Source organism: Episyrphus balteatus, chromosome 1, assembly GCF_945859705.1.
Source record: "Episyrphus balteatus chromosome 1, idEpiBalt1.1, whole genome shotgun sequence".
Lineage (NCBI taxonomy): Eukaryota > Metazoa > Arthropoda > Insecta > Diptera > Syrphidae > Episyrphus > Episyrphus balteatus.
Window position 1 is genome coordinate 138,160,277 of NC_079134.1, and position 144,179 is coordinate 138,304,455.

At 31.4% G+C, this 144,179-nt stretch overlaps 6 protein-coding genes across 7 annotated transcripts; 4 read left to right on the top strand and 2 right to left on the bottom strand.

Moving 5' to 3' along the window:
* Nucleotides 1-9,162: 9,162 nt before the first annotated feature.
* On the top strand, nucleotides 9,163-11,152 carry LOC129911042 (uncharacterized). The gene is made up of 3 exons (XM_055988678.1): nucleotides 9,163-10,316; nucleotides 10,369-10,544; nucleotides 10,599-11,152. The coding sequence occupies exons 1-3, from the start codon at nucleotides 9,316-9,318 to the stop codon at nucleotides 11,150-11,152; spliced, it is 1,731 nt and encodes a 576-aa protein (XP_055844653.1). The 5' UTR covers nucleotides 9,163-9,315.
* A 9,846-nt stretch (nucleotides 11,153-20,998) lies between these two features.
* Nucleotides 20,999-107,150, top strand: LOC129906699 (uncharacterized). The gene is made up of 6 exons (XM_055982588.1): nucleotides 20,999-21,218; nucleotides 87,721-87,944; nucleotides 88,169-88,344; nucleotides 105,764-105,994; nucleotides 106,061-106,344; nucleotides 106,412-107,150. The coding sequence occupies exons 1-6, from the start codon at nucleotides 21,146-21,148 to the stop codon at nucleotides 106,657-106,659; spliced, it is 1,236 nt and encodes a 411-aa protein (XP_055838563.1). The 5' UTR covers nucleotides 20,999-21,145; the 3' UTR covers nucleotides 106,660-107,150.
* LOC129906723 (U-scoloptoxin(05)-Sm1a) lies at nucleotides 49,150-49,785 on the bottom strand. Its single transcript, XM_055982620.1, has one exon. The coding sequence runs from the start codon at nucleotides 49,606-49,608 to the stop codon at nucleotides 49,180-49,182; it is 429 nt and encodes a 142-aa protein (XP_055838595.1). The 5' UTR covers nucleotides 49,609-49,785; the 3' UTR covers nucleotides 49,150-49,179.
* Nucleotides 93,639-98,240, top strand: LOC129906710 (uncharacterized). Of its 2 annotated transcripts, XM_055982608.1 has the most exons (6): nucleotides 93,639-93,831; nucleotides 95,757-95,906; nucleotides 95,976-96,050; nucleotides 96,257-96,546; nucleotides 97,267-97,532; nucleotides 97,590-98,227. In XM_055982608.1, exons 1-6 carry the CDS (start codon nucleotides 93,639-93,641, stop codon nucleotides 97,642-97,644), a joined length of 1,029 nt encoding a protein of 342 aa, XP_055838583.1. In that variant the 3' UTR covers nucleotides 97,645-98,227. The 2 variants fall into 2 exon arrangements, with proteins under 2 accessions (XP_055838583.1, XP_055838574.1); XM_055982599.1 differs by having other exon boundaries at nucleotides 95,757-96,050; nucleotides 97,590-98,240.
* A 3,176-nt stretch (nucleotides 107,151-110,326) lies between the features above and the next one.
* On the top strand, nucleotides 110,327-121,352 carry LOC129905352 (alpha-1,3-mannosyl-glycoprotein 2-beta-N-acetylglucosaminyltransferase). The gene is made up of 7 exons (XM_055980822.1): nucleotides 110,327-111,400; nucleotides 117,119-117,399; nucleotides 117,460-117,609; nucleotides 120,290-120,394; nucleotides 120,458-120,548; nucleotides 120,613-120,783; nucleotides 120,870-121,352. The coding sequence occupies exons 1-7, from the start codon at nucleotides 110,900-110,902 to the stop codon at nucleotides 120,981-120,983; spliced, it is 1,413 nt and encodes a 470-aa protein (XP_055836797.1). The 5' UTR covers nucleotides 110,327-110,899; the 3' UTR covers nucleotides 120,984-121,352.
* Nucleotides 121,353-123,469: 2,117 nt separating this feature from the next.
* On the bottom strand, nucleotides 123,470-130,081 carry LOC129906996 (homeobox protein vex1). The gene is made up of 3 exons (XM_055983032.1): nucleotides 129,265-130,081; nucleotides 124,584-124,732; nucleotides 123,470-124,475 (listed from the first exon to the last, which is right to left on the bottom strand). The coding sequence occupies exons 1-3, from the start codon at nucleotides 129,524-129,526 to the stop codon at nucleotides 123,696-123,698; spliced, it is 1,191 nt and encodes a 396-aa protein (XP_055839007.1). The 5' UTR covers nucleotides 129,527-130,081; the 3' UTR covers nucleotides 123,470-123,695.
* Between the last annotated feature and the right edge of the window lie 14,098 nt (nucleotides 130,082-144,179).

A 144,179-nucleotide genomic window follows, 5' to 3' on the forward strand; every position in this document is an offset into this window, starting at 1 on the left:
ATGTCCAACAGATTTTTGTGTCATTTTATGCCACCAAACATTGTTAAAAATAAAAAAAAAACATGCATGGTGGTACTTGTAAAGTATAAGTAATTTTTTTAAGTGCTTTTTTTTACAAATTATTTTGTTCTTTACATCAGTATCGGTACCAGGAAGATAAAAAAAATAATTGTTAACAAGCCCCGTTTATACTTTACGTTCGGCCTATGGGGCGTAAGCGTACTATTTTTTTTCTGCTACATAAAATTAATGAGCATCAAATTGACCTTCATTAAAATTCTGTATAAAATGACGACTTTAACTATAGCTTTTAATAAAAAATAAAGATGTGTTACACAAATTAAGATTAAAATATTGAATAGGTAACTGTTGAAAAGTTTATATAACGAGAGTAAAAGTGATGGATAACTCTTTCAGAACTTAATTTGTATTTTTAAAAGTAGTAAAGTGCTGATTTTCTAAGAGATAAACAAGCTTAAATAAATACTCTTAAGGTAATAATTGGTAGAAAGGTTTATGAATGAAAATAGAAAAACCTGTCCTTTCGATCTTTTGATCGGAAATGGTGACCGTAAAACACTGCGTTACCCAAAGCAGGTTCGAAATAAACTTTTTTAAAGGGGTTATTATGCTATAGGTACATACAATGCTATGACGTATTTGCAAAAATTGAGAAAACTTAAGATTTGTAGTTACGGCACATGAAAGAGCGTCACAGGGTGACCATTTTGCTGCGAATTTTTTTATTATTTTTCTGATAACAGTTACCACCTACCCTATCTACAGTTTTCGTTTTGACGTTGACTTTTGGGACACCCTGTATACAGAACTCATTAGCTCAGATATGCTTCCTACATGTTGATAAATAATTCAAATATGTACGTTTAAACTGAAACTGTTATCCATCAAACCCTGCGTTACATAAAAAGCTAGGATTATTTTTTGTATAAACGAAATTCCTCTTTAACGTTGCTAGGAAGCTGTCAAACAGGTTTGTCAGATTTTTCTTCTATATATCTAACTTTTAAAAGTCGAAGTTCCTGAACACTTCTTGAAACGTTTCTTAACAACTTTAAAGAACCTATTTTATCGAAGTTATAAATTCTATACAATCTGGAAGATGTCAGTTTTTCAATTATTTACGAAGCTGTTGTGTTTGTTAGAACGATCTGCAAAGTTTTCTCATGGATGCCATAGTCAGGACCAAATTGAAATGGGGCCACAATGGAAGTATCAGCTTTCAAATACAAAAAGAACCATCATCGGTTCATCCAGTTCAAAGATCTGAGGGAAAAAAAAATCGAGACGTAGAGAACATCTTCCTTTTTGAATCTCATGTCGAATTCCTTTCAATTTTTTGAATCGCCTCAAAAAAATCGAATTTTTGGTGTTAAAAAGGAACATGAAAACAGACCGAATTCTTTTTGCGATTGTATGTGTGTCATTTGACAACAATTTTTACACGAACGTCAAGCTGAAACCAAAACAATTTCTGCAAAATAAAACCAGAGATTCCTTTGATCAATAATTTTGTTTATTTTCTTCGGTAATATAGATTTATTTTAATCAGAATCAAAGGGAAATTGCAGTTATTATTAAGATCTGAGTGAAGATGAAGTAGAAGGTTATTATTTTGGCCGTACGCTGTGGTTTTACAGAGAAAAAATTTTCTGACGACAATTACGAGAAGAAAAGTCACAGTAATTTGACTTTTTCACAAGAACTATGCCAGGAAAAAATATATTTTGATCGCACATTGTTTTTTTTTTTTATTTATTTCATATTTTTCCGCAATAAAAATACGATAATCAATTAAAATTTACTCTTTATTTGAAGTTGGTGTTCTCAAATAAACAAACAACACGAAGAAAACTTTCAGCTTGACGTTTGAGAAATGTCAAATGTTCCAAGTGTGTGTGCAAATCTGTGTAAATCTCTCAAAAAAGAGGGATTAAAAAAAATTCGAATTCTGCTTCGTTTGAGGCGAATTTTTTTTCTATGGAACATGATTTTCAGAAAAAATTCGCTTCGAGATCGCCGAAAATTCGATTTTTCAATTGAAAGGAATTCGACATCAGTTTGAACTTTTAAATGTTTATAATATGCCTTTGCAGGCTATTTTAATGTGTCATTATTAATTTTTCCACGATAAACCAATCTCTCCCCCTTAGGACAACATTTGGCTTTGCTCCCAATTCATAAACAAATTGGATTGTGACCAGAATAAAAGTTAAATTCATTTCGCATGGCGTCTTCACCTTGGTGCTCTCATTATTCGTAAACCATTATTTACTTTGGAACAAGCAATAAAATAACAGAAAACCGCGAAAAAGTATTGTTCCCAATTCTTCACATAACGCAAGCGTAAACATACCTACGATGAAAGGCATATTATAATGCATCGATGGCATTTGCATTGTAAACTATTTTTATTTTTGCAGTTTGCACTAATACTCGTATTATTCGCACCTAACCATGGTTCTTTGGGTTTCATGGTTTTTGATTTTAATGTTGGATGTTGGCTGCGGGTGCTATAGGCCGGCTAACCGGGCAACTAGCCAAGCTATAAACCAACCAACCAAACAAGCCAGCCAACAACAATAACAAATGAGTTGTTTGTTTCAAATGATTGATAATTTATTGCGATGTAATCCTTTTGGATAAACCCTTACGTGTAGCACGTAAGGTACCGTATTATTCTTTGAGCACTCACGTATTATAGTACGGTTTGTTAAACTGGACATTGCACTTGGCTCTTTTATAAGTTGGTTGGTGGTCGGTTGGATGGCTATAACAGACGATGCATAATATAGCAAAACAATGAAACAGTTAATGTGGTAGTATAGTGCTGGTGTAAAAGCTGAAAATAATATTCTTATCGGTTCTTGATGCAAAAACAAAATGAACGAAGACAGAAGAAAAACACATATAACTCAAGACCAGAAGTAGCATAACAATTAGAACTGAAGACGGAAACGACGCGGATCATTAATTTATCTGTTCTGTGCTTGGACACACACATCCCACCACTTTGCATCGCATTGTTAGCACTGGCGCTGGTGGATAGCTGATAGAACATGCATCTTTGAGATAACAAGATTGTTAGGACAGACTTGATCATTCGATCGATTGACAGCATTGGTGTTCGCATTGGAGAATGAACGGGGACAGGCTTTCCCTTTCGGATCGCTAAGCAAATGATTTTGACAAAGTCGATTTGTTTATAACCTTATTAACCTTGCGTCAATGACGCATTAGTTAAGAAATAAAAAAAAAATATTTTTTGTACCGCTATTCACGGTACCTGCCATAGAACGGATTTTTTGATTAGTGAATTTGTCGTAAGCAACATAACCGATTTCATTCAAAAAATGGTTATATAAAATTTTCAAAAAATAAGTTTTTGGATTTTTAAGCCCTTGTAGCCCCATGTGACATTTCTGTAACAAACCGAAAAAGATCGCCCAAAAGCTGTAAAAAACATATTTTTATTCTTTTAAAGCTTCTTACACAACCTTTAAGAATTGCTTTATTGAAATAATGCGCCATATTTCTAATAAATAGCACCAATAGTTTTTAATTGGCAGTTAATGTTAAAAGTTCGGCTTTTTTGGAAAACAAGCAAATTTATATAAAAACTACGAAATTCAGAAAAAATATTTTTCGTGCATAAACTAACGGGGTTTTATTTTTGGATTTTAGGAATGCGCTTAAAAATAAATATTAGATAGCTTTTTGTTTGAATTTTTGCATTTAAATACAAAAATAAATTATTTAAACTTTTTTTTTTACTGCGTAAATTTCGAAATAACTAAGCAAATAATGAATTTATTGAATTTTTAAAAAATACGTGTTTTATTATAGCTTAAGCCCTTTTGATTGACATTATTAATTTTAAAATTTACGATGTTGGGTTACAAGGGGTTAAAAAAATATTTCATAATTTTATTTTGAAAAATCAATTTTTTTTGTATAAATAATATTTTCTTAAAAATGGCATACCAACTTTTTTTTTTTTTGAAAAATGTTAGAAAAATTTTTAAATATAAGAAATTATTTTTTTTTTTAAATGGCTCTAACGTTTTCGATATATGTTTTAATTCTTTTTTTTTTATACAAAAAATCAAATGGCATACTTGGTGTTTAGTTAATTATAAAAACAGATTTTATTTTGTTATTGTTTAACTTATGAAATTCCTTAAAAAAAATCCATCAAAATTTAAATTTTCCTTAATTTTGTTCAATAAAATAAGATAAATAAGTTCTTTAAATTAAAAACAAAATAAACTCGGGAAAAAAATTTAAGTTTTATACTAACAAGAATTAAAAATGATTTAAGCTTGTTTTACGACTTTTTCTTGTTAGTCTAACGGTTTCCCTGGATTTTTTTATCAAGAGTATTTTAATAGTTTTTTAAGTGTAACATATGTTCCTTCTTAATCTGAAAGCTCCGTTTATTCTCCTAAAATTGCTTATATTTTTTAAACAGGAATATTTCAATTTTCAAACCAAAACAAAGAATAAGTAAAACTAAAAAAAAAAAACCAAAATTATTAATTAATTAATTTTTAGCGGTCTAAAATTTCTTTTCGATTTTTGAAAATAAGCAATTTTAAAAGAAATTACCTTAGGAACCCATGGATACAAAATTCGTTAAAAACTTATCGTATGAGAGAAATTCAGAAATAAAAAAGACGATTTAATGCGATTTTTCCGAAAAGAAATTAATATTTAAAAAAAATTTTTGTGAATATGTATTTATTATTATTTTTATACATACTTTAAAAACAAGAAAATATTTAGATACCATTTTTGCACTGCGATTCCACTTTCAAAATTTCAGTGTGCGCCTTTTGTTTGGATGCACGACATTTGACGATGAACCATTCGAACAATATAAATTAGCTTCTTCGCAAATTAGTTTTTGTTCGTATTGAACCGTAGATTGATACGAATCTGACAAGAACTGTCAACTCGAGCTACGTCACGTTTATTGGCGAGGAAATGATAGTCGCATGTCTGATTCATCAGGTCTCATTCATTTTATCGCACCATACACATCTTGAGTTGAAAGTCAACTTAACCTTATTAAAGTTTATTGTGCTGTCAATTCCGTATCGTAAAAGGGGGACTCTTTATTCGTTTTTTTCGATTTGTATAGAATGATGGCGATCGATAGGTTGTGTCGTTTTCATTCAAATCGAATACGCTAATAAGTAGAACACCAAAATTAATTGAATTGTAAGGTTCTAATTGAATTGAAATTGTGTCAGAGATCAAAGTGAGTGTGGGCAGTTGTTTGCTGTCGATCCGCTTTGATGTCATTTTAGGTATGTATTTCGCCTCCAGCTTTTTCACATCTTACTCATTCATAATAAATTTCTTGGGTTCTGATTTAGTGTTGAATGAAGTGATTTCAATTTATTGTAACTTTAATTGAATCTGAACAAGTTTATTGGAACTTCTAATAGAAATCCTTTTCAAAAAGTCATTCTAGACTTCTTCAGGTTTAACCAATTTCGTCAAAATTGTTATATCCTTTCAAATCTTCTTCCACTTCTAAAATCCATGCAAACATAATGATGTCAACAAATAGAATCTGATTTGCCGCTCAAAAATGCTCATGTTCACATTTATTTATTAGCCAAAAGCTATGCAAACTCTATAGGGAAACATCTTGGTAGCGCCGCTATCGGACCAAAAAGATCTGTTTATTTTTATTTGTTCCTATATTTCGACTTCCCAACCCAACTTATACCACATAATAGGTAATATTTTCACATATTTCGTGTCGATTCTGAGATTACGCACCACCGAACATGTACACATAATAATATATACTTTTCTATATGCCCAGCTACGTTCCTGGTTTTTTAAGGAGCCGGATGGGACACTATCCTGTCCAGTATCCCAGCGCATTTTAACGTTCCAAGGGGTCGCTAGTTAACGTGTGTTTTTTGCACATTTGCAACAAATCTTTTATAGTCATTTTGATGGTATCGCCCCTTGTCATACCACAAGGCTAACAGGAGATTATAAGAAGATATTATTGGCGGTGGGACATCTCCATATAGTTTGTGGTTTTGTGTGGTGTGTTGGCTAGCTTAGCTTGTTCCATACAGAAAGAGTTTCAGATTCAGATTTAGCTTAGCATCTGCTTCAGCTTCAGCTTCAGAACAGAACAGGAGGATATAATGTTGTTGTGCAAAAATGGTATTTAATTTAGCGTGGGATAAGAGCTAAAGCTATAAGTTGGAACGATAAGATTGTCACATTTTAATGCAACTCAATAATATACCATGTAGGTATGTAATGTAGGCAGGTACACGTTTTTCTTTTGTATGCGATGTGATGGTTTAATCTCTGTCAATGAAGCTTGTAATTGCTCAGCGAGATCTTATCGATTTTTAAAAGAATTCAGCATTTGCTAACTAGAAGGATTGATTTTTGAAAGTGTATGCATTAATAGACATTTTGATTTGACTGAAGTATTTACATGTTTTTTATGTCCGTTTCTTTTTCAAAGTCCCAATTAAAAGGTTATATAATTGTTTCTATTCCCATTAAAGTTATATTATCGATGCAGGAGACTAACAGGAAGGTAAAACGGCCTAAGTGTTTTCTAGTTGCACTTCATAGGATTGAGGAAGTTGGTCAAGTTTTCAATCCCAGATTCTGAGGGCTCATTTATATGGTTGAAAAATTTGCTATCTAATAAAGTTTATGGAATATGTACCTTGAACAGCAACTTCCTTCAATTTTAAAATCCCTAGAGCAGTTTAAAAAAAATGAGTTTTTTTTACAAATAATTCTACATTTAAAAAAAAACTATAAAACAACATTAAAAAACGTTCAGTATCCCGTTTTCGAAAAATCAATTTTTGAAAATATGTGTAATTTTTAAACATAATTTTTTGAATTCCAAAAATTTGAGTTTTGAAAAATTTTACTATTGATTACCCTGATCAACAATATTAAACTTTTTTTTTTGCTAAAAATATCAAATTAGTGTCCTGAGCTTGAATCTAAAGTCAGTAAAATTTCGTTATGACATTAGTTTTTCAAAGACCAACTAAAGGGCTTTCAGAATTTCATCCAAAATCGTAAGGGTTTTCGATTAAATGCAATTCTTGTGAAATTTCTAAAAAAAACCTACATATTTTAAACTTGTATTTTGCTTCCCCTGTACTGGATTTTGTTTTTTTTTTTACATTTTTTTCATATAAACATTGTTTTAATATATTCGTAAAATTAAGTGCTTAGAGGCCCCTAAAATATAATATAATTTAATTTTTTTGGAGCCAAGAATTAATAGGTATTGGTGGTGCCTCTGTTCTGAAGTAATATTCGGAATGCCACTAATAACGTAAAGTTTTTATTTTGGGCTCTGATGTATTTATGTTGGGGCCAATGAGTTGATATTTAATTTTCCATTTGATTGTTTTGAACCACTGAAGTAATAGCTTTTGAGGATCCTCAAATGTCATGCCATCAGAAAATTTGATGAATATTTTTGGGCTCCTTAGTAATAGATTTTGGGGCCCCCAAATTAATATTTGATTGCCTCTCAACTAACGGGGTTCCTGAAAAATTATTTTTTGGGACCCTTCATATAATATTTTTGGAGCCCCGAAGTCATATTTTTTGTGGCTCCTAAAGTAATATTCAGTAATCTATCAACAAATGTAATTTAATTTAAAAAACAATTTTTTTTTATTTAATTTTTTTTTGACACCCTGAAGTAAAGGCTTTTGGGGCCCCTGCCCTGAAGTTGTTTTTTGCTTTTTTGGGGCCCCTAATGTATTATTTGTGGTTGCAAAGATTTTTGAAGTAATATTTTTTGGGGCCTTATGATAAAATTATAATTTTTCTTTTAAACAAGCAATTTATTTTTTCGGGGCCCCTGGGGTAACCTTTTTATTAAATCAATATATATTGTGTGCATAAATGCATTATACATTACACTGAATGTCATAATTTGTCTTCCTTGTATCCGAAGTGATTCAAATACATTTTAATTTACTTCGTAACTCAATTCATGCTAACAGTTTCCTTCTCTGTATTGTCTCCAGTGGGGGCCCTGGGGTCGGTCGGGGGCCCCGGGGCGCCGCCCCGCTTGCCCCAAGGGAGTGTACGCCCCTGGTTCGAAGTTTAAATAAAACTCACTTTCCAGCTTTTATTGTAAATCAAAAGTAATATTTCAAAAACGAAAACTATTACAATTTTACTGACTTCAGATTTGAGTTTACCATCCCCAAAATCTTCGGAAAAGTATATTTTGTAGTTTTTGGTTAAAAAATCTTGTGGGCCAGTGATTTATTTACCAAATACAAATAAGAATACTAATTTTATAGCGTTTAAAAAGCTTCATATTTGTATGCAAATCATACTCTCATTCTTTTTAATAGTCCGATTTATGTAAAATATAGTGGGAGGGTACATTTTTGGGTTTAAGCTTGAATTTTGTTTGAAACTAGTTATGTTTTACGTTTTGGATTCTTGAAAAAGCCCCGACTTAAAGAAAAATAGAAAACAAAAATAATTTTTTCAAACAAAAAAACTTCTTTCGAAATAGTTTTTTTTTAAATTAGTAGGTACACAAATGCCAACAATGAGGTGTTTAAAAAAATTCAAAACTGACAATTAAAAAATTTTGGGAATATCTAAATGTGCACGAGGGATGTAGCATACTTTGTAAAAGTAGTCTGCCGTTTTCAAAATACTTAAAGATACAATTTTATTGAGTCTTGAGTGTGTTGAGTGTTTAACTGCCAAATTAAATTCCTGACTCATTGCAAAAATTGGAACCATCCTTATAAAATTGGCATGTATTATAATTTTATAATAGAAGTAGAACTAGCGATTCAGAACTTGAGATCAAAGTTAAAAGTCTATTAACATTTTGTTCTTTTCAAGCTTTGCACAAATATCATCGTATTTGAAAGCGTTGTAAAAACTCTCATTTTCTTTTAGAATGCCAATCAATACTTTACACGAAAAGAGGAAAAGTTTTTAAAATCTAGAGTGTCAAATAGGAAGTAGGTATGTAGAGAGTGAAAAAATAAAATCAAAGCTATTTATTCAACGCATTTGATTGTAACTTCTTCGTGACCTTATAAAAATAAATGTATGTATGTACTACCAAAGAAACATCATCACAAAAAAATAATTGTCGTGACTTTTTACTGCCCCAACAATGCGTTTGACTTTCCTTTCTTCACTCACGATTATGAAGCGAAAGTAAATTAGGTTTTGCCTTTATAAAACACTAAGTAACATAATGATACTTATCAGTCTTTAAGTAAATTCCAAAGAATGGACACATTATTTCGATCAATTATTTTGCTTGCATCTACAAAAGTAGTATTTGCAGATGTAAGTCATTTCTTTTTTCCGGAATCGGCTTTATTTCAACCACCTCAACAACAATCACATCCATTTCTCTACGCACCTCCTCCTCCGCCATTTCCAAATCCTGTTCAACAACCACCTCCAGTTAGTTCCACAACTGAGTTTTTCCTACCTGAAGTGATATCAAATCGAAGATTAAAGGATTCTTCTCAACATAATGGAAATTTCATACCTTTTAATCAATATCTTCCACCTCCCGTTGACGATGGACATAATACATTTCAAACAGCCCAAACTCCATCGTTAGCATATTTACCACCAAAAGCAGAAAAACCAATAGTTGTCCTAGATGATCCATCATCAGGAGATCAAGGATATGAATATCATGAACCATCAACTAGTACATCAAATCCAAATGATGAAGAACCATCTTTGCAATTTCCATCGGCTCTTCTACCACCAGCTGCTGAAAATCCAGTTTTTCTTGGAGATAATCCAACACCAACAACAACAACTAAAAAACCAAATCAAGGATATTATTATGATCCCCCTGGAACATCATTTCCAGAAAATCCAATATTTCAAGATTCGGGAAGTGGAAAAGTACCACAAGTACGTCTTCATGTTAAAGAAATGCGATGCCTTGAAAATAAAAATGGATTTTTTCGAGCAGTTTTACAAATTGAAAGCTTCCTTAGTACAACTCCTTTAATTGAAAATGATTCAAATGATCCAAAGTGTAGTGTAAAATTAAATCGAAATTTACTGATAGTCAATGTTGAAGCTGAAGACTTTCAAAAATGTGGTGTTCATTATTGTGGAAAGGAACTCTGTTTAAGGCTGAGATTTCCATCGATAAGAGGTATACGAACTAGCTTTGATTCTTTGTTGGCGTTACGTTGTACCACACAAAATCGAGTTGCGGCAAAAACACATGCCCTCAAAATGGGAATTTCAAATGATATGTAAGTTGGTGAAATTGATTAATGAACATTTCTAATTTATTCTTGTTATTAGTAGAAAGGCTAAAAATACTGACGTTTATGCACATGGTGGAGCTCAAAATGAATTTCGAACACACATTGAGTTACTTCGGAAAACTTCGAATGGCTTTAGCAAGAGACTAGAACCCAACGATGTTGTCCGCTTGGGAGAGGAATTACTTTTGAGGGCTCATGTGGGAGCGGGTGATGGTAAATAAACTCTTCAAAATTCCTTTTTAATGTTTTAATAACTTTTGCTTTAAGGTTGGAATTTTACAAAATTAACTGATGTCAATCTTCAACTCATCTCTGGAACAGGTGATCTAACTCGATCAGTAAATCTCATTACATCCCATGGATGTGTGAATCCTTCAATGCGAAGTATTTGTCCACAAATTCCAATTTTCGAACCACCTCTCGGACATCGATTTCAATTCAAAGCAGTTATGTTCCAGGAGATGCGTAGCGGTGAAGAAATGGTTTTGAGTATGAAAGTAACTGGATGTTTGGAACAAAATGATTGTCTTATAAATGTGCAAGATTGCAATGGAGGAGGTACAAATTTTAAACGCCAAAGAAGAAATACACAAAATAATTCAACAAATTTTTCGGAATTTTCGAAAATATCATTTCGAGTTGAAATGCCATTTGATGAGCAACAGGAAGAAGGAGAATTGGTGGAGAGTAATGAATTCAGGATAATAGTTCAAAGTTGGATAGTAGTAGCTGTTTTATTGGTCGTTGGATCTTTGTGTCTGTTGGGTGTAATTATTTATTGCTTTGCAAGAAAAAATACAGATTTTGTAACAAAATACTGATATTTAAATTTTTTTCTCAATAAAATCTTATACGTAAATATTTATTTTTACTATTTTACTCTGTTTTATTTTATTTTTATTTTATATTAATTAATTTATTTAAATATTTTTATTTATTTATTTTATTTATTATATAATTTTTATTTATTAAGAGTAATTTCAATAAAAATGAAAAAAATTCTTTGATGTTTTATGAAAATTATCCAAATTTATTAAAATCGAGTTCGAAACTCAGCTCTTTTGTTTTACTATTTCAAACTATACTTTTTGAATAAAATCCATGGCCACAACATTTGAATATGGTCACTTTAAAATCAAACATCACATCTCACATGTAAAAAAAGCTCTCTCTTTTTCTCTCACGATTTCAATGAAAATAATTGCACAAAATACAAACTTACTACCACAAACATAATTTGCACGCAAAAGCTCTTTCGAACTTACTAAAAAAAAAAAACAATAAAAGATAAGAAGACAACAAAAAAAAAAAAAACATAATCAACAAAAACGAATCAACACACAAAATGAAATGTAACAAACTTCGAATGGTGAATGACGTGCTCCATAACTACCACATTGAAATAAATAGTTGCGTTAAGAAACTTTTCAGTCAATTTCAATTTTTTTTTTGTTTTTGTTGTCTTTTTGTCCGACTCATTCGTTAGCTCTCTCTCTCGGTCGTAATTTCTCATCTCCATGCTCCATCATCGAGTTGGTCAGTCAGTTGGCTGTGATCCACAGTGGGACGATACTTCTGACAGAGTGGAAATAAATACAAAAAAAACTAATATTTAAATTTAGATAATTTTTAAGATGACATTCAATATTAACAGAAAAAAAACCACATGGTGATTTTGATGCAGATGAATAAATTGAGATATCAGATTTTCAATGGGTTAAAAATGATTTTCTTGTGAACTTGTTAAAATGTTTCTAAGACAAAACATTTTGGAGGTTTGCAAGAAAAACGCCACATGTCTAATTTTAGTCCAAAATAAACTAATGATGAGGTCTTATAGTATTTACTGAGCACTTTCTGAAAGCATACTTATCAAATTTAAGCCTAGATGAAGAAAATAAATAAATATACCAAATAATAAGAACAAAAAAAAATAAATTTAGTACTTAGTTGTATTGACACCAAAATTTTAATTTGCGTTTTTCTCGGAATGAGTTGGAATGGTGTTTTGCTGTCGGAATGAGTTGGAATGGTGTTTTGCTGTATATTTGGCTAGCCTTTTATCTATGATATTTTTGGTGATATTATTATAAAAAATTGAGGCCACTAGAATTTTCAAAAATAATACGTTTTACTTTTCTTTTTCCCGAGCATGTCCCGAAGATGTCCCGAAGATGTCTCGAAGATGTCCCGAAGATGTCCCGAGCATGTCAGGAAGATGTCCCGAAGATGTCCTGAGCATGTCCCGAAGATGTCCCGAGCATGTACCGAAGATGTCCTGAGCATGTCCCGAAGATGTCCCGAGCATATCCCGAAGATGTCCCGAAGCATGTCTCGAAGATGTCCCGAAGATGTCCCGAAGATGTCCCGAGCATGTCCCGAGCATGTCCCGACGATGTCCCGAGCATGTCCCGAAGATGTCCCGAGCATGTCCCGAAGATGTCCCGAAGATGTCCCGAGCATTTACCGAAGATGTCCCGAAGATGTCCCGAGCATGTCCCGAAGATGTCCCGAATATGTCCCGAAGATGTCCCGAAGATGTCCCGAAGATGTCCCGAGCATGTCCCGAAGATGTCCCGAAGATGTCCCGAAGATGTCCCGAAGATGTCCCGAAGATGTCCCGAAGATGTCCCGAAGATGTCCCGAGCATGTCCCGAAGATGTCCCGAAGATGTCCCGAAGATGTCCCGAAGATGTCCCGAGCATGTCCCGAAGATGTCCCGAAGATGTCCCGAGCATGTCCCGAAGATGTCCCGAAGATGTCCCGAGCATGTCCCGAAGATGTCCCGAGCATGTCCCGAAGATGTCCCGAGCATGTCCCGAAGATGTCCCGAAGATGTCCCGAAGATGTCCCGAGCATGTCCCGAAGATGTCCCGAAGATGTCCCGAAGATGTCCCGAGCATGTCCCGAAGATGTCCCGAAGATGTCCCGAAGATGTCCCGAGAATGTCCCGAAGATGTCCCGAAGATGTCCCGAAGATGTCCCGAGCATGTCCCGAAGATGTCCCGAGCATGTCCCGAAGATGTCCCGAAGATGTCCCGAAGATGTCCCGAAGATGTCCCGAAGATGTCCCGAAGATGTCCCGAAGATGTCCCGAAGATGTCCCGAGCATGTCCCGAAGATGTCCCGAAGATGTCCCGAGCATGTCCCGAAGATGTCCCGAGCATGTCCCGAAGATGTCCCGAAGCTGTCCCGAGCATGTCCCGAAGATGTCCCGAGCATGTCCCGAAGATGTCCCGAAGATGTCCCGAAGATGTCCCGAAGATGTCGGGAAGATGTCCCGAAGATGTCCCGAGCATGTCCCGAAGATGTCCCGAAGATGTCCCGAAGATGTCAGGAAATGTCCCGAAGATGTCCCGAAGATGTCCCGAAGATGTCCCGAAGATGTCCCGAAGTTGTCCCGAGCATGTCCCGAAGATGTCCCGAAGATGTCCCGAGCATGTCCCGAAGATGTCCCGAAGATGTCCCGAAGATGTCCCGAGCATGTCCCGAAGATGTCCCGAAGATGTCCCGAGCATGTCCCGAAGATGTCCCGAAGATGTCCCGAAGATGTCCCGAAGATGTCCCGAAGATGTCCCGAGCATGTCCCGAAGATGTCCCGAAGATGTCCCGAAGATGTCCCGAGCATGTCCCGAAGATGTCCCGAAGATGTCGGGAAGATGTCCCGAAGATGTCCCGAAGATGTCCCGAAGATGTCCCGAAGATGTCCCGAAGATGTCCCGAGCATGTCCCGAAGATGTCCCGAAGATGTCCCGAAGATGTCCCGAGCATGTCCCGAGCATGTCCCGAAGATGTCCCGAAGATGTCCCGAGCATGTCCCGAAGATGTCCCGAAGATGTCCCGAAGTTGTCCCGAGCATGTCCCGAAGATGTCCCGAAGATGTCCCGAGCATGTCCCGAAGATGTCCCGAAGATGTCCCGAAGATGTCCCGAAGATGTCCCGAGCATGTCCCGAAGATGTCCCGAGCATGTCCCGAAGATGTCCCGAAGATGTCCCGAAGATGTCCCGAAGATGTCCCGAAGATGTCCCGAAGATGTCCCGAGCATGTCCCGAAGATGTCCCGAAGATGTCCCGAGCATGTCCCGAAGATGTCCCGAAGATGTCCCGAAGATGTCACGAAGATGTCCCGAAGATGTCCCGAGCATGTCCCGAAGATGTCCCGAAGATGTCCCGAGCATGTCCCGAAGATGTCCCGAAGATGTCCCGAAGATGTCCCGAGCATGTCCCGAAGATGTCCCGAGCATGTCCCGAGCATGTCCCGAAGATGTCCCGAAGATGTCCCGAAGATGTCCCGAAGATGTCCCGAAGATGTCCCGAAGATGTCCCGAAGATGTCCCGAGCATGTCCCGAAGATGTCCCGAAGATGTCCCGAGCATGTCCCGAAGATGTCCCGAGCATGTCCCGAGCATGTCCCGAAGATGTCCCGAAGATGTCAGGAAATGTCCCGAAGATGTCCCGAAGATGTCCCGAAGATGTCCCGAGCATGTCCCGAAGATGTCCCGAAGATGTCCCGAGCATGTCCCGAAGATGTCCCGAAGATGTCCCGAAGATGTCCCGAGCATGTCCCGAAGATGTCCCGAAGATGTCCCGAGCATGTCCCGAAGATGTCCCGAAGATGTCCCGAAGATGTCCCGAGCATGTCCCGAAGATGTCCCGAAGATGTCCCGAAGATGTCCCGAAGATGTCCCGAGCATGTCCCGAAGATGTCCTGAAGATGTCCCGAAGATGTCACGAAGATGTCCCGAAGATGTCCCGAGCATGTCCCGAAGATGTCCCGAAGATGTCCCGAAGATGACCCGAGCATGTCCCGAATATGTCCCGAAGATGTCCCGAGCATGTCCCGAAGATGTCCCGAAGATGTCCCGAGCATGTCCCGAAGATGTCCCGAAGATGTCCCGAGCATGTCCCGAAGATGTCCCGAAGATGTCCCGAGCATGTCCCGAAGATGTCCCGAAGATGTCCCGAGCATTTACCGAAGATGTCCCGAAGATGTCCCGAGCATGTCCCGAAGATGTCCCGAAGATGTCCCGAAGATGTCCCGGGCATGTCCCGAAGATGTCCCGAAGATGTCCCGAAGATGTCCCGAAGATGTCCCGAGCATGTCCCGAAGATGTCCCGAAGATGTCCCTAAGATGTCCCGAGCATGTCCCGAAGATGTCCAGAGCATGTCCCTAAGATGTCCCGAGCATGTCCCGAAGATTTCCCGAGCATGTCCCGAAGATGTCCCGAGCATGTCCCGAAGATGTCCCGAGCATGTCCCGAAGATGTCCCGAGCATGTCCCGAAGATGTCCCGAAGATGTCCCGAGCATTTACCGAAGATGTCCCGAAGATGTCCCGAGCATGTCCCGAAGATGTCCCGAGCATGTCCCGAAGATGTCCCGAGCATGTCCTGAAGATGTCCCGAGCATGTCCCGAAGATGTCCCGAAGATGTCACGAAGATGTCCCGAAGATGTCCCGAAGATGTCCCGAAGATGTCCCGAAGATGTCCCGAGCATGTCCCGAAGATGTCCCGAAGATGTCCCGAGCATGTCCCGAAGATGTCCCGAAGATGTCCCGAAGATGTCCCGAAGATGTCCCGAATATGTCCCGAGCATGTCCCGAAGATGTCCCGAAGATGTCCCGAAGATGTCCCGAAGATGTCCCGAAGATGTCCCGAGCATGTCCCGAAGATGTCCCGAAGATGTCCCGAAGATGTCCCGAAGATGTCCCGAAGATGTCCCGAGCATGTCCCGAAGATGTCCCGAAGATGTCCCGAAGATGTCCCGAGCATGTCCCGAAGATGTCCCGAAGATGTCCCGAAGATGTCCCGAGCATGTCCCGAAGATTTCCCGAGCATGTCCCCAAGATGTCCCGAGCATGTCCCGAAGATGTCCCGAGCATGTCCCGAAGATGTCCCGAGCATGTCCCGAGCATGTCCCGAAGATGTCCCGAAGATGTCCCGAGCATGTCCCGAGCATGTCCCGAGCATGTCCCGAAGATGTCCCGAGCATGTCCCGAAGATGTCCCGAAGATGTCCCGAGCATGTCCCGAAGATGTCCCGAGCATGTCCCGAATATGTCCCGAAGATGTCCCGAGCATGTCCCGAAGATGTCACGAAGATGTCCCGAAGATGTCCCGAAGATGTCCCGAGCATGTCCCGAAGATGTCCCGAAGATGTCCCGATGATCTCCCGAATATGTCCCGAAGATGTCCCTAAGATGTCCCGAGCATGTCCCGAAGATGTCCCGAGCATGTCCCGAAGATGTCCCGAGCATGTCCCGAAGATTTCCCGAGCATGTCCCGAAGATGTCCCGAGCATGTCCCGAAGATGTCCCGAGCATGTCCCGAAGATGTCCCGAGCATGTCCCGAGCATGTCTCGAAGATGTCCCGAAGATGTCCCGAAGATGTCCCGAGCATGTCCCGAAGATGTCCCGAAGATGTCCCGAGCATGTCCCGAAGATGTCCCGAGCATGTCCCGAAGATGTCCCGAGCATGTCCCGAATATGTCCCGAAGATGTCCCGAGCATGTCCCGAAGATGTCCCGAAGATGTCCCGAAGATGTCCCGAGCATTTACCGAAGATGTCCCGAAGATGTCCCGAGCATGTCCCGAAGATGTCCCGAAGATGTCCCGAAGATGTCCCGAGCATGTCCCGAAGATGTCCCGAAGATGTCTCGATCATGTCCCGAAGATTTCCCGAAGATGTCCCGAAGATGTCCCGAAGATGTCCCGAGCATGTCCCGAAGATGTCCCGAAGATGTCCCGAGCATGTCCCGAAGATGTCCCGAAGATGTCCCGAGCATGTCCCGAAGATGTCGCAAGCATGTCCCGAAGATGTCCCGAGCATGTCCCGAGCATATCCCGAAGATGTTTTATGAAGCTCGTCTCCGATGTTATCTCGACGACTATCACGGACCAACTGAATAATATTGATGATGTGTCGCCCTTTTATAGCAAAATCAGCTCAACAAAGAAATATTTAACTATTAAATAAAATTTCTTTTTTTATATGAAGAATTTAATAGAATCAAACTTACAGGGTCACAAGGTGACAATGTGACAGGGCGATAAGGTGAAAAGTTGACAGGGCAACAAGGTGACATAGTGACAAGGTGACATAGCAACAAAGTGACATAGCGACAAGGTGACAGGGCGACAATGCGCCTGATTCTTTTGAAACGGTTTCCAATAACAAGGATGTTTGTTACCTAAGAACTTCCGACTGGGTGATCCGATTTTGATGCTTCTTCTGTATTTAAAAGCTGGTTCTTTCATTGTGTTCCCAATTTGATTTGGGTCCAGTTCTGACCATGACATCCATGAGTTTTATGATAAAAAGTTGTATTTGGTTTTGCCACCTTTAGGGCTCTCTATGAAAAAAAAAAATTGTTAAAAGGTATTTTTGGGCGGCAAAACATAAATCCAGCATAAATCAACTTTTCAACTTGTTTTTTTCTTTTTTCTCGTAGTTTTTATAGTTTATTAAAAAATAAAAATAATAAGTGAATTTAAATATAGCGGTATAATAATCGTCAGCTACTCAATTTTCCAAAGGACTCACCACTCAGTATGAAAAAAGGTACTTTTGAGCTTCAAAACTTAGGGTCAGTTAATTTCAAATCATGTAATAATAAAATTTTCTAAGTACATATTTTGGTGTGTATCTATATTAAACGTAAATAAGATCGTTTTGTGAAATCTTCTTCTCTGGGAGTTTTATGAGAAGTTCATAATAATCATAAACAAGGTAAGGTGCTATTTAAGTGTGCTTCAGTGCAATTTCTTTCTTATATGTTTTCTTTTGTTTTGTTTCAATGAATGTCATTTATTTTAAAACAAAAAAAATTAATATAAACTAAAATTAAAATTTATTAATACATTAATTACATAATTGAGTATTAATTTTGTTCGTAAACTTTGTTTTTTTTTTATGATTTTTCAAAAAGGAAAAAAGGGAAGATATCTACAATAATAATTTAAAATTTGTCTTTTTTTTTTTTTCTTTTAAAGACTTTTTAGTGATTTTAATTTAATTTAGGTAATTTTCTTTGGTTTGGTTTTTTTTTTTTTTTTTTTTAGAATTTAATTTTGTGAATTATATTATGTAACATTTCATTAAAATTGAATTTATAACTTCTTGTTTTTTTTTTGTGTTATAGATTATATAGTCAAATTTAACATTTCTTTTTCTTTAAATTTAATAATATGTACTTTTTTTTTTGTTTTATTTTAAATTTAATTTTTCAGTTTTCTTTTTGTTTTTTAAATTTTATTTTAAGCAAACATTTTGCTTGTGAGAAAGGAAAAATTTTGAGAAATTTTCTTAAAAAAATTTGTAAATTTAGTTTGGAAATTGAGACAATTTTTAAATTTTAAAGAAAAAACTATTTTTTTGTTGTGTATAAGAATCTAGTTATAGTTTTGTTATGAATGTTGGCTCTTGTTATTTTTTTTTGTAACGTGATTTAATGCTGAATTGATTTTTTTTTTATAAATTTACCTAGAGTATTTTTGTTGTTGTTGTTGTAGACAAATATTGGGAGAAAGAAATGTAATATTTTAAGGCAATTTTAAGGTCTTATCAGAACATAGTCAATTGTATTTTATTGTGAAGCAGCTCAGAGCATAGAAATAGGTAAGATAAAGGTTAGGCTTTATATTATTGCGCTCAGGTTTATTTTAAGTTGAAAAGAAGTTATCAGGGTTAGAGATTTAAGATACAACGTTTTAGAGAACAACGAAGTGGAAAATATTTTAGCAGCTCGCGTTTTCGAGATATTCGTGTTACAAAATCTCAGTAATCGATTTTTTGCTACTTTATACTTTTTAAGCATTTCCTTAGATTACAGCAGTTTTGTTTCAGGAACTAAACAATACTTTTCTAGAGTGTGCTGAGCTCGAATTCGAAATTAAAATTTTCTATCAGCTCACGTTTTTGACAATCGACTTTTTGCTACATTAAACAAAGAAATAATGAAGTTTTTCATAACTACTAGATACATAGATGAAACCAACAATTAAGTAAGTATAACAGTTTTCCGGTTTTATGAGAAATTATCTCAGTTATTTATATCAGCTGTTGAAATATTAACGACCTTTGTAAATATTTTAAGGTGAAGAGGCGAAGATGGCCAACAGAAACGAGATCAAAATTAATTTTAGCCTTTTTATCATAAAAAAAAGTTGATTATTTTTAAGAATTCAGTCCTCGGAATTTCCCACCACCATGATTTTGACCCATATAATGCGCATTATTGAAAGCTCCATAAGGCTAGTGTGTTATCGCTTGCCAGTTTGACATAAGCCCATGTGAGCTCATGCCTATATTATAGTTTTACCTTTAGTTCGTTTCTCAGACCCATTGTAGAGTATACTTGCAAAGTACTCACCTTATTGTTATTATCTCTTAAAATTTGTTCTCAGACTGTTAGAACGGCAAGATTTCTTAAACCTTCTTCCCTATTTCAATATTAAAATTGATTTTCCTAGTCTTAAGAGCAAAACGTTCTTATTTATATTTTTTTTTTGTAATTTTCTATCCCTCTCAAAAGTAAGAACACAAAATCACTGATTTTACTTTTCCTTGGAAACAACACCCAAAACAATTTTATGACCTCCTTAAATTCCCGGTTTTTATCCTAAATGTTATTTTATTACAAAATTTTACTTAAAAAAAAAATATTTTTTCGTGATTTTCATTTTTATGCCACTGATTTTTCCGGACTTTGATCCCGCACCACCGCTGCACCACGTCCGCACCATTTTTTAAATTTCACACAAAATGAAATGGTGCGGACGTGGTGCAGCGGTGGTACACCGAGATTTTCCGCCAAACGTTAATGGTGCAGCTTTGGTGCGGCTGTCAAGATCTTTTTTATTTTTTTCTTTAAAAATTTAATTTGTATTTTTACTCGGGATTAGCGCAGAGTTTACCAAAAAAAAATAACCTGTCGCTTGTAATGTTTGTGCAGACATCTAAAGTCCTTGGTTTCAGTGTAAATTGAAACATTTCTACCTGTTTTCATATAGGAATTTTTTTTTGTAGATTTTTTTGTTTTTATTTTCGATTTATAATAAAAAACACCTTTTCAAGTAATATGTTTCCACCACGTTTACATTTCTTCAACTCTCTAAATATTTACTTTAAAAAATTGCTGACTAATTTAATTCCAATTTTTAAAACACATTGCCCCACTGTTTACCTCTTCAATAAATCGTCGAGAGCTATGGGAGCTGGATTGGAGCTGGATATTAAGTGGTTGTTGGATCACCATCACCAGAAAAAAAAAGTATACTTACTTTACTTCACCTGGTTGCATCGACTCAGTGTGATTCGTTTAGTTTTCGTAGAGCTGTCTTAAAGACAACTCACTTTGCCTCTCCATCGCGGATCAGATTCTCGAAATATATTTATTGTTTTGTTGGTCTTGTCGTTTTTTGTACTATAGCCAAGTTACACCAGTAGATTCTTTTTTTACAACACAATTTTTGCAAGATTATCGGGATTTTTAGTTCGCTTCTCTCTCAACAAAAAAATACACAGATACACAACACATAACTACTTTTTCTCACATTTTTATTAGTTGAGATTTATACAAAAAAGTGCAGTTTTATTGCAAAATATAGAAATTTTTAAGTGATTCTAAATAAAAAAATAAATTTTCAATTGATTTTTATTTTTTGTTCTTTTTTTGGTACCTACAAAAAAAGCTGTAAGAAATATTGTGCAAATTTTTCGTGCCAATTTTTGTGTTCATTATTTTTTCGATTTTTTTTCTAATTTCTGTGAATAAAATTTGAAAGGCAAAACAAAAAAAAAAATCCATTGTTAAAATGCAGAAAATATCGAGTGTAACGCTTCTCCTAGTAATTGGAATAACATTAATCGGATTCGTTCAAGCCAAAGGTAAGAGCTTATAGCTTTATAGCTTATATCGTAGGTTAGGTATATCGATGGTATAATAATGGGCTTCCTATATGTAACAATATTATATGTATATGTAGGCCGCATTGTGATTTTTATACGAGTACATAAATGGAGAATCATAACAATTTCCCTCTTTGCAAAAAATGATGACATAAGCCTTGGTTGAGACTTAGTCGGAGTCGAGTTGTATTGTTTATTGTGAGAGAGATAAAAGCGAAACGGTTGTTGTAATAGAAATAGCAGTACTTAGTATTAACACCTTCGCTAAGTTGTTTTATTTTTATTTTTTCTATCTTCTCACTCAAGGCTGTATTTTTTTTCTAATTTTTTTTTTGCTAACTTGAATGTATTTTATTTCATTCTCTTTGTGTTTTGTTTTAGTTTTTTTTTTATTAGACGTCTCGATTTCTGATGTCTTGAGAGATAAAAGTCATTAAAAAGATTATCTTTTGTTCTTTTATTCAATAGATGTCACTAGTTTTGAATGAGATTAAACGTGTTTTTGACATAAAAGATCAGTTATGATGAGGCAGATCGAAGAGATTCCGGTAAATCTTGAATTTCTGTTGGCTTGTTCGAAAGGAAACAAACCCTTTTAGAGATGACATCACGACAAACTGAAGAAATGTCGGTGTTGTTGGTGACTCAGTTTTTGGTTTAAGCCTTCTTTAAAGCCATATGGCTCACTGTTGGTGTTTATGAATAAATTTACCATTTTTGTGTAGGCAAAATACGACGACGACGATGGCAAGATCTAGACGAAGGCTCTCTGTCTGCATTGACCTTCACATTATTTTCCTTATTTTATTTTTATTTGTTTCCATTTTGTGCATTTCATTTATTTACGATTTGTGTCTTGAGCCATAAAAACCTATTTTTAAAACTAACCGGTTGTTGAGTTTTTCAACTTGAAATGCACTTGACATTTTTGTTGTTGTTTGTTGGAAGGATCTTTTCCAACATGACAATGTTTCTGTCTTGTAACTTGGTGTCAGTTTTATTTTATCTAAAAAAAAGAAACATTTTGAGTTGTTTGAATTCTGATGACTTGTACTGGTTTTTCGAGTATTTTTTTTTAATATTTTTTTTTTTTGCAAAAAAATGATTGCCATTTTATTGACAGCTTATAAGGTCAAGCATTGTTCTGTTCGCAGTTATTTTTAAATCTTATATTAACCAATTGTTTGAGAATAAATTTTGTTAGAATCTTTTTTGATTAATTTGTAGTTTCTCCATCAATCAATCATTTGATAATAAAAACCTTCAAATATCACGCGATAGGTAAATTAATTACGGTCTAGTGAAGCTGATGTCATTAAACATTGTTTATTTTTACATACGGGATTGACCTCAGAACCTATGACATTTATCACTTAATTTAAAATTATAATCCCAAATAATAAAAAAAAAAAAATAGATCCGATCCTTTGAATTGGGTTTTAGAACTTACTCGAATAAATTTACAGTTTATTCGATCATTAAGCTCCTAATTTTAAGGTCTATCAATTCACTTTTAGAGGAAACTATAACTTAAAATAAAATTCACAACATTTTAAGAGTTCAATAAAACTTTACGGATTTAGTACCTACCATTTCTGCATTTTTGAAAAAAAAAATATTGAGTAAAATTTGTTTGTTTTTTTTTTTTTTAATTGGTTTCGTTTGTTCTAAGAACTAAGAATCTAAAGAGTCTACAAAATTATCTTGAGTGAAAGGTGATTTTTTTTTTTTTTTTAGAAATAAGTCGTTATATTTGAATGTGGTATAAGTCCATGTAAAAATAAAATGCACGACTGGGTCGCACGAACTTGCTCTTGGAGTTAAAGTTGCTTAAATTTTTAAGACTTTTTATATAGAAATTTGGAAAAAAAAATAAAATTGGTTTAAAAAAAAAAATAAAATAAAATCTGAAATTAAATTGCCCTCCAAAACAAGTATGCAGTTTTGATTAATATATTAACGTGCATTTTTAAAAAAACAATTTCTTATAAATAATTTTTTGGAAAAAAAGTTTTAAAATAAAATTGTAATGCCATTTTGTAGAAATCATTAATCAACATCTAAAAACAAAATTTCAAAAAAATTCAATGTCCCGTTTTCGAAAATTTGATTTTTCAAAAAAAAAATTTCAAAATTTTTTTAAAAATCCAAAAATTATTTTTTTGGAAATTGTATTTTTGGTTTATATTTAAATTATATAAATACTTCTTCACAAAAAGTTTCGTTGAAATCGAATAAGAAATTTCGGAGATATTCGAATCTGAAAAAAACGGTTCTATGGCAGGTACCGTTAATAATTACATATTTAAAAAAAAAAATTTTTCATTGAAATATAGACCTTAGCTTAAAACTAACATTTGAATTTTTTAAACAAAATCGTTGGAGCCGTTTTCAAGATATTTCAATTTTACTAAAATCGGTATATGACAAATACCGTTATTTTTGGTCCAAAAAAATTAATTCCAAAAACCCCTCTGGAGAGTCGCCAAATAACGCTACATACCAAGTTTGACATTAATCGGTCCATCCGTTTAGGCTGTAGCTCCTTATACAGACAGACAGACGGACTTCCGGGACCCACTTTTTTGGCATTGTCTACCATCGTAATGTCATGGAAAAATGTTATCTCAACTTTTTTTTTTGTACGAATGCATAACTTGATATATAGTACCTATATCGCAAGTAAAAACGACAAAATTGACTTTCAAACTACCCGCACTTGAACCGTATCTCTTTTCTAAATAAAATATTGACATTTTTTGAAAAGCATGGAAAATGTGTCTGATACCTACCATTTTCAAATATAACAATTTAAATGATGAAATTTGAAATAAGTACCACAAAAACTGGTACCGCAATAAAAATTAGTAGAAATGTTTCATTTCAAATATTGTAGGTGAAAGGGTGTTTTTTTTTTGGGAAATAAGGAAAATCCGCGATAAGGTCAATAAAATCAATTGTATAAGGTACACTTACGTTAATTACATATTAAAAATGTTGTATTTGCTATGGGAATTACAAATAAATTAATTCTATTAATTGTTTTCATGTGAAAAGTTTTTTTATCAGGTGTAGAGAAAATGTGGGTTTATTGGTAAAACTAAGAGATTAAAAACATGAATCCAAAGTGTCTATAAGAATATGATGATCAAAATGGTGTTTTGTTTGATGGGCCACTCTACTGAAATTTGTTAAAGCATGAATAAAAAGTTTTCATAAAAATAATGTTTGGGAAAGGGTGTTTTTTCGAAAAGACAGTAAATTGTGTTTTTATTCACAAAAACGCAATGATTTATGGTTTCGATGACAAATTGAACGTTTGTACTTAAGTTCTTTGATGTTTTATACGAATCATTGGCTTTTTGGGACCAATTACACATTTTACTGTTTAAAAAAAAACACCCTTCCCACCTAGTTTTTACTTGCTCTATAGGGCAAGTATTGGTTTCGTGTAGAAAAAAAAATTGAGGTTTTAATCAAAACCAACATTACGATGATGGAGAATTCCAAAAAAGTGGGTCTCGCAATTCCGTCCGTGCGTCTGTACGTCTGTGCGTCTGTGCGTCCATCTGTACATTTCCACAGCCTAAACGGGTGGATGGATTTTCTTCAAATTTGGTACAGATAATTTTTATGGAATTCTGAAAGTTGGTTTTTTTTGTTTTTTTATATCTCGTTTAGAACGCATACCTCCCATACAAAAAAATACGATATTACGAATTTCTCGAAAACGGCTCTAACGATTTTGATTAAACTTTGTATACGTAATATTTAAAGCAGTGGCAATAAAACTGCATTTTTATTTTTTCTCAAAAAAGTCAAATAACAAAAAAATTTTTTTTTCATTTAACATAATTTTGCCCTAAATGTCGGCTCTTCCTCAATATCAATTTTTTTTTTAAATTTAGATCCAGCTTTTAAAATCTACAAGTAGACTAACATAAAAGTGCTTTGAGCTGCAAGAGCAAGTACGTGCGACCCCAGTCGTGCATTTTATTTTATAGACATTTTGATCCTTGGTTCTTATCCCAAGAGCAAACTTTTTGCCAAGTTTCATGAGTGTAACAATTTTTATTTTATTTGTTGATTTTATGAATTATTTTACCTGTACTATTTTTCTATCTTTTTGCCGACTTCCAAAAAGGAGGAGGTATTCAATTCGTCTGTTTTTTTTTTATGTTTGTTACCTCTCATAACTTTGGACTAAGTGAACCAATTTTCATAATTTTTGGTATTGGTATTGGAAAGCTGGTGCCTACAGTGTGGTCCCATTTTAATTTCGTCCAGTTTTAGCTATTTAAACTATGAGAAAAACCATAAAACCCAGTTTTGATCCATGGAAGTCGGTTTTTTTTTTTTTATAAAAATGATTTATTCATTTCATGAGATATACATTCAACAATTAACCAGACACATACATATTTATTGAAGTTCTAAAAATATCGGAGCTTGTGCCAATTCAAGTGCTAATTTTTTCCATATCAACTAAAAAACAACTTTTTTCGTATATTTGCAATTCATTAGAATAAGACACTCAACTTGCTTCATGGTCAACCTAGTCTCGTTGATTATTATCGTAAACATAGTCAGGTTCGTCATCGCTTAGTAATTATTTATAATTAGGTACATGAATTTTTTTATTTAATGTTCAAATGATTGAATTAAACTCGATGGCTTTCGCATTAGCATAAAGGAGCCGATGTTATTTCTTCGTGACAAGGCAAGCGCAAAGTCAAATAGTGAAAAATATATTATGCAAATTGTGATTGCATTTTTGATTGTTTACACAAAAGTTGATGGACTTAAAATATTTTGTGTTAGTTGATGTTTTGTTTTGTATGTTTTCCCTTAAGCTATAAATTTTATTAAAAAAAAAACATGCATATTTTAAGATTGACAAGATGATTAAATGATTTTTAAAAGAACCTCGAGGTGATGTTTATTATGTGTGTGTGCTGTTGGATTAAAATTAGAAGCTAAAATATTTAAATATTTTCAATTGTTTTAGGATTAAATGGGCGATGAACTAAACTTTATATAAATATACGGTTATTATTATGAAACACACGTTTTGAACCCTGGAGACAATTTTTTTACCACTAAGATAATTGATATCTAAACAATCATTACAATAACCCTTTGACTTTCTAGTCAAACATGCCTAATGTTTTTAAATAAAGTTGTTCGCAAGATTTTTGCAGAAATTACATTTTTGGGTCATTGAATTCAGAATAATTGCATTGAAGAATATTTTTATATTAAAAACAAAAATAAAATATTTTAACTGTGCAAACAATTACTATAATTTCTTTTGATTTTCCTAATTTGTATTCTTAACCCAAAAATCTCTTAAAACTTAATAGTTTCTTGTTGAATTAAAATTCGTGGTTCACATAATTTAAATGTCAAGTACCTGACATTACTTGTTAAAAGTATATAATAAATTTTATATTTTATATCCACGCAAAGACACAAAAGAATTTAACTTTATTACGCAATTCAAATTGTGAATGCAAAAATTAACGGTTCAACGAGGCAATGATCGTTCAACAGGAATGATAAAAATTATAAAAAAAAAAAAACAGAAAACAAAAAACGAAAAGTAGAAAACAAAACAATGTCTATCTGACACGCATATTAAATTATTTTTTTTTTTTATTAATTTTTTGTATAATTTAACCAAACACTTAGGTACAAAATGAGATAAGTTTTTTTTTCTCAGAAAATTAGTCTTTGAAAATAGTTTTGTTTAAAGCAGGTGATTATTTTTGGGAGAGCTCACGCAATATAAAAAATTGTATTTAATAAAAATTTCAGAAAAAAAAAAAAAAACATAGTGAAAAACTCAATCTTGGGATTGGCGAACAGTATCTATAGTGAAGTTTTTTAGATTATTTTAAAGAATGAAAAGGTAAAATATTTCATATAATTTATAATTTCAAAAATAATTATTTTCTACTTCAGAAAAATTAATTTTATTAAATTAAATTACGTAAAGGTGATCCAAATTGCAGTATTTCCATAATTTCGAAAATGCTTTTACAATTCTTTATTTAAACCTGGAAACCAAAAGTAGGATCAAAAATTACCACACTGAAACTTTGAACAACTCTTCCGATCTTCTGATCTAGCGAGCCACAGAAGTAAGTCTTCTTGACTTACTTAGGGCCAGTTGTACAAATATTTAATCCGGGGATCAACAACTTTTATCTTCTGAAATCGGTAGCAAGGTTGAAGTTTAGCACTGGTTCAAGGTTCATATATGTAGAAATAGCCACATTCATGCTTGAACCGAAGTTGACCCGCAGCTAATCCGCCGAAAACGGTGGGTTAAATTCCTGAACCAAGGCTGATCCTCGTTTGTACAACTGGCACTTAATGTTAATCCTAAATAGTAATACCAGATACCCGGGATTTTTTTTAAAACGTTTTCAGATTAAAATAAAACGCACGACTGGGTCACTCGTACTTGCTCTTATGTTGGAAAAAAATTTAAAAAAAAATTATATAAAATTTGCCTTAAAGTTTTTACTCTTTTTATAGTTTTGAGCCCCAAACGAAGCATGCCACAAAGTATTAAACAAAATTGAATTCGTATATGCAAACGAATTGTTGCTATGCTTAAGACTATGGAGAAAAACATGAAAGAGCCGAACAACAACAATCATACTTGAAGGAGCTAGTAAAAATGCTAAGTCTATTCATTTGCATGTTGATAAACTAAGAAAACCTGCAATTGGGTGAGGCTAATCACGTGGGTGAGGTAGCGCAGTGCGTAGTGTACTGGCTTCTGAACTCGCTTGGTCTAGGTTCAATACTCAAGTGTGACGGAAGAAGTTTTTCAAATCAAATGAAAAAATTACTAGACCAAGCACCACACACAAAATGGAATAAAAGGAGTCTGATGATCGGATTGGCATCCGTGAAACAGTACTGTAACTCTAGCCATAAAACACTTGGTGGTAGCACCTTCAAGATGTTGTTGTTGTTCAAAGATTATAATGGAATTGACGGAACAAAAAGCAGTCACTGCAAAGTATGGAAACATACGAAAAAACTGTAAAAATTGAATATTGCTAGAACTGTTTTTCTTACTCATAATTTTTTTAAACAGTACATTTCTTCATATTTTATGGAAGACTAAGTCGGATTTAAGAATTTAAGACCAAATAACTTTTCTTTGAGATAAGACTTTGCAGGAAATTGATAAGCTAAAAAAATTTAGAGAGAAAAGTTAATACAGACGAACCTAAACAAAATCGAAAAACACTGTAGTTAAGCTGACCTAGCAGACGTTGTCCTGACAGCAAGAAGATTTTACAATAAGAAATTGTTCATTTCTGTAGTAAGGAATGATGTTTGTTAATACTACTTGTTGATAGGCTCGTCTTTCGTTGGGACAGAATTGCGAATACCAACGGTTATTACTGATGGTCAGCCTTGCATTTTTTATGCTAGATTATTCTGCTATTTGGTAGGAAGAAAAAACAACAGATCAAAAACCATAAAAATCGGTAGATTTTTTTTTTTTTTGAGAAAAACATTTGCTCAAAAACTTTTTCCTTAATTTCTATGCATTAGTACTGTATGACAAGATATCATTTCTCTGTATTATTTGAAAATGAAAGTTTGATCAAATTTTTACAAAAAGTTTTAAACTAATGACAACACTCATCGTGAGTGTTTATAAAATAGATTCCAATTAAATTGACGTTCGGATGACAGCTCTTTCGTTTATTTTGTAATTATTGGATTTTTCATCTACAAACTAATCCAAACACTTCTAAAATAAAGCTTATGTATTGTTAGTTGAATTTAAATTTTAAGATAAATTAAATTGAAGAAAATAGAAAAATTTCAATTTTCAAAAGACTTTTTTATTTGATCAATTCTTTTCACTCTGCTTCTATTTTACTAAACGTTTTTAAGTTTTTTATTCGAACAAATACTAAAAGCTTTTGAATTCAGAAATTAAGAAAGTCATAATTTGTATTACTAAAAATAACTTAAAAAGCACATTTTTCGCTGAAACCAAAGACGGATTACTCATTAATTACGTTAGAAATTAGCAACTCTTTTTTGAAGACTACGATCACTAACTAATATCCGTAGGAGGAGTCGTGTAAAAATAGTTAGAAGTTTTCACCATATATAAAATGAGGCGTCAATGAATTTATAATTTTTAAAAATTGTTTCTTTAAAAGTAAATTAACGAAAAATGTACCTACACAAAATCACCTTTTCTGTCACTTTGTCGGCTAAAGTTAAAAAATTCAAAAGGTTGATTACGCCCATTTTCACAAATATTTTAAAGGATACACTTTAATATTAAATGAGGATCTTAAGTAAGAGATGGTTTTAAAAAAAAAAACCAAAACGCTAATGCATTGACAACTACAGTCAAGATCTAAGAGGAGGAATGGTGGAATGGCAGATGTAGCCATAGGCTATCCCTACAGCAGCGTTGCTGAAATTCCAAATAAGAATGTTTCACCGTCACAACGACACAGTCTGCGCAGCATGGCAGCACGGCTCGATGGACGTCGCCGTCGCGACTTGCAACGCGAATAGAAAGGAGATGATACTGCGCGGTAGGTTAATATCACTCAAAAGAGCAAAATAAAAAAATGAAAAAATAAATAAATAAAGCAAACTGAAAAAAAAATATCGGGCCACATAAGGTAAATAATTACAGTGTGCTCGAGGATTGTAGTTTTTCTTATTTTTTTTTGTTCTTTGTTTTTTTTTTATTGACTCCCTTTTATCTTTTCCCCAACGTTCTAAGAAGAGAAGTATTATAACTTTGTGTATAAAAAGTTAATAAAAGAAGTCTCTATAGGTTGTGATGTGCTTCTACCACAGAACAAACGGCAATCGGGTGGTTTAAGGTTCTGGTTTGATGCCAAAGTATAAAAAAGTTGATTCAACTTATACCCAGCCAGTGTATAGGTTAAGGTATTTTTGCTTTTGCCCCAACCCAACTGCATAGTCTCTCTTTTAAAGAATTCTCGCCGGTCGGTCGCGCAAAACCTTAAGGGCGTATTGTGCAGGACCGGTCAAACCTTTGGCGGAGTCATCCTCGTCCGTGGTCGTCGTCGTTGCAAAGTCCTCTTCATCGGGCCAAAATCGATAGCCAACAACGACGGACGTCTGCAAATATGTTCTCAAATTAATTTTACCTTCATGAACGGGTTTCGTTGTTTCCATATTTAGATTGAGTGTAAAGTTAGATAGTTTAAGTAAGATAATAATCGAAAACTTGTTACAGTGGTATAATCTGACTTACCTATGGTTCGCCCTTTTAATAGTAGTTGTAACTTTTTATATTGTTTGGCGTTAAAGAGGTTTTTTTCTAGAATAAGTGAGATTTTTTTTAATGCTTATTGTTATTGATGAAGTTTACAGAAATTACATTTAAGTCCAAGATTAGACTCAAAGATCAGACTCGAATTTTGTTGTTTTGAAAAAAATGCAAAGCTTATCTAACCATTTAGATGACAATGATATGATTTTCATAAAACAAGAATCCTTAAAAAAGTATTTTCTCCTTTTTTGATAGCAGTTGATATGCAACCAACGAGGTGTGAACCGTACTCTAATGTATTGCTAATTTTAAGGGCCTTCGGTATAGATGTCGGACCATTGAACAATGAAGCTTAACAAATCTTTCGTCAAATAACCGTATCTACTCGTATTTCAACAGTTTTCTTAATAAACTCTGTTATAAGCGTTTGCATATTTGGTTTTATTTTACTTTGAATAGGAAAATTGTTTTTGGAAATATGAATCACAAGATTCGTAAAAGTTGCTTAACAGTTCAGTCAAATAAATTTTGACTTGGACAAACCACATTTCTTAAAGACTTAAATATCGATAAAACTTCTCTAATTTCCAGTTTGAGATAGGCTATCACCAAGAAATAATTTTGAAAGTCATTCAGGATACCTTAAGTTCTGCTTCCAGCCGTTTAAATCAAGAGAACTGGGCAAGTTCACTAAATGTTTAGGAGTAGGTGGGTAATGTGGGCCCTGTAATAACTATTTATCAGTAAAGAAAACAAGCATATTGTTTCTATTAAACGTAAGTTTCTTAACTGAAAGAGGAAAATCTATTACATAAATCCATCTGAAAAATTAAAAAAACAAGAATTCTAAAAAAAAACATTAATTTTTGTTTTTGAAAAATCTACTTTTTTAATCGGTTTAATGAATTGTTTCATGTACTGTAATACCCGAGTTCCCGGGTACCCGGGTACAATAAAGCCAATTTATTCTGTCAAATATTTGGAAGTGTTCGTTTCAGATCTGTGATGGGTGGAAAAAATTTTTTTTACAAAAAACCAATTTAAGACCATAAACACTAATATTAGTTGCGGCATTCTTATGTTATAAGCGTTTGAAGGTAGCCATAATGTGTTTATATTCGTTCAATAATCTTATCAGAATTCATTTAATACTTTAATCTGAAAAGTACATAGCGTATTTCTGGAAATATTTACATTTCAATGCAACCACTTAAAACAAATGTTCGCTTATTCTTTCAACGAGAGCTTTTTTCGAATCTCATTTTCTCCGCTTTTTTTTACTTGATTTTTGGAAAATTTTAATGGTAACCCAAACAACAAATGGAAAGGTGCTGTTCCACACGGCAAGAATCCTTCTCCGGCGGGCATACTTCGAGTACCCGGGTATTCGGTTAACTAAACAACCGGGTACCCGCATTGCTCGGGTACGCGTACACCCGAGTACCCGGCTACCCTGTTACTCGTTTGTGTACTCGGGTATCCACCCGGATACCCATCAAGAGCTGTAGAGGTATGTTTATACAAAAAAATGTTTTTTTTTAAACAGGTTCTAAAATTTCCAAAAATTCTTTATTATACATGAAATCTAATGGCATATTTTATTGCAATTATAACAGCATGTATTTTCGTTACTTTATTTTTTAACTTTTAATATTTTGAAATACCTATATTCTTTTTAAATAGTGATAAAATCAGATTAAAATTATTCTTTTATTCTATAAAAAGTTTTAACACTCTAAGCAACATTCACCATAATTGCAAGTAAATATGAGCCCAGTCTCAACCCAAAATGCATTATTTTGGTTGCTACCCATTTCTACAGTTAAAACTAAAACATCAAATTTTTTTCTACACCATATTAAAATAAATGTATTAACCAAAAAAAAAAAAAAAATTTTACACTGACATTTTCACAATTTAAAATTTTTTAGCAACTCTTTTGATTGAAAATTAAGCTATTTTTTTAACAAAAAAAATGTTAAAAATCGAAATACATATATTAATATTTTGCTTTTAACAAAATTAAAATATAAAAATGTATATATTTTCACAAACTGTTATCAAAATCAAACAAATTTTGTTATGACAAAAATAAGCAAACACAAAAAATTGGGGTCAAAATCCCGAAAACCCATAATCCCGAAAGTTCAAAATCCAGAAAACCCAAAAATTTCAAAAACCCAAAATCCTGAAAACGCAAAAACCCACGAAATAACGCCGACTTTCCATAAATAAAAGCAAAACAACGCCGAATTTTAAAATTTTCATTGTCAAAGTGAAATTAAAGCGAAGATTGTAGGTTGTTAAAGCTGAATTGTTTAAAACAGAGCCATAACAATAGAAGGTTTAATGAAGTTGATAGATTTGAACAGCTTTCGTGACATTATTTCGGATTTAAATTTCATGTGAAAAGTTTTCTAAAAATAAAATTACACCGAATCGGCTTTATTTTCCTCTTTCATGCCGAAATAATGCCGAACGGGGTTATTTGACTTTATTTAAGTGCAATAAAGCTGATTTTCGGAGTTCGGTGTTATTTCACCGATGGTAAAGCGAATTTTAAACAGAAAACCGTTTCATAATGAATTGTACCAAAATAAAAAAGTAATTTCTCAACCTTAATTAAACTTTCATCAAGTGTCTATTAATGTCCATATGCCTATTCTCATATCCTAACTTGATACCCCTCCTACACTGTGATGGTCATAAATGATTATGTGTTAATGAAACTAAAAACAACTTCCAAGACCATCATATCATGAGGTGACTCATTAGCATCTTTTTTTTAGTTTTTTTTTTTTTTTAGTTTCGTTAACTTCTTTTCACACCGTCGACCTTCAATTCAAATCATAAAAATAAATAGACTCTTGAAATGCAAATCTGCAATGTAAACGTATCTTTACCTTTTTATTATCTCTGTGCATATATTTATAAATTGAATTGAGCACGTCAACTTGGACGATGTTGTTGGTTCAAGTGTTGAACGTTGTTGTTGAATTTTTGTTTCCAAACAGGATGTCTTACTTCTTTATATAAATGTTTTCCTACATTACTACTACTGAAAGTTCACTTTTGTATGATGGTGATACAACATACAACCTATACCTTTTGGTATACGCTCACGCACAAATTGTATTTATTGTGCGTTAAAAAACATATCGGTAAACTACAATTAACGATAAGTTTATATGCATTGCTTAAAAAGAAAATATGTAAGTAAACAATATTACGATGAAGAAGTGAAATCACTTATGAGTTCAAGGTTCTGATTAAATGTGAAATGAAATCCCCCGATTTTGTGGGAAATCCCCAAATACTTGTGGTTTGGAAAAAAGCATTCATCTTAACCTCAAATTTCTTAGTAATCATGACTGCTCTCTCTCAGTTTTAAAAAATCCCGCTCATGAATGTCATATTTAAGTTGAAAGTTAATGACAACTTTTAAAATTTGATGAATATAAAAATGGGAAACGGACACAAAATTCTGAATCCAGAAAATCCGGAATCTGAAAAATCCAGAATCCGGAAAATCTAGAATCCTAAAAACCTAGAATCCCAAAAACCCAAAATCCTACAAATTTTTCATCTAATGTAGTTTTTCGGAATTTCGTTTGTTTTCGAAATTCTGGATTTTCGAGATTCTGGCCTCAAACCACTATAAATGGGAAATATCTAATATAGGAAGCATTTTCATTAAAAAAAATTTCTATTTAAAGGGCTGAGGTCAGAATCCTGAAAAGCTATAATTTTGGAGTGTATCAAGTTAGCCCACTTTTGGTCTTTTGGTCTTTTAAAACGAAAAACCCGTTTTCGACCTAGCTCCTTTTTCACAAATTAAGTTTTTCAAAGTTCTTTCAGATTTTAAAAGTTGTTCCAAACAATATTTTGGACCTCTAAGTTAAATACTTCAAAAACTTAAGGGGCCTCCAAATACACCAAATGCACCCTATGATTGCATAGTAGACAAGAAAAAAATAAAAACTTACTGTGTACTCAATGTCATATCACCTTATGAATTTTATTATTTAACATTTCGTTGATTCGTTTTTTCTTTTTTGTATTCTTATTATATGGGCATGGCACCCCGAGAGGTATTAACATAAAAATGTCAATGACACCTTTTTAATTCGACGACCAACTACAACTTGAATAAAAAGAGTTTTTGTTTTTCTTTACCTTGTGTTGGACTTTACATAGCTACATGCGTAAATATGTTGTGCTTTTGCAGGTCCGCCTTTGAGAGATTCACTTTTTTTTTGTGTTGGCAAAAACCTGGTAAGCTACCTACACGTCCAAGAAGAGTATCTTCTTACCATAAAACAAGAATCTAGATGTTATAAAATTAAAAAAAAAAATCTACAAAAGCAACAAATAATGAAAAGTATCTTTTTTCAAAAAGAAAATTAAAAAAAAAAAAGAAAAAAACATTATTGGATATGCCGACAAAGAGTCGTGGTGACCGCACCATTATGCTACAAGGTGTGTTTATATATGAAAAGTGAATTATAAGAATCTATATTTATTCTACAAATAATAATCTTTATTATTCTATAGGATCTGGATAGGTCTTGGCCCTATGGGTGGGCTCTCTAGAAACGATCTATACTGTTCTTGTACGTGACCGTGAAACAATCAAAATAAAAATAAATTGTGCATATACCTACCGCACCACTTGAACTGTCACAGTGCGATGTTTGTATATCCAAACATCCTTTGCGACTTTGTGGTGCCATTGAGAGACTTTATGCAGTTTGATATTGAAGTATAAAGTTGTTTACCTTTAAGGTGGTCAAATAAGATATCAATGCTTTATTTATTTATCTATTTTTATTGATTTTGTTGTTTGAAAATTTGTTAAGAAACCCAACCCGAGTAAAAATAGAAATTGAAAAAATAAAAAAAAATCTTGACAGCCGCACTACAGCTGCACCACCGCCGCCATTTGGCGGAACATTTCGGCGCACTACAGCCTCACCACGTCTGCACCATTTCATTTTGTATAAATAATTCGCTAGACCATGATACATAATTTTGGATTATTGAAAGATAAAAAAAAAACTACCGACGAGAACTATCCAGAGCACTTTCAATAAGAAGTCCAACGCCTTAACCTCTCGACCACCAAGTCATGTTTGAACGAACTGGCAATTTGTTGCTTAAGTCAATATAACTTTGAACATTTGTATAAGTACGAGAATAAAATTTTTCATCATGTCGCAGACGTGGTGCGGCGGTGGTGGTGCACCGAATTTTTCATTCAAGTTAAAATGGTGCGGACGTTGTGCGGCGGTGGTGCAGCGAATTTTGTTCATTTTTTCCAAATGAAATGGTGCGGACTAGGTGCAGCGGTGCGGTGGTGCGGCGGTTTAGAAATTTTTGATCATGGTTTTCATTTAAATTGAAATGGTGCGGACAAGGTGCAGACGTGGTGCAGACGTGGTGCGGCGGTGGTTCGCCGAATTTTTCATTCAAAATGTAATGGTGAGGACGTGGTGCGGCGATCAAAAAGTGGTGCGGGCGTTTTTTTATTCTTTTCTTATGTTTGTTTTTTACTTGCGATATAGGTACTATAGGGCAAGTTTAGGATTCGTAAAAAAAATCGAACTCGAGATAACAATTTTACATGACATTACGATGATAGAGAATGCCAAAAAAGTGGGTCCGGCAATTCTGTCTGTCTGTCTGTCTGTCTGTCTGTCTGTCTGTCTGTCCGTCTGTCTCTATCTGGAGCTGCAGCCTAAACGAGTGAAGTGATTTTCTTCAAACTTGGTAGTTAGCAGTTTTTGGTGATTCCCTAGAGGGGAAATTGAAATTTTTTTTTTATGACCAAAACTAACGGTACCTGCCATATAACGTAAATAGAAAAGTTAATTTTTTTCAAAAACGGCTCTAACGATTTTGATTAAAATTATTGTGTGTAATACTACACATAAGGGCCAACTTTTTAATTAAAAAAAATATTTTTTGTACCGTTATTAACGGTACCTGTCATAGAACGGTTTTTTTCGTTTCTGAATATCTCGTACAAAATTAACCCGATTTAAATGAAAATTTTTATACAAAAGTGTGTAAGTAAAAATAATATTAAAATTTTAGAAAATTTTCAAAAAACGCATTTTTGGTTTTTTAAAAAATATTTCAAAATTTTTTTTTGAAAAATCAATTTTTTGAAAACGGATCAATGAAAAATTTTGAAATTTAGTTTTTATGTGTAAATTAATTATTTCTTCAAAATGGCATACCAACTTTTTTTTTGAAAAATGCTAAAAAAATTTTATATATAAAAAATTATTTTTTTAAAAAACGGCTCCTACAATTTTCAAAATTTTTTTTCTAAAAATACCTTTTTATACGAGAAATAAAATGGCATATTTGTTTTTTTTTTTTAAGATATTTTAAAACGAAGTTTTATTAATTATAAAAAACAGATTTAATTTTTTTATACTAATGAAATTTCTTCAAAATATCGAATTTTAAATTTCTTGAATAAAAAGCTTTAACATTATAGTTACTTTAAGCATAAGAGCAAGTACGTGCGACCCCAGTCGTGCAATTTATTTTTCATATTTTGAGGCATTTCTTGAAAAAGACCTTTAAACAAACTTAATGCTAATTGAAAATGTGCGAGAAACTAAATTGCTATTGATTTCTTATCTGATTTTGTTGGCTTCTAAAACAAAGTCGTTATTATTTGGTGCCTTAAGGCTAAGATTTGATAAAATTACGTTCGAAAAGACAAGCCAGAGCAAACTAATAGAAGATGTGATAATGACGAACTAATTATACCTACCTACATTGTTTTCACTTTTTACATCGAAGAAAGTGTTTAGCTAATTAAAGTTTTGTTTTCTTTCTTTCTTACAAGTTTTGTAGTTTAAAACATGTTTTATATTGACAATCCCTTTCACTGCTATAGAATAGAATGCTTGAATAAATTTACATAATTCGAATTAAATTAGTTTATCTAATCATTTGGGACGAAAAAAATAAAATATTGGCAATGCACCTTTTAAGCTTTATATATCTTAATTGTGAAACATTAGTTTCAAATCACCTCTTCCAGGAAAAGAATACTAAGTTTCCTGTCACCAAAGATTCCCAAAGTAATTTGTCACAATTTTGCTTTTCTCCGACTTGCAAGCAAATTTTTTTTTTCTTCTAGATTTATGAATAGTCTTTTCAGTGTGTGACAATGACATTACACTACCGTTAGATTATTTATATAAAAATTAATCAAATATGCTCGGCTTCCTTGACAATAAATTCTAAACCATGACGGGATATGGTGTTTGTGTAGGAATACATAATACTCGAAGGTAATCTATAACCTCCGCATCCTAACCACACAAAGTTCCTCAAAACTGATTCCTCATTTCAGATTAAATTGAAAGCAAACCGTTTCCAATTAATCGTTTACCACACACTATATTCTCCGCCATATGTAAAAGCGGTGCGTGGTGTTAAGCTAGAGGGGAATAATTATTTTTTCTATCAAAAATAGTTTGAGATGAAGGGTTGCAAATGTCATTATTTTAATTATTCTTTACAGTTGGTTAACAGCCTTTGTGATGGGCTATCCGATTTTTTTTGCAAATCTTTACAAATCAATATCAAAATAGCTTGAAACGTGTTAAAAACTACTTTACAATCGATCTGAAACGTATTTGCAACTAATATGAAACCATTTTGCGACCGAATTTCAACTGATTTCTCAATGTTATTAGGTTTTTAACTGGTTTCTCAGTGTTTAATAGACTTAAATTTTAAAATGAGGCTTAGAACGTATTTTAAACTAGTTCCCAACCAAATTGAAACCGATTTGAAATCAATTTGAAACTAGTTTGCAACCAATTTTTAACTTACTTCTCAATGTGCATTAGACTTATATTTTAAATGAGACTTAGAACGTTTTTGAAACTAGTTCACATTGAAACTTATTTGCAACCAATTTAAAACTAGTTTGCAACAAATTTTTAACTTCTTTGTCAGTGTGCTTGAGACTTGAACTTTTTTATAAAGCTTGGAATCAAATACATATTCCAGGAAGTCTGCTTAAGAAGGATACAACATTTATGGTATTTTAACGAAAAATGAAAATCAAGATGGTGTTTTATTTTAGGTCAAAAGTCAACACTACCTCCCAGTCTATAATTGTCACCTATAGCTACGCACTTCAACAAACAAAATAATAAAAAAAAAAAAACCTTCTTCCACATTATAATGTTGTCTAATGCAAATCCAGTGACAACGCGTTCCACCAAACAAGTGCGTTAGCGTTGCATTGCATAGCTATACCCGACGGATACGCAGTTTATAACTGCACACCGTGAAAACAGGATCAAAACCGTATGAAATTAATAAACATGCCTCAAGAATTAGTCGGAAGAATACTATTTTGCATATTATTGCTTACTTTACACACATACTTACGAGTATCTGGTGTACATACATAGTTGCATATCTTATACCACATTTTGTAACAGATGTACTCTCGTAGCCTATTGCATCTTCTCAGGTTTAAGTTTTTTTTTTCAGATACTGGTATACTAAACCTCTGGACCGCATGAAAGACACTTCAACTAATTTAGTAACAAAAAAAAAAAATAGCATTCCGCATATATACTCTATACGTAACGTACCTATTCACCGTATTCTCTGTGCATTGAAATGAGAAGCTGTGTATTCAATTGGATTGGACGTCCAATTCTTGGAGTGGTAGCCTATAGGTGCCATGAGGTTTATAATATGGAAATCTCATTCAGGATTAGGTCTTAGAAAATAATATAGAAGATTTGCATTTGGATATGAGAGCTAGAGAGGACCTAATATGTGTGTGACGCGGTGTGACATATGTTTGAGGGATGAGGGGTGGGGGTTTTTCCTTTTTTTTTTTTTTTTCTTTGACACAATAACCTACAATGGACAAGGGGCTGGACATGGACACTGCATGATGACACATATGGAATTCATGTCACGGATGAATACATTTAAATTAATGATGAAGCTATTGAATTTCTAATTTTATTAATGGTGATTAGATGTTTTGCTGAAGGCGTTGTCATAAAACCGGATCAGTTGAACTTGTGCAGTAAGTATAACGGTTTAAGCTATTTCTTAATATCAGTTCATATAACTTGGGGGTAGTTGACATTTTCTAGTTTTTCTACAAGAAAATCGGCGAAAATAAAAACTCGTGACTCTAACATTTTTGTTACCCTTTTTTTTAGAAAGTTTTATCTTCGGGCTCAAAATAAATCAAGGACAGTAAAAAAGATATCGGAAATATTTAAACAGGCCTTGAAATAAGGAAAACAGTTTTAATAAAACCGTTACTAAATATGTTCAAAAAATTTTCTTTATATAAAAGAATAAGGTCCGAAGAAGTAAAAAAAAACGTCTTTTGGCATTTTCTAACGGTAATAGCTGATTAATTTTGTTTGACTTTAGATTCGAGTTTAGTCTCGGTAACAAAAATAAAATTTAATTTTGTTAATCAGTGTTATTTGCCATTTTACGTTAAATAAATGCACGACTGTGGTCGCACGTACTTGCTCTTGCAGTTTGTAACACTTTAATTTTAGTTTACTTGTAAATTTTAAGAGCTGCCGCTATATAAATTTAAAGAAATTTTGTTGATGTTGGGGAAGAGCCTATATTTAGGGCAAAATTTTGTTTTGAATAAAAATATATTTTTTATTTGACTTTTTTTGGAAAAAATTGAATATTACGTCTGCAAAGTTTAATCAAAATCGTTAGAGCCGTTTTCGAGATATTTGGTTTAAATTGAAAAATTTGTATGGGATGTACACTTTCTAAGTGAGATATAAAAAAACAAAAAAAAAAACAACTTTCAGAATTCCATAAAAATCATCTGTACCAAATTTGAAGAAAATCCATCCACCCGTTTAGGCTGTGGAAATGTATACAGATGGACGCACAGGAGCACGGACGGAATTGCGAGACCCACTTTTTTTGTAATTCTCCATCATCGTAATGTTGGTTTTGATTAAAACCTCAAATTTTTTTCGACACGAAACCAATACGCTATAGAGAAAGTAAAAATATTTTTTTAGTTCATGATTTATGTTTCTAGATGGTGCTTTATAGACTTTAATGTAACGGCACGTAACTTATATTTAGAGGACAAGTAAAACGGTTTTAACAATACCTCATTTGTATAATTGGCACTTAATTGTTAAAAATGTTGGATTTACCAAAAGCTTCAAGAATCTAAACAGTCCATAAAATTATTTAAGATAAAGGGTGCTTTTTTTTTGGAAATAAGAAAAATCAGCTTTAACTCGAATAAAATTAATGGTATCCTTACGAACTTTATTAACCCTCTGCAGGCACACCTCTTTTTTGTGACGTGATAGGCACACGGGTGCGAATTTGGTTTATTAGTCCAGTGCACTTATAATTTGACCCAGCAGTTTGTACCACCCCCAAATTTTTTTTGCTCATTCGATAGAACATTGGCTGAATATCATTACCCTGATTTTTCGCACTCGCGAAATTCACCTTTCGGCCGCCATCTTGGATTTTATTTTTTGTTGAATATTTCGATTTCTATTTATCCTACATAAAAGTTATGTATACAAGAAACGTAGGCAGTTAAATTTCGCGTCTTTTATGTTTCGAACAATTTTTCGATATTCTGAATATTAAAAAAGTTAAAGTAAAAAAACCAGAAAAAAGTGACAATTTTAAAGTTTTGAGCACTTTTTATCAAAATTATGAAAAAACCTTCCGAGATAAGATTATTTACCTTAAAATTTTCTACAACTCTGCTATAAAACTTTTTTTTTGTATCGCTATAATTAATTAAGTTATTAATACTTTTTTGTTAAAAAATACCCCTTTTTTACACAATGAAGAGACTTAAATATAAAAAAATTGCAGGTCCTGAATTTTCTCTTGTAACATAAAGCTATAAAATACTCACTGATCATTTAAAATTCAAGATTTGGTAAAAAAAAAATTAAGAAAAAAGTAAAGATAAAAAACACAAACAGAAAAGAGCATTTTTAACAAAAAAAAATATTAACAACTTTTGTATTTATAGCGATAGAAAAAAAAGTTGTATAGCAGAATTGTAGAAAATTTTAAGGTAAATAATCTTATCTTTTATCTTTTTTGTACTTTGTTGGCTTGTAACTTTTTTAATATTCAGAGTATCGAAAAATTGTTCTAAACATAAAAGACGCGAAATTTAATTGCCTACGTTTCTTGCATACATAACTTTTATGTAGGATAAATAGAAATCGAAATATTCAACAAAAACTAAAATCCAAGATGGCAGCCGAAGGGTGAATTTCGCGAGTGCGAAAAATCAGGGTAATGATATTCAGCCAATGTTCTATCGAATGAGCAAAAAAAATTTGGGGGTACTGCTGGGTCGCCCATATATGAACATCATAAATGCACTGGACTATATACTTTTTCATGTCACTAGAATTTTTTTCGGTCTCAATATTTTATAGAGAATCATTTATGAAATGGATGTAGAATTTTCCTAGGTATTCGAATATTCTATTCACAATTCCAAAAAAATATATTTTCACCCTTATAAAGAGACTTTTTTGTGACCACTTTTTTGAAAAATCGTAAAATTTGGAAACAACGCATTGTTTTGAGAATTTGAGATAAAAAGCAGATAAAAAAGATAAAGAGCATTCATAAAACAGTTTTGGGTTTAAGGGAGGGAGTAATTAGTCTTATAAAGGTCATATGATTCGTAACTGCTTTTTTTCAAGTAAGGGGAATGTAGAGATTTTGGAACCAAAAAACACTTATTGAATTTATAAAGTTATATCAGTGAAATAAAAAAGTGGTAAATAGTAGAACAATATTAAGTAAGACATTTCTAGCTCCTTTTCAGAAAAGCTCTGTAAGATCATTTAAATCTTCACCTTAAAACTTATTTACGAACTAACGATTTATCTAAAAGACTTAGCATTTTTGTACCTATCTCTTTTTTTATTTCAAGTATAAAATTGAAAAAAAAATTTCTACAAGAATTCTTTATTATGTTATGGAAGGAATTTCTTGCGGGATCTCAATATTGAGATATCGATAATGCAACTCAATGCTTAAGTTTCTTATCGTCATTCCAACGTCTCTACTGAATACAAACTACTTTTATAATACCTACGATAAATTCTATCGCGTGCAAAAACCATTAATTAAACCGAACACCCATAACGATCATATGAAAACACTTGTTTGAATATTGTTTTTTCTCTTCTTACAATGTTGCCTAGGCAATATCTAATGATCTCTCATATCGTTCTTAATTAAATTATCTAGGACACAGCACTATATAATAAACATGGACTTGACTTTATCCTCATAAGTTGTTACCATATTTGTATGCCAAAGCTATTAAAAATGGAGAATAAATCAATAGAGTATCTTCAAGTTCGACATCAAAGCGTCAACGTTTATGGTTTGGTTCCCCGATAGGTTCTCATTAATGAAGATGCCTCTTTTTGCATTAACTCAACTTCTGTACACGGTAATTTCACTTTTTTTCATTTATTTTAACTTCAAGTTTTCTGAAAGACGTAAATGACAACTTTGTCTTTTTTTCGAAAAAAAAGTCACGTTGTTTGACGAACTCACATTTCAAATACCACCGACAGAGAAGACAAAGCCAAAGCCACTTAGATAAATATAAGCAACAAGTTGAAGAAGTAGGTACATCTTCCATTAGTTAATGGGGGTCTACCACCGCCGCCGTTGTCTCTTCTATCCAATTGAGTAAACATCATCTTTTTTTTTCAAGAATGGGATATGTCTCTGACTCTGTGATGGAGGATTATAGAGGAAAGAAAATCCCAAACAAACAAGTCATTAAGCAACATATCACGTCAAATAAAAAAATACCAAACAACAACAAATAAAAGAGACGAAAACCAAGTGTAGCACGTCAACACTTTCTCAAGACATATCCTCCTATTACTGCAATGTATGTAGCTGCCACCTCGCTTCATAGATGAGTGCCATAGAAAACAACACACAACACCTTGCTCGCTCATCTTTCCTCTCTCTCTCTTTCGAGTCTCGATATACCAAAGCCTCTATTAGCTGCCTCTATAAGCTGCCCCATCAGAAGCTCCTCTTCTAACTAGACGAACTGGTTTTAATTACACATTTAATTGCAATCTCGAATTGTGATCGCCAAGACGACCTAGCGCTATGAAGATTCTTTGCCAAAGATACACAATCCAGAGATAAGGCAAAAAAATTGTCGCGATCTATGCGTAGATTCCTTGTTGCTTGTGTGTGCTGTCTAATTTTTCTGTATATCTTCGCATTTGAGCAGTTTTATTGCGTATCTAAAAGTTTGGAATAATTGCATCATCATAGCATAAATAACATTTAGCAGTTATAGTGGCGCACTGCCTCATGACATTGTGGAGACAGTCACAACCCTCTTGCTACCTCGAGCCATTTAAATTCCTAAGTCCGCTGCTATGGTAAGAGCTATAGGCCCATCTACAGATAGTATCAATCAACAGCTGCGTTATGGAGACTTGCAGGCAAATCCGAAATCACCAAAACTAATTAGCTGACACTAAACATTTTAAGTGAAAAATCCTAATACAAATGCGAATACACGGATTTCTGCAGATGCACGTCTCTGACCGACCAGTTCGAGTGGATGTAGGTACTTCTGAATGCAGACGATACTCAATCTTGGTTCTAAGCTTGTGTTTCGTGATGTGCCGGACATTCTTTCGAACCAAATGGATGGATCAGTCAAAATGTGGTAATTAGCTTCCGGGTATCGCATTCTCAATTAGCAACGCGCACTGACTAAAAGGGTTTTCTTCTGCTTTAACACCATACAATTGCATGCATCACAGAACTTCAAAACATAGCCATGTCTCAAAGAGAGAGAGCGAAGAATTGATTTCTCTACCTGGTTCAGGTGATAAACGATAGAAATGACGTTGTGGGTGTAACAATAAATCATCGTTCTTCTGACAGAAGCTATGTCTTATCGTCGTGTCGGTTGGTGCGATGCGGCGGCGCACCCATCACGGAATCTCTTTTTATATAATTTTATTTGATTGATGAAGCTTATCAGACCTTATCGCCGACCGAGTTCATAGTTCAGAGTATTGACTCTGCTGTGATTTGTTAGCATGGGAATATTGAAATTGGAATACATTGTTGTGTGATGATTTTTTGTAAACAAACTTGAAAGAATATTCCGAAATGAAAAAAAAAGGAAACAATGATTTGAAGAGATTCTGTTGTATCACTTTATTTCAGAATACCAAGAACTACAATAATAAGTTATCGATTGTTGCAAGATGAGGTGTACTCATTTGTAAGGTTTTGTGTAACAATACAGTTTTGGAAAAATGCTTATTCTAAACACTATTAATATATACTATGAAAAATTGTTTTCTACAAATATTTGTGATGAATTATGACAAGAAAATGGTTAAAGATGTCATATGTGGCTTTTGAATCATGTTGAGTAGCTACGAATAATACGTTGACAAGGAATTTGACTATACTTACTGACCTAATAAGTACGAGTATTTTAACGAAAGATTTTAAGATCGCTTCAATTTATTTAATAGAATTGATAAGAATTGACAAGACTCCAATCCAAGTGTATCATGAAAATTACATATCTGCTTAGCCGTTCGGACTCGGCGGTAAATTGTAGGTCCCTTTCATTTTTGCAAATTAATTACACAAAAATAGTTGAGATTTATAAGTCACTACTACTTTTATGTATGCTGAACTAGGTTAAAAAGGGTAGTGATCAAAGTACAAACCCAATTGGAGGTTTTATTTTATGTAATTATGCATCAGTTTTCAAACGTTCACTATGGTGTATGTGGAACATTTTTTTTATATTTTTGTTAGGTTTTATAAAAAAAAGTTTCTTTTAGTAAGAAACTAATAAAACCACTTGACTTTTGTTGATCATATTTTTGCTCCATCAAAATTGTATAGTTGTAGTCTGTCGATTTTATATATTTACATATGTATAGTGACGAAGGTCAGTGCCGGATTAACCATGTCATGGGCCCCTAGGCAAAGTAGTTCTTGGGCCCTTTTTCGATGGTTTTTCAATATCATAAGCTCTTTTTAAGTTAGGTTAGTAGGTAACTTACCAGAGACTTAATCGGCTATAATCTGTTTTCCTATCATGTCATTTTATAAAAAATGTAGACTAAAAGTTTTGAAATAACTATAATAAATATTGCAGTGATATCTGAACAAAAAAATTATAGCAACTTGATGGTTCACAGATAATTTCGATTAACGTTAGTTATTAGAAAATATCTTAGATTCAAAAGGTATAAATAGGTATACCTATGCCTATTGTCGCGGGACAATACTTTTTACATTGAATGTGTTTCGCTGGTTGTCCTTATCATAATAGTTAATTTGTTTGCGGATGATAGGAGCAGCCGCCATTTTGGAAAAGAGATTGGTATCGTTTTTATTGAATAGCTGCATTGTTGTTCAAATAAACAAAAAATGACAAAGGTGAGATTTATTAACAATAAAATTATCTTAAAAATGATATACAAACCAATTCCGTGAGTTGATTAAATAAAATTTTATAATTTTCATACTACCCCCAACAAATCAAAACTTCGTCAGATATATGAAAAAATGCAATTTTGCCCCTACCTTGCGAGACAAAACCGCAATTTAACCAATTATAAAATTTTATTTAATCAACTCACGGAATTGGTTTGTATATCATTTTTAAGATAATTTTATTGTTAATAAATCTCACCTTTGTCATTTTTTGTTAAAATTAACAACAAAGGAGCTATTCAATAAAAACGATACCAATTTCTTTTCCAAAATCTTCGTGTAGAGTCTACTAGACGTTAGAAATCATCAAACTTCTGTACATTCTTAAAGCTACGATACAAATTGGGAACGTTGATTGGACAATGTTATCTAATTTTATTAATTTTCTTTTTTTGTTGTTCTTTTTTCTTATACAAATGTAATGTGGTTTTTTTATGGAAGGTACAACTCCAAGAAATTTTGTTTGTTCGTAGTCAGGGCGAGGGGCCCCTAGCTGAAGTGGGGCCCCGAGCCGAATATCTGAAAAAAATTTGTAGTTCACATAATTAAAAAAATGTTTCAAGAAAATTCATTGATACATTTTTAAAAAATTGTTTTTTCAAAGAAAAAAAAAAAACTAAGATTACCTTAACGCTTTCGTCCAAAAGAGTTCGTAGTTATTATAGGTATGTACTAATTAAAATACCGATATTTTTCGAAATATGATGATTTTTAAAGCCGCAATAACTTTAAACTGATCGTTCGTTTCGAAAAGGCTTTCATGGATTTTCACAACATTTATTGTAGGTAATATTTATATCTATAAAATATGCGGTTATTTTTGCCTCTTAACATTTTTTTGTTTTTAAGCCTAGTACGCAGCTAAAGAGAAACGAAAAATGTTTAAGTCTCCAAAGTCAATAGCTTACACGTTAAAAAAAAAATACAATCATGTATTAACCCTCTGTCAGCACACGGGTTCGAATTTGACAGGACAAAAATGAAAATTGGTCACAGAAAAGTGTCTTTATAAGGGTGAAAATACATTTTTTGGAATTGTGAATACAGTATTCAAATTCCTCGGAAAATTCTACATCAATTTCATATATGATTCTCCATAAAATAGTGAGACCGAAAAAAGTTCTTGCGCCATGAAAAAGTATAAACCAAATTCGCAAAAAAGAGGTGTGCCTACAGAGGGTTAAGTCAAAGTTAAAATAATAAAAAAAAAATTCAAGAAAAAACATCTGAAAATAAGTTTTAAAACAAGAATAAAAAAAAAAATCGGTAGATTTCGTTGTGCTATTTTTGTATGGAAATTTTCGTTTCGCTCCCGCTGCATACTAAGCTTTAATTGATATTTTGAAAACTATTAACGATACAAAATACATTTATTTATTTAGAAAATTAAATTACTTCTCCTAGGAATAAAAGTGTCTCAATAATTTTTTCAGAAAATTACTTTGTCTACATACAAGTTTGCTATACAATATTTTTCAATTGCTTTCACAGTTTAAAAGTTACACACAAAAAACCAATATTTTCGACATGTTACCTTGAAAAAAAATTATAACGCATCTACGATTCGCTTATGAACTCTTTGGTGTATTTGTATATTTCTCATGGCAAAATAAAGATAATTGCATTAAAAAAAAAAATTTCTTTTAATTTTTCCTCAGCAAATGTTTATTTTGCTTGGGCTAGATTAAGGTCTAATCATTTCACCAGAAACTATCAAGGGGGGAAATCCCTCTGGAAATTTTTATTTTTGCATTAATTTTTTTTTTGCCTTATAAATTCATTTATCAACCGAAAAAACTATTTTCAGTGGTCTAAGCCTTAAATGAAGCCTCAAATGCCCCAAGATAGTCCCGAAACCCATGCCCATTGAACCTACCTCAGTACGAAAACGAAAACTTTAAACGCTTTTTCCTCAAAACGCGCTTATTTCCGCGCCGTGCAACGTAACTCAAAAACTAATGAAGCTATCGACTTGAAATAAATTGCAAATTACTCATTAATTTATTGGCCATTGCATGAACCTAAAAGTTTTTTTTTTACATAAAATATTTTTTTTTACAATTTGTTTATAAAAAAACATTGTGTTTTTTCGTTTTTTTTTGTCTCTAATTTTTATTTTACATTTTTTTTACTAAATTTAGGTTCATGCAATGCGTATAAATATATTTTATTGGAAAAAAATTTCTTTTTTGATTATAAATAATTTTCTGGACCTGGACATTGCACGGCGCAAACTCAAAGCGTCAACTTTAAAGAGCTGTAGAGCCGCCATTTTGTTTTTTTTTTGTACTTCAAAAAAATTGTATCAATACTTTATAATGTCAATAATATCACATACTTTCCCAAATTTCAATAAATGCTTTCAGTTTTCCAAAAAAAATTATTGAAAAAGCTGTCGTCCAGAGGGATTTCCCCCCTTAACACGTTTTAAGTAAGCACAGCACCTATTCGAAAACTTTATTCATAATTTTGTTTTGTAGGTATAACTTGTATTAAGTACAACTCTTTGTTAAGAACCTAGATGCAACTAGTCCCAATAAAATTACATATACAAATTTTCGAAAAACCGATAGGTACCTACTTTAAAATTTTACGAAACCCGTATCTGATTCATTAAATCGTAAAACTCCCTATTAATTATTTTTCTATCATTTTGCCGCTCTGTTAGCAGTAAAATAATAAATTCGTTCTCATTTCTTCTGGTTTATCTTTTTATTATTCGTTTATTATATTTTACTTCTCGTATTTTATATGGCTTTTGTTGGTATAAAATATCAGACATCAATACCGGCAAAAGTATAAAGTTTCAAGCTGTTTTTCATCGATAACGCAAACGCAGAGAGCTCATTGAAGCTGTTCATCTTATGCTTTATCATTATAAACCAGTTAGAGGGCTAAATATGTGAAGTCTATCAACATCGATCTTTGCCTTTTCATTTAATCATTATTCATTTATCACTCATTGAAGAATTCTTGTGTGTGAACGATCATCAAAAAAATTTTAAAAAATACACAACTCAATTTAATTTTTATATAAAAAAAACTATATTTTTAAACTTAAATAAATTTACTGACAATACGAATAAAAATTACTACAAATAACATTAAACCAAGCGACTTATTAACACTCAATCCAGTAGCACCATTACACCCGTCAGTATCGCAGGTAAAAATACACGATCGGTATTCCATGACGTCACCTTTGTTTTGTACATAGTCACAATAGTTGCCCAAATCTTTGGATGAACAAAAACGTTTGGCCCCAATACCGCCCTCATACCGGCCAATATGTTTGATGCAATACTTGGCTCCATGCACATTTGAACAATCTTGTGGTTGGATATCGGGATCATCATACCGTTCGAACCATTCACCACATTGAAATGGACTGACAGTATCCGAAGTGTTACACACATAGCATTGAATGCTAAATGCTGTGTGAAAACTCATACAAAAGACAAAAAGAAAAATAAATATTTTGTTCATTTTTTAGTTTTATAAAAACTTTGTCAAAATCACTGAGATAAAATAGTTTTAAAAGTTTTTAAATAAACAAAGTAAAAGTTTATAGATTTTTCAAGTTAATTGATCTTTTGTGTTATTTGTTTACGAAACACAAACAAAAAAAAAAAACGATCCGCATTGACGTTTACACCAAGCTAGCGCGTCTCAAACTGAGCTCGAGCTGTGATCATGAATGTCGTTGAGTGAGATTTGGTATTGGTATTTGTATTTTCAATTCCGACTCAATCGCTTTGTTGTGTAGTGTAGTGTAGCGTGTAGGTACGGATTTTGCTTTTAGCGAACAGTGATGCCACTTTTTGGATTACAAAAAATACACTTATAGTAAATAGGGTCTTCAAGAATTGATAAGATATTACCTCTAAAATACTTTTTGCTCAACAACAAAAAATTCAAAATATATAAAATGTTTACCTTGTTTTTTTTTTAAATAATTTGTTTAACTAAAATTTTTAACCCTCAGGCTAGTCACCTTAGACAACAAATACACTGCACTTAAGGATTTTTTGTATTACACATTTGAGAAAACTTTTGAAACGAAAAATATTTTTGTACCGCTATTAACGGCTTTTTTTTTTGGTTTCTGAATATCTCGTACAAGAATAACCCGATTTAAAAAAAAAAAATTATACAAAAGCTTTTGAGTAAAACTATTATTGAACATTTAGAAAATTTTTGGAGTTTTAAAAAATATTTCAAGTTTTTTTTTTTTAATCAATTTTTTTGTTTGAAAACAGGTTGGTGAAAAAATTTTAAAATTTCGGTTTTATGTGTAAATTAATTATTTCTTCAAAATGGCATCCCAACTTGTTTTTAAAACATTTTAGAGAATTTGTATACATATTAAAAAATTATTAAAAAAAAACGGCTATAACGATTTTCAAAAATTTTTTATAAAAATTACTTTTCATACAAGAAATTAGATGGCATATTTTGTTTTGTGATAAAAATCATTAAATACGATGTTTCATTAATTATAAAAACAGATTTTATGTATTTTTTTACATCATCGGAAATTTTTTAGTAAAAGCTTAAGAGCTACTTTTAGTATAAGAGAGAGTGCGTGCGACCCAGTGTAAAACAAAGTCCAACTCCAACTTTCATTCTTTCAGGCGATGATAAATCTTTGAGGTATCTTCATTTCTACCAACCAAGCCAATTGTTATTTTTTTTATTTTTAACAGCATCATTTAAAGTATACAAATAATAAATAAGTAAAGACTTTAATCTTTGACGCTAAGTCACTGTATCAAATGTCAAGAGTAATTTAAATTTATGCACATAGATACTATATGTACGTATAAACCGCAATGCACAGTGGTACCGGTTTCTAAGAAGGGCGGCCATAGGGGATTATGGTTAGGATAGCAACAAAATATACTTGAATATGTGTGAGAATATATTTTTTTAGCAATAAAAAATGAATTAATTTAAAAACAATTGTTTTATAAAGAAATCTTGTATATATTTAATAACAAAATGTAAAAAGAAGCCTTGAATCTACATACAAACAAATGATAAGTTATTTTTTAAAATTATTTATTTGGTTTTTTTTTCAATTTCAGTCATAGTTTTTATGTTACATTTCAGATTTAAAGCTTGCTTAATATCATATATTTTTATAAAAATATGTGCAAAAACTTAAGGAAAACATAAAAACTTAAAAAAAAAAAATTTTTTTGAAAAAGTTTTAAATATGAAAAATATGGATAAAATTTAAACAATGAGTGTGAAAGAGTCAGTCGTAGCCCGTCGCACTTATTCGCAGACAGATTCAATTGTTTAAGAAACTACACGTTCTAGAGAAAAATTATTTATGAATCATGTATTTATATTGATGACAACATAGTTAAAAGTTTCGGTAAAGTGAGAAGAAAAACAAAAGTATGGCATTTGAACCTGTCCTTTTCTAGTCTGTTTTTTATTGAAAATTTTAAATAAAATAGAATTGTAAACTCTTTAAATAAAGTACATACCTTCAACTTTAAGTTCCATAACAAAAAAAAAAAATAATTTTAACCGAAAAATACACTAAAAAGTTTAAGTTGATTCGGGACCAAAAATAAAGCATTGAAATCAGACTTTTTTCGACAAATTTTCATGGTCGATATGAAAAGTTCCGTTATTTTCTCAAAATGTCTGTTATGCTATCTTAAAGAATAGGCTTTTTATAACAAATATAACGAAAAATGACGTCATTATATTGACATCGATATTTCGGCCTATGGCCTACTACGGAACCACTGTGCAATGGTGCATTGAATCTGTTTTTGTTTTTTAAGTTTTACTGTTAATAAATTTCACTTGCAGTCTTGAACCAAAAAAAAAATTTATATAAAATACAAAAAGTTGCAATTTTTGCATGACTTTATTTAAGTTATTCGGGTCATTGAAGTTGTTTCTTTTTATTTCAATCGCATGATCGAGTAACTGGGTGAATTAAAGAAGAAGAAAAAAAATGTAAGATTCACTCAAATGCTACCATCAATCTATTGGAATCTCATTGTTATTGGTTTTCTTTATGTATTTTTTTTTGCTCTAGTTATTTATTTTGCAACAGGAAAAAGAAAAAAAATTATTGTTTTTGTATGTACATCTATTCTATACCTACATTATTCACATACTCATGCTAATATGCGTGTTAACCAAAATAATAACTAAACCAATTTTTTTTTCTTTTTATTTACAGGTAATTTTTTACTTCCTGAATAAGTATCTAATGCGCTTCATTTATTTAGTGTACCTTGTTAAAGAGTGAGTATTAACAAGTGAATAGAAATCGAAATAGATCTAAAATCTTAACAAGAAAAAATTACATCACAAAATTATATTAACTAGTCCAAATTGACTGGATGTGAAATAAGGACCTATACCTACTGTTTACAGTATATATATATGGAACTCTGTATAAAAGTGTTACTGTTATGTCAAAAAATCTGCATGGCCATTGCTCTAGGAAATAGGAAGGAAAACGTCTAAGCCTTATAAAAAATTGAAACGATTAAATTTATGCCATTTTTACACAAACATATTTTTTGATAACGATTTTGTTTTTCCCATTCCAAAAGACCATATGAACATATGTTAAAGTGATACCACATATCCATAGAGCAAAACCCGGTTCCGATATAATTTGGTTTAGTACTACATAATTATACATCAAATTATTGTCAAATGTCTGCTGATTACACTGCCCAACACACAAAAATTTTCCAGACCGTTGTTTTTCATTTCTTACTAAGTTTAGGGTGCTGATTCCAAAAATGATATGAGTTTTTTTCTAGCAGCTCTAGTTTTTAAATTATTCATACATGAAAATTCATAGAAATTCATATTTTTTGTTAAATTTTTTTTTATTAAAATTTTTTTTTTTTTGTATTTTTATTTTACTTAGATACTGAACCGAAATACATTACATTTGAAACAAGATTTTCCAGCAAAACTTTTAAGGTCCATTTGCTTCACTCGGAGTTGAACAAAACTTGAGAATTTTTGTATTAAAAATTCTCAAGTTATGTTCAACTCCGAGTGAAGAAAATGGACCTAAAACGCTTGTAATAATGAAATCTAAAAAAAATAGTATGAAATCACCCCAAAAATGGGAAAAACTAAAATATCTAAAAAAAATAGAGCTCCTAGTAAAAAATGAATGTGATTTTTAGGTTAACTGACCCCAAATACATTGAGTTTAATATAATTTTTTTCTGGAAAACTTGAATAAACCCTCAAAATAAGAAAAACTTAAAAATTAGTATTAATCCAGTCAAATAAGGGTTTAACCTCGGAATGAATGTTAGTAGAAATTTTTTTTGCTCAATATCTTCCTTTTGCCATTCTATAACATATCTCAAAAGTCTAGAAAAATCTCATGTCCGCTTGTCGCGATTTCAAGGCCAAATCGCGAAATGGAGATTTTCAAAATTAGCAAAAATAGGCTATGGTATTATATACATATATGATACATGATTTCAAGGTATTTTTTAATGCTGATTCCAAAAAATCTGAAATCAAGACAATCTGACGTCTCTGGAAAAAGTTATACCTGTTTTTCATCTGTCAACTCATATTATTATAACAGTTGCAAACTTACTGCCGAAAACCCCTAAAAGTTATGGTAGATGAACCAAATTTTGCATGAAGATTTTAGAATCAATCATTATTAAAAATCAAAACAATCCATTACAAAAAATATATATACCTACGAAATAATGGTATTTTTTGATGAAGGGGCAAATTTTAGGATATGCACTAAAGAAGATTCTTGTTCATCTTAGGAATAAGTGCTAATAGGCTAATTTTTTCATTTTAATCTTTGTTTGGATATTCTTTAAGTACCCTCAAAAATCTAAAAAAAATCTCATGTCCGCAAGTCCTAATTTTCTTGGTTTGAAGATAAGGTGCAGATTTTAAAAAATTGAAAAACTACACTTCAGATATTTGTGTCAGATCAACATGAATAAGGTGCATTACTTTTCAGGGATGGTCAGGTTGACTTGTTTGTGAGTTTTGTTGGAATAATTGTTAAAAAATACCTTTAAATCATGTCGCTTATGTTGGTATACATATAAAAATTTAAACTTTTCTTATTATTTTTTTAAAATCTGCAACTTATCTTCAAACCAAGAAAATTAGGACCTGCGGACATTAGATTTTTTTTTGATTTTTGAGGGTAATTAAAGAATATCCAAACAAAGATTAAAATGAAAAAATTAGCCTATTAGCACTTATTCCTAAGATGAACAAGAATCTTCTTTAGTGCATATCCTAAAATTTGCCCCTTCATCAAAAAATACCATTATTTCATAGGTATATATATTTTTTGTAATGGATTGTTTTGATTTTTAATAATGATGGATTCTTAAATCTTCATGCAAAATTTGGTTCGTCTACCATAACTTTTAGGGGTTTTCGGCAGTAAATTTGCAACTGTTATAATAATATGAGTTGACAGATGAAAAACAGGTATAACTTTTTCCAGAGACGTCAGATTGTCTTGATTTTGGATTTTTTGGAATCAGCATTAAAAAATACCTTGAAATCATGTATCATATATGTATATAATACCATAGCCTATTTTTGCTAATTTTGAAAATCTCCATTTCGCGATTTGACCTTGAAATCGCGACAAGCGGACATGAGATTTTTCTAGACTTTTGAGATATATTATAGAATGGCAAAAGGAAGATATTGAGCAAAAAAAATTTCTACTAACATTCATTCCGAGATTTACCCTTTTTTTCTCCTTATTTGACTGTATTATATAAATATTTCCCCAAATGTGAAAAATGAAATATTTCAAAAACTAGAGCTGCTAGAAAGAAACCAATATTATTTTTGAGCTTACTGAACCCAAATCTATAAAATTTAAAATACATATGTAAATCTCTCTGCAAAAATTTTAAAAAGTTGAAAATTGTTATCCAGTGTTATAATCAGCTTAAAAGCTATCCATATAGAATAAGGTAGGAGTAGCATGGTTGACTTTTCAACATTGTTTTTAATTTTGTTTAGAAAATTTGGAAGATTGAATTCTCAGAAATGTCTTTTATTTCCTAATTTCAGAAAAAGAAATTTAACTACCTTCGATTGTACTCTTTTGCGGTAAACTGAATGAAATTTTTTAATAATTTTCTAGTTCAGAATTTAACCTGTCATGGCACTTATGTTTTCATAATCTCTTTAATTTCATGCTTTTTGAGTTGAAAATGAACATGTCTTTGTTTTTTACTTTGGCGGACACTTAAGGCGGAATAAAAAAATTAATCTTATTAATTATAGCTAATTGGTATTTTTTGGCACAAACCAAAAATTTGTAGCTCGCATGGTTTTTGAGTTATTGAATCTTCAGCACAAAATAAGTCTGAAGTGTAGCTTTTAAAATGCTTTTCAATTCCACCGGCTTGGTTTTTGTAGCTTCAACAGTTTTTTTGTTATAAAAATAAGACTGAAGTTAGCGGATGAAAATAATTTTTTTAAGTTTTTTCTTTTGCCAGCAATTGTAGCCTTTGAATATAAAATTTTTGATGGAAACTCCAATTTTGAAGATCTTGTTAAAAAATTTATCTCAAGATCCAAAAAAAGGCGAAATTCAAATTAATTTTTTTTGCAGAAATTTGAAGTAACCTAGAGATAGACTTAGATAAAACGCAAAAGCCTCGATTTTGTACCCAAATCAGTTTTCTTGTTATTCAATATTCCGCTAAAATAAGACTCAACCTCTTATGTAACGGTAAAAATTTTCAAAAAAATTGTAAAGTTGCAAATTTGAAAATTTTTACCTTGTAATTTTTGGTAATCTTGTAAAATGTGATTGACGCTGACAAAAGTTTCCAACAAAGACACAGATTTGACCTAAATTTCTGTATCTTAAATGCGTTTTTACTGATTTACATTTTTAAGAATTATAATATGTTTTACCAAATACGTGATTAACATTTGAAATAACTTTCTTAGCCATTGAAGACATTTTTCTTCATCATCAACAACCTACATTTTCGTCATTCATCTAAAAATGAACACAATCATTTTTGACAGAGCAAACAAATACTCAAATTGAGTAAAACCAATAATAGCATCATCGTCAATCATTGTGTGGGTTGGGTGTGTTCCCAACTTTCATTTCTTCATTTAAACCGCACATTTATCTTTCACTTAAACTCTGAACTTTTTCAATCTGTAGAGAATTTGCATTCCCATTTTTACATAGAATTTATCTAATTCTAATTGCTGAGATGTAAATCTACATGAAGGAGTCTTGAGTCAAACACAAAAAAACCATGAGTTGACTGGATTTATTTCCATTCCAAATTCCAAGTATATCTGCCTGTCTACTAATTTATTTGATATCATCGCTGTGAAAACAAATTTCCTAACAAACTGCTTCCAAAGTAGACAGAGACACCCACGATATTCCGTAGACAAGTTACGGCTACGAGAGTCTATGCCATATAGAACACAAAATTTTATTAAAATGTCCCAACCTGTTTTTTGCGCCGCCGCGCCGCACTGTTGTCCAAAATGACTTATCTCGTTGCAAAAATCATAACTTTTGAACGGATTGAGGTAGCGGTACAGTTTTTTTTTTAATTTGAAGGAAATTTCCAGGGCTGTTACACCAATGAATTTCAAGAAAATTGTTTTACAGGGTGTTTAGGAATCATCGGCCGAAAACCGATTTTCTTAAAAAAAAAAAATATTTAAATTAAAATTGGTATGCCATTTTGTAGAAATCACTAATTCACATCTAAAAAAGTTCAGATTACACTTTTCCATGATATTACGATTATAGAGAATGCCAAAAAAGTTGGTCCCGGAAGTCCGTCTGTCTGTCTGTCTGTATAAGGATCTACATCCTAAACGGATGGACCGATTGACTTCAAATTTGGTATGTAGCATTTTTTGGAGACCCTCCAGAGGTGTTTTTGGAATTAATTTTTTTGGGCCAAAAATAACGGTACTTGTCATACACCAATTTCAGTAAAGCTGTAATTGCTCAAAAACGGCTCCAACGATTTTGTTTAAAAAATTCAAATGTAAGTTTGAAAACAAGGTCTATCTTCTAATGAAAAAAATTTTTTTGGAAAATCATTATTAACGGTACCTGCCATAGAACGGTTTTTTTTAAATCCGATATTCTCCGAAACGGCTTATTCGATTTCAACGAAACTTTTTTTGAAGAAGCACTTATATAACTCAAATATAAACCAAAAATAAAATTTCAAAAAAAATAATTTTTGGATTTTTAAAAAAATTTTGAAATTTTTTTTTGAAAAATAAAATTTTCGAAAACGGGACATTGTATTTTTTTGAAATTTTGTTTTTAGATGTGGATTAGTGATTTCTACAAAATGGCATACCAATTTTAATTTAAACATTTTTTTTAAAGAAAATCTGTTCCTTCTGCCTTCATTTTTTTTCAAAGTACAAAATCTCGGCAGTGCGCAAGCATGCGCAGCTAAATATTTTTATTTTGAATCAACAATTGATTGGTACACATACCCTATTCGGCTTAATGAATGGAACCGAATGGATTTTTTACGGTACCTGCCATAAAACCGTTTTTTTTCAAATCCGATATTCTCCAAAACGGCTTATTCGATTTCAACGAAACTTTTTGTGAAGAAGCACTTATATAACTCAAATATAAGCCAAAAATAAAATTTCAAAAAAAATAATTTTTGGATTTTTAAAAAAATTTTGAAATTTTTTTTTGAAAAATAAAATTTTCGAAAACGGGACATTGTATTTTTTTGAAATTTTGTTTTTAAATGTGGATTAGTGATTTCTACAAAATGGCATACCAATTTTAATTTAAACTTTTTTTTTAAAGAAAATCTGTTTTTGGCCGATGATTCCGAAACACCCTGTGAAATAATTTTATTGAAATTCATTGGTATAACAGCCCTAGAAATGTCCTTCAAATAAAAAAAAATTGTACCGCTAACTCAATCCGTTCAAAAGTTATGATTTTTGCAACGAGATAAGTCATTTTGGACAACCGTGCGCCGTGCCATTGTACACAGCTTTCATGTATGATTGTATGATTTTTGTTGTTCGATTTCTTACCACATATTCAACAGGTAAGAAAATGTGTATACAAATAAAATCTACAGGTAAAAAATTGTAATGTTTTGCAGTTGTATGAGTGTTAAACCACGCAAACATCTGCGCATAAATATCTTTAAAGTGCAGCGTTGCCACCTAGCTGAAATTGTAAGCAAAAAATTGTATTGATTTGTTTTACAAAACCGGAAAACTATCTCTTTAATTTTTTGGAAAAATATACAAAGTCCCTGCTAAATCCTTCTTTTTTTAACCTAAAATTACTTTTAATGAAAATTCGGCTTTCTAAATTGTTACTTTGGACACTTAAAAAGGTCGTTTCAGGTCTAATTTCTGACATAAAAGAAACCTTAAAAAAATAATTTTTCTTGAAAATAACAAAAAATCGAAAAAATCTACCTTTTTTTTTATTCCATCACCTTTAAATCCATATTTTAATATGACAACCTATAGTAAATTGTATATCATCTGAAAGCTTATTGTTTCAGCTCAAAATATTAATATGGACCATGTTTTTGTTTATACAACATCTACAAAAGGAGCTAGCATATTTTGAACCCAATCACTTTTCATCAAAAAACCAAAAAAATCAATCTTTTTTCTCTTTTAACACCATTAAATATATTTTTTTATACGAAAACCTATAATAAATTTTATATCATCTGAAAGCTTATTATTTCACCTTTAATATGACGCTTCAATCATATTTCTACAATACCTACATAAAAAGTAAGACAAATTTTAAAGCCAACCCTGTCGAAATTTTAAACTGAGATTACGGTACTTACTATCGTCATCGGTCCTGTCGCTTTTTCGTTTCATCTTGTTTCAAATCAATACTAAAGAAGTTTTCATTTCAAAAAATCAATTTTACTGCAATTCCAATCAAACGGCAACACTATTCCATTGCTATATTGCCGATCATTTTCATTGTATCTTTCGGATTTAAATGCTTTTGATGAAGCAATGTTATTTTTTTTTTTTTTATTCGGAGAAGAGCAGTGCACCGCGCGAAACGAATGGCTTTGATTGAATTGATGATGACTCATATTAACCTTCGCAGCGGATTATACGATTTTACCTGTGAGCTGGTGAGCTGAGAGAGCTAAGAGCAGGTTAGGTTACCTGTCAATGCCCAATTGTGGTTGACATATACGCCGCCGCGCCAAGCCATATACAGGTAACCAGCCAGTCACATACTCGTAGATAGATACACACTAATGCATAATATTTAGCATGTCAAGTGTTGCCAATTACATTTAATGTTCGTTTGCATGTGCGATGGTGTGTATAGATCTCTTGAGAGAGTGGGCAGAGTGCAGGAAAATGTGGAACATTGTAGCCTCTGATAATGGCTAAGGTACTTAGGTTTGGTAATTGGTTGTTTGTAAGCAAATTATTTGGTTGCTCTAAGCTGGAATTATTGTTGGATTACGAACATGAAATTGCGTATACCTACAGGTTTGATTGTCCATCCGTTTGGTCGGCTTGAAGAAGAAGAAAGGTCATGGAGCTGCAATTTCAAGTCACGTTCGCAGCAAGTTAGTGGTAGGAGAGAGGGCATAGCCCTGGAGTAATGGAAATGAATTTGCCTATGGTAATGGGGTGGAAATCGACAATCATATGATTGTTAGATTGTAGGTAGGTTTATTAGATAGCTTACAATGTATTTCAATATTTTTTGTTTTTTTTTTCTAGGAACTGAATGTTTTGCAGTCGTATAAGTTGCAGTAGAGGAAAACACGCAATTTTATTATGTGTATGGGCATGTTATTTGGGCGTTTATGAGGCCAAAGGTGGTTTAGTGGATTGTTTAATGTGAAAATGTACTCGGCATGATGAATAAACTAGTCACTGATAGCAAAATTTGATTTCTTAATGAAATCAAGTTTATGTAACTGGGTGCGGTACATACTCCTAATGCTGGAATTAACGTTATTTTTAATGAAGATCTCAAAAAAAAAAAAAATCAAGTGAAAATTATCCTAATTTAAGGCTAAAAACTTATAACAAAGATTAAAAATCACTCCTTTATAAGTTGGCATTCACTTTTTACCTTGAAAATACTACAAAAATATCACGTCTCAGAAATTTCTTGATCTAAACCCATCTGTGAAAACTTTTTATTGACAAAATTCTTTTGGCAAAATTCTGCTTTACAAAATTCTTCTTTTCAAAATTGAGTTTTTCAAAACCTTGCATTTCTCTTTGCATTCAGTCTATGCATCTTAAAAAACAGTAAAAAAAAAAACTTTTGGGAAAGTACTAACATTGTATTACATTAATGAAGTGTATTTTTCATTAGCAAGCGCATATCGTCGCCTGAGAATTGTTTTGTCGTATACGCCAATTTTGGAATTTTGGGTTTGAGCTTTTATAAAAAAAAACTGGCCGATAGATTTTTTTCAATTTTTTATAGAATATTTTGTGCGATATCTTCTTCATATTTATGTTGTCAAAATTGTCACATCTATTTTAGTTTTCAAATTATCAAGGTTTTTATCCAAAATCAGTTTGTCGTAAACGCCACCAAAATCAACTTTTTTTCCATCCCGTACACGTACGACAAAGTAGGCGCACGTACAACATTCCAATACTAAAAAATAAATAATAAAATGTTCACAGTTCGTTTTTATTTATTAATTAAACATTTAAAAAATAGTTTCTTATTACATAGAAGTAGTATTGGTTTGACTTAGAGGCTCAGTTATTAAAATAAATAGATTTAAAATAAAGAAAACCCAAAAAATATGACCATAAACATAAAAAAAATTTAAAAAAATGTTATAACAAAAAATAAAAGTCATCCTTTGGCTATGAAATATGAAAGAAATAAAATAAAAATAAACCAAGTTTGGTTAAATTAATAAATTAATATATGGTCAAAAATAAAAGTTAATTAAATAAATATCAAACTAAAGAATTTATTCTAATTTTTTGATTTGAATAACGCTTCATAATATTCTTAGTCTGATTTAGGCATAAATATGAAAAGGCTTTTAATATCAATAATCTTATCCTTAGTTATCGAGTTAGATTTTTTAGTAATTTGAAGACATTGGCTGAACAAATTTACAGGAGTTGCTATGGTAGACTTTTTATATGTTTTAAATATTGATGAGCTTTTATATTCCACTTTTCTACCGCTCGCTTTATAAAATAGTGTAAAAGTATCATCAGTACCATCAATTTGCAAAACAATAACGCAAATTTAGCGAGAACAATGGCGCCTTGAAAAAATAATTTTCGACCAGCAGGTGTTTTTTTCGAGCGGGTGCAATAACAAAACTCACAGCAACCCTTTTTCGCTTCGTTCACGACAACGCGCGTGAACGAAGAGGCGCCACGGGCTCGGCGCCCACGACTACAGTCGAGTTGTTGATCTTGTGTGTTCGATACAAGATCAATAAGTATACAACAATAAAACAGCAACCTTTTTTTCACTTTACTTCGTTGAAGACAGCGAGCGCGAACGAAGTGACAAGATCAATAAGTGTACAACAATAAAAAAATAAAACTGCGACCTTTTTTCACTTCGCTCAAGACAACGCGCTTGAACGAAGCGGCGCCCGCCACCGACGGTTTTTAAATTCATTGTCCTTATAGCACATGAAGTCCTTATTTTCAATAAATACTTTTCTAGTAGGTTTATTATATTTGTTTTTATTCTATTTGGGTCATTTACCTTAGACAAAACAAGTTCTACCGTATCTGTTTTGTTCGACGTACGACAAACCAATACTGAAGAAAAAAAAGCTGAAAAATACATAGAATTTTTGTCGTAAACGCCAAAAGTTGGCGCTTACGACAAACCAACGCTAATCCGATGCTTATTTTGTGGATATACGACAAAAAGCACACTAATTATCTCAGTAACGGTAAACGATAGGACAAATCTGATAACAGAAATGAAAAGAGAACGTTCTAAAACCTATTACTACATATCCAGTTTAAAAAAGTGCATTTTGGCGTTTACGACAAAACAACTCTCGGGCGACGATATGCTATAAAAAAAAAACCGGAAATGACAGAATTTTTTTGTTCAAATATAAATGTTGACAGAATAGTAGAAAAGCAGAATTTTGAAAAACAGAATTTTCGTTAAAAAAGTAGAATTTTGAAGTCCGAATTTTGACCAGCTCATTTTTTATTGCATGATCGCATAGTAAGCTTAGAGCTTCTTTACAATACAGTTAACACTGTTTTTTTCAGTAAGGTCTCCAGAAATACTCACTTTTTGGAGTTGAAAGACTGAAACAACCAAATACCGAGTAAATATTTCATGAAAATTGTGTTTAAACCTAGCTATTTTTTTTTGCAAAATTTCCTATTTGAATTTCCTATTTTAATGGAAACAAAATACGAAGAATAAGAATTTTTTTGTGTAAAAATGCAGATTTGTAAAAAGTGGGTTTAAATAGCACACCGTAATCATTGTTTTAGTTTTGGGTAAGCGAAATATTGAAAAACTAAAGCCAATATCGATTTTCATTCGATTTATAGTATCTAAGCGGACAAAAACCGTATTTAGTTAATTTCAAAAAAAAAAAATTAAGAAAAAAAGTACGTATACGCCACAGTGAACTGAAATTGAATATTAATAGAGTGAATGAGTAAGTCTTACGCACTTATTCTAAATCAAAGTTTAAGTATTCATTATTCAGAGCTTTGGTGTGTAGCTAAAAAAACCATAAGCTTCGCAGAACAGAAGTATGAGTTATAGTGTTGAATGAATACCAATGGTCTAGATTTCAAATATCGATTTTGGAAGAAGTTATAACTCGATTGGTGTTAAGTCTAAGCACCATTCAAAACTTATAATACAAATTCAAATTTTTTTTTAACTGAGAGCATTATTAAACCAACTTTAAAGCTATGATGATAACCTGCCACGAATTTAATACAAAATGTGTGGTTTTGACGAGGTTAAATACCTCAAATTGGCCAAGTTTTCATTTATTTTACCGATATAAAATTCATTATTAAATTATTTATTCTTATTTCAAATAAATCCAATTTAAAACTGCAAGACTTTATAATTATTATTCTACCAATGATTTTATGTGAATTGAAAAACAAAAAAAAAAATCACAAGGTCCAACTCGACACACCTTCTAACAACCATCATCTTATAAATATTAAATTACACACTTTGCGGTGGCAAGCGCGATTGTTTAAGATTGCTCTTTTGATACATAAATTCCATGGAAAATTGAAACTATTAGTAAAGAAAAAGGGGGTCTGACGATATCTCGGTCTACACTGTGTTTGTTGTTGTATAATAATTTTTTTTTACACAAAAGCAAAATCATGAACACTCTGTATCTTTTTTATACACTCGTCAAAGGAAGCGACACGCAAAACTGTTCATTTATGCAAAAAGGTCTTAATAAACTTGCCTTTACGCATGCGCATCAACTTGATGTGTAACTGACACACGTCAATGGATTGGATGTAGAGTGGTGCACCTATATAGTAGCAAACAGCTCTTCCGTGTGGCTATTAAATAACAAAATATGCACGTTTGCACTTGAAGAGAAGAAACACTCTTTGGTAACACTAAGCGCTTTAACCATGATGCCAAGTCATGTCAAAACGAGACTAGGTATACTATAATGTGCCACCAAGGCAGAAGAATAAAAGCCTAGCCATTGAGGCTAGGCCACATCACATTCCGCATGCGTGCCCAGACACTGTTTGTGCTTAACTTACTACGAGTACTTGGGTCCGTTCGATTTAAGATGCGCAGTCTTTCGTGACGTAACTGCGACTCTCCAATCAAGTTACCACCATCGTATCTGTAAGTTATAATAAGTATCGTGTTTTTCTTTAAAACAAAATCTTTTTTTTTTTTTTTTTCGTTGTTCCATCGAATAAATTCTCAAGCCTTGCAGGTTCTTATTCTTGATACCACACAACACAATGAGACAATGCGAAGGCATTCTTCGTGGCAATCTTATTCTACTTAGTATTCACAACAAGGCGGAGGACGTGTCCTCCTGCTTATGTAATTCAACGCATTTATAATAATGCTGTTGCAACTGCGCAACTGATGCAACTGAAACTGGAAACCAGTTGCCATTGCCATCATATTTAAGACCAGCTGAAAAAAAAAATTCTTGCGAACTGATTTTTGTTCCCATCACGCATATTTGGCCAGAAGCTAAAAAAAAGCCATCTACGAATTCAATCACTTCGAAATATAAAATTTTGAAAATCGTAGGGTAAATGGAACAATGTTTGCCACCTCCAAAACGAGACTATTGCTTTTTTCTGAGAACATAAAACATATCTGTGAAAGTGGGAACCCACTGGAAAATTTAGTGAACTGGTTAAGTTTGAATCTGATCTTTCCGAAATAGCACTTTTTAGCATACTTTTAGGTGCAAATCATAGATGGACCTAATATTAGCATCAAAAAGGTATATTTTTGACCTCATTCCTTCCACCTTTCTCACAGCTCCATAACTTTTAATTGTTAAAGCCAAAAACTGGTTAATTTACCCTATGAGACAGAAAATTGAAAAAAAAAACAAAAAACTAAATCGATCAGAATAAATGAAGAAGACATCCGAAGCAGAAAATTAAAATCTGCATAAAGTTGGACTGCGGGCCCAGCCGACAGTCTTCTTAACGGTTTTGATGCTTTAATACTCTCCAGAGAGTGATACCCCTGGAGCGGGTTACACCATATGGATGGCTATTCATTTGAATCCATCGAAGCGCGGCGTCAAAATTGCGCACAGACATTTCGTGCTAGAACCACATTTGCCAAACACGCTGCAGTAGTAGTATTCTTATGATGATATGGTTGTAGTGGCGGTGTTTCTTGGAGGATTTAACTGGAAGATGAGCTCAGCTGACTACTTGGCATGGCATCATCTCTCTCTTCGAGCAGGTATCACTTTAAAATTACGCAAATGTAATTCGCTAAAGCTGCTGCTGGTATCTGCTGGGTGGAGGTCCATTCCATACCTATACAAAGACGATACAATCGCACCGAAATAACGGTGTAACAGCAGTTAATATTACTTTGATAGTAAAAGTTTATTAATAATAGAGGTACGGGTGGCAAGTTGGGGCAAGGAGCGAACAAAAATGCAAAAAAACAGATGCAGATATTAATTATGGCGGGTTGTGGTTACTTTATAAGTATGTGATGTGGTTTTGGTTCATCGCGCCATCTTTAGGAGTTTTGTTTACTTTCGTGATCTTGACAATTTCGTTTGATGATTGTTTTTAATTGCAATCTGATGATGATGTATACGTTTATGTGGAGTGTTATAGAGAGTGTAGTTTGTGCAATGATGTTGCATCTTGTCATGCAATTAACACAGAGCAGACTCTTGATTTCGTGCGACGCGACCGAAACACGATGGAAGTGTCTGAACATCATCATCATTGCGCTTTGCTCTTCAGTGCACTGCTCTGCGGTGTCTTTCGATAAATTAAGTTTAAACCTAACGGGAAGCGTGTTACAGAAGTTTGGATTGTAATTAAAAACATATTATAAAAAGGCACGTTACAGAGAGCAGTAGGGAAGATGGAAAGCCTTGAATCTTGAGATATAGGATTCATTTTGCTATATATACAAGGTAGGAAACTACACCATAACTGAGTTTTACTTAAGGTACGGAAATGCTGCAAGTCTTTTCTAATCTAGAAAATAGCAGAATATAATGCAAAAGTATATATCTACAGGGGGTCGATTGCAAACTGTCTTATAATTCTGAGAACTTGCATTTGAATTATATTTGATTGGATAGCATAAAAAAGGTCTGATGATGATGTGGTTAACTACAATCCGTCTTCTGATATTAATTTCCTTTTTGATGTAGATTGATATCATTTCCCTTGTTAAACAGCTTAACATTTGTTGTTTTTTTTTTTTGCTTGCGATATTTTATGAGGGTTTTTGAATGTAATTTTGTGGTTGGTGGGTGGAAGAAGCACTACATGATAATGACAAAATTATGTAACTTATAAACAACAAGAATATGATTCTTTGTCAAGAAACTACTGAAGAGTCTTGTAATCTTGATAGACTTGTTGCGATGGGTTTAAGGTTGGCTCTAATTTTCTCAAATAAAAGAAAAAAAAACAATTTATTTTCGCATGTTTGGAAATAGTCAAAAAAAAAAAAAAGACGAATTTATAAAAGTGCGTAGTGTTCACTGTGGTGTATACGTACTTTTTTCTTCATTCCATATAATAGATATTAGCTAAAAGGCTTTTTGTGAACTTCGAACCAGTCCAGTCGGATAAAAATCGATATTTAAGTTTTTTAATACTTCTTTTAAGAAAAACTCTAAATAAAAGAAAGAAAGATTTCATTAAGGCCACATTATAATAGTTTTTCCTCAGAAATTCATATTCTTAGAATCGTTTTTGAATCTTACTATCAAAGCAGCCAACTTTTAATTTTATTCATGTTTAATTAGTATTTGTATATTATGTCCACTCTGGCGTATACGTACTTTTTTTTAAACCATACGAAATTAACTTAATTTTTTAACGATAGTCGTTATTAATTTTAATTAAGGATATTTCGATCGATCGTTAAAATTAAAATAAAGGAATATACCATTCTATTGTTATTGCTTACCACAGAAATAGAAAAAATAAAATAGTTATCTGTAACTTCAGTTTAGGGGGGAATAGTTTTACGTGTTAACATAGTAAGAAAACAAGTTGTCATTTTTATTTAATTATATTTTTGTTAACTTTCTTGTATACAAAATTAATAAGATAATTATAGCGTCTCTTAGTAGGCTAAAGGTTAAGGCTTTATTTATATTTGTTCTTTTCGTAGAAAAAAAAGGAATACGTTTTTGAAGGCAATCATATTATTTTATAAAGAAGAAGCAAACAAAAATTACTTCTTTTTTTCTTTTTTTATTTTGTCAATTTTTTATATGAAAAGTTTACCAAAAAATTGTACCATATAAAAGTCTTTATATTTCTAATGAATAAAACTGCCCATATTCAAGCCTATATGTTTTATAAAAAGTGTGATAGTGATTTTTTGAAATCACATGTATTCATAACATTTTGTCCAATTTGTCCTCCAAAAATAAGATTACATTTTTTAAAGCCAACTATGTTGAAATTTAAAACGGTAGGTATACTACCCCCTCTAATGGTTTTACGTTGGCAAACCATCTCCAAAGGTATTTTGTAAAAAATTTTGCACATTTTGAATTTAAGGTTGTGCAGCTTGTAATTGCGAAATAAATAAATATCAAATTTTTTATTAATTCCAAAATTATATCTTCCATATTTATTTCATCCTCCTATCTATCGAAAAAGATAAAAATAAAAAAGAGTTGAAAATGGTCGTAGAGTTTGGAAAAAAAGAGTTGTTCGGTTAAAAATTTTATTCAAAATCCAATAAGATTTGCAAGCTTTCAAAATCACTCAAAAATACCCCTAAAAATAGTTGTTGTTCAAAAATTCATGTTTCGAAATTCATATTTAGAAAAAAATCTTTATGAACTTTTTTATTATTTTTCCATTGGTATTATCTCAAATTTCTGTAAAAAAAATTCTCCTACCTATATTAACCTCTTTTTTGAAGGGCTACCCCTTGGATAGTTTTTTAAAAACCCTTCTTAACTTAGTATTGAATTTTTAAGAATTTTTGAATGCTTCTACCATTCTTCTAATAAATTTATCCAACGGATAAAGAAAATCAACTTGCTACAATATTACCGTTTAGAAAATAGTCATTTTGCCAGTACTTGCTTGAATTTTAAGAAATTCTTTTTTAAGTACTATTTACATTCAGGATATAACCTTTGAAAGCTTTAGTAGATTTTGTCTTAAGTTTGACTTGACGTCATATAACTTGGCCTTTAAGATGTAATTGCAATCCAAAACACACTGCTAACAGGAATGACAAAACTACACACACAAAACTGATCGGTTAAAAACAACGTAAAACTCGTGTAAAATTAACAGAGAAGATTGTTAATATAGCACCTGCAAAATTACCCCGGTTACACGAGTTGACTCGATTATTTTAAAATTGTTTAATCTTACCCACTTTCTCGATTAAATTTTACTAAAATCTCAAATTTTAACCGAGTTTCTTGATCAATATAAACCAGTTGATCGGTTTAAATAACCTTCTAAAATGGTAATTTTAAACAATTTAACTTAACCGAGGCGACTACGTTGATTTTAGCAACTGGAACTGCGAAGTTTTTAACCCACCTCTCGGAAGGTCCATTATTTTTCTGCGTGTATGTATTATCTAAATTATTTAAAGGAGTGTCCGCTATTTTAATAAATTCAATAATTTATAATGATTTATTATTCCAATCATATTGCATCAAGAATCTATCAAGTTTATCAATTTTATTCTAAATGATTTATTGACAGCTGCCTGAAATTGGAACGTGATCCTTAACTAGTTGTGCTTGTGATTGAAATTTAATAATTTTTAAAAGGGTTCGGCCAAATGCATCTATTTATTTGTAAATATATATGTAAATGTCTTACATAAGTCTGGTTTTAATCTTTCTTATCATCACACTAATAATCATAAGCAGGATATTGTTCTTAGCGTTTAAAAATGTAAAAACTCATAAGTCAATGAAAAAATCCCCCAAAACCGATTCAATACAAATTTTGCCAACATACAAAAATCTAAAGAAAATTTCATCTGCATTGCAAACAATTTCACTCAACACACAATAAAAAGAAATATAGAACAATCTATTCGTATGTTATGAGCCAAAAGAGATTTCTTCCAAGTTAGCAGCAAGCAGCAGCTGGCTGCTGCATAAAGCGTGGCAAAGTGGCATCCATTCCATCGATGACATGTATTGCATATGGCTTAGAGATAATTCCATAATAGTTTGTTAGTTTCTTCATTCACATACAAGTATAACTATAAACACACTTGAAACAAGTTTAACAACTGGAACGGATTGCTTCAGGAATGTCATATATGTACTCTACTATACTCCGAACGATGATACTTTTCTGCCTTAAATGAGCCATTAAATTATCGCCGGTCTCAAGCTCAAGGGGCAATAAATGAAGATAACCTATATAATTTTTGTTATATGGAGTGCATTTTATATTATATGTATGATTTTGCACAATTTTGTAATTTTTTTTTTTTGCAATTTAAATGTGTGTGTGCGTAAAAATACGTGACTCAATTAGGAACTAATAAATTTTAACTACTCTTGGATGAACTAATTTTTTTTTTGTAGTTTGTATATCAAGATCTTTGGTAGTGATTTTAGAAAATCCAGTTTTTTTTGCTTTTATTTTTTGTATGGGATCATATTATTTTGAGATAGTTGATCTTTCGTTGTTATTGGGAGCGATCAGAACTTAAAAAGTGTAATGTATCTAACAGAAGATTAGATATTAGAAAATTTAAATGGATAAAGATGAGCAAAAGTTGGTGCGTTCGTCCAATCTACTATTCATTGATAGATTAAAAATCAAATTGCAGGCGTGGTCAGTTTTGATGAGCTTAAAACTCATGATAATTATTCCATTTTTTAATCTAGGTCAACACTTCTTCTGCTAAATTGAACAAATTTCTGACGCTCCCAATACGGGTTTAAAATTGCTTTTTATATTTTTCAAAATGGTCATTTTCAAAATTGTTTATTTCCTCCCGCTTTGGTATAGCTTTTTCTTAATTTACTAGCATTGTCCAAACCTATTCCACAGTTTGAATAATGCCCCCGTAAAATTTCCAATATATCCCAATACCACATAGGTTTTTCCCCCAAACGCATGACACCGTTAAGTTGAACTATTGAAGCCAAGCACTTAAGCCGCATCTGCCTGCACAAAACACATACCCAAACCCATAGCCAGCATTATCATCATATACAAAAGTGCAATGAAAGTTCTTCATCATCATTATTAGCGATGACTTCTGCAGATAGCAAATCATCCTTCAACTTGTACCAGTATGTGAAGTTGTATTAACATTGGCCAGAACTATAGAATAAGCCACTCTCAGCTCAATGATCGAACATTCCCCCGAAACATTGTCGACATTGTTCATGTTCATTGTATCCTCTTGATTGAAATTTTCAAAAAAATATTAAAGAAAAATACAAAAAAAAAAAAAAAAATAAAAAATAAATAAACTTTTATTTGGTGTCGATTGGAATTATCATCAAAAAGCCGGGATAATTATAAATCATGAGGAATTTTTTTTCGCATCTTTGGAGAGTTTGAACTTCGACTTTGACTTGAATGGAGAGAAAGAGGAATCATCATCTACACTCTCTGCCATTATGGGATATGATGACAAGCAGACAAGCTGGTTGTGAGAGAATTGTGCGGGAAGACAGTTGCTGTTGGTATCGTTATTGGCAAACATTTATCATTTGTCCCACTCGTCGCCTCTTCGACAAGCTTCAAAAAATAAACCTTTCTATCTACCGTCGTATAGACAAGACATTGAAATAATGGACGACGACTCCTTCGCCAAATACACACTTAATACACTCTCTGTAGACACTAGCACTTCAAGTGGTGTATAGCAGAAGTATCTTCTTCTTTTTTTTTTTTGTTTGATTGATGACTGCGCTTTGGTATTTTGGTGGAGTCTTGATGGGATTCACGAAGAGCCACTCGATATCTTGTTGAGTGTGGAGGACTTTGTATTGAAGATAGTTCTACACATGAATGTTATATTGCTAATGGATATCGTTGGCTAAGCTAAGATTCTATAAGGAAAAGTTGAATATGGGTCAGTGTGTGAAAAAGTTGCTATCGACGACGACGGTTTATATGGTGGAGATTACATTATTAGTGTCATTAGATCTAACAAATGGTTCGAGTAATTTGAACCTTTCGCTTTGAAAATCACCATGATTTTTACACGAATAGAAACAACATTGATGATTGTTCAAGATCGAGAAGCATTGCACGCAAGATGAAATTAGCACTCTGCGTATCTGAAACGGTGGGGATAAAGTTTTTGCAAAAGTGATAAATTGGTTTAAAATCGTGCAATTATGATGCGATACACAATGATTTTGAACATATTTCATGGATTAAGTATAAATTTGTCTAAAAACCGGATTTTATGTAAGGAATCTTTAAGATATGAAGTCGTATATGGGTACAATGTTTACACATATTATTTTGCTACGAATTATAAAAAAAGTAAAGCGAAAACCTCATTTTAGAACCACAAGGTTCTTAAAATTACATTTGTAGAGATAATATGTATTTGTAATGAACTGGGTTTAATAGATATTTCTATGTACAAATATATGTAAGCTCAGAAGGTCTCATTTAGGATTTTATGCCAGGACTTTTATTGACTTAACTGTTCTTTCGAATAAGTAATAAGTCACTTCTTCCACAGTGGTTTTTTTCTACTTGCGTTGTTAGCAACAACAATAGAATGGCATTTTTCTTGGAACTAATTTATAAGGTCGATCTAAATATCAGAAATTAAGTTATAAAAAAATTACTTTCATACCAGTTGACAAATATTACTAAGCTTTTTTTTATCATATCGTTAAAAAAAAGTGCGTATACGCTACACTGAACACAGAGTTAATAGCCCAGTCAAATAAGGGTTCAACCTCGGAATGAATGCTAAAAAATTTTTTTTTTTGTTAAATACCTTCGTTTTTGGATTCTAACCTCAAAAGTCTAGAAAAATCTTATGTAATACTTCTTTTTCAGCTGTCAACCCGTACCGGTGAAACCCATTAATAGTTATGGTACAGCAACCAAATTTCCCGTGAAGGTTTTAATATCTATCATTAGGGTGGTCCAATTTTTTGATTTTCACATTTCCGTTGTTCCCCACTCGAAAATTGGTTGCATATGTGTTTTGTATTACTCACGTGAAATTTCAGCTTTTTAGGTGAAGTGTAAGTGGGCGCTCAACAGGCTCAAAGTTTTTGCTCAGATGCTGTTCTAGCTAGGTACTCATGCCTAGTAGTTAACTTTTTTTTAAATTTATCAAGTGAATTACGTTGTGACGTGGTAAAGTTTTTCATGATATGTTTTTTCTTTCATAAAAAACCACTAGTTAAGTGATGTTTTCACAAATTTTTTTTTGTTCATTTAAATTCGTCTCTAAGTATTTTTTGCTTAAAAAAAAATAATCATTTTTAGCAAAAAAAACAAAACCGACTTCCATGGATCAAAACTGGGTTTTATGGTTTTTAAAATAGTTCCTATGGCTAAAAGTGAATGAAATTGAAAGCTACCAGCTTTCCAATAGAAAAAGAATTATCAAAATTGGTTCACTCAGTCCAAAGTTATGCGGTAACAAACATAAAAAAAAATGAGAAGAAATGGAAAAATTTAAAAATATGCACTAAAAATCATATATGAACAACCTCAGAATAACTGCTAATTTTAATGTTGTACCTAATCTTAAAAAATCTAAAAAAAAACTCACGCCCATACGTCTTTTTCGAGACTTCGAATTTTTTGAATTTTTATAATATTTAAAATTAAAACAAATATAAAACCAAACAAAAACAAACCAAATTCATAAGATTAACTGGTTGAACAGAATGAAAATTCGCTTGTAGCAAAGAAAAACGCGGTGGTACAAGATGTCAAATAAAATCGCTTAAAATGTAGAAAAGATCAACAGAATTATGTGGTTCACTAAAATGTCAATCGCTTTGAAAAAAAAAATAATTTTAACTGAGCAACCCCAATTGAATCGTCAAAAGTCATTGCGCTTGTAGCTTGAAGTAAAAGTCGACTCGACTTGTACCACAGCGAATTTCCTTGCCACAGCCAAAGCTACGTATTCTGGCACCAATATACTAATTTCATACTTTTTAACTTTGACATCGACACAAGACACAAGCCACAGCTACATCATTCTTGTCTACCAGTAAGTTCTTAAGATTAAAAGGCTCTCCTTGTAAGATTGTAAACAAAGTTGAAACGTCCGTCGGAGTGAAAGACAGACGAAATATACAAGACCTCAAGCCCATTTGGGATTGCATATAAATGTTAAATGTTTAAAACATAATTTCTCATTATCAAGTAACTTGAATCGTTTATTTCAGAAACAACATAAGTCCATTTTTCCCACAAATTTTTTTTGTTGATATTTTTTATTTATGTTAGGTATAGTTTTCATCTTCTGGAAAAAAATTAAGTAGGTCAGACCCCCAAAATACGAAAACTGGAAGTAAAGGGTTCAAAATATATAAAAATATTTCACGCGGTGGCAGCGTTTTTAACTGTTGAATATATGACATTTTACCAGTTTTAAATTATTTTGGCAGCCATTATGAAACTCAAACCTTTAAGTTATACATCAATAAAAAGGTAAAGATTTACTCTATCTACTGCTATTATTCATTAAAATCAGAAGCAGGGTTCAAAAGTTATAGCTAGATAAAAAGAAAAGTTTTACCAACAAAAATTTGTTTATTTCAGAAACGACATAAGTCCAGCGACTTTAAAGGCTTAAAAACCATCTAAGACTTGAAAAAAAGTTTATATTTTAAAAGTTTTTAAATGCGTGTATACTGTATAGCTAGATTATAACTCGGCATACCAACTCTAAATTTGAAGTACCTATTGTGGAATTTTAACATAATACAAAACAGTTTTTTTTTTTGCTCCTGAAAAGTTTGTGCTCATGGACTTATGTTGTTTCTAAAATAAACGATTCACTTATTCTTGTATAAAGATTTTTTGCAAAAATGTTTAATATTTTCATTTGTCACGGAATATAGCCCTTTCATACAATTTTTCATTTTTGTTTTATGTCAATACTAATTTCGTGAGCTTGTTATTTTTTATTAAGTTTTCAAAAGTAAAAAAATTAAAAAATGTGATTCGTAGGGAAAAGAAAAATATGTACCAATATCATGTATGTAAATCCGTTTCCAAATACGCAAGTCCAAGCGCATAATACAATAATTCAAATCATAAATTTTGGTAATAAATGTAAAGCAATTTTTTTGAAAACACATGTTTGATGTTGAAAAGAGTCTTCTTATTTAAAAGAAATCAAGTTTTTTAATCACCATCAATACTCTTAATATCTTTATTTCAGGTTCGATCATTATTTTATAATCACATTGATCCTTCCTTGATAAATTCCATAATTTACAATAATAACCCCTGTCGTGTATTCTTAATTGAATGCAATCTACAGCCATCACAGGGCTCATCAAAAGCCTTAAGTGCTGAATACTAGCTGCCCAAGGACCCAAAGACCCAACCCTTTTATATGCGTCCCCTATTATAGCTGATAAACACATTCACAATATACAATTATATTTTATCTACAACTACTTAGAATATTAATAAACTAGTACACAGTAGGTCTAGACTCCTTTAATTGGTAATTTGATGTGCCCTAGAGGCACTCTCTAGTCATACCTCCAATTATATTATAATGCGCATTCTATAACGTCGCGCGTCTTGATCGTTGTAGTCCGTGCGTCGCGTCGATTGTTCAAACGTGAAAAGTCAGATAATAGAGCGGACATCATTCAACTGTTTGATCTTGAATGGACCGTAGACCGAAGAACCGACGAAGACACCAAGATCAATTCACAGCAACGTCATTTGCTAAGACATCGCGTATCATCCATCGATTGGCAAATGCAAAACCACTTTTTTTTCTATATAAGACCAACAACAAAGTTGAAAAAAATGCACAAGACAAGAAAACCTCTTTTTCAACATCAAAGTTATAACCAAAGGAACTTCATTCTATAAAGCTGGATTGGACTTGAACAATCAGCCACACAGCCGAACAGGAAAATCTAGAAAATTTGCCTCTCCTTCATAATCTGTGCGCGGACGCGCATGTGCATTTACATAATTTGCTGTCTGGCTTTAGTTCTGGCTATAGCCTCTACACAGTTAAGATAGTTGCTCCATTCTATTGTTTTTGCCAGGCGCAGTCCGAAATCCGAATCCAAATCCAAACTTGTGCAAAAGTTCTTTGGAAAAAATACCTGTACTTTTGTGATGTTGGCATGATGTTGTTTGCGCACAAAAAAAAAAAAAAAAACAACAAAAAAAATAAGAAACAGATATTTCTACAAGTCTGTTGTTTTGGTGGTGTATAGAGTAATGTTACGCTTTTTATTGGTGCATTTCTGGGAAAACACCGCACTCTTATGCCACAGAACAACACCGCATTGGAATTCACAATTCGAATGCGCTTTCTGTTAGATTTCAACTTATATTAGGTACAGACTATGACGACGACGCGATGTGTAAGGATAGATATGTATGGGAAAGCAATAGTATATCTTTCTCTTTCTTTGGACATTTATTCTTCAACTAGATTGTATAGTTTGAAGTTTTGACTTTGGGTTTATATGCGCGCGGTCTAAGATTTTATTTAATTCCTTGCGAGGGGAACGCCATCGTCAGTGTTTCACGAATCCAATTTCAACGCGATTACATAATATGTATCACGCTGGTAAATTATTGCCGATCGTGCAGTTCGCAAACAATCAGAGAATCTAGGTTTTGATTTATGACCGATGAAGGATTAAGTGTTACTCTGGTACTTTTTGTGTGCTTGTTTAAAGCAATTGGAAATCTTTTCCTTATTTTTTCCTTTAGAGTAAAAATGGTGTGAGAATTTTTTATTTTAGGATCAAGTACTTTCGTAGAAACGAGTGGAGAAAGTATGTCTTTTGTTGTCGTTTAGAGCAGAAATTCCATTCTTTCATAATAAATCAATGAGAGTGCTTTCTAATACCCTTTTTATTTATACATACTTCTAGATCTTACTGACCTGAAATTATTGTCGTTTGGATGACAATAGCAGTGATTTAATAACTATTTTGAAAATCGTAGTGATAAGGATGATTGAAATCACTGATCTTTTAGGAAGTCCAAGCTCAATGTAGTTTTGCCCTCAAATAGCTACTACAGTGATTAAGATATACAAAATGAAAAACAAAACTTAGGGTACTTATTTTTAACAAAACAAAGTTAGTATGTAGTAAAAATAGATAAACACCTAAATTCAAAATTTCAAAAAAAAAATCGATGATTCGTTTTCGAACATTTGATAAAAAAAAAAACAAAGGAGAATGGGCATTTTGGACGTTGAGCGGCCATTAATGAAATTGGTATCAAATGAAAGAGCTATATCTTAGGAAAAACTTTTACATTGGAAGTTTCGCGGTATTACTTTAAGAATGCAAGATATTGCAATATTTGTATTGTTAATGCATCGCTTAATGTGTGAAGGAAAAATTTAATTATATTTTTATTTTAAATATATAATATGAAGCTCTGTCATTTTCCCTGACCCTGAAGACATTGATCTTGAAAATCCGAAGAATAGAACTCATAATACAAGATTTTTAAGCCAACCACTTTTGTTTTTGTTCGACAGTTTTTCAAACGATTCAAACTAACAAAAAATTGAACAACAAAACTCTCAAAATAGGCTTGAAATTGTTGTTTAAAAAAGCTGATAGTTTGGGTTCTAGTGGCTGGATATTCAAGATTAAGGTCTTCAGGCTTAGAGAAAATGACAGAGTATCATAATATGCACTTAAAATAAATATTAAAGTTACAACATAGAGACAATCTGCATAAAGAGTTAAATGCAAAAATGCATTTTATTCGTTTCTTAAGTACTTCACAAGGATAAAACTCCTGCAAAACATATGTAAGACTTAATAACATCATAAAATAACAAATTCATCAATGGCCGCGCAACGTCCACGTTCCATACAAATTTGCCCTTTCTCCTTTGTTTCAAAAATGTAAAAATTTATTGATAAAATTAATGTCGTTTTCGATTGGTTTCACTCAAGGATTCACTCATTCTAAAATCGAATGGAACAGGTCAAATCGCTTCCACTCAATTCTGTTTTTTTTTGTGTGTGTGTGTGTTTTAATTTTAAATTTCAAATGTCAAATGTTTATAGCTGCGTTCCCTTGGAAATATTTATCTACTGCTTAGTACTTAAAGCAGCTTTGAACTACTTTTTCAGTATAGCAAAAGTAGTTCAAAGTAGTTTTAAGTACTAAGCAGTAGATAAATATTTCCAAAGGAACACAGCTTATATTAATTTATTTTTCTTTCAAATGAAATGTTTTAATTTTTTTTTAAATTAATAATGTTCAAGAAATTAATACGGAAGTTGGTTTCCAAAATATTTTAAGTAAGTTTGAAAATGAATTAAAAAAATTTATTTATTTAAAAAAATAAAAAAAATAAAAATAAAATTGATTGAGTGAGTAATTTGACTTTTAAAGATTCGTGTATAAGTGCTTCTCGAGTGAATTCCGATTTTAAATCGAGAAGAGAATTTCTCTTCTGAGAAGCGTCCTGCCTGTCATATTCGTGCGAATAAAACGCTTTCAGAAGGCTTCTGAATGATTCCGGACGATTCCGGAGAGCCAATCGAAAACGACATAAATAAGTCGTTTGAGCGAAATTTTCAGAATTAAAAAAAAATGTTTCTATGACAGTTACCGTAAATAATGAATTTCATTAAAAACCTTTTTTTTTAATAGTTAGGGACATCGTGTTCAAAATTCAAAAATTCAATCTTTTTTGTAAAAAGATAGACCTTGCCCAAAAACTCATACTTGTTTTTTTTTTAATCGTTAAAGCAGTTAGTGAGAAAATTATACTTTTCTAAAATTGGCACATATTATTACAGGTACCTATCGTTAGATAAGATTCTAAAAAAAATATTCCAATAAATACACCTAAAAAAAAAATTTGATAACAACAGCTATGAAATTAACATTTTTGAGTGACAAAAGTCGTCCAACAATTCTATGGAGTTTGGTATAAACAGCATAAGTCCATTTTTTTTCGAAAATGAGTTAAGTATGCAGAACTATTGCAAAAAAAAGTCTATTTTAGTTTGGTCTTATCAGCATAATTCTAAGTATACTAGTTCCAAAGATATTCAATGGCCCTAACCACACTTACTATTTGATCATAATGGCATAACTCCAACTTGTGCTGTTTTGACTAATCAAAAATGTTTAAACTTTTAAATAAGTGTTTGTTCAAAACAGCACAACTCAGTTCCTTAGCTTTTTTTATCAATGACGGAAGACGGGAAAATATAAATAAAACAAAAATAAAACGCTGTAAGTCCGAAAAATTAAAATTCCTTAAAAAAAAACTAATTCCAATATTGGCACTAAGGACACAACTTAAAATAATCTTATTCTTAAACGAAAAATAGTTTGGTCAAAAGAGCATATCTAACTAAAAACGATTGTATTGCTATTTTCTCCCAAACTATGTGAAGTAAAATCTTGTTGTCGATCAAATCATACATTTTACTTCGTAAAAACACAAAGCGCCTTTAAATTAGTACACATTAAGAGTTTTTTATTTAATATTTTTCAGTAATTTGGAATATGAGAAATTGATATGATTTGTATTGTTTTTATTGTAGCAGAAATTTTAACATTTATTTTTTCTCTTAAACTATATTGCACAATTTACAGAGTTATGGTATAAATCTACCTTACTACTGAAAATATTTTAAATTTTTATAACAAGAAAAAAGAACAAAATAAATAAATGACTTGAAGGAAAAGCTACATAAAAACCTTCATAGTAAAATGAGGGATTGATATGATAAATTGATAATTAAATTTTAAAAAAATATTCAAAAATGTGATATTTAAATATCATTCTGTTAATAAAAATATTGTTTTGATATTTTAATTATCATAAAACACATTTTATAGAGCATTTTTTGAACTCTGCACCATCTCCAATAACTGTTTTATACCAAGTTTGAAGAGAATCGATGCGAACCAAAAATATACTATATATTTTCAAAACTCCTCAGGAAAGAGTTTCGGATTCAAACTCAAAGTTCCTTATATGTAAGTGTTTTTATATCTATGAGGTGATAAGTTAACAGTCGTCAAATAGAAAATAATGAACAATAACAATATAATGAATAAAATTGCATTAAACTGGACACGGAAAGTGTTTTCTTAGAAAACACACTTTTCAAAAATGATAAACCCCTATCTGAAAACTTCAAACATTGAGTTTGAAGAGAAATCATGTTCTCGGATGGGATCACAACTCTCCCACTTTATTCATTCTCATTATGGCTTGACATTTTACGTTCGGAAAATGCTCAAACACTTTTAGAGAAAGGGCGTATATTTTTAGGACTACAGTATATAAATTGGAATTTTTTTTTCACTGAAATTTACATATATTTTATTTTTGTATTATTTGTAAATTTTTTTTAGAGAACATTAAAATTCAAAAAAAAAAAATTGTAAAGCCGCCATTTCACTTAATACATTGTAAGAATCTTCTAATACCTCGCATTAAACTTTTTGTAAAAAAATAATAAATCAGTTATCCTCTAATGTTCACATTACCTTCAATATATCTATCTTATCGGCAAATGCAATTCATTATTATTGCTAAGTATTTCCTGTCAGATTTCATTTGCATTTCCATTGCCAACAAACGATTTATTACCAATTCCACTTATAGAGAGTATAGAAAAGTAAGAAGCGTCCTTCTTCGAGACATATATGCATATAATATATAATTGCAATATTGTGAAGTAAAAAAAAAATAAGATGCAGTATGTGTCCATACCTAGGTCCACGCTACCTGCTGCTACATAATTTATGAGCGTAGACGACCTTCTGGCGGTTGCTATCTAATGAATCACTAAAAGGAAACTTGTCAAGTCTCCTGCTTATACACGTCATTGCCATTAACCCTGATGATGATCGGCTAGAGATCATCATTTGAGTGTGTGTTTGTTTGTGTGTGGCAAAAGACATAAATCGTTTAAGGAATTTAATAAAAATTATACACAGTAGTACACAGTTTGTGTTGACACTAGGGATATTATATTTAAAATAATGGTGTATACCTTGTTTTTTTTCAAACTAAAGTGGTATTTAAATATGCATAGAACAAAATTGCAAAATTGTCCCCAAGATGTATTAAGACTTGCAACTTTTAAAAAATCACAAAATTGAAGCTGATTTAGAAGAAAATTACAAAATAAACTTTCAAAAAGAAGCAAATACAAAAAAATCAAGGACTAGCAATGTTTTCTTGCAACCATATAGTTTATCAAAAATGTTCTTAATTAATCAAATATTAAAATAAAATATCTTGTCTTTCCAAAGAGATACATTAATGACAGAATAGCCCTTCCCCTTTTTTGGATTTTGCTTTAAAATGTTCTTCCTCGTTCATTTTGTGTCGATTTATCATAGCAAGTTCCTTAAGCACTTGACGACATGACGATTCAATCAATATCTTCACTTGCTGGTTGCTTATCAAGATTTATACCAGAACGCACCATTAAAAAGCTAAACACTTTTATTTTCCTCTTATGCTCGCTTTGATTGTGCTGTAGAATGTAGTGGAGCTAGGTTTTATTTTATTATTATTTTTTTTAGATTTTTCTTCTGTCTGCTGCTTCAATTCTGCAGCGTTTTATAAATTCTTGCTCCAAGAATTGAGACAATGATCAGATAACTATACCGCCGCTGTCGTTCTTTTTGTCGTGGCCACTATTCTAGCCAGCGGATACCAAAATAAAAGCATTAAAAGACATAATCTGATACATACATAATCGCAAAACGAAAGAGCTGAGCGGCAAACCTTATTTTTTTTTTTGTTTTGTTTTTGATTCTATGTTCGGCGAAGTTCTTCAGTAATCACGCTCACTCAGAAATATGTATATAGTTATATCTTCCAGCGGAAGGATTATATGGCTTGAGATTGTATAAACTATAGTGCCTCTGCAATGGACGACCAACACGACGGCAGACGAACGCAAATAAACAACTAGTTTTATACCTTAATTTTCAAAACAATTACGCTTTTTCCTTGATTTATTTTTAAACCATGCGACTGCGCGCGCTCACAGATAATGATAATAATGGATGCCGCCGCCTCAACACTGTGTATATGTCTTTGCTGCCTGCCTTGGGTTCGTTCACGCGACAATTGTCTGGGAAAGTGGTCGAATAATCATTGTAAGTTGACCATTAAAGGCGCATTGTTAAAGAGATATCTGCGCAGCACATAAACAGAAACAGAAGACTTGCTTTGTTTTTGTGTAGGCTTTGGTTAATATTCTTATAAAATGGTATTTAAGTGATGGTTTTTTTCCAGGCAGAGAGCAGAGAGAGGAAATTTGATGCCGATGTTGTAATGAGATAGCTATGCGAACAATTAGAATCTTTTTATTGCTTAACACTTTTACTGACTGTCTGACTGCGTCGCTTGATGGTTTTGTCTGTCTTTTGTTCTTTTTATTTTTTTTTTTTTTTTTTTGCCATCCAGGTGCGGTTGCATTTTATTAATGTTATTAAGTGCGAAAAACAAAAAACATGTAACTTCTGTTAATGAGAATATAAGATACCTACTCCTTTTGATGGATGAAAGGAAAAAAAAGATATAAACTGGTTTCTTTGTTAGCCACAATCATCATTGTAGGTTTTATACTCTCAGTAGTTGAAGCCAATTTGTGTAATATTTTTTGTTTGAAAAAAAAAATAAACTCAATTATTTTGCGGAAATAGTTAAATTATGAAAAGTCATGAACAATTTATGGTTATGGCTAAAAACTTGTGTTTAAACTTTAATATCTCATTATACTTTGACCTAAATAATAAATAATAACAGTTTGGTATTTGAAATTATTATTCTAGCCTTCAGAAAAGGGACATTATAATATTTTCTTTTAGCAGCCAATATTTAAAGGCGAGAATAATTTTCCAACAACAGCTTTTTTACTACCAATCAGTGCATTGCAAATACTATGTTCTAATACATACGTCATACACACTTAAAATGTTCCGTTTTTATTGATTTGTTTTGTTTTTTTTTTTATTTGGTACCAATTTATTGTTAGTTGGTAAAATATTAAAATTCTTAAATGGAGTTAATAGTTTTTTTTTATTATTATTCTAGCCTTCAGGAAAGGGACATTATAATATTTTCTTTTAGCAGCCAATATTTAAAGGCGAGAATAATTTTCCAACAACAGCTTTTTTACTACCAATCAGTGCATTGCAAATACTATGTTCTAATACATACGTCATACACACTTAAAATGTTCCGTTTTTATTGATTTGTTTTGTTTTTTTTTTTTATTTGGTACCAATTTATTGTTAGTTTTTAAAATATTAAAATTCTTAAATTGAGTTAATAGTTTTTTTTTATTATTATTCTAGCCTTCAGGAAAGGGACATTATAATATTTTCTTTTAGCAGCCAATATTTAAAGGCGAGAATAATTTTCCAACAACAGCTTTTTTACTACCAATCAGTGCATTGCAAATACTATGTTCTAATACATACGTCATACACACTTAAAATGTTCCGTTTTTATTGATTTGTTTTGTTTTTTTTTTATTTGGTACCAATTTATTGTTAGTTGGTGAAATAATAAAATTCTTAAAATGGAGTTAATAGTTTTGGTTTAGATAGAAAGCAATTAAAGCTTTAGACTTGAACATTTGGAATAAGATAATTAAATGCACTGACGCATTGACGCAGTGCAAGACTTTTAAGAACTTCTTTCACTGCTTCCCTTTTTATTTGCATTTTTATACGGACTAATGAAATATGGTCCTCAAATCAGTTGTGAAATTTTCACAGTTATGCTATATGACCCTAGAAGTAATATACGAAAATATTTCGGACTTAACCATTTATGCCCATACACTCTTCAAGACTCGTCCGTCTTATTTGTTTGATCATTTATCTTAAGATCAAGGCTTTAGACCGCTTTCGATTGGTTTGTACATTGAATTTTTTCCTTCATTTACCCTTAATGTGTTTGAAAGAATTGAAGTTAATAACCGCAAAGTTAACCTTTAAAATACTGTCGGCTTTTGTACGATACACTTGCATTTGTGGGTGTTACCAAAAACTACGATTAAATTATACATGGTCAAAGCTATATTATTTTATAATATTTTGGATCAATATACTTTATCGAAACAAACAATTTGCTATTAATATTGGATTCACCCCACATAACATGAACCAGTTATTTGGGTCCTTTCTTTATTTAAGGAATTTTCGACCTAAAGCCACTTTATAAGCATACATTTTAAACCAAAACTACAGTTTTGATGTAGATCTACTTGTAGTATCGAATTTACTATAGAGTCTTTTTTGTTTAATGAAATTTTGTAACTAATCTTCAAGGATCATTCACCTTGGTTGACACAGATTTTGTCCACAGATTTTTAAAATCATCTTTTTAATCAAAAAATTTCTGCGGTCAAGTTTTTTTCTACAAGGTATTGGGTCCCCTACTAACAATTTTGCTTCTATAATGCTTTACAGAAGCAACAATTGCATCTGTAAAGCTTTATAGAACCAAAATTGTTTGTCGGGTCTTCCTTTGTTCTTAGATTTTCTGGGGAAAGACATTTTGGCACCTATCCATTCTTCATATTTCAGTCATCTTTGAACCACTTAAGGGCCCATACTGAGAACCAAATTTTAAAATCCTAATTAAGATTTAGTGTTTATGAGATACTAGCCTTTGATTTTCTTATCTTCGAATAAGGCTTGAAAAAAAAATTAACACAACCCAGCCATAGTTTTTAATTGTATCGAGTGTATAAATCTTGCATTGCCATTGTATTGAGCTTCAAAAATTATAAATTATGACGTAATTATCGGCCGTAAACCGTTCTTACAGAACACAATTTTTTGTAACTTTAATATCAAAGAAAAAAAAATACTGCATAAATTAATAATAAATAAATATTAAATTATAATTGCATAAGTTCATAAAAAATGCAATGCATTAGCTTTACTGCGGCAGTACTCGACCCTCGAGTGCCATAAATTTTTTTTTCTGTCACTGAAACCGAATCCGAAGCTTATTTTACTCCATCACATTAGGTTTCCAACACAAGATTAAAAAAGATTTTCATTTCAGGGTGTAAATACTTTTTAAAGTTATCTAGAAAATCTGACGGGATCGAGTGAAATGGATTTCGGATTTAAATGGAATTTGGCTTCAGGACCAAAAAATATCTACATAATCAACATATATAGTCTCTTTGTGTGGCTTCAGCTGATTCCAGGATTATTGGAATCAGGCTTAAAGATTCCAGATTTATATAATTATCAGCTGGCAACACTGACTCTCTATGAAAAAGCAGTTAAAATATTTATGTATTTCCTAAGGAATTTCATTTCTATCCATTACACTGCCTCCTCCACTTATTGAAATGACTTACACACCAAACTTATAAACCTTTTAACCTTCCTATACCTTCAAGATATACACGGGAGCCATTCCATCATAAAAAAAAACAAAGTTGTAATTTTTTTATTAACTCAACAATTTTGATGGCTTTTCGTGATTCTTTTCATCCTTCATCGAATTCATCAGATAGGTAGTAGAAGTACCTCTACACAAATAGTTTATCACTGTGACTATGTGCTGATGCCTCTCCCGCAGCAGTAAGTTGATTATTTTTTAATTACAAAAAAAAAATTATTCACATCTTTTTTTTTATATGTACTCGAATATACTATAGCCCCTCCCAATTGCAACTCCCATTTGCCAAATAAATTATTTATTAATTACCCTTCCGACTCTCAAGAAGATTTTTTTTTTTTTTGATGGACCTAGAAGCTATAAAGTATTCATACGAGTTACTTATACTAAATAAAGCCACGGTGCGAGCGCGGTGGTGGCAAACGAAGTACATACATATATAGACTCCGGCGCACGTACTTAAATCAAGATCTGTCGTTTATATCTCCTTTGCAGTAAATTATGCGTCAAGGCATCGTTTTTATATGTATGAGAATATGTGTCCATACTAAGTAATGCCTCTGGTCATAGAAAAGGTTGATATATTCTTCCACAGCCAACTCTCTGGCATGATAATGTGTCTTGCGAAAGGTAAAATGTGTGCCAAGCTTGTTTCGTGTCCAGTGAAGCATTTTGGTGCTTTGTTTTACCAAAGACAACAACGAAGACGACGACGAAGACGTCGACTTTATACAATCGTTACAACTTTACAACGACCGACAACTCTTATACAAGTCCAAGTGCACTAGGCTAGGAGCAACTTTGCCTCGAGTGTTCTACTTGCATAATTACCTGCACTATATACACACTGAACCCCCACCTTTCCGTCCCAGCAACAAGACGCAAGTCGTCGTCATCTTTGTCCACGATTGGTTTCAAACTTGGGCATGGGAGGAAAATGGTGGGAGACATCCGAGGATCCCTTCCAAATATAGAAACAAACTAAGAGAAGCTGCTTCTACAGGACTAGTATTTTAGTCTTAAAAAAGCGTTTAAAACTATGAAAGTGGTGAATTAGGTATTAGGTTGATATAAGACTAATACTTCGGACTTATAAAAGACTCCTTAGGTTTCTAGCTTTTTTTTTTAAACTTGATACTGACTAAGAGCTTATTTTATATTTCGGGTATTTTCGGCATTTCGGGTATTTAGGGTATATTCCCCAAACTTTGAATTTAAATAAACCTAAACTAAGATCTGAAGATCTGAAGATCTTACATCTGGAAAACAACAAAATCCGGCAAACCAAAAAAAAACGAAAAAGTTGAAAACTGAAAACCTGAATCACAGAATCCCTAAAATCCTACACCCCAAAACCGAAAAAATTCTATTTTAATATAGGTAGAAAATTTAACCCTAGAAAAACAAAAATTCAATTACGGGAATTAGGAAAACCTAACACCAAACACCAGAAAATTTGGTCAACTGAAAATTGAATTGGTGTCAAATACCCAAAAAAAATCCATAAAAAAATTATTAAACATTCAAAAAATCTTGAAAACTGAAAAACCCAAAATTCTAGAACCCCTAAAGAGAAAAAAAACTCTATATGAAGAAGTTACAACAAACTCAGAAATACCCAACATTTCAAAACGCACAACTAATTCCCTAAATTTTTAATACAGATATTCATATCGATTGAGGTCTAAATACGAAAAACTCGAAAATCGATGCTTTTAGTGCCAGAAAATCCAAAATCTTAGAAATCATTTAAGGATAATGGAAAATTCAAACAAAAATACGAGGGGCACAAATTTTCCAAATCCCAAAATTTAGACAACTCTTAGTCCCAAAAAAGCACCCATTAAAAAGAAAGAAAATATGGTACCTATTTCAAATTACAAAAAATAATCAAAACATTTTAAGTAAATCCAACTACCTACCCCAAAACATCTTGCTCTAAAAAACTATTTAAAACCCAACTCCCAAAAATCAGCCTTTGGTGCCTGATTTTTGAAAACCAATGACTCGATAGATTAAAATCTTAATCTACTGAAAATCAAAAATCCAGCAAACCTCAAAAATTCCAAAACCCTATTTTATAGATTTAGGGCTAGTTTGTTCATACTTGATTGTTATCATTTAGTCAAGGATTTTGCTTGGGATAATCCTTGATTAAAAGAAAATCGAGTTTGAAAAAACAGGCACTTAGGGTATTTAAAGTTTTGATGATTCTTGATTGGGGACAAATTCCTAAAAACCCAAAACCTCGAATACCAAAACCCAGAAAATCTAAAATTATAAATCTCAGAAACCATAATTCCGAAAACCCGCACAATATCTTTAACCCAATACCTATTTCGAAAATCTAAAATCCCAAGTACACAAAATGTCCCTTCCCCGAAATCCAGAAAATCTCGCATTATGTCAAACAAGAACACAAGAAAATCAAAAATTAAGAAAACCCAAAATCTAGTGGTAATGGTAACTAAAAACTTCAAAATCTTTAGCTGCCAAAAACCAAAGTCAAACTATTTAAATCTAACCAGCTCTTTAAAAAATAAACAAATAAATAGTATACATCAAAAAAAAATTGATATTTAAATTTAAGAAATCTCAAGTCACAATGTCCCAATAACCCAAAATCTCAAAAAGGTTTTTACCCAAACTCGAACTTTATTTTATTTTGGAATTTTAACCAATAGGGATCAAGGGTTGTTAGCGTTTTCAAATTTACATATATTGTTTGGAGTCTGAATTCCATAAACTCAAAATCCGAAAATTCCTAATATCTAAGGTCAAAATCCCAAAAAAATCAAGATTTCAGGAACCCAACTCCTCAAAATATAAAATCTCGAAAACCCAAAATCCAGTATAAACCTTGAATTACAAAAAACAATAAATCCAAAAATTGGAAAGTTTGAAAAAAAAATTTCCAAAAAATCAAAATTTTCAAAGCAAACCTAGATTCTGAATAGCACGTTTAAAAGAAAAAGGGCTGGAACTGAAACAAAACACAAACATTTTTAAATTTTGGATTTCAACATATTGAGATTTTTGGTGAAATCAGTAAATTTTTTTGCTACGGAATTTTAGAACTATGAATTTTTTTTGATTCCAATCAGCTCCTAGTTTTGAAATATACATTAAAAATTCTCTAAATGGGGTAATGCTTGAGCAAAACTATGCAACCCCTTCGTACATTTAATTTATTCTCAAAATCCAGTCTAACCAGTGCGTTTTTTTCTCTCTCTCTCTCTTTTTCATTTCAATAAATAAAGGTTCACACAAGGTCCACTGCACTGAGGATTTAATGCGTGTTGAAATTGGCATCCCAGATAGCATAAATGACAATAAAACCAAACCACAAATCTATTTGGAAGGCCTCAAGGGATATCCCGATGTTAGATGTCAACCGTATATAAATGGCAGTCTTGCTGAGTTCCGACTTTCGCTGAAGGACTTTTATGAGTGTGGAGTAACGAGAATGCTTAACAAATTAACGGTAAGTTTGTAACATAAACTAGAGACTAGATTCTCAAGTTATATAAATCCTGTTTTGTCATTAGAATATTATACCAACAGAAAAATATCCTCATCATAAGGATGATGATGATGATAATAATGATCATTATGATCGTTATATCTCATCAATACCTACTTAACCATCTTGATGAAAATTCTTGTTTTATGTTTCGACTAATTTTCTATGTTTTTTCTATTTTTAAGGGTAAAAAAGTCTATTACCACAAAATCATCATTGAAGATGCGAAAAGCAAGGAGATCGTTAGTGTGAAGTGCATCACAACTGGGCCGGTTTATAATGTTATGATGAATGAAACTAATCAGCAACATCATGGAATCGTTCGGCGAGACGTGTTACCAGCTGGTTTTCAAGAACCTGAGTAAGTTTTTTTTTTTTGTGTTTTATTTTCTTAAGCAGAAGCAAGTTTGTGTCTTTTTTGTTTTTAGTCTTGTGGGTATTATAGTCCATCAGATAAATTTTGTTAGTACAAGAATTTTCCAGTTTTTTTCGCATTTTATTTTGTTTATTTTTTGTGTGTTTTGGTTGAAAGAAGAAAAATTGTTTGGCAAATTAACTCTTGAGTTTGGAATTTTGTTACTTTGTTAGATTTGAATTTATTTGAATGGAATTTACAATTTGAAAAATGATGTAGACAATTAAATCTTGATAATTCTTTGTTGACATATTGACAAGTTGTTTTGTAGAGTAGAGTGGATCTATAATCAATAAATTTTAGGAGCAAATTCATAATGCACATTCCTTATGAATTTTTAAATTGAGAAGAATGAGGTAAAATTTGCAAAGTATGTGAAAGACGTATCAAATATAAAATGTACCATGTACCTGCTGTATAAGAGTTACATAAGAAGGTAAAAAAAGTTACAAGTTCTGCCAGTAAATTTTTTTTTCTACAACGTAGTACAAAAACGTTCCTGCCCCCATAGGCGGTATTACCTCCACTTCCCCTACATCAGGAAACAAAAATTACAAACCTATTTTTTTTTATTTTTGTCAAGAATTAAATCAAGGAATTGGTTTGACTTACGAAAGCTAGTGTGATAGCCTTGTGAACAGAACTAGAACCACCTCTGTTTTTAATGGTTTAAGTCTGAACCACGTTTAATGAGCACGTTAAGATCATTCTATAGGAAATCCTTTAAAGTGTTTAGATGCTTTCCTGCGACGGCAATCGCAAAGTCATCAGCATAGGCTAGGTTCTAGGTAGTCACTTTATGCTTTATAGTCATTTTCCTCCAGTGAAATAAGAAGATTGTTGGCTACTAGCATTGAATAATTACAAATAGAAGTGACACCGCAGATTACTCATGCGACTATAAGAGTACCGGAAGATAGATGAACTACAGGTTTGCGCCTCAACTATCATGTATTTTCGAGTTGAGTCTTAACTAATATTTTTTTGAAACCTTCCCAAGTAACAATTTCAAACCTCGGTTACAAAATAACCAAAGTTATAAAATAACTGCAAATAACCGCGGTCAAAAAGCGGCTATAAACGGGTTGTTAAAAGTCTGTGGTTAATTTTAGGTTAGAAAAAAAACCCAGTATTTTCGAAGGTTTGTTTTGGGTTAAAATTATACGTAAAATAAACTTTTTAGTCATAAATTAGTTTAAAAAATTCCATTTTTAAACTAAGGAAATATTTTGGCTATTTATTTACTTTTATTAAACCCAGGTTACATTCTTGTTATTTTTTCAACCCAATTTTTTTGGTTAAATTATAACCTCAGTTTGAAGTTGGTTTTAAAATAACCAAATTTCTTCAAAAGTTTCGGAAAAGTATTTAAATAACTCGTTTTTGACACAAAGTCATAAATAAGTTTTTAAATAACTTCTAGTTTTGTGTTTTAAGGGTTAAAAAATAACCAAATTTTGGCTCCAAGTTTGAAGTAAGTATTTTAATAACTTTTTTTTTCGCACAAAAAGTTTTTTTTTAAGTTAGAATTTAACCAAATCTGATCCCAAAGTTTTAAGTAAGTATTTTAATAACTCTTTTTTTACCCAAAAAGTTATTTATAGGTTATAAATTAACCAAATTTTATCTATAGTTTGAAACGAGTTTTTAAATTACTCACTTTAAGATGGAAGTTGTTTATTGGTTTAAAATTAACCCATTATAGAACCTAAGTTTAAGGTGAGTTTCTAATTAACTTCTTTATTTTTGTCTTTTATGGGCTAAAAAATAACCAAATTTTCATTACAAGTTTCAAGTAAGTATTTAAATAACTCCTTTTTTACACAAAAAGCTATTTATAGACTAGAAATTAACCAAATTTGACCTTAAGTTTGAAACGAGATTTTAAATTACTGACTTTTTACCATTAAAGTTGTTTATTGGTTTAAAATTAACCCATTATAAATCTTAAGTTCAAGGTGAGTTTCTAATTAACTTCTTTATTTTTGTCTTTTATGGGCTAAAAAATAACCAAATTTTCATTACAAGTTTCAAGTAAGTATTTAAATAACTCCTTTTTTACGCAAAAAGCTATTTATAGACTAGAAATTAACCAAATTTGACCTTAAGTTTGAAACGAGATTTTAAATTACTGACTTTTTACAATGAAAGTTGTTTATTGGTTTAAAATTAATCCATTATAAATCCTAAGCTTAAAGTAAGATTTTAAATAACTACTATAAGTACGTATAAGTTTTTAATCAACTCGTTATTTACCTTTTAACAACCCTGGCAATTTTTCAACTAAGTTCCAACCCATTTTCAACTAACCAACAACTCTCCACACATACACATTCACCATACTCGAGCGTCGCGCGTCGCCCATCATATTTTTGTCTCTCATTTTTCTCAGATCTCTCAGTATTCTTTTGTGGCTGGTGGTAGCAAGTTATTGTGCGAGAAAGTTTTTGTGAAAAAATATAAATTAAATAAAAAAAAATATCTGTCTGTGAAAAATTATTAAGAGGTAAGTTATTTGTTTATAATTTATTTTAAATATTGTTATTTGTTTATAATTTATTTTAACCCTTTGCTTCCTAGTGGTTTCAGCATGATACCACCTATTAATTACTTTGTTAGTTTTTTTTACTACAAAATGGACTTTTCCTTTTGTACTCTCAGCTCAAAACATTCCTTATACAATGTTATTACTAGTACAATCATTATTTTTTTCATTTTAGTGTGTTGTTAGAAAATATCAAAACTTTTTTTCAAGATATTTGTATTTTTTTCCGGGAGCGAAGGGTTAAATATTAAATATTGTTTAATAAATAACTTCAGAGTATAAAAAATAACTTCTGAGTTTGAAAAATATCTTCTGAGTTTGGAAAATAACTTCTGAGTTTGAAAAATATCTTTTGAGTTTGGAAAATAACTTCTGAGTTTGAAAAATATCTTCTGAGTTTAGAAAATAACTTCTGAGTTTGAAAAATATCTTCTGAGTTTAGAAAATAACTTCTGAGTTTGAAAAATATCTTCTGAGTTTAGAAAATAACTTCTGAGTTTGAAAAATATCTTCTGAGTTTGGAAAATAACTTCTGAGTTTGAAAAATAACTTGAGAGTAGGCATACAGATAACTTAGCGCGTCTTTTCATTTGTCTTTCTCATTCCGCGTTATTATTCCAAGCTTGACTGTTGATAAAATCACTATAATAAAAATGTATTCTATCATTAAAAATAAAATTTGTAGTAGAACTACTTTTAAAAGAAAAGTTAAAAAAATAATATTAGAAATGCGTGAAAAAGAAAGAATTAAAAATCTTGAACAAGTTTTTCTTAGCAAGAGGTTATTTGAAGTGCAGCAACACCTTTCGGAAAATGAAATAAGTGCTAATTGTGAACAAGGTTTTTCTAACACGAAATTTGAAGAGTTGCAACACCTATCGAATATTATTTCTGAACATGAAAGTGACAGTGAAAATTCTGGAAACAATTGTGTCGCTGTCTCAACTAATTTTGAAGCTATTCCAGAAAATTTAAAAAAAAACTTAGTATTATGGGCTATTCAGCATAACATATCGAATATTTGCTTGCGTGATTTGCTTAACATTTTGCATAATTCTCATCCTTATTTGCCATTAGACCCTCGAACATTATTACAAACTCGCGTTTCCCTTGAGAAAATTTTTATCGAAGTTCCACCTGGTAGATACTGGCATTTCGGTTTGGTTCGCGCTCTTACTAAGGTTTTTGAAAGTGTTCAGACATGTCAAACAGTAATATTCTTGGACTTTAATATTGATGGGATTCCTGTTAGCAAAAGTTCAAAGGGCCAATTTTGGCCTATTTTGTGTTCACCAGATGGTTTTCGTGTGCCGCCGCTAGTAATAGGTGTTTACTACGGAATGGCAAAACCTTCAAGTGTTAATGAATTTCTGCGATTATTTCTTGAGGAGGCTGTTAACATTGATGATTTGAACATTGGTTCCAAAAAAATAAGTTTTAAAATCAGGAATTTCATCTGTGACGCCCCCGCTCGTTCTTATTTAAAAGGAATCAAAGGGCATAATGGTTATTTTGCTTGTGAAAGATGTAATGTAGAAGGGGATTATAATTACAAATCTCACCAAATGTGTTTTCCAAACCTATCAAAATCACTTCGCACGAATGATTCTTTCCGGGCTGGGATACACGAAGATCATCATACGCAACCATCTCCATTAGAAAAACTTCCAATAGATATTATTATGAATTTTCCTCTAGATTACATGCACTTGTTGTGCTTAGGTGTCATGAAAAAATTGTTGGTTACATGGATTAAGAATAGAACCCTTAAAACAAAATTCTCGGCAAAAAACATTGAGAGAATCTCTAAGACCTTAGTATCACTACGAAAATATGTTCCATGCGACTTCAATAGAACACCTCGTGGACTTGATGTGATAAGCTTTTGGAAGGCCACTGAATTTCGTATGTTTTTGTTGTACTTAGGTCCGGTTGTTTTGCAAAATGAAACTCATGAAGAAGTATATGCCAATTTTATGGAACTACACTGTGCTGTTTCAATATGTTTGAGTAAAAATAAACAAGTTTTTGTTGATGTCGCACAGAGTCTGTTCAAATCATTCATATATAACTTTTCTAGTATCTATGGAGCTGAAAACATAAGTTATAACGTTCACAATTTATATCATGTCGTAGATGATGTTAAATACCATGGACCTTTAGATAATATAAGTGCTTTCAAATATGAAAATCGTTTACAATATTTAAAACGTCGAATAAGATCTGGAAACAGACCCCTGGAACAAATTGCAAATAGGATTATCGAAGATTTTGAGAATGTAGATCTAATTGATGTAGATGAAAACAAAACTCCTATGCTTTATATGAAAGATAGGAATAAAATATGCAAAATTAAACACTGTGTTGGAATCTATAGAGCAATTCAGCTTCAACATTTTGTTTTGAAGTCGTCACTTGCAGATAGTTACTTCTTAACAAACTCAGAAGAAATTGTTAGAATGGAGTTTGCAACATATCGACATGGCATCCCAGTTATCTATGGTTCAAGCTTAAAACAAAAACAAAATTTTTACGAAAAACCGTTCTATTCTAAATTTTTAAGCGTTTATAAATCAAATGAAGAAGAAAATTTGCCTAATTTTTATAACATAGAAAATATTTCCTCTAAATTTTTCAAAATAACTTTACCAAACACTGAATCTGTTTTTTTTCCATTAGTACATTGTTAATCAAAATGTATTGTGTTGTGGAGACGCTCGAAGATGAAGGGAAGTTCGTGACGGCAGTTCCCAAAAATTGGGTCATCGATGGAACGAAGCTATTATGGCCAAAGTCCAAGAAAGATTCCATTTGCGGTCGGAAAAATTGCATCACAGCATCGGATGATTGGCAAAGCATAGCATGCAAATTAATATTTGATGACATCGGTAAGATACAAGTTTAACTACATCTTTTTTATTTTATTTTTATTAAGTTCACTTAGACCACTTTTCTCCAAGTAAAATTTTATTCGTATCTAAACTTAAAGCAGTTTATCCTGGGGGCCTATTTTTGACAGCTTAGTTACGTTAATTTTGATACACTTTAGGTCCCCTTTCATATACTTAAAGTAATCGCGGTTATGGCCTTTCAATATTTTTATATTTGAATAACGCTTCATAATATTCTACACAATGAGATTTATTACAGAAATTAAAGTTTTTTAGACCGGTCTTTCTTATATAAACACATTACATTGTCATCGAGTGCAATTCAGCATCAGCCAATTTGCAAAACAATATCGCAAATTTCGCGAAGAACAATGGCGCCTTAAAACACGACTAGCAGGTGTTTTTGCGAGCGGGTGCAATAGCAAAACTCACAGCAACCCTTTTTCTCTTCGTTCACGACAGCGTGCGTGAACGAAAAGGCGTCACGGCGCGGCGCCCACGACTACAATCGACATGTTGATCTTGTGTGATCGATACAAGAGCAATAAAACAATAAAACATCGACCTTTTTTCACTTCACTTCGTTGACAAAATCAATAAGTGTACTGTACAACAATAAAACAATAAAACCGCGACCTTTTTTTTACGTCGTCCAAGACAGCGCGCTTGAACAAAGCGCCACCCGCGACCGACGGTCGACTTGTTGTTCTTGTGTGTTCGATACAAGATCAATAAGTGTACAGCGATAAAACAATAAAACAGCGACCTTTTTTTCGCGAAGAACAATGGCGCCTTAAAAAAAAATTTTCGACCAGCAGGTGTTTTTGCGAGCGGGTGCAATAACAAAACTCACAGCAACCCTTTTTCGCTTCGTTCACGAGAGCGCGCGTGAACGAAAAGGCGCCACCTACAACATTTAAATATACATTTTTAAAAAGCTAGAAACTTAGTCATATTTGTAAAATTAAAATTAAGTTAATTGAATTAAGAGCTTTTGAAAGAATGGTATCTGAACTCAGATTTTTGAAAAAAAAAAATTATTGAAGAAATTTTAAGATGTCGTTTTTTAAACTTTTTCGTAATATAAAATGCATTTATTTTCAAATTTTTCTGACCACATTTATTACGATTTGAAATTATAAAAGAAAATGTCAATATGTATTACGGTTTATGAAAAAAATTAAAAAGTATTTCATTTTCGAAGAACTTTTTTTAATAGAAGTTTTGAAAAAAAATTTTACTTATTTGTTTTTTAAAGTTCAACATCTAAATATAAAGTCATTTTTTCTTCAGTCAATAGCCCTTATTGTTGAAAGTTAAATAGCAAAAATTTAAAGTTCTTATTTACCAAAGTCTTTGAGAAAATTAATTATTTCAAAGCAAAAATTCAGTTTTTATAAAAAAAACCCATTGAAATTGAAATTTTTTTCAAAAACTCTTGATTAAATTTAGTGGATTTAAATTTAGGAGATAAGAATGAGCTTCTGGCTTTTTAAAAATGTATTTTAAAATATTGTAGGTGTTGCCGTTGTTTTCAAAATATTTTTTTTGTGTTTAAAGTCAGATTATGAGAAAATTGCATTTATCTCTTAAACGATGGAAGATTGTCCCTTACTCCCTTATATTTTTTTTCCTTAAATAACCTAGAGAATCTTTTGCTATCATTTGTTTTATGAAATTTAAGAAAAAAAATGGTTGTGTTCAAAAAAAATTTAATTGTAATTTTAAAAAACAATACGGTAACATCGGCAATTTTTAATCTATAGACTTTAAAGCATTTTTAATTGCCTACGTTTGAAAAAAAATCGTCAAAATCTGAGCTGTTCGGCCGGTCTTAAGCCGCTTCACCTTTTGAACAAATATTTTCTTGTATCCCTTTCATGCCACTTATATTTACGACAAAACATGTATTTCCTTTTAAGGTTCCTGGGAGGAAGCAGTTCAGAAGGAAAAGGATGCCGAGTATTTGTCTTCTTCTGAAGAAAATACGGAAGAAGTGACCATCGACACCAATTCTTCGGAATACATGACAGATATGAACAAATTGATGTCAACTTTGATTCCTAATTCTGGTAAGTTTAAAATGTATAAACATGGGAACAAAGTTACTAATTTTGTCATACTTACTTCTCATTTTCAAGACGTTTCCTCGTTCACCCCCCCAAATGAAGATGTTACCATCACTAATGTCATTTCCGACTTATACACGTTTGAAGGTAAAAAATGTATTTTAGCACTAGTACAATTTTCAAAGTCGTTTTTAAACTCCAGCTTATCTTAGACTGGGGTTTATCCAATGTTATTTGAATAGGATAAACCCCAGTCCCTCTTAGTAACAGCTGAGATAGCATATTAGTTCTTTCACTAACCGTATTACTTTTTTTTGTATATTACTATAACTCTTATTTTTAATTGTTTATAGGCCCCAGCACCAGTACCCAATTCAAGGAACTGTCGTCCAAAATAGACGAAATTTTGGAAAGACAGCGTTCCACTGAGGTGAAGGTGCAGGCCATGCAAGGAATGCTGGAGGCATTCATGGCGAAGTCCGAAGTTTCGGTCAATTTGTTGGCGTCCAAAATTGCAAAAGAGAATGCAGAGGAAGTGGATGAGGAACTGCAACTGGATGAAATTTTCCCACTTACCTCTGTCCAACAAATTGAGGAAATCGAGGAAAAACTCCATCAAAATGCAGCATTCAAAAAAAAATTGGTAAGTACCAAAATATACGAAATATGCAATTTTCTCACAATCCGACTTCAAACACAAAAAAAATATTTATAAAACAACGGCAACACCTACAATATTTTAAAATACATTTTTACAAAGCCAGAAGCTTATCTTAAATTTAAATTCACTAAATTTAATTAAGAGTTTTTGAAAAAATGGTCCTCAAACTCAGAATTAAAAAAAAAATTTATTAAAAAAATTAAAAATGACTTTTTTCCAAACTTTTTCTAATAAATATTATCAGTTGAATTCCGAAGCAGAAAAGGTAATATATATCACACTTTTGAAAAAACAATTAAAAATAACTTCAATTTCAATTGGTTTTTTTTTTTGATAAAAACTGAATTTTTGCATCCAAATAATTAATTTTCTAAAAGACTTTGGTAAATAAGAACTTTAAATTTTTGCTATTTAACTTTCAACAGTAAGGGTTATTAAATAAATAAAAAATAATTTTATGTTTAGATGTTGAACTTTGAAAAAAAATAAGATACATTTTTTTTCAAAACTTTTATTAAAAAAAGTTCTTCGAAAATGAAATTCTTTTTAATTTTTTTCATAAACCGTAATACATATTGACATTTTCTTTTATAATTTCAAATCATAATAAATGCGGCCAAAAATATTTGAAAATAAATGCATTTTATATTACGAAAAAGTTTAAAAAACGACATCTTAAAACATATTTTTGTTTTCTTTCAGGTCCGTAAGTTGAGCTCCTATGGGGGGGCCAACGGAATGAAAACGATCCGCACTATTTGCAAGTGCATTTTTACGGATCCACTACTGGCAGAACATTCTTGGCTGGGGACTAATGCCAAAAAAAGTTTCAGCCAATACAAATTCCTGTATAAAACTATATTGGAAGCGGTCCGATCAAGGTACCCCACTTATAGTGAAGCTGAGGGTGCTTCATTTTTTAAAGGCTTTTTGAAGCAAGCCCCATTTCGAATGGGAAAACCGTCCACGTAAGTTAAAAAATAAAATTATAATCAACATTTAAGTTAACATTTTTCTCATTACAGAAATACCAGTTCCAACACCAGCTCCTCTGCCTCTGACGGGCAATCCACAACATAATTAAGTTAAGCTATTTTTTATTTTTAGTTTTAGTTTTACTTTTACTTTAAGTTTTAGTTTTAGTTTTACTTCATTAAATAATGTTTCACTAAACTTAAATTTCAGCGTTCTTATTTCAAATATTAAATTTTCAGCTGGGAAGAATCTTATGGTTTGCAGCATGTTGGTAAGCAAACATTTTATAGGTTTTTTAAAATCTGTAAATAACCGGTTATAAAAAAGCTGTGAAGTAACGTTTATTACAGGTTTTATAAGAACCTGTACGAAGTTATTTACAGGTTTTATAGAAACCTATAGGTAAGCGGTTATAAAAAAAACCGTCAAATAACGTTTGTTATAGGTTTTATAAAAACCTGTACAACGTTTATTACAGGTTTTAAAAAAACTGGAAGAAAACGGTTATAAAAAAAACCGTTAAATAACGTTTATTACAGGTTTTATAGAAACCTATAGGTAAGCGGTTATAAAAAAAACCGTCAAATAACGTTTGTTATAGGTTTTATAAAAACCTGTACAACGTTTATTACAGGTTTTAAAAAAAACGGGAAGAAAACGGTTATAAAAAAACCGTCAAATAACGTTTATTAGAGGTTTTATAAAAACCTATAGGTAAGAGGTTATAAAAAAAACCGTAAATTAACGTTTAATACAGGTTTTAAAAGAACTTGTTATATTACAGGTTTCAAAAAAACCTGTAATAACGTTAATTACAGGTTTTATAATAACCGTAGTAAAACGGTTATAAAAAAAACCGTCAAACAACTCAGTACAGGTTTTTTTTAAACTGTATAATAACGGTTTGTAAACGGTTATAAAATAGCCGTAAATGGTTTATTTCAAGTTTTTCTTTGACTAAAAATAAACAGTTATTTAATAACCGTGAAAATTAGGTTTTTAAAAACCCAGTATTTGTAGAAAAAAGTGGGTTTTTTAAAAACCCGATTTAGACGAAGTTAAAAAATAACTGACCATTTTCGGTTGTGGAGACGTTTCTGGAACGTCTTAAATACGTTTATTTAACGAGTTTAGTAACTTATCCGTTAAATAACCAGAGTAAATATCCGGTTTATTTTCCGCTTTCTAACCACAAAATGTTATTTGGGTTCATAAAAAAATTAATAATTATTATTATACATTTCAAAGAGCTTATATTGATATAAGTTTTCGTATTTTGAAAAGTCATATTAGTCTAGAGAACAAGGACGATGCCTTTTACTCCTACTGGCCTAGGTTCGAATACCGGTAAAATTTGAATTTTTTTTTTTGTGGAGATTTTTTTTTGAGAAATTTAATTAATTTTTATTCTAGTAATGTAAAAACAAAAAAAAAAAATCTCAATTTCCCGTCAGATTCGAACCTGGGCAGGTAAACTTAACAGACATTCACCTTATCCTCTAGGCTATCTCCACTTTTTGAAATAGGAAAACTTTTATCTTTATGTATAAGCTGTTTAGGATTTGATTTTGGGTTGCTGGATTTGCTTTTGGATTGTTGGCTTTGCTTTTGGATTGTTGGATTTGCTTTTTTAATTCAACGCACGATCAGTGGCGTACGTTGAGTCGCCGGGGCCCCGGGGTAAGACTAAATTTTGGGGCCCCTTTGATATTTGGGGGCCCCTTAGTTACAAAAAAAAAATACTTATACTCCATACGTTTTTTTTTGTATGGCTTATTTATTTTTAGGTTTATTTTAATATTTTAATATGTTCGTAATGCACTTTGCTATACTGAAAATGAAAAATGTAAATAAAGTTTTGTCTCTCATAAAAGTAGTAAACACTTGTACTAGGGGCCCCCAAAATTAAATATTTAGAGACCCCTAAAATAAAATTTTTTTTAGCTTAGAATTGGTAGTTCTTGGGGCCTCTGTTCAGAAGTAATAAATACATATTTTATTTTCCAACATCAGGCCGCTGAAAAATTATTTTTAGAGCCTCAAATTTAATTGCTTAGAGGCCCCTAAAATATAATATAATTTTTTTGGAGCCAAGAATTAATACATAGGTATTGGGGCTTCGTTCTGAAGTAATATTCGGAATGCCATCAATAACGTAATGTTTTTATTTTGGGCCCTGATGTATTTATGTTGGCGCCCCTAAATTTATATTTAATTTTTCATTTGATTGTTTTGAACCACTTTTGAAGATCCTCAAATAATATTTTTTTGCTTTTTTGGGGCCCCTAATGTATTATTTGTGGTGGCAAAGATTTTTCAAGTAATATTTTTTGGGGCCCTAAGATAAAATTATAATTTTTCTTTTAAAATAGCAGTTTATTTTTTTTTGGGGCCCCTGGGGTAACTTTTTTTAAAAATCAATATACATATATTGTGTGGCTGACACTGACACTGAATGAAATAATTTGTCTCCCTGGTTACTTCGTAACTCAATTTATGCTAACAGTTTCCTTCTCTGCATTGTCTCCAGTGGGGGCCCTGGGGCGGTCGGCGGCCCCGGGGCACCGCCCCGCTTGCCCCAAGGCAGTGTACGCCCCTGCGCACGATACTAGCGACTACAATTTTACAGCGGACGTTTCCCTGGGTGTCCACTTCTATTTGTAATTATTCAATGCTACTAGGAAATTAGAACCTCAAGTTGCTTTGTGCCTATAATACACTCACATAAATCCTTAACGAGTCATTGACTTGTTGTGATTTACTACAGATATCAATATCTCAACCTTCACCCAAAATTATTTTATGCAAAATATTTATTCTCGGTTTCTATACTAAATGTAACGATATAAAGAAAATTAAGGTATCAGGGGGTGTCCCATAATTTTGTTTTAAGTAAAAAATCACAATTTTAACCATGATATTCTTATAGACACCTTAGATTCTTACCTCCAATATCAAATGTAACATTATTGCTGAATTTCAATAGGATTTACTTTGTTTTTGCAATAAATCCGCATTTTCTCTACACCTAGAAAAAACACCCTTTCACTCAAATAAGTCGTAGTACAAATTTGTACAATGGAATTCTGTTTCACAAAGTACAAATAAGTAATTCACAAATTTTGGATTATTGGAAAAAAAAAACTACAACTATCTTTTGAAAAATACATGTTTGTAGAATTACCGTTTCACCAATAATACAGTAGTACCTCGATAATGTGAACAAATTAAAACAAAGCGTTTTCGGATTTTAGGGGGATTCACATTACTGGAACGTTTTCCAATTCTCATTAAACTGATCAAAACAAACTTTATAACCAATAAATATAACCCAAAATAATGTTTCGAAGTTCACTTAAAGCATTTATGTACCTATGTATTGAAAAAAATATCGAAAAAATAAATAAGTAAAATACAAGTAGATATGCATTTCAAAACATCAACAAAAAGTCATTGAAATCGGTAGAATCAATTCTTCATTAAAGCAGCTGCATTCAATAAATCTTAAGATATGTCTAGAGTGTAGACAAACAACTGTAATCCATTATCCAGGCCTGAAAAAACATTTGCGTACCCGAACAAGAAAAACACGCAAGCTTTTACAAAAGAAATTCACATTACAGAGTTTAAAAATTTTCGAATTTCACATTATAGAGATGACAATGATAATTTTTGGCGATTCACATTTTAGAGAAATTCGCATTATCAGTAATTCACATTATCGAGGGACTACTGTATTTCTTTCTTGTAAACAACAAGTTTCTTTCACAAACTTGTAATGCTCGTTATAGTCTTAGCGGTGAACGTTGAGTTACTTAACTCATAACGACAGAGGTTAAAATTGGTTTCAAATGAAAAATCAGTTGATATTAAATAAATGAAAAAATAGTATTGCCACTTTTAAAACTGGAGCTCTTATGTGGCAACCCTAATTTTAACGGAAAATCGTCAAATAATAAAACTGTCATACCTTTGTAGTTTGATCAAATGATAAACAAAATTCTAAATAGTGAGGAAAATTAATAAAATAATATAAAGAATGAATTACTACAAATAATGAGAAAATCTTTAATCTTTAATAGATTTCTTTGATTAAAAGAGTACAAATTTTTATACAATAAGAAGCAGGTTATAGCGATCACGAAAAATTTTTAAATATATATTTTGTGATGTTTTTATTCGATTTGAAGCACAAATTCTATACCAACTTTTAATGCATTTTTATTCCATTACAAATTAAAAAAAAATATTTATTACAAATGAAAAAAAATTAAAAAAAAAATGTATTGTAACAATATTTACATATCTCGCGACCTCAGAACAACAAGGTTCTAACCGACAATTTTGAAAAAAATGAGTTATATATCAAATCTAGGTAAAATCGTGGTGCTCAGTGGCGTACGTTGAGTCGCCGTGGCCCCGGGGCAATACTACATTTTAGGGCCCCTTTGATATTTGGGTGCCCCTTAGATACAAAAAAAAGTACGTATTCACCATACATTTTTTTTGTGTGGATTATTTATTTTTAGGTTTATTTTAATGTTTAATATGCACTTTGCTATATTTACTTAAAATTAATTTTTGGGCCCCCAAAAATTAGATATTTAGAGGTCCCTAAAATAAATTTTTTTTAGCTTAAAATTGATAGTTCTTGGGGTCTCTGTTCTGAAGTAAAATGTACTCCTTTGATTTTCCATCATCGAACATAGTTTATTTTTTTTGGGGCCCCTGAAAAATTATTTTTTGGGCCTCAAAATTAAATAAAATAATTTTTTTGGAGCCAAGAATTAATAGGTGTTGGGGCCTCTGTTCTGAAGTAATATTCGGAATGCCACCAATAACGTAATGTTTTGTTTTGGGCCCTGATGTATTTATGTTGAATTGATATTTAATTTTCCATTTGATTGTTTTGAACCACTGAAGTAATAGCTTTTGAGGATCCTCAAATAATATTTGTCATGCCATCAGAAAATTTGATGAATATTTTTGGGCTCCTTAAAAAATAGATTTTGAGGCCCCTAAATTAATATTTGATTGCCTCTCAACTAGCGGGGTTCCTGAAAAATTATTTTTTGAGATCCTTCAAATAATATTTTTAGAGCCCCGAAGTCATTTTTTTTTTTGGGGCTCTTAAGTAATATTTAGTAATCCATCAATAAATATAATTTAATTCAAAAAACATTTTTTTTTAAAATTAATTTTTTTTTGACGCCCTGAAGTAAACGCTTTTGGGGGCCCTGGACTGAAGTTGTTTGCTTTTTTGGGCCCCATAATGTATTGACTTGAAGTAATATTTGGTATGAGACTAACAAAACTTTTTTTGCTTTTTTTGTATTATTTGTGGTTGCAAGGATTTTTCAAGAAATATTTTTGGGGGCCTTAAGATAAAATTATAATTTTTCTTTTAAAAAAGCAGTTTATTTTTTTGGGGCCCCTGGGGTAAATTTTTTTAAATCAATATATATTGATTTAAAAACAATGACATAATGTGTCTCCCTTGTATCCGAAATGATTCAAATACATTTTAATTTACTTCGTAACTCAATTTATGCTAACAGTTTCCTTCTCTACCTTGTCTCCAGTGGGGGCCCTGGGGACGGTCGGGGGCCCCGGGGCGCCGCCCCGCTTGCCCCAAGGGAGTGTACGCCCCTGGTGGTGCTCTTTCGATTCCCGCTATATATTTTGCTCTATCTCTTTCCGTTTCGAAGATAAGCTGGGCTACAGAGTTCTATCTGCACAATTTTCATTTGAGATTTAAACAATAAGGTTCTAACTTCCACTTAGAACTTTGTTTCACAAAATATCCAGAGATACAGAGTTCTATCTGCCTCTTTTTCGATTTGATTTGAGAGCAATAGGGTTCTAACTTCAAACAACGTTGCAGTTAGAACTTTGTTACATGTTTAGACGAAAAAATTGAATGCTGAGCAACTAGACTTTGTTTATTATTTTGAAATAGAATTTATTCTCAAAAATATAAATAATTGCTGTAATCCACCACTCTTAAACAAAAAGAAATAAATTATTTAAATCTTTTTATTTCAACGCATTCCAAGTCTTCAATATCGAACAACTAAGGTCACATGAACAAAAACTGTACATAGAACCTTATTGTTCTAAATTTAACTGTCTTATCGTTGAGCAACGAAGTCCTATACGGTTTTTTAAAGTCAAATTTAAGGGTTAAAAATGTGTTTTTATTAGTTTTTTAAGCTAAAATCTTGAAGATTTTCTATAAACTCATCGAATTGTAAACAAAAAATCAAACTTTTCATACACAGTGTTTGAATATTCAGAAGCGTTTTTCTCAAAACACACTTAGGTGTACTTAGAACCCTGTTGTTCTAAGGTCGCGATCTACATTGAAAATAAAATTTGTATTGCAAATTTAAATATTTTGCGTTAAAAAAAAATTATCGTAAATAAAAAGGAGAATGGGCAATTTTGTATGGAACTTGGACGTTCAGCGGCCAAGAACGATTTTGTTATTTTTTGATGTAGTTAAGTCTTACATATATTGTGCAGAAGTTTTATCCTTCTAACGTTCTTCACAAACGGATGAAATGCATTTTTGCATATTAAAGTTAATGCAAATTGTCTCAATGTTTAAAATTGAACGTGTATTTTAAGTGCAAGATATGATAATCTGTCATTTTCCCTGAGCCTGAAGACCTTTATCTTGGATATCCAACCAATAGAACCCAAAATATTGGCTTTTTAAAACATCAATTTCGAGTCTATTTTAAGACTTTTTTTTCAATTTTTTGTTTGTTTTTTCCTTTTGAAAACTCAAAAACAAAATCTTGAAGTGGTTGGCTTAAAAAGCTTATATTTTGAGTTCCATTGGTCAGATATTCAAGATTGAGGTTTTAAATCATAGAAAAAATGACATAAAATCATATTTCATAATTTAATTAAAATAGTAATTCAATTTGCCCTTCGCATATTGCTAGATGCATTAACAACACTAATATTGCAATATCTTCCATTCCAAATGCAATACAACGAAACGGCCATAGTAAAAATTTTTCCTACGTTATAGTTCTTTCATTTGATACCAATTTCATTACTGGCCGCCAAACGTCCAATATGCCCATTCTCCTTTACTCAATGAAAAAAAAAATTAAAAATCAATGCCAAATGTGTGCATTAAATATTTTTTTTCTTAATATTCGTCGAATTTCTTGGCTTTTTGACCATTAAATTTTTCAACTACTTATACTATTGAACCATTCATGTATGTAAGGCCAAATAGTTCAAAGGGAATTCAATGAATAGGTATAAAAAAAAATATTTAATGCACACATTTTGCATTGATTTTTTTTAATGCATTTTTGAATTCGCAATACAATTTTTTTAATGCAAAATATTTGTATTCGTAATAAAAATTTAAATATTTTTCAGTTGCAAAAAACATTATTTTAAAGTTAAATTTTTTTATTAGCAAATAATATTTTTTTAATGCAAATATTATTCAGTTGCAATAAAAATTTTTTTAACGCAATTTTTTTTTCAGTTGCAATACATATTTTTTTTTAATGAAATTTTTTTTACTTGAAATAAATGATTTTTTTTTTAAATTCAAATGCATTTTTTTTAATTGATGTTTTTAAAATAATAATAACTTTAATCACTACTTTATATGGTTTTTACAAATTTGTATCAAAATGACAGACGTCTTGATCTTGACTCTTGTAGAAAATTTTCACAAATGAATAGAAAGTTGTAATTTTTTTTGTTTGGTGAAACAGAAATTCACAAGAAACTTGATAGCTCACAAATTTGTTACTTACAAGTTTCGGTGAAACAGAAAATGGAAAATGGAATAACTTGTAATTATCTACAAATTTGTAAGTTGGTGTAATAGGGCCCAGCTCATAAAAGGGTTCAATTTATAACATTGATTTTATCGGTCTTATCGCCAAAAAAACACCCTTTAACCCAAAATATTTTAATAGACTGCTTAAATTTTGGTTTCTCTGTTATAAAGGAAAAATGTTTACCAATTTTTACCTGGGTATAGTTTTTATCAGTTTTTATTGTAGGAACTTCTGAATTTCATTAAAAAAAAAAAACACCCTCTCAAAATAATTTTAGACGCTTTAGTTTCACCAAACTTAAAACTTACACAAAATGTGTGTCTGTATGAGACCTTTCTTAAACATTACTCAGCGTTTTATCCACCAGAAATACTCAATTGATATAATTAATTTTAATTTTCCAGGGACATTGAAATCACAACATCTCTAACTACCCGTGCTCCAGAGCCACATTTAAGTGTTGGTGTTCGTCAAGGTGGAGAAATTGTTACTGGAGAACTGAATGTTAGCCCTGGAACACCATTGACAATGGAAATCTATCTCGATAAAACCTCAGCTCCCGTATACGGTCTTGGTGTCACATATATGCAAGTTACCGATACGAAAAATCAAGAGGAAACAATTATTTTCAATGGGTAAGTTTAAGAAAAAAAAACATCAATTTTTACTAAATGCTTGTATTTGATTTTAATTTCTAACAGCTGCTCAGTGGATCCTTATCTATTCGACAACTTCATGACTGTGGATGGTGATTTCTTGAGTGCCAAATTCCGTGCTTTCAAATTCCCAGAATCCACCTACGTTCAATTCAGAGCCACGGTTAATGTTTGCTTGGACAAGTGCTCGGGAACTCCTTGCAGTAATGGACAAGTTGGTTTTGGCCGAAGAAAGCGTGAAATCAGTCACCATGCTGATCCCAACAAAATCTATGAAATCTCTTTGGCGACATTCATCAAGGTCAGCGATGCTGATGGTGTTAACAAAAGTAAGAATTTCATTAAAATATTTTTAAATAACTTTTTAATTTGAATTGAAATTTGAATCTATTTCAGATGAAATCCGACAATTGGAAGAGAAGCTACGTGAACTTAAATTGGTAAACCAAAGATTAGCCCGCAACAGTCGTGGTAGCTTCATGGAACCTATCAAAAGCATGGAACAGGTGCAAGCAATTCCAGCTTTTGTCGTAGATGAAAAAGAACTTAGTGGCGCTGTAAGAAGTGGCAGTGAAAGATTATTGAATACATCGTATTTAAATGCCCTTTTACCAATTTTCTTCATCTTATCTAAACTGATGTAAATATATATGAGTTTGAGAATCTTCAACAAAACACAGAAAAAAAAAAGAAATTCCGATAGAGGGCGTGTGATTGTGGTGTAAAAAAAATGAATTAAATTTACTTACGACTGCCATTTATATAATATTTTTTTTTTGTCTAATTTTAAATAATGCTTTAATTAATAATTCACAAATATATGAAGAAGGTTTAATAATAATTTTGTAAATTAACTATCGATAACGATAAAATAATATTGTTTAAATATTTCCAGCGATTAATCTTATGGCAGAGAACATATATAACAAAAGAATGACAACAACAGGCGGTTTTCTTAACTTAATTTTTTTTTTAATTTTGTAAAATTTACATTACCAATGGGAAATTTATTGTTTCTTTTATTATAACTTTCTAAAAAAAAAACAACTTATGATTAAGATTAATAATGATAACGATAACATTATAAGAACTACTAGTCTTCTAAGTTTAACTTGTAAGTTAATAAGAAAACGCAAAATAAAAATGAAATAATAATGAAAAAAAGATGAAAATTTTTTTAAATTTTTATTTAAATTATCTGGAACAGATTACGTAAATGAAATTAAAATCTATCGAATACAGTGAAAATGCCCTTAGCATCTTTTCAATTAACTATATTTTATACAAAAATCAAAAAGTCATTTTCACACGTCAAATCACAACTCGTGGTCAGTGTTGTCAGAGCCGGCTATTTATCGCCAAATAGGCTCCTTGAACATTTCACTCGCTTCTTTAAATTGTGATTACCAACTTACAAATATTTTACTTGGCGATTTAAGGCTCTTTTAAAATTCACGGTCACTGTGGTGTATGTGTAACTTTTGTTTACACTTTTTGTTTGTTTAAGAACATTTTTGTTTTTGCTTCTTAAGTAGGTAGCCGAAAGTCAGTGTTAGTTTAAGTGTGTCTTATAAACGAAGATATTTATTTTATACCAGTAACCTTGTCGATTCTGTTAAGGAAGACTGTGCTTCAAATCCTATTCTAATCATTAATACACTGATACAAGGAAAATCTTACACCAAATGAAAACGCGCTTATATTTTTAGAAACAAATTTATACCTAAATTTTATTTCTCAAATGTTTAGCTATGTACATGTATTGCTAGGTATTATTTAAAATGACCGCCATTCGCCTGTAAGCAAGTCTTGAGACCAATCATCTTGTATTACGGCCCACATTCATCGCAAAGTAATCAATAGCGTGAACATGGCTTGCTTCAAAGAATCAATTTGTGTAAAGGGCAAGCCGTTAGTTCTAAAACGAATTATTACCTATAAATTCTCTCCCAAGCCAACGATTTCCGAAGCTCGATGCTAGTTGGGCCAATTTTTTATATCATTATTCCAGACCCAACTATAGGCCCAACTATAATAGGCAATTGCGTGCATGGGCTTATGTCAAAATGTTATGATAGTGAGTTGTCTTATGGGATAGCCATAATGCGCATATATGCGCACTTTGTTAACTTTCGTTAAGAATGGATGCAAGGAGGATGGAAAAATCAAATTAATTTTCACTTAATAAAAATGTGATAAAAGAATAATTATTGTGAATTGAATAAAAACAGTTTTAAAAATATTTTTTTGCAATTGAACGCGTTTTTTTACAAAAATCATGGAAAACAAAAATGTAGAAAACAAAAATGGTATTTGTGACAGAAGGCTATCCCAACTAGCACAACAGCTTCTATAAATTGAGATCTCGCAGGTTCTGCTTTGTATACAGCTTGTATTGAGCTTGCTTCAGAATTTAATCGCTTATAGAAGTTCGGACTTGTTTAACAACTTCTAATAAGTTGTTTAAATACTGTTAAAGAAACTTAAACGAAGAAAGCTTGTTTTTCGGATAAGCTTGCTTAGTGAATTTATAGAGGCTTTACAGAAATTACCAAGTTTTTATTTAATTTTTGGTTTTGACATTGAATAATTTAGCTCGGACACTTTTTGGTTTTGACATTGAATAATTTAGCTCGGACATTTTTTTCTTTGACATTTCTGCTATTTGAACTGATTAAGTTTTTGATTTCATTAATGAATATACTAGGATGGCCGAGTGGGTAGAGTGATGGACTACTACCAAGCAGATACGAAGTTCGATTCCTGGGTGTGGTAAAAAAATTATCTACTTTTCAAATTATTATTAATAGATAAACTAAATACTAATATAATGTTATATATAATATCAGGTCAAAAGATAAAATTCATGATTTAAAACCTGCTAAAAAAGAATTCTTTTTGGTTTTTGTAGTTGTTTTTTTGTTTAAATTTCGATAAGACATGTATTAAAGAGCTATACAGGCTGTTCCGAAGCTATCTGTCAAATCTCAAAGCTTCGGTAAAGCTTCGTTTAAGATCCTTATAGAGAGTCAAACTTGTATAACGTTCTCCTTTTTCCATGTAGCTTTTGTAATACCTTAACCGAAGCTGAAATGTTAGTTGGGTATGCGTGCGTATGTTCATTATGGCTACTTAGCTTCGGTTAAGGTATTACAAAAGCTACATTTTAGCTTGTTTTAAACTTTAGTAAGGTTGTTGGGCATGGAAATATATAAATTTGACCCTCTATAAGAATCTTAAACGAAGCTTTACCGAAGCTCTACCGATGCTTTGAGATTTGACAGATAGCTTCAGAAGAGCTTGTATAGCTCTTTTATACATGTCTTATCGAAATTAAAAAAAAAAACAACAACAAAAACAATAATGAATTCTTTTTTAACTGGTTTTATATCATCAATTTTATCTTTTGATCTGATATTATATATAGCATTCCATTAGTTTTTAGTATATCTACTAAAAATAATTTTAAAAGTATATAATTTTTTTTACCACACCCAGGAATCGAACATCGTATCTTCGTGATAGCAGTCCACGACTCTCCCCACTCAGCCATCCTAGTATATTAATTAATGAAATCAAAAACTTAATCAGTTCAAATAGCAGAAATGTCAACTAAAAAAATGTCCGAGCTAAATTATTCAATGTCAAAACCAAAAAGTGTCCGAACTAGATTATTCAATATCAAAACTAAAAATTAAATACAAACTTAATAATTTGTGTAAAGCTTTTATAAATTTACTAAGCAAGTTTATCTGAAAAACAAGCTTTCTTCATTTAAATTTCTTTAACAGTATTTAAACAACTTATTAGAAGTTCTTAAAGAATTCCGAACTTCTATAAGCGATTAAATTCTGAAGCAAGCTCAATACAAGCTGTATAAAAAGTAGAACCTGCGGAATTTCAATTTACAGAAAATGTTGTGCTAGTTGGGTCCTCATGTTTTCAGAAACAGGACGAAGCAGTTCGTTCGATTTTGACATAAGCCCATGCGCGCATATATGCCTATTATAGTTGACCCTTAAAAATTGAATTCCGCCGAACGAACGCCCCGAAGCACGACTTATTGATCGTCAAAACATCGCTGAACTATCGCCACACCATATTCAAAAACTATTTGCCTGTTCGTCGATCGGTTCAATTTTCATTTTTTCTTGTGATCTAAAGCAAGAAAAGTTCATTTTATGTAAACGTTTCTGTAAAATACGCACACATTTTCGGAACACTTCCCTTTAAACATAGCTGCATATGTACTTCCCTTCGAATTGTGACAGCTGTCAATTTCTCTGGCAAATAAATTCTGACATTTCTATATCATTTATAATTTTTCAGCAGCTAACAAATTAGAATTAAAAAACTATACGTGGAATTATTTGTTGCTTATCTTTTATCTATTCCACATAAACAAAAAAAAAAACCAACCAACCAACTACAATTAAACAATAGAAACTATTCATCTCTATCCGAATGAGTATAGATAAGCAATTATATATTATACCGGTATCATCCATTTATTACGACGATATCATGGATGATTTTCATCGCCAGCTTTTAGTTGGCGTGTAGAAGAAATAAGAACAACACCAAAAACAAGAAAAAACTTATAACATCTTCCACAAAAGTGCGGAAGTTGTTAGTTGTTGTTCCCTTGAACTTTTTTTTTTTTTTAAATTTTCCCACGACATAAAAAAAAAGTTCCACACACTTTCGAAATTTTCCTTCGATTTTATAGAGAATTAAAAAATGGCATTTAACAAACGGTAGCTCGATTTTTAAGAATCTCACAAAAACAATACAAAAATTCCAAATTTACAAAATCTAAGACTTTCCTTTAAGAACAAAAAATAGAGTTAAAATCTAAAAGAACAAAAAGTCTCCAAAACAAAAATGCGATCTCGAAAAGTTCTAGCCGTAGCTGGCTTCATTACAACATGGACTTTCATTACCTACTACTTCCTTCTCCGCCAAAATCCAGATTTCTCCTTTAATCGACTTACTCTGAAAAAGAAGATTGATCTTCTTGAAAGCGGCGCCAAACAACAATACGAAGCTAGTGATAAGCTTTTTAAAAGTCTGATTGGCGTTCTAAAGAGCAAACTTGAAGTTGACACTCAAATGGGTGCAAATGCACCCATAGTTGCTCCGCAACTAGAAGATTTCGCTGTCAATAGTCCAATTGGGTTATTTGGCGTGAAGGAAATTCCTTTGGATCAATCGGCGGAGAAGGTTTCTTCTGCTGCCGCGGCGGTGGCAGTTCGAACTGCCGATGGGAAGCCAATTATTCCCGTCCTAGTCTTTGCATGCAATCGTGTGTCGATTAGCAATTGCTTGGATAATCTGATACATTTCCGGCCGAATGTTGAACAATTTCCAATTATTGTTTCTCAGGTAAGTTTGACTCAATTTTGTGATTTAGGATACGTGAAATGGTCTTTTTGTTTTTTATAAAATTTTATTTGATTGATTTTACTTTCTATCGGCCGACAGTTTAGTCGGTCTCTTATGTCGTTTTCGATTGGCTCTCCGGAAGCGTCCGGAATCATTCAGAAGCCTTCTGAAAGTGTTTTATTCACACGAATATGACAGCCAAAACGCTTCTCAGAAGAGAAATTCTCTTCTCGATTTAAAATCGGAATTCACTCAATAAGCACTAACACATGAATATTTGAAAGTCAAATTAATCACTCAATCAATGTTTTTTTTTATTTTTTGAAATAAATTATTGTTTTCCGAAATAAATTTTTTAATTGATTTTCAAATTTACTTAAAATATTTTGGAAGCCAACTTCACCAATAATTTCTTGAGCATTAACGTTTTAGAACAATTTTAAAGATGTTTTTTTGAAAGAAAAATAAATTAATATGAATATTTGACATTTGAAATTTCAAAGAAAAACACACCAACACAAAAAAAACAATGAATTGAGTGGAAGCGATTTAAACTGTTTTATTGGATTTCAGAATGAGTGAATCCTTGAGTGTTTCCAATCGAAAACGACATTAATCAGTGTGAAAATCTATGAAAGTTTGATCGATAAAAAAGTTTGTTTTTCTACAAAATTGCCTTTAAACTTAAATATTTCCTACCTAACCGACTATTTAGTTGGCTTTCGTGCACACACTAGGAGCCCAACCCGACTAAACTATCGGCCGATAGAAAGTCTGTAGTGTGCGGCGGCTCTAAATGACAACTCACTGTGGTTTGATCGACATATAGACCAGTGCCAATAATTTTTGAAAATAAAAAAATATACTTTGATTTCTATAATAAAAACTTTTTGACTAGTGAATTCGAACAGGGAAGAAAAAATCGAATGCCTTGTTCGAATTCACTAGTCAAAAAGTTTTTTTTTTTTTTATAGAAATCAAAGTATATTTTTCTGATGGTTTTTTGTGCGCTGAGCTCGAATCCAAAGTCAGAAAAATTCTATCACATCACGTTTTTGAGATATTACCATGCAAAACATCACAAAAATAGTGTTTTGGACGTTCAAAATTCAATATCTCAAAAACTTTGCACGTTAGAGCTATTCTAGTGCTTGATTTAAATTTAAAAGGTCAATGACCATTAGAAATAATTTTCTATGGAAAATTATTTCTCGCCAATATTACTGTCATTTACGGAAAAATCAATCTTAAAAATCGTTTTTTTGTCTTTTTCAATTTTTCTCAATATTTTCTAAAACAAAAGTATAGTTTTTCCACACAATCTTTAAAAAACGGTTTTAAGCTAAATAATTGCATTCCAAAATTTTCAAAAATCAAAAATTTTTTCGGTAACTTTTTTGATTGAAAAATAGGCTATTTTTTCAAAATTAAATTCGTCAAAAATCCAAAAATTCACTTTTTGCTCAAAAAACATTTTTAATGGATAGAAAACATAACAAAGTACTTTTTAACCAAGTTTTCTGAAAATCCATCCATTTTTTGTAAAAGATAAAAATAAAAAATAAAAAAATCGTATTTTTGCATTTTTTCCAATATTTTTGAGGTTATAGAAAAAATTGTTTGAGTAAAAGTTGTAGACATTTATACTACCTACAACTTTTGCATTTGACTTTTTTCGATAGGACGTCTAGTTTTGACAGAAATCGTAAAAAACCATGATTTTTGACACCCACCCCACTTTTTCGCCCACCCACCCCCTTTCCCCCAATTTTTTTGTGGGCAATTTATTTTTTTCCTTTCATATACCATTTATTCTAAATTTTCCCACCACCCTTATGCTGCTAATAATTTGTTCAACTTTTGCCCTCTGAAAACCGGATTGGCACTGGTCTTATATTAAAACTCTCAAAAATAAAAGAAATAAGGCTTTGGTGAAGTTGAATCGATCCTACATTTAAAATTGAACATGATCTTAGATCTTAGATCGCGAAATTTTTGCTGCAGATGAGTTTTCACATCCTAATTCGATTGACTTTATTATTACTGAGGCAACTATCTTAGAGTATATTAAATAAAATGCACGACTACTGAACAAAATTAGGGAAAATTTAAAATTTGATATTTTTAAAAAATTTCATAAGAAAGTAGTGTAAAAAAAATAAAATCTGTTTTTATATTTAATTAAACACCGCACAGTGTGCAATTTGCCAATTTGCGGAACTAATTTCGTGGTTCCAAGTACACCTAATTTTTGTTATGGAAACCAGTTTATTAATGTAAAATATGTATTTCTACAAGTGCTTTATTAATTTTTAAATATGTATCTAATTATAAGTCCTATATGTGGTGTTCAAATACAGAATGCACAAAAATAGATAGGGAGCCAGCGATTTTGGGAGTGGTTTCTCAATTCTCAAAACTATCTATATCTCGAAAACGAAGCAAGATATCGAAAAATTTTATTTGATCTTACTGTCTTATATTATCATGAAGAATCCAAAAAAGTAATTTGCGATTCACAAATGTGATTTACGATTTTTGAAAACATCGAAAATACGTTTTTGCCCAATCAATGAACCTGAAATTGGAATGGGGGCCGCAGCAATTCACAAAAACCCTTTAAGGATTCTGATAAATAGAATTTTGAGCGTGATCCACGCGCACCATTATACGACGGATACATGCGCATGCATTTTTAAAACGCTTGACGAAGTCATGACAGATAATTAAAATAAATGGCCTAAGGTCTTGAAACAAAATTAAATTTTTTCTCCTATTTTAAGACTTAACTACACATTTTTTCTTGTGGTTACATCATAATAGAATACCAAAAAATAATACAAAAAAAATTTTGTCCAACTAACTTTGATAAATAACAAAATACACAAAGATTAGTTTCACTCAAAATAATCAACTGGCTTTAAATACATTTTTGCTTATTTTAATCTTATGTTCATGACACTGCAGAACGCCGTAAGCAGTTTTAATTTTTGTTTCTTTTCAACATTTCATTGTATGGAATTTAACCTTTCATTCTACACTACTGGAAAAAATTAAAGGATCAAAAAAAAATTCCAAATTTTTGGGCAAATTTCAACAGGCCGTAACTTCGAAAGAAATGGTCGTACAAGAAATCGATAAAGAAGGAAATTGTAGCTCCAAGTGTCTAGTTTTTGGATTAGAACTTAAAAAATTTTTAACCTCCGCGGTTTTTGAGTAATCGTAGAAAAACCAGCTACAAAAAAATTTTCAAAATTTTTTTATTTTTTTTTTTGGTCTACGGGCGTGGACCACTATAAGGATCGGATACTTTGTTCATTTAGCTTTAATTTGGTTTTTTGAACACCTCGATACGTCCACTTCTCGCCGAGATATCGGTCTTCAAATGGAAAAAAATCCTTTGTGTTTGATTATCGATATCTCAGCAACCAATGATCGCACAGAAAGTTAAAGGTGGGTTTCAAGAACTTGAATGAATTCTCCTTAACGGCTAGCCATTGCTTTTCCAAAAAAAATTTTTTTTCTTATTTTCACATGAATTTGAAAATGCAACAAAAAAAGGGCTTTTGGTGGTTTTTTGGAAAATCGAGCGCTAGATCGAAAATATTGAGGAAACCGCTAATGTTAAGTGTGCATTTTACAGTTCAATATGTCCACAAAAACCCTACAAAAAAATCAAATTAATCCAGCCAGCCGTTTTTTTGTTTCACTCGATCGAATTTTTGAAAAAATTAAAGGATCACGTTTCTTGCTCTAAAAAGCTCAATTTTCTTTTCTCATTTTGTAATGAGCTGGTTTTTCTACGATTACTCAAAAACCGCGGAGGTTAAAAATTTTTTAAGTTCTAATCCAAAAACTAGACACTTGGAGCTACAATTTCCTTCTTTATCGATTTCTTGTACGACCATTTCTTTCGAAGTTACGGCCTGTTGAAATTTGCCCAAAAATTTGGAATTTTTTTTTGATCCCTTAATTTTTTCCAGTAGTGTACATCAAAATATTTCTATTCGGAAGACATCAAAATTTTAAGTTCCTTTAGATATGTATGTATGTAAAATTGCACAATGTACACAGTTTTAAATGATCTTCTACATAAAACCAAGTATGCCATTTGATTTCTAGTGTAAAAAAGGAATTTTTAGAAAAAAAAAAAATTCGTAAATCGTTAGAGCCGTTTTGAAAAAAAATCATTTTTTATATATAAAATGTTCTAACATTTTTTCAAAAAAAAAAGTTGGTAGGTATGCCATTTTTAAGAAAATATTTTTCAACACATATAAATGAAATTTCGATAAAATTCATCAACCCGTTCTCAAAACAAACGATTTAAAAAAAAATTGAAATATTTTTTAAAAATCCAAAATAATGTTTTTTTGAAAATTTTTTGTAAGGCGTGTTTTTTCTATTACTCAGTAGCTACTCATTTTTGATTTTATTCGCAAAACAATAATAAAAATTACACAAGTAAGTATTTGTTTTTATTGTTTTTCGAATAAAATAAAAAAATGAGTAGCTACTGAGTTGTAGAAAAAACACGCCTGTAATAATGATTGCTTTAAAGTTTCTGTATAAAAATTTTGGTTAAAATCTGCTTTGTCGTTTACGAGAAATTCATAAGTAAATAAAAAAAAGTTCTATGGCAGGTATCGTAAATAACGGTACAAAAAATATTTGTTTATTTCCAAATGAAGCTTTAATGTTCTACACTACACATTAAAATTTTAATCAAAATCTCTAGTCGTTTTTGAAAAAAATTAACTTTTCTATTTCCGTCATATGACAGGTACCGTTAGTTTTGTTCCTAAAACAATTTGTCCTCTAGGCTCTGGGGAATCACCCAGAACTGTTAACTACCAAGTTTGAAGAAAACCGCTCAATTAGTTTAGGCTGTAGCTAGAGTTCGATTTTTTTTACGAATCCTAAACTTGTCTTATAGTACCTATATCGCAAGTAAAAATTAGAGAATTGTTTAAGTCCTGGCACTGATGGTTTTCCCGCTTTTATTTTATTTTTACTTTTTAATCATTCTATAAATACATAGCTGTAAGTTTCCGACCTTTTGGAAAAATGCATTCCTTATTCCTCCTCATAAGAAAGGCAAACAAATTTGGTTCTAAATTATAGGCTAATATACATATAAACCATCTGTTATGCCCAAAATGTTTGAATATGGTTGTCTTGTATGGGTGCCTTATTATGCAGTTCATATAAACAGACTGTATTCCGTTCAAAGAAGATTTATGAGATTTTGCTTAAGATTTCTACCATGATCGAATCGAATTAACTTGCCACCATCTGTAACAAGTCACAGAGCGTATCTTCAATTTTTTTTTTTATTGTCTGGATAATAAATGGATCGATTTCAACTCCATCGATTAAATTTCATTGCTAGTCAGTATAGTTTGAGAAGGCAGTTGCCAATTTCTAAAATTTACAGTACCTAGATCAAACTACGGTGCTAATAGTCCTTTACATCTTTTAATTAATATTTACAATAAAAATTCAAACATAAATAATTCCAGCAATGACAAAGTAAAATCACTTAACTTTAGTAAAATATTCTTTATTCAAAATAATCCATAATGTACATTAGATGTAAGTTTTTCTTTTATTTTCTTATAATATAATTATATACCTAATTATAATTTATGGAAAATGTAATGTAATGAATAAACTGATGTTATAACGTGGCATTCATTCTACTTTAATCTTTTTCAGGATTGTGGTGATGAGATGACTAAGAAAGTTATCCTCTCCTATCAAGATCAACTTACACTCATTGAACAGCCAGACACGAGTGATATTTACGTCCCACCTAAGGAGAAGAAATTCAAAGGCTATTATAAAATTGCCCGCCATTATGGTTGGGCGTTAAATACGACTTTTCAAAAAGGTTACGATTATGTGATAATCGTGGAAGATGACCTCAATGTTTCGCCAGATTTTTATGAGTACTTTTTTGGTACTTATATGCTTCTTAAGAATGATCCAAGTTTATGGTAAGTTGGGTTGTAAATACTTGATGATAAGGGGAGGATAATTTATGAATTGATTTTTAGGTGTATATCAGCATGGAATGATAATGGAAAAGTTGGACTGATTGATACCGAGAAACCAGATTTACTGTATAGAACAGATTTCTTTCCTGGTTTAGGATGGATGTTGACAAAGGAGCTCTGGAGTGAACTTTCAGTTAAATGGCCAAAATCGTAAGTTTAGATTTTTCGTTGTAGTTTCTACATTTAAGTATTTTTTCCTACTATGTATCAAGATTTTGCATTTTTTATTTTGACTGACATAATTACTTGCAGAAATGTATTTAAGGTTATCGCTGGGTTCATAAAAAATGAAACCAGAGTGCAATGCATTAGATTGTAGAAAGTTGAGTTTTGTATGCAGATTAGAATTATGAAACTAGAGCAAGAAGCTATTAATCAGAAATAGATTGTGATTTTTCATAATTATCTGTAACAAAATTTTACTAGGCGATAGAGTCGGGATGTATTCATAGTGTGTGAACAAAGGGCGAACTTAGTAGTCGAACTCGTGGTAAAAGTGTAGTTCGTAGGCAATCGTCTAGCACACTTAATTTCTTTTAGATAGTTATGTTGATATAACTTAAAACAGACTAAACTATCGGTCAACAGAAAGTGTGTTGCATTTATTAAAAGGAAAGCTGGGCTCTATAAACAATCAATTTTCAATCGTCAGTTAAACTATCAGAAGAATAATGTCAACAACAAAAAAAATATGTAAAAAAAACAACGTTTATTCGCAGGGGTTTATCGGGCTAATGAAATATTGTTAAAAAAATATTAAGTTCAGATCATGTCAAATTTACGATAGTAATAATTTTCTGATACAATATTATTTAGAGCCCCCGCACACTACAAACTTTCTATCGGCCGACAGTTTAGTCGGTTTCTTAATCAGAATGAAAATATACATAAGTATCGACCGATCAAAAAGTTTGTTTGATCGAAAAAAAAGTTTGTTTTGCTACACAATTGCCTTCAAACTAAAATATTTCCTAGCGACCGACTGTTTAGTCGGCTGCCTGTGCGCACACTAGGAGCCCAACCCGACTAAACTATCGGCCGATAGAAAGTTTGTAGTGTGCGGGGGCTCTTACTTCCTTAATATATAAAACATAAGGTGTTTTGTATAACAAGTATGTAAAATGAAAGTAACATAATACATTCTTAACTTCAATATTTAATAAGCCCAAAACACTGTTTTTTTTTTATCATAAAACAGTTTTTTTTTATCATCAAACAGTTTTTTTTTATCATAAAACAGTTTTTTTTATTCTTTGTTAGAACATAGGAATTTAAAACTGTAATCATTACAAAAATTAGTATGAAATTGGCAAAATAAAAAATTGATAACCGACTTCTTTAAAGGGCCCGCACACAACAGATTTTCTATAGGCCGATAGTTTATTCACATTCGGCTAACTAATAACTTCATACCCAGGTAGTAAAATTCTTGTTTTCGTTCGTTAAATTTTTTTTTTAATTTTTGTGGTGAGCGCATTTTCATAGTTTCCCCACTAATTAAAAGTCTGACAAAATAGTCTGACGGTTGATAGAAAGTATGTAGTGTGAGGGACGTTCAAAGCGATCAATAAAAATTGTAAAAATTTACCTTTTCTATTACTTACTTCAAATTTTCAAGTATAAAGACACCTCTGGGTCTTAAAGCCTTAGAACAGTGGTGCTTTCCGCCGACAACGTGTCGAATCGATTAAATTGGCAGATTATGTGAAATCTACTTTTATATTCTTTCCTTCCATTTTTATACATGAGTTTCGCCTCAAATTTTTGACATGTTTAGTTTATTTTCTATGATATACTTCGTCATTTCGTCATTTTTGTTGTTAATGGGAGAGAAGGTCAATTTTTTGAAAGTATGAATGTTGTTACATTTTGCACAGATTTTTCTGCAGCCAAAATTCTTGGTGCACATATGCTAAGTTTTTCTTAATCACCACCCACAATAATTATTGCTATTAAAACAACTTGACTTTGAAAACTTTTTATATAAAAAAAGAAATGGGCAAAATAAGTCCATTGTTTTCTTGTATTATAATTTTTAGTTGAAGCATTTTACTCTAATACCTTTTTTTGGTTCTATACCTACTAAAAATTACTCCATACATTTTTCCCCCATTTCTCCGTAAATGGAAATATGGAAATAAAATTCGATATTCCATGGTATAATCCAACTTATTAAATGAATTTAAGTAGTTTAATTGGGCTTGTTTTGGTCAATATTGTTTCTTTATGTAAATAAAAATATTTTGCATTAAAACAAATTTTTATTGCAAATAAAAAAATTTCCGCATTGAAAAAAAAAAATTCAATGCAGAATTAAAATATTTTTTTTTTTAATGAAAACGTTTTTTTTTTTTGTTTTAATGCAAATTTTTTTCAGTTGCAATACATTTTTTTTAATGCATACATTTTTTATTTGCAATACATTTTTTTTTAATTTGTAATGGAAAACAAATGCAGTTTTCTATAAGACCCCAAAATTAAAACAAAATCTTAACCCGAGATATCCTTACAAGGAGTTTTGGTAAAACCAAAAAGTAAATCCGAACGGAAATTAAAACAGGGGTCGAATTACGGCATACGTTCGTTAACATATGGTCGCTATGTGCTCTAACTTTTTTTTTTATAATATAATGGTCGTAATCGTGTGCCGTGATTCGACCCCAGACTTTTTCGTTTTGAAATTCGAGCAAATATAATGTAAGAACAAATACATACCTTTCAAATTTATAATCATACTAGAAAGTTGTTTTTTAATCAAGAGTGTGTCTTTCAATATTTTAAAAACTCATTAGTTGGATTGAATGTCGAAAAAATTATTTTATTTTTTCAGATTTTGGGACGATTGGATCCGACATCCAGAGCAAAGAAAAAACCGAGTCTGCATTCGGCCTGAAATATCTCGAACGAGAACTTTTGGCAAAGTTGGTGTATCCAAGTAAGAATATTTTCCATTTAAGTCAAAACCAACTTCTAATATAAATTTTATTTTAACTTTCAGTGGACTCTTTTTCGACAAATACTTGAAACATATAAAACTAAGTGAAGATTTTGTTGAATTTACTAAAATGAACTTGACGTACCTTCAAAAGGTTAGTACATACTCTATTATAATTCGCTCTTCCTTTTATATTATATTTTTATGAACGACTTCAGGACAACTATGACAAAACATTTATTAAAAATGTTTACGACTGTCCAATGGTTACTTATGAGGAATTGCGTAGAAATCTAATAAGCCTTGATGGGCCAGTTCGAATACAATATAGTACCAAAGAGCAATATAAGAGAACAACAAAATTGTTGGGTCTCATGGATGATTTTAAGGCAAGTTGAAAAGATTTAGAAAGGGTTTTTGTTAAAAGAATTCTTAGTAACTTATGAAATTTTTTACCCTTTTTTGTTATAAACAGAGTGGAGTGCCACGTACCGCATATCACGGTATAGTATCATTTTACTACAACAAAAGACGAGTCTATCTCGCCCCGAATCTCAATTGGAAAGGTTATGATTTATCATGGAGCTAACAATCTCCTTCTTAGTCCTAAGAGTGTTAAATGATTTTATTTCAAAGTTTTTTTTTTCTCTCACATTTTTGTTGATTAATTGTTTAAGTTTGTTTTTTTTTTCTCACTCTCTGTTTTGAAAGTTCACTGGTATCCACATTCAAAACAAAAAAAATATCAAATTTTAATAATCTCACATTTATTATTCGGATTTAACGATGACCAGTGCTGTCGATTGTGATGGTATTGTTATCCTATTCCCACACATAGAAATGATAGTTTTTTTTTTTGTAATTATTGTTTTAAAGAGAAAACAAGTCCTTCCTACCGATTATAACTGAAATAGACAATTTTTTTCTATTGAAACATAAATATTTTTATTTTTTTTAAGCACAGGTTTTTTCTGGCTATGTTGTAAATGACATTCGTTTTGCAATAGAATTGACTTCCATTTTTTTAATTTCATATCAGGTTTTTTAATTCACACTTTTTTTAGAAGTGATCTCTTGAAGGAATCTTTGAGCTTAGAATTAAATATTAACTTGTTAAATAATTTTTTGTTGTAATTAAGATTTAACCGTTGGTAATATTTAAGGTAGAAATAGAAGTTCTTTAGTTTTGCAGGATACAGTTAAGTTTCGATAAGGTTTTAATCCGAAAAGAAACCTTCCGTATGCTTATAAAAAGCTTTCCGTTTTTTTTTATTTACATATATCAACTTTGGAGCCCAAATACAAACCGTGACTTTAGTCGTCCCGAGCTGTTAATTTTTAAACTGATGAAGCATTTTCAAATAACATTTAAACAATTTCTAAAATTTAAGCTGTGAAAAGTTGAAATTAGTTTCGACCGCAACGATTGTCTTGATAAAGCTGGAATTTTTCTTTCAGAAGATGTTTCTTTTATTGAAGCGATAAGCAGTTTGACTGAGCCATTCAAAAAAGGCAAGACTTACCTATTTTTCTGATTTCCTTGGTATTGGAATTTTAATTGACCTTAAGTTAAGTTTTTGTTAGTAAAAGGATCGTAAAACTCTTTCGTTAATTGGTATTGAATTGAGTTGAAATCATTCAAGTCCGAAGCCATTCAAAACGAAAATAAAAAGTAATATTATTCAATCAAATATTTAAATATTTGTCTAAAACATTACGGCTGAAATGAGATTTATAGATAGATCTGGAGACACAGTAAACAAATCGATTCTAGGTGGGATCTTTTTAAAGAACTCCATTTTATTTTTCAATTTACTGTACAATTCAAGGCTTTAGAAGTTAAAAACAAATTAAATGCTTTGCTTTCTTAATACGGTGGTAGCCTAAAACATACGTGATACATGTTATGGAATTTTAAACCGTGCATGCCTTGGAAATAATAATGTAGAAAAAAAACTACAATTTTTAAATTGCATCGGGAAATCCAGGAGGACAAATGACAAAACCGATAAGTGACCCATTTAATTTTTGCGACTACCCTGCAGCTTTTGTCGTCTGCTCATATCTTACGAGAAATTTAATGTAATAATGATTTTCTTCGATCTTTAGCAAACTCTGTAGCGGAACTGAAATGCGGTATAATAGCTTCCGTATGATTTTAACTATTAATGACAATTTGGACTAAATAAATGGTTTTGGATGAGTTAGACACCAATTTGAAATTGCCTAATTTCTATACCGGCTGATGTTACTTTGAGCTCTGAAAAGCTCTCTCACATTGCGTTGAACCTCCTTAGTTTTCATCAAAGTTATAGACTTGATAAATAAAACCTTTAACATGAAACATCTTCCAATTCTTCCGACTTTTTAGTAGGTCCATGTGCTGTTTAAAGGATTTTCTTTGAATATGTGCTTATTTGAAAAAAAATTACACATATTGAAATGCGTTTTTTATATTTTAAACTTAAATCAACCTTTTTTCTGCACATAACTAGAATCTCAGAAATGTTGTTTTTTTTTTCAATAATTTAAAAAGCCTTTTTATTTTATTATATTTGTTTTATTTATTTACATTATTTAAATTTGCTTTCAATTATAATTTAATAATTTGTGAATTATTTTTTTTTTGTATGTACAAAATTTATTTAAAATTTTAAATTAAAAAAAAAAAAAGAAAGAGCGTACCAGAGTAAAAGTCTCAATAAAGAACAAAACAAAAAATGTATGGAATTATTTTTAGAATTTAAAAAAAGACTTGTAGCTATTTTAATGATAATTTTAGATTTAAATTAAAAATTTAAGTTGAAAAAAAAACCCTAAAAGCCACAGAAGACCCAAAACTATAATATAAATTGATGCGATTTTAATTTAAACAAAAAATATTAGAATCTCCCTGTTTTTAATTTAATTTGACTAGAAAAATAGAAATATATATATTTTTAATAATTTAAAGACAAAAAAAGCTACTAAGGCTCTTATTTAAACAAAAAAAAAACAGAAACGATAAAAAACTTCATTGAAATAGTTAAACAAAAAAAAAAAAAAAATGACATAAAAAAGATTCCATTTGAATGTTTATATGTATTTATTGTATATTTAAATTTTAATTAATAATTTTAAATAAGTTTTATTTTTTTCTAGCCTACCTGGCTGTGATATGTAAAAAAAATGAAATAATAATGAATAACTATACAAAATAATAAAATCAATTTGAATTGCAATTTTAATAAACAAAAAAAAAAAAAACAGTGAATTTAAATTATTTATTCTTATGTTTTTAAATTGAAAAAATTTTAAATCATTAGGATTCATCTTCATCAATTTGTTCACAATCAATGTCACTACATTCCGAGTCCGGAGGGCTAGCTCGACAATCAGTGTCTTTTTTACCCGACACTGAACCACAATGATTTGACTTGTGTTCTAGAAAACTTCCATTTGAGTCTCCAAACACTCGTTCCAATTCGGCCAAACCATTTGATGTATCACTTTCTTCACAATTATGTATAGAGTTGTACTTGAGTTGAAGGTAGGTGTCAGTTTCAACCGATGAACTGCGATAGGTCGAAGGACTTTTATTTTGGAAATCAAATTTTGAGATGTCATTGAAAGATTGAGCCTTTGGGTTGCCCATTTGATGATGATTTGCCATTGGAGAGACTCGTTGTGACATATTGTATCCTGATCCTGCCGGGAATTGAGGTGGAATTGTCTTATTCATCGAGAATGGTAAGCCAAAGTTTAAAGGTTGCCCTCGAGATAAGATTGCATTTCGAGCACTTTCCATGACGCTATTCGAAGGCGGTGGTATTGGCTGCGAAGAAGGTGGAAATGGACGCAAGGCAGGATTTTGACTTGGTGGCATTCCCATTGGTGTTGGACCACCATTTAACATGATTGATTGTATTGGAGCGGGGCCGGTAGGGGTTTGACTAAAGAGCCAAAGTCGGTCACCAACAACCATGGGACGTGCCAGACCCCCAATACCAAGTTGAGCGTAATAATGTGAAGCCAATGTTTCAACATCGGCGGTATATTTGCGTTTCCATTTGGTACGACGATTTTGGAACCATATTTTGATCTAAAAAGAAATGACAGTAAGTTTGTGCTTAGTTCAATTTTGTATTTTATTTTTAAATCTTTGCTTTTTCCAAATTTTAGAAAATCGATTTGTGGATTGATAGCTTACCTGGGTTTCTGTCAGATGAAGCTGTTTGGCCAAAGCGGTCCTCTTAGCCACCGATAAGTACTTTCCACGTTCAAATTCTGTTTCCAGTGCTTTAATCTGTGATGCAGAAAAGGCAGTGCGGGGACGTTTCTTACGATCGTCATTCAGATCTAGAAGAAAAGGTTTTTAAACTTTAGAATTTTTGAAATTCGAAAAAAGATAAATTCCACTAAAAACTTTTAAATTGTAACAAATTATCAGATTGTCTTATCGAATTTGACAAATTTAGAGTCGCTTTTTGTAGAAGGAAATAATTTATCTTCCCAAAGAGACGAGCGATACTCGTACAAAATAGCAAAGAACTGATATATATTTCTGTGTCTTCTATTTTTAGCTTCAAAAGCAATTTGTCTCAATCGATTTGCTTCTTTAAGCACCATGTTATTACTTCGCTCTTCTCAACAAAAAAAAGTAGCAAAATAAACTTATTGTTTTAAGGAATTTCGCTTCGGTTTCCAATGAAACGACAAAAACACGAATTGGGCGTATTCCTTTTCGACAAAATAAATGCACTCACGTTAAGAAATGTTAATTGCAGCCACATGCCGCCGTCTGTCGATGCATCTCAAGATCGACGACGAGAGCAACACCCCAAAATGTTCGTTCCACTGCAAAATAAAAAAAATCATTCTTGCAGCAAAATGTTAAATTTTTCGTTACAAAAAACGTAACACGGCCCCAAAACTCATCACTATCACACCGAGTTTGTGTGCGTGTTTGTCGTTTAGTGTGGCGTTAAATGACAACAAGCATCCGCGCCATTGTCGTTTCCATTATCGTAATAAATCTCTTAGCAGCCTCTGCTGCTGCTGATGTAGCTGCGCTGTAAATTGACTAATTGTCAGCAATGCTGTCGAATTAATAAGAATTGTTTTGCTTTGTCAATTAATTGAAACAATTAGTTGAATATCCGATTGCCAAAAAATGTCGCCAATTTGAAAAGCGGACAATTCGTTTGTTAAAATGTCACACATCGTTATTTAATGTTGGCGTTTTTTTTTTTTTTTTTAAATAGACGAAAAAAAGAGTGTATTGGTTAGAGATTTGTTGGATAGTGTGAGTGTAATTTTTGATAATTATCTATTGGTTAATCTAATTTTAGAACTCACACTTTTTCTAATTGGTTCATGTTCGATATTAGAGAGATGAGTAATGTTTGAATGTAACATAGACTAGTGAACGATTGAACTTCCTTAAACAAAAAATAGCTTTAACATCATTTTATTTCGGTCTAAGGTGGTATTATTTGACTAATGTTTTCTTAATTTTTACTTTCTACATGTATTTTTATACAATGATCGGAAAAAGTATTTTGGCAAAATGAACATTATTCTAACTGATGAGAATAATCTGTAACGGTTAAACATAAAATAAGGAAGTTTACGGTTATTTAATAAGTATATTATGGTGAATCTCATGATGGTCAATGTCAGTCATATATTTGGTATTATGCTTCGAGGCTGCATTTTTTGTATAAAAAGTACTATTTTTTAGGGAAAAAAGAATTTTGACGAACGTTCTTTTTCAAGGTTGGTAAGGTAATACATTTTACATGTTTCAAGCACGTATAAAACTGACAGACTTGTTAAGGCTCCGATTTGTAAAAAAGTGGGAAAAACAGCTTAACTTCACATTGAAATTAGTGCATCTTCTGTTTCAAGTCATACAGTATTTATCTCATAAAACAAAAATCGAAAAAAAAAATTTAATTATCAAAGAAACAAGTTATTGTGCTTTTCGCTTATGGAACAAACTTGGCCAAATTTTTACGGAGCTTTAACAGTTCCTTTGCGTTTCCCGGATCATTGAGATAGAAATTTGTGCCAATGTGCTCCATAAAACTTTGTTTTTGAATGAAAGAAGCATACCAATATGTTCCTTTGAGAATTCAGTTTTTGTTCGGTCTGTCTGTAGGTCTATTTTTAATTACAGCCTTAACAACTGAAGCGATTTTCTTCAAACTTGATTGTTATGTTATTTTACCACCAAAAAACCACTTAAGTCCAACAATTTGAATTTTTTAGAAACCAATAAAAACTGTTTCATGTTCAAGCAAACGAATCTCGAAGGACTTTTGTTAAGCTTAATTTAGTATTTGTGTTGTAAGAAACTAATTTGAAAAATAACCATCATATTTTATTAGAAATAATAATGAAAAAAAAAATCCGGAAAACTGTTTTGGACTTAAGTTGTTTTAGCAAAGAATAGCATTATGTGGTATATATTTTAGCCAATATAATCTCTTTTACGAATTTTGTGATGGCTTAATATTAAAATTATTCTTAAAAAATTATTTATTTAAATGTCATATTAAAACTATTTATCAAAAAACAAAAATTTGCGGAGCTTTATCTCGGAGAGTATAACTTCTGCAGAAAAATAAAGTAAAGTTAAATTTCATTCATTTCTTGAGATATTGCGTGTTTCCCCTACATTTTCATGCATTACTGACAAAACATTGATTAAGTAAATAATGATAAAAGTTTAATTTTTTTGATAAATTAGAAATATTACCATCATTAAAGAAATTTTAAAAAAAAACTCCCTTAAGCATCGCATCGGTTGCCAGCGGCATATTGAAGAAGTTGTTTATTGTGAAATTAATTTATGTAATGCATCTTTTAATGTAACTGTGTAGAGTAGAGATGCCGCCGAATAATCGGCCGAATATTTCCGAATAGTTCCTCTAACTTCCGCAACATTCGGCTGAATACGAAATATCAAATTGTTATTAAAAAAGACTTAACTTGGGGTACAGATGAAATGGTCATAACACGTCAAAAGTCACGTAAAAGTAAGATAGATGCACATATTTGGTATTTGATATTCAGCCGAATGTTGCGGAAGTTAGAGGAACTATTCGGACATATTCGGCCGAGTATTCGGCGGCATCTCTAACCCTTTCAGTCCCAGCGTTACTCTCATGTAACATATTTTTAAAAATTCGTAAAAAATATTCCATCAAATATTTTTTAGGTTTCAATGGCTTAATTAAAAGATAATAATGCCTAGTTACAAAAAGTTAGTCAAATATCATACTTTTAATTTTTTTTATCGAAAAAGGGACTGAAAATCACATTTTTTGTTTTTTTTTTGTAAAAAAAAATTTTTTTTATATGTTTATGGCCATAATTTTGAAAAAAAGATATAAAATGTGTTAATCCAGAAAGTGTTTTGGTTTTTGGCTTAGAAGAAGTAGTATACATTACACTGATTAACAAAATTAAACTTTTTTTTTGTTGCCGGAACAAAAAAATACTTTTCTGAAGGTTTTCAGTGTGCTCGAATCCGTAGTCAGAAAAAATTAATCAGCTCCCGTTTTTGAAATATTACCGTTGGAAAATGCAGTACTTCGGGCCTTATTTTTTTATATAAGGTAAATTGTTTGAGCATATTTAGTAACGGTTTTTATAAGACCTATTTTCCACCTTTTTAAATCTGTAAATCTTTCCGATATCTTTTTTACTTCCCGAGATATCATCAGTTGTTTGCATATAAATTTTATAACGTCATTATCTCCTTTATGATATATGAAGCCAATGCCACTTACTTCATTTTAAGATATCTCGGGCAATAACAAAGATATCCGAAAGATTTAAAAAGTTCTTGAAAGAAGGAAAATAGAAACCGTTATAGAAACCGTTACTAAATATCTTCTAACAATTTTCCTTATATTAAAAAATACGGTCCGAAGTAGTCAAAAAACGTTTTTTTTTTGCATTTTCTAACGGTAATATTTCGAAAACAAGAGCTGATCAATTTTTTCTGACTTCGGATTCGGATTCAGCACACCGAAAACCAAGAAAAGTATATTTTTGTTTCGGCAACAAAACCCTTGTTAACCAGTGTATTGTTCAATAAAAAAGTTATTTTCTCAGTTGTCGGACTTTTTTGGTGGTCATAGGCAGTGGATGTTACTTACATGTAACATGAGATTAACACATTAGTTTCGCTATTTATTATTTTGGAAAATTACTTTTTGCTATTCATATTTCTTAGTTGTGATAATATCGGCTTTAAAGATTTTGAATTGGTGTGTATAGTGTATACTATCTACTGTAGGTAAAATGATACTTTGAAATGAAATTTAAAACTTTGGTAGTGTAGTCTTCCATAAAACTTTTCTTTAATAATATGTTTTATTCACCCTAAGTAATATGTTTTATTAAATTGATTTCAACGAAAGTTTTTAGTGTCGATATGGTACACTATGGTTCATATAACTATTGAAAAGAGCTTCTTTTTTACTTTTATGACTCTGATGTTTTGAGCACTATTGACGAGACTCTTGATATCGAGAAAAGTGAAGGGACTTCGGAAATTTTTTGTTTGGTAAAGTTTTGTTTATAAATAAAGATTTCGTATGGTTTCATATACTTTTCAAAATTTAAAACGGCCATTTTCCACTAAGATGTTGGTTGCCAACAAATATGCATTTCTAATGTCTTCTTCCTTTATTTTTCGCTTTTATTTTTTCCTAACTATTTTTTTAAGGAGTCTATCTCACTTGGAAATATATTGAGTTCCACGTCGTTCAAAAATAAAACTTAAAAAAAAATAGCTTTACGATTTCGAAGTAGATTTTATCATTTATTTAAAACATTGATTGATTGTTTTACAGCTCTGTAATTTTTAAACTTACTATTACTATCCTCCGATGTGGCTTCACTGCATTCATCTGCATTTTCTTCAGTAAAACTTGAAGCTGGACTTAAAATGGCAGGTATATTGTCCGAAATTGGCGGCGAGTGTATTCCATTGATATTAAAGTTTCTAACAATCTGATTATTCACTTCATGATTCTCACTCACACGATCACATTCCTCTAATCGCTTATCAGGTTTTGATAAAATATTCTCAATTGAAAAACTATTTGGAAAACGTCGCACCGAATTAGTTTCCATTTTGTTCGTACTAAATAAGTTTAAAAATCACAAATCTTTTCTAAAAACACTTGACACAAAGATGCTCGAATGATCGGATCCGCCAACGACATGCATCCACAATGTTCTCTAAAAAACTGAACCCACTTGAATTTCAAAAAAATCATCGAATGAGATGCTGTATTTTGAAAGACTGTGTTTTAGTCTTCCTCCGAGTGCAACAACAAAACCCCCAGAACATTGAAGAATATTATTTATTTTTAACATGTGTGATTTTTGAACAGCCTATGATATGTTTTGAGGGCGTGGTAATTGCTTGAAGAATTCACACCACACGCTTTTAGTGGGTTTGTCCAAATTGCCATTCTTATTTGCAGACATTTTATTTTGTAAGTTTTTTCTTTGAAGAGTTTTTTTTTTTGTTTTTATTTCTTAAAAATTCATTGCTTTTAACGAGAACATTAAACATAACAAATAAATTAATGCAATGTATTTAGCGGAGCTCCTAATTTATTATTAAATTGTAATTAATTTTGTCTGGTTTCGAAAATAGCATATTAGCTATGTGTGACTTGTAATGATTTGTATCTATCGTTGAAGATTGTTGAAATTTTCGTTCTTTCGTAAACGCGTGGATTGTTTTTAGTTTTGTTGGCTTTTTGTTTTAAGAATTTATTTTTTGAATTGTAAGATTCATTTAAATTAATTAAAATTTAATAAGTGATTTCTTTTTTTTCTTATTTCATTATTTTGTTTTGACATAATTGTTTCTTTTAAAATATTTAACAAATGTATTAACGGAGTGACGCAGATGGCTTTTGTTTGATTTTTTTTTTTGCTTATGTTAAAAAATGTTTTTGGTTAAGAAATTAGCATACATATAATGTACATAATTACATCTTTTTCAATTAAAACGGTTTTTCTTAAACAGATCCTTTTTTTTTTTATTTTTTTTACATACAAAATTTTTCAAAAACATTTCAAAGAAAAATTGGTATTCCATTTACAACGAAATATTAATCGACACCTAAAAACATATGGCGTTTTCGATTGGCAGTCCGGAAGCGTCCGGAATCATTCTGAAAAAATTTTATTCACACAAAACTGTCAGTTTTGTACGAATAAAACGCTTTCAGAATGATTCCGGACGCTTCCGGACTGCCAATCGAAAACGCCAATAATTTCACTAATCCGTTTTCAAAAATTAGTTTTTTTCAGTTCGTTCTTAATTTTAGCATTACAAATACTCAAATGGTATTTTTAGCATGTTTGTTCAAATTGGTAAGTCGTTTAAAAGAAAGTCAGAAATCAAGAAAATGGTTCAATGGCAGGTACCTACCGTTAATAATGGTTTAAATAATATTTTTTTTGGATTTAACCCTCTGTAGGCACACCTCTTTTTTGTGACGGGTGCGAATTTGGTTTGTACTTTTTCACCTCGCTAGAACTTTTTTCAGTCTCAATATTTTATAGAGAATCATGCATGAAATTGATGTAGAATTTTCCGAGGAATTTGAATATTGTATTTACAATTCCAAAAAAATATATTTTCACCGTTGTAAAGAGACTTTTTTGTGACCACTTTTTTGAAAAATCCTTATTTTTTTATTTTTGTCTTGCCATATTCGCACCCGTGTGCCGACAGAGGGTTAATATGGTATTGTAGGACCTCGTAAGAGCTTTTTTTTTGAGAAAATCAACCTTTTCAATTTTGGCCATATCGCAGTAATAAATTTTTAGTCCTTCCAAAATTAGTCAATTTCTCCTATAGGTATAGGCTTTTGATTATGTCTTTCAGAAAAGAACGGGTTTTTATTTTAGATATCGTCCAATTGGTTATAAAAGAAGATAAAACCGCGGAGTGCTATTAAATGAGAGGGTGGAAATTGAAGATAGGGGTGCAAAAGCCCCTTTTTTGTGTTTTTCAATATATGTATCTCGTAAACAAAGCAAGGTTTTGATATATTGTATTTATTTTGTATTTTGTACAGAATTCAATTTCCTATCACAATAATTTTTTTTAATATGTATGTAAATTGATAACAAAAATTTCCATACCAAAACAGTCAAAACAAACATAAAAATCTTAATCATCGGCCCCGAGGGCGGTTCGTCAGGGCCCCGACTGGAGACAATACCAGTGTTGCCATAAAATATTTTTTGAAATCGGGAGATTACCACATCAAAAATCGGGGAAAATCGGGGAATCAGTAAAAATTATAAAAAAATCAAGACTTTAAATTTAACAGATTTTAAATAAAACAGAATCTTTAATTTCGATAAAAAAAAATTTCTGTATAGCATTGTCATCAAGTTCTGAGTTGAATAACAATAAGCATCAAATTCCGGCCTATACATTTTTTATTTCATGAGCAAAGGCTGAGATGTGTTTTGTTTTAATATTTAACTAGAGTAAAAAGAATTCTTTGTGTTGTTATCGACTTTGTTTGTCGTTTTGTAATATTTTGAGATTTAAACCGGGGATTCGTTCCGTAATTTTGAATTGATAAAATCGCCAAACGATAATCGTTAACGTGGTTGTCCGTTTTTTGCTTCACATTAAGTTTTTTGCCACATCACAGTTTGAGAATCTTCAAAAATATTTGAAATCTTTTAAACTTCAAAGTTCTTGAATACCCAAACAGGAAATGGTTTAAAAATGTTGTAAAAAGTAGAAATATTTCTGTTTTAGACAGTAATATGTATGTGTAAAAATGTTTCTAAATTAAATAGTCGTTGAAAATGAGAATTTTCTTGCTTACATTAGTAGAATAAAAGTTAATTAAATTTGTCTAAAAGGCATAACTACAACGGCCACTTTTTGCAAAAAGTCAAAAAGTGAAAATTTTCAAACTCATCTTGTGACAGTTTTTCCGACCATAAAATTAAAAATAATGATGCAGAAAACTTATTTTTTGGTTCAAAAAACAATTTTTGTAGTTTTTTCCATAAACAAATAGCGCTAGAAGGAAATAAAATTGTTTTACTTTTATAAATTTCCCACTTTTTCACTTTTTAGGTCGTTGTAGTATGGCTAAAACATCGCGTATTTTTAATTGTCTAACGATTTTACAACGTTTCTTTTTAAAGAAAAATTTTGGGAAAAGTGCAACGATGTCGTTTCGTCCCGCAAAATATCTAGAATCAGGTATAGAGAACTTAATCTTCATGTTCAACAGTTAGATACTAATTTGTTCGTATTTATTGAACCAAATTTTCAGAATGTGGGTATCTTCCATTTTTTTTTTTATGTATGTACCTGCCTGGATGAAAAAAACCAATACGAAAAAATATTTTGCATTAATTTAGTTTAAATTTATTAACATGCAAATGCATTTATAAAAAATATTTTTATAAGCCCGCTTTGGTGCAATAATGAAATAAAATCCTCAAAACTTCGGTTAAATCGAATATAAAATACCCATGAAACATCCACAAACCAATAAATGAAAACGAGATCTTTACCTATCGTCTATAAGAGCTGCCGTTTTGAAGACATTTTTTAAAAGATTATTGACCTACAGAAAAAAAATTTTCAATCGTAAAAACGATATCGTCTGATAAAAATTAATTATCGCTTTTAAGTGAAGCAAGATTATCGTCATAACGATATCGTCTGTCGATAATGAATTGCGGAATGATCCTGTTTGTTACTCAGGTATTCTCTTAAAATATTTTTCCATTATGTATAACCAAATAGTGAATAAAACAGATAGATTTAAACCAACAACTGTTAAAAAAAGAAAACAAATTAGACGAAAGGAATTTTTAAAACGTTTAAGTGAAGTTCTGCCAACTTTAAAATAAAATTTGAAATGTTTCTATGAAAAAAGTGACGATGTTAAGGGAGAACATACTTTTTTGAGTTGAAAATCGGGAGAAAACCTAATTTTTAAACACAAAGTCGGGCAATCGTTAATAGCTCACAAAATCGGGAGAAATACGAAAAATCGTGGAATCTGGCAACGCTGGACAATACAGAGAAATGTTATTATAAATAAGGTAACCAAGCAATAAGATATAAGATATTTAACATGATTCACTTCGGACTTAAGAGAGAGACAAATTATCTAAACAAAAAATATTACCTCAGGGGCCCTGAAAATATAATTAGCTTTTTAGGAAAAAAAAATTAAATATTTATCTTAATACCCAAAAAAATATTACTTAAATAAACTTAGTGGCCAAAAAATAATAGTACCTACATTAGAGGGCCCAAAAGAAAATGTATACGTACTTTTTTTTATTTATTCTTAATTTTTATATCAAAGGAGCCGAAAATATCAAAGAGGCCTCAAAATTTAGTCTTGCCCCAGTTCAGTTCTGCAGCAACTCAAAGTATGCACGGCTCTGAATGCATTTTAAATATTTAGCAACATTTGATATAGTTTTTATTTCAGTATAGGTTTTTAAATAAATACTATAAAATGTTGAAAATTTAGATCTGTAAGCACCAAGCAGCCATTCCAAATCTTTCTTTGCCATACCGTAAAGAATTCCAAAAAATCATTTTTTAATGAACAAGCAGATGGAACTAACCGTTCATCATTTGGCTGTAATTTTTTTTTTCGTGTAACAGTTTCTTAGGTATTTTTTTTTTTTAAATGAATCCTTTATTTAAATTTATGTATAAAGAAGTGTAGGTAGATAAAATAGGAAAATTGTTATTTTTAAATATTTTATTTACTAATTTTTATACTTATTTTTATATTCATTTGAATATTTTATTTTATGAAATTGAGAGAACTAATGCCGCACTGATCGATAAAAAATCACTGAAAGAATATGTTTAGCAAAGAATCGCCAAAATTTAACAACAATTCTTTGTTAAAAATGTTTTTTTTTTATTTTCCTGATCAGTAAAACATAAAAATTCATATTTAACAATAAATAATACATATATAAATTTTTTGAAAAACCTAATAATTTCGTCAAAAAATTGAAAACAAAAATGAAGAAAAAATTACATTTTATATTTTAAAGTTGAATAACATGGAAACGGGGCGGTATATCAAAAATATTACTAAGGGCTTTTTTGTAGAGCGTTAAGTTTTATACCAGAAAATGATTAAATCTAGCCTTTTTGATAAACCATTAAAAAGTTATAAAATTCGAAACTCAAAAACACAATCTTACCTATGTAAATCATATGGAAAATAGAAATTTGATATAATGCAGTACTTGATATTAATATTAAGGTCTGTAACTTTTACAGTATTTTAATTTCGTCATTTCCAACAATATTTTCGATATACAGTGCGGTTTACATGGTTAGACGCACCAATTTTCGTTTACATAAATTTCATTTTTTTTGTGTGTGTGCAAGAATAACCAAAAAAATTGTATTTATTAGAATGGTTATTTAGTTCTTAATAGAAAAACAAAAAGAAATAGTGGGTGAGTGGAAGTTAACGGTACTTTTTGTTTTTAGTCCTTCTTGTCCTTGATGTAAGAAAAAGGGCAGCTTTTTTCGTTCACATGATTAGACGCACACCTTAAATTAGTTAGTTTGGCGAGATCTATTGCACTGATTTGATTAAATTTGGAAGATTAAACATCAAGAAGTTAATTTTTAGTGATTTTCATTCAAAATCTGTTAAAAAAATTTCTGAGCGCGAAAGAATAAGGGATAAATGACGCGTTGGATTCCAAAGGTCTTTCCATTAGCCCCATTGCCAAAAAAAATAGGATGAAGTGACTATTTCGAGAGAAATTATTTAAAAAACAGTGCCTCCTACGAAAAAAACTTCAAAGGAGGAACAATAGAAGCTTTAACACCCCAGGAAAAATGAAAATTTATGAAAAAAGCGTCGAAAACAGCTCTATCCCCGAGCAAAATTAAAGAAAAAGCTAGGCTAACGGGAAGAACATCAACTTTTCGGTAAATTTTTTTGAATGCTTAACATCCTAGATTAAAATTAAACTTAAGAATAGTTTTTAAAAAGCACAATTTGAAAGAAACAGCGGATGGAGATCGCACGTCTTCACATAACGTGGGAAACAAGTTTTTGAAGTTTTTTTTAAATTGTCGAAATGTGTTTTTTCTAATGAAAAAGAATTTAATTTGAATTGTTCTCATGGGTATTTCCACAACTTTCACGATTTTCACAAGGAGGAAAAGTTTTTGACACTTCAACATTCAAGAAAAGGAGGAGTAATGGTTTTGGGAGCCATTTAATATTACATTCGATTTAGTTTTCGTTTCAAACCGCTCTTTTTTTCAAACGGCGTTTTTTAAAGACTATTTTTAAGTTTTATTTTAATCTAGGATGTTCAGCATTAAAAAAAAATCACCGAAAAGTTGACGTTCTTCCCGTTAGCCTAGCTTTTTCTTTAATTTTGCTCGGGGATAGAGCTGTTTTCGACGCTTTTTTCATAAATTTTCATTTTTCCTGGGGTGTTAAAGCTTCTATTGTTCCTCCTTTGAAGTTTTTTTTCGTAGGAGGCACTGTTTTTTAAATAATTTCTCTCGAAATAGTCACTTCATCCTATTTTTTTTGGCAATGGGGCTAATGGAAAGACCTTTGGAATCCAACGCGTCATTTATCCCTTATTCTTTCGCGCTCAGAAATTTTTTTAACAGATTTTGAATGAAAATCACTAAAAATTAACTTCTTGATGTTTAATCTTCCAAATTTAATCAAATCAGTGCAATAGATCTCGCCAAACTAACTAATTTAAGGTGTGCGTCTAATCATGTGAACGAAAAAAGCTGCCCTTTTTCTTACATCAAGGACAAGAAGGACTAAAAAGTACCGTTAACTTCCACTCACCCACTATTTCTTTTTGTTTTTCTATTAAGAACTAAATAACCATTCTAATAAATACAATTTTTTTGGTTATTCTTGCACACACACAAAAAAAATGAAATTTATGTAAACGAAAATTGGTGCGTCTAACCATGTGAACCGCACTGTACATATGAACAAAAAAACAATAATTTTTTTTTTTAATCAGTATATTGTACCTATATATTATATATTCAAAATTCATAGTTTTGTGAGACAATTTATCAAGAATTAAAGATAAATTTCCCAAAAGCTAAATAAATGCTGCGATCAAGATCAACCCTTTCCCATAATAATCGCAGGACCGATTAAATTTATGCGCCTAATTTCTTCTCCACGCAATTCTGTTTTCAGTTCAAAAGGAAAGACAGAGTCATGTTAAACACGCTTTGTAATTTTCTAATTTGATAATTGGTTGTAATTTATGGGGCTTCCATATGAGTGACGCCTTCTCGTTGAGTTCTGAGAAATTTGCTTGAATTATTTGGAACTAGCGAGACGACATTGGATACAGTGCTTTGCATATTGCTCCTTTAAAAGTCTGAGAGTGCAATGTCAAGTTATGAGCCATGTAGAGAGGATCTTCAACAAAAACAAAAAATAAAACGAAACAAACTGATTTCGAAAACTGTCACACACTTTGCTTGCCTGTTGGCGCAGTTCAGCTAAATGTACATATAAATGAAAAGCGTGTGGTGTGTGTTTGAAAACAAACAAAAAATATAAAGAAACAGAAAAAACATTGAGGATCGAATGCAGAGCATTTTACTGCACTTTGGTGGATGAGCCGTTTATCGTGTTCTTCTAAAAATTCAAATGTGATTTATTTCGTTTTTATTTAAAGCATAATATGCTGAAACGAATAACCATTAATTGCGGTCTACTTCCTGGCAGCGGAATTCTGTGCACGTTTAAAGGTGATCATTTAGAACAATTAACGACGATATACGTTTTATGTATGAAAGGTATATTCTAGGAGTAAAACAGGAACACAAGGTACAACCCATAAATAGAAAAACAGAAATACCGAGCTTTTTTCAAATAAACTCAGTTAGACCCAATGCTGCCAGAAGTCATGATTTTTGAGACCTCTTACGATTAAATGGACCCGTAAATTTAATTTATTTATAGAGTTCAGACAGGAACGGGTCGTTATTCTGTATATTCTTAAATTCTGTATGACTAAAATTCTGTATTTCAATAAAAAATTCTGTATGAACATAATTCTGTATTCCATTATTCTGCTTTTCTATTATTATGTATTTCAAAATTCTGTAAATCCAAAATTCTGTTTTCAAAATTCTGGAAATCCATTATCCCGCTTTTTGAAATTCTGTATATTCCACATGCACCTATATCTTTTTGTCTTTCCTGTTAAACAATTTGTATTCAATTAACAAATTAAGTAGGTATAACAGTGTAAAAGAGCCGTTTGATAAAACGCAAGTTAAGGATTTATGTTCTACATAAAACCTCATGTGACAGTTTTCGCAGAGGAAAAATTAGGGAATAAGAGATTATATTCTACAATCTACATACATAAATATTTAAGATTCGTTTCAGACCTTGGGTAATTCCATGAAAAAGTGGACACGAATTTTAAACAAATTATGCAGTCTTTTTTACTTTTTTTATTAGCAAATTACTATTTACAAACGGCAACTCTTTTACAAGTTGCAAGAAAAGATTCTTTGTTGTATTCCCTTATGGATAGACATAAAATTCAGGGAGTTTAATAATCTAAAAGCATTTTTATAGCATAAGCTTGCCAACAACAGAAGAATTTCACATGAAAATGACGGAAAAACAAGCAAACTGAAAATATGATGAGTCTAATAGTGACGATGAAAATATCCCCTCGTGAGTGCTAAAATAAGTTAACATTTAAGCAAGCTTCGTTACACACTATTCGATTAAAAAAAAACTTGAGTGAAAATGCATCTTTTCTTTACTTTTGGAACCACAAATCGCAGGTAATATGAGTTACCAAAATAATGTAACGTGAGTTACCTAAATATTTTAAAATTTTTCCTCGAAATATTGGAAAAAGGTTTGGTTTTGTCACTCATATTAAAAGCTTGTAATTTTGTATGTATGGAATCTTCATTGAAAACAAATTCAGATTCTTAATTTCACATAAAAACTTCATACTGTCGGACTCTTAAAATTCGTGTCCGATTTTTGTAACGTGAGTTACCATCAAACTTTTATTTTTCCCAAGCAAATGTTAAAAATAAAGACAATTTTTTTAGTTAATTATGAAAGTAATAGTTATGCTCCATTCATGGATAGTAATTTCGTATCAATTTACATTAAAATTGAAAAAATAAAAATTATTTATGTGTTGGAAATTTTTGTGAATGTAACGTGAGTTACCATGGAATTGCCCCCTTACAAAAAAAGACAAAAACAAATAAAAAATGACAAAAAAAAACAAAATGGTGAAATATGTATGAATATTCTTGGCTAAATATTACTAGTATTTTGGTATTCAAGGTATGTCATTCAAATTCAATCCAATAGCTGTAAGTCATATGCAAATTAATTGGGGAGGTACTTGACTTACACAATTTCTTCAAAGGAAGTGCAAAAAGAAAAAAAGTGCGCACTTTTTTTCATTATCAAAACAATTTTTCTTTTATCATTTACAGAATTTAGGAATACAGAATTTTGAAATCCAGAATTTTTTATTTACAGAATTTTAAAATACAGAATTTTGAATTTACAGCATTTTAAAATACAGAATTTTGGAATATAGAATTTTGGAATCCGAATTTTGGCACATACCGAATTTCGACCCTAACCCAAATAACACTCTTAGATTCGGTTGATCTTGTACAAAAATAAAACTATTATGACACCAAATTTGTATTTATTAAGAAAAGTTTACTCAAATTTTAAAATACTTATTGACAAAAACAGCAAAAATATTGAAATCTTGCAGTTTTTAGTAAATCACACGGGATCGGGTCAAAATTCTGGCTTCAAAATTCTGCTTTTCAAAATTCTGCTTTTTCAGCGAAAATTCTGTTTTTCAAAATTCTACTTTTTTTCTATTCTGTTTTTCAAAATTCTGCTTTTTAAAATTCTGCTTTTCAAAATTCTGCCAGCATTATATTTGAACAAAAAAATTCTGCTAATTCTGTTTTTTTTTTTTATAGCATATGCGCTGGCTAAAGAAAAATACACCTCATTAATGTAATTCAACATTGGTACTTTCCTAAATTTTTTTATTTAAGTGTCGCAAATATTTTTTGAAATGCATATACTGACTTTCTTTCAAATAAAATATGTATACTAATTGGAACCGATGTTGTACATTCCTTTTCTTATTCAAAATTTGAATATTCATCTTTATTTGATAAATTAATAAATTTTTAGTTATTTTCGGAAATGTTTAATATTAAAAACCTTTTCTTAATATTTTCAAATTTATTCATTTATAAAACAAAAATTAATTCGCATTTAAAAAATGACAAATTATGTAGGTAAGTAATCAAATAAGCAGATAATTTTTCAAAAAGATGATTTTACAGAATTCTGCAAAAAAGCGCGCGCTTTTTAACATTTTCCAAACCCTTTTTTAATTTTTTGCAGAATTTTGAAAAGCAGAATTATGAAAAGCAGAATTTTGAAAAACAGAATTTTGAAAAACAGAATTTTGAAAAGCAGAATTTTGAAAGCAGAATTTTGTAAAGCAGAATTTTGAAAGCAGAATTTTGACAAAAGAATTTTGACCCCGGCAGAATTTTGACCCCAACCCAAATCACACATGAACAAAAAAAAAACTTACTTAAGGAAAATGTAAAATCTCAACACCATTTTTATTTAAACAGTCAAATATGTAAAGAAAAGTATAATAAAATACATTAAAACAAATTATTCGTGTGTTGTAAGTGTATATAATGTACCTACTATTTGTTTAATTTGAAATATCTTATTTGTGATAAACCAGTCGATAAACTGCCTTGTAATTTGTAAAGCTTCATTTTTGTGTCTGCAAGGATCGAATCCGAAGTCAAAAAAATTCTATCACGTTAGGATATTGAGATATGCATTAAAGAATAACAAAATCAATTTCTTATATAAAATCTCAAAAAAAAACTACTACATCTCAAAAACTAGAGCTGACCGAAATTTTTTGAATTCGGATTCAAAATCTTATACTTTTGTTGTTGGGAGAATGAAATATGAATTTTTAAAGATCAGTTTCTTTATGGTAAGCCAAACCCACAGTACACATAAAAAGGTAATATATTCCGAACTGACATTGGTCGCCAGATTGTCAAAACATGACACTTTGGCGACCAATGTCAGCTACCGAATTCTAAATTGTTTAAAATACCGACCTAAAACGAACAAAAACCGATAAACCACGCACACCAATAATTTTTAAACAATTATTTACCATTTTCCGCGATGAAACACGAAGAAAATTTGTTATTTTTTAATTTATAATATTTTTAAATGACATTTTATAAATTAAAACAAAAACAAATTTCCTGTTTACTGCGATTGAAATATAAAAATTAAAGGCCGACCTGACAGATTGGTGCCCATTTTTGACAAACAAATTTTGACAACGTTCGGAATATATTACCTTATTATGTGTACTGTGAGCCAAACCTACTAAACTAACCTAAAATGTAGGTATCTACGAGAAGAAAAGAGATAAAGAGATAAAGAAGATTGAAACAGAATTTGAAAAAAAATGTCTTTCATAAACCGTCACAAATTTGGTTGAAAAATATTACCTTATGCCAAATTATTGCTTCGAAAACAGAAAAAAAATGGGTTTTTGAGATTTTCTAACGAAAATATCTATAAAACGTGACGTTCTAGGCCAATTCTGACTTCGAATTCGGAATCATCATACAAAAATCCTTTAGAAAAGTATATTGTTTAATTAAAAGGAGGATTTCCTTGCAGACCAGTGATATTTATTTCATTTGGCTACTAATAAGTATCGCAAGTATAAAAATCTGTTTTGAACACACAAATATGACCTACAACCTCTTTCTTTGAGTTGAAATTTTCTAATTAATCTCATTGACAACTACATCAAAGTAAAGTGTTTGTTTGAACAGACATAATTGACCTATTAAATCATCGAAGAAAGTAGGTATCGTATTTCGTTCAAATTTGTCAAAGGCTTCAATTTTTAAGCATATAATATAGTGATGGGTCACTTTTGAATTTCTCTGTGTTCAAAACAGACAGCAAATAATTACGTAGCGAAGATTACAGTTTGTGAGAAAACCCATTTATTACTTCAGTTCAAAAAGTAAAACGAAAAATTAAATAAATTTATTCCGAGAGGGTAGGCGTATCAAAGAAACCCACGATTACGGAACTGCATGTAATTAAATAGTCCAAGAATGCACCAACGCCATAAACCACAAATGGGCGAGTCAGAATACACTTTTTGACATTTCCATTTTTTCTTCTAACCGACATGTATCCTTCGTCATTTATTTAAATTTCCATTCCATGAATCGTTGTTCAAAAATTAAGCAGAGTCTATACCAACAACTCAAGTCGGAGGGATCTTCTTCTCGGGGGAAAGAGTCGAACTCATCGTTTCACAAAACCAAATAAGGGACGACCTAGCGTCGACGAGATTTATGAGTGTTTGGTGACAAACACTGAAATGTGATGATTTATAATGAGGACGTATTAATTATTTTGACACTGTTTTGCTCCATTTAAATTGAATTGTTTCGGGGAAGATCGGGCTGGTCGATCTTCCCGGTTCGTCTATAATTACCATTATACGCCAAGAAAGGTGCAAAGATCTCGCGTTTTGGTAAAAGTCTGCGTGCGTCGGTCGTTCTCGTGCGTCGGTCTTTATGGAAAAACCAAGCAAATTCAATAAGTGGATGAGCCTTCTCAATTAAATTCTTCTCCCAAGTGCGCGATGCGCCGAGCAATTAATTTTAGCAATTATTCAACCTTGTCAACTTGATGGCGGCTGATGTAGCGGCAAACTGCGCGAAGAAAAAACTGTGGAATTTTCTTTGGCAGAGTTTGGGCAAAGGAGTTTCCATCTTCTTCCATTTGCGAAAACCAATGCGAAACTATTTTCGAATTTTCTATTTACAGAAGTTTCAACCTGGAACAAAGTGTGACTTTTATTTTGGCGATGCGACCAGATTGTGAATCAAATCAAATGATATCACACTTGTCGGTTGGATCATGGAATCAAAACCAACAAAAACAAAAAATTAAATGGAAGTCGAAGGAAGTTCTTCTGAAAATTTTGAAAGTGATACACTAATTAGGATTATTTTGCCCTGTTTTGTGTGTCGTTGGCTTCACCCCTTTTTTTAGATACTTAATAAAATTCTGTTGCAGTTGCATAGTCGAATTAAATGTGATAATTGTGGTGGCAGATTTATGGCCCTGAGTGATGAGCATATGTTTTAATTAATTTCCAGGAAAATGTACGATTTGATGGTAGAAGACATATAGAAGGATATTATATTCTTTTTTTTATATAATTTATTTTCCTATACGAAACAAGCTTCAAGTTGAGATTTCGTTGACGGCTGTTTAGTAGATTTCATTCTATCTATGTAATTCTGAATCAAAGCTGATTTGTACTACTGTAAACAAGTGTAATGTAATCTGTTAACAATTTCTATGAAAAATATTAAGTATCTAAAAAAAAATAATTACAGCCGGCACACTGAAAAGCTTGGTTTAGAAATAAATATTTAATAAAAGTAAATTCATACATTTAAGTTTGGTCTATGAATACAGGATGTCTTAAAAGTAATAGTTCAAGAGTATAATATTGTAACCCACTTTAGGGCTCTCAGAATTTGGTAGCTTGTGTGTCTTAAATCCTTATAGACTGAAAATGGTTACAAGTTTTTAACCCCATTTAGGGTTTTTTGAGAAATTACACTGGTCAACAAGGTTTTTGCCACAACAACCAAAATATACTTTTCTAGTAGTTTTTGATGTGCTGAACTCGAATCTGAAGTCAGAAAATTGTTATTGGCCTCCATTTTTTAAATATTACCGTTAGAAAATGTCAAAAACGTCATTTTGGCTGCTTTCGAGGTTATGTTTTTATGTGGGGTAATACATTATGAATAAATTTGTAACGGTGGCTATAAGAACTTATTTTATTCTTTCAAAAAATGTTTAAATCTTTCCTATATCTCTTTTACTGCCCGAGATATTTAAAATTTAAATAGCGGTCTTTGAATCAGAAACAAAACACTGGCCAACCACATTAAACTTTTTTTGCCACAAGAACCAAAATATACTTTTCTGAAGGTTTTTGGGTTGCTGAGCTCGAATCCGCAATCAGAAAAATTTTATTAGCTTTAGTTCTTGAAATATTACCGTTATAAAATGCAAAATAAAGGTTTTTTTTATAACGGTTATATTTCAAGAACGGAAGCTAATAGAATTTTTCTAATTGCGGATTCGAGCTCAGCAACCCAAAAACCTTCAGAAAAGTATATTTTGGTTCTTGTGGCAAAAATTCTGTGACCAGTGACTTAATCTTTAAATTAAGTTTAGTTTCTCTTTGGCTTATTAACTGGAATTTAAGATATCTCGAGCAATAAAAGAGATATCGGAAAAATTTAAACAGTTTTTGAAAGTAGAATATCAGGGGTCGAATTACGGCACACGATTACGATCATACGTTAACGTTTTGAATATTTCTGTCTCTATTTAATTATTAGAAAACGATAGGGACACATAGCAACCATTCGTTAACGAACGTATGCCGTAATTCGACCCCAGTTCTTATAATAACCGTTACAAATTTGTTTATAATGAATTACCCCACATAAAAACAGAACCTCGAAAACAGCCAAAATGACGTTTTTTAGCATTTTATAACGGTAATATTGCAAAAACGGAGG

Coding starts and splice junctions, on each gene's coding strand:
- LOC129911042 (XM_055988678.1), top strand. CDS start 9,316: ATGGACACATTATTTCGATCAATTATTTTGCTTGCATCTACAAAAGTA. Junction 10,317..10,368: donor ATGGGAATTTCAAATGATAT/GTAAGTTGGTGA, acceptor TCTTGTTATTAG/TAGAAAGGCTAAAAATACTG. Junction 10,545..10,598: donor TCATGTGGGAGCGGGTGATG/GTAAATAAACTC, acceptor TTTTGCTTTAAG/GTTGGAATTTTACAAAATTA.
- LOC129906699 (XM_055982588.1), top strand. CDS start 21,146: ATGCAGAAAATATCGAGTGTAACGCTTCTCCTAGTAATTGGAATAACA. Junction 105,995..106,060: donor GAAACAATTATTTTCAATGG/GTAAGTTTAAGA, acceptor AATTTCTAACAG/CTGCTCAGTGGATCCTTATC. Junction 106,345..106,411: donor TGCTGATGGTGTTAACAAAA/GTAAGAATTTCA, acceptor AATCTATTTCAG/ATGAAATCCGACAATTGGAA.
- LOC129906723 (XM_055982620.1), bottom strand. CDS start 49,608: ATGAACAAAATATTTATTTTTCTTTTTGTCTTTTGTATGAGTTTTCAC.
- LOC129906710 (XM_055982599.1), top strand. CDS start 93,639: ATGTATTGTGTTGTGGAGACGCTCGAAGATGAAGGGAAGTTCGTGACG. Junction 93,832..95,756: donor ATTAATATTTGATGACATCG/GTAAGATACAAG, acceptor TTTCCTTTTAAG/GTTCCTGGGAGGAAGCAGTT. Junction 96,547..97,266: donor CAGCATTCAAAAAAAAATTG/GTAAGTACCAAA, acceptor GTTTTCTTTCAG/GTCCGTAAGTTGAGCTCCTA.
- LOC129905352 (XM_055980822.1), top strand. CDS start 110,900: ATGCGATCTCGAAAAGTTCTAGCCGTAGCTGGCTTCATTACAACATGG. Junction 117,400..117,459: donor AAGAATGATCCAAGTTTATG/GTAAGTTGGGTT, acceptor ATTGATTTTTAG/GTGTATATCAGCATGGAATG. Junction 120,395..120,457: donor GGCAAAGTTGGTGTATCCAA/GTAAGAATATTT, acceptor TTTAACTTTCAG/TGGACTCTTTTTCGACAAAT.
- LOC129906996 (XM_055983032.1), bottom strand. CDS start 129,526: ATGGAAACTAATTCGGTGCGACGTTTTCCAAATAGTTTTTCAATTGAG. Junction 124,733..129,264: donor CACATCGGAGGATAGTAATA/GTAAGTTTAAAA, acceptor CTTTTCTTCTAG/ATCTGAATGACGATCGTAAG. Junction 124,476..124,583: donor TTCATCTGACAGAAACCCAG/GTAAGCTATCAA, acceptor ATTTCTTTTTAG/ATCAAAATATGGTTCCAAAA.